At 45.7% G+C, this 121,896-nt stretch overlaps 2 protein-coding genes across 5 annotated transcripts; one reads left to right on the plus strand and one right to left on the minus strand.

Moving 5' to 3' along the window:
* Window positions 1–25,251: 25,251 nt before the first annotated feature.
* Window positions 25,252–84,784, minus strand: LOC142572021 (transmembrane ascorbate-dependent reductase CYB561). Of its 3 annotated transcripts, none has more exons than XM_075680817.1 (5): window positions 84,767–84,784; window positions 76,071–76,294; window positions 69,822–70,030; window positions 54,985–55,139; window positions 25,252–34,840 (listed from the first exon to the last, which is right to left on the minus strand). In XM_075680817.1, the coding sequence occupies exons 2-5, from the start codon at window positions 76,288–76,290 to the stop codon at window positions 34,666–34,668; spliced, it is 759 nt and encodes a 252-aa protein (XP_075536932.1). In that variant the 5' UTR covers window positions 76,291–76,294; window positions 84,767–84,784; the 3' UTR covers window positions 25,252–34,665. The 3 variants fall into 3 exon arrangements, with proteins under 3 accessions (XP_075536932.1, XP_075536931.1, XP_075536930.1); XM_075680816.1 differs by lacking the exon at window positions 84,767–84,784 and adding an exon at window positions 77,843–77,998; XM_075680815.1 differs by lacking the exon at window positions 84,767–84,784 and adding an exon at window positions 77,432–77,826.
* On the plus strand, window positions 42,461–117,522 carry LOC142572020 (beta-glucuronidase). Of its 2 annotated transcripts, XM_075680814.1 has the most exons (11): window positions 42,491–42,601; window positions 67,791–67,833; window positions 82,147–82,389; window positions 91,995–92,249; window positions 93,898–94,013; window positions 94,650–94,795; window positions 96,239–96,429; window positions 97,138–97,278; window positions 101,335–101,507; window positions 107,521–107,749; window positions 116,335–117,522. In XM_075680814.1, exons 3-11 carry the CDS (start codon window positions 82,189–82,191, stop codon window positions 116,803–116,805), a joined length of 1,923 nt encoding a protein of 640 aa, XP_075536929.1. In that variant the 5' UTR covers window positions 42,491–42,601; window positions 67,791–67,833; window positions 82,147–82,188; the 3' UTR covers window positions 116,806–117,522. The 2 variants fall into 2 exon arrangements, with proteins under 2 accessions (XP_075536928.1, XP_075536929.1); XM_075680813.1 differs by lacking the exon at window positions 67,791–67,833 and having other exon boundaries at window positions 42,461–42,601.
* Window positions 117,523–121,896: the final 4,374 nt, after the last annotated feature.

Here is a 121,896-nt window from a genome sequence, read left to right on the forward strand (position 1 = left end):
AATAAAAGTGGCCGCTGTGCGAGACTTTCCGCAACCGCGCACAAAGACCGATATTCGGTCGTTCTTAGGTGTCGCCGGCTACTATCAGAGGTACATCCCTAGGTACTCTGATATCGCGGCTCCCCTGACGGATGCTCTAAGAAAGACAGAGCCTCAAACAGTCGTCTGGGACGAGACAAAGGAAAGAGCTTTTAGCGCCCTAAAGAGTGCCCTAACAAGCCAGCCTGTGCTACGATCGCCAGACTATACAAAAGGGTTCATTGTTCAGTGCGATGCTAGTGAGCGAGGCATGGGCGTTGTACTGTGCCAACGGGAAAATGGAGAAGTAGAACACCCCGTCCTGTATGCTAGTCGTAAGCTGACCAGTCGTGAGCAGGCGTATAGCGCCACCGAGAAAGAGTGTGCGTGTCTCATGTGGGCCGTTCAGAAATTGTCATGCTATCTAGCCGGCTCGAGGTTTATCATTGAGACGGATCACTGCCCTCTCCAATGGCTGCAGACCATCTCTCCCAAAAATGGCCGCCTCCTGCGCTGGAGCCTCGCTTTACAACAATATTCCTTTGAGGTGCGTTACAAAAAGGGGAGTCTCAACGGTAACGCCGATGGCTTAAGTCGAAGCCCCTAACGTAGGAATCAGCCTCAAAATTGTTTGTTACTGATGTTTTTTTTCCTGAGGCAGGATTTTTTTTAACATATTGCTTTTGTTTAGTGTTTCAAAGTGATGATATGCTTTCTAGTGCAAGTTTTCAATTTGTGGACGCGTTCTGAGTGATGCTAGACTACTGTAAGGAACTAGGCAGTGGTATAAAAAGGGGAAAGAGCCTGGCAGGGCTTAGTGAGGGTTGTGCCGTGCTTGCTGACTGAGCGGTTGAGTTTCAGCGTAGTTCTAACGCTTACCGGGAACGAGAACAAAAATGTGAACTCTCCCGAAGTCACTTTGCAGTGTCCCGTGCGAACCTGAACAAGAGAACGAGGCCTTCTCTGTGCGCTGCGCTCAAGAAACGTCGAGGGACGCCCGACTTCGGTTATGAGCATCATCGAGCGACATCCCTCCGGACAGCGGATGCAGTCCCCTGTCCATCGGGATCTCCTTCCCCCGGCGGGGCGGTCTGTTGCGTTTCGCCTGCGACACGTGGTTTTGCCGGCGCGACTGCGGCGGGGCGGCAGACATTTTGGCCCGATCGTCGTCGCCGCAACACTCATCGGCAGGTGTTTTCAGGCGCGACTGCGGCGATGCGACCGCAAAAGATCACCCTCTCATTCCAGTCATTGTGCCCGAAACAGGCGATGCCAAAGCAGGGACCATCCTCTCATTCCAGTCATTGTGCCCGAAACAGGCGATGCCAAAGCAGGGACCATCCTCTCATACCAGTCATTGTGCCCGAAACAGGCGATGCCAAAGCAGGGACCATCCTCTCATTCCAGTCATTGTGCCCGAAACAGGCGATGCCAAAGCAGGGACCATCCTCTCATTACAGTCATTGTGCCCGACCGGCAGCGCTACAACAGGGTGCTACGAGATCGTGCTCGACAGGGTGCTACGAGATCGTGCTCGTCATGGTGCTACGGCATCGCTACGACAGTGTGCGTCACCATTAGCCCATTGTACATTCACGTGCTCGTCTTTTGAGGGGTTCCTTCTTGCCCTCAACTGCGAGAGTATAAAAACAGCTGCCCCCGGACGCAAAAAAAGAGGGCTCCGATTTCTTCTGTTGAGTGAAGTGCTCTCCCGTCTCTCTACTTCGGTCAACCTGACCGCCAACTCTTTGCGATGTTAAAATAAACAAGTTGTTTTGTTGTTACCAGTCGACTCATGCTTTGCCGGGACCTTCGGATGCTTCCAGTTGTACCCCAGGCCGCCAGGCCAACGCTACCCTTGGGGCTTGCGACCCAGGTACAACCACGGGCGTCAGCGCCGAGTTCCCAACAGATCGTACCAGCGGTGCGATCCCAAACAGCCTCGAGCGGCCAGCCGCGCGGCGAAATGCAAAAAATAATATTAGTATATCCAAGCGACGGCAAAAAACATTACCTTGGTTCGGCCCAGCTACGTGGTATTTGTATATTTTTCAGGTTTGACACACGTTGCGTGATAAACCCTGTATATTTTTTATCTCTCTTGCCGACAAACCTTTCTAAAAATTGCGCTGCATGGACGCCCATCTGCGCAATTTGTTGGCTTCTCATGATATGACTAATAAAGATCGGGCCCCTCGGTTGACCCCCTTTCTTCTCGTTTATCAGTGATAAAGGGCATTCGTGGACGCGAACGTGCGCGCTATTCATTCCAAACTTTTCACGTTCGCCTCTCCCTGTGAGCAACTGCCAGTAAACTGGAGCGATATTTAAGGCTTTCCTTAATTAATTAGGAATAACTTTGATGCATAACAGTGAGAGTTTGATTGAAGTAACGCTTAAAAGTGAACAGATTCTCCTCGTATGTGCAAGCTAATGGAAGCTCTCGGTTCGCATTATACTTGCCACATTACGCAAACCTTAAATGGTCTTGGACGACCTTGGTCGGTGTTGCACAAGACCTAATTATAAAAGCCGCAATCATCTGTATTGCACTTACTCGCATCGACGTCTTTCTTTCCTTGGTCCAATTTTCGTGCTCGCGTGCTTGCATGTGTGGCTTAGCGCTTCACGACAGCTAGATCACTTATAATGACAGATAGCATATTCGTGGTTCTTTGTCGCTATCGGCCATATTCGATCGTTTCCTTTGCCGTTGCTATGTGTCCGGTTCACCACCATCAACTTTAACTAATTGCTTCACCAGCGCCCAAAACCTGTAGAGACATTGTGGTTGCTCGACTAACCAAGCTGAACTACGCTGAAATTGTGTGTCGCGACCTCTGTTATTCAATGACGTTAAAATGGGTGCAACCAAACTCTCGCTTTATGCTCCAGCCACAATAGGCGCTTCGAAATTATTCGTCAGTTAATTTTCTTGTGCTCACGATACTTGTAATTCGATTTTTGCTCGAAACAGACGACCACAAGGGAAATATATACATAGGTCGAGAAAGCCCTGCATTTCCTTTGTTATCGCCCGTTTCGCTCACAAACGAAGTCATTTACTACTATGCGCTGTCATGATCGATCTGTCAGGCGTGAGAAGCATTCAAACGGGCTTCCCCCCGTCAACATAATTGGCCTCTTATCCGAATCGATGCCACCCCGTTCTCCATGAGCTGACACAAACGGATAGAAGAAACCGAAGGTCAAGACGTCGTCAACCTTTTCACCGAGCTGACACCAAGGATGGGCAAAGGGAAGAGACAGGCTCCCGAAGAAGACGGCCATGACCACAGGACCGCCAGAGGTTATTTAAGGCTGTGCTGGCTGGCCCCCGTGTTAAGAACCGCTCGAGATTCAGATGATAGTCACATCCATGTACCAATGAAATGAACACAATCTTTTCTACTTTTTTTATCATCATAATGCCCGGCTTCGTCGTCGTTTCCTGATTCCTGCGGTGAAGACCCACCTCACCCGGTCGAGATTACATCAGTGCCAACTAGCACAGCTACACGCTCTTCTTAACATCACGACTCTTGTAATGTTAGAGTTAGCATTCCTAAGTGGTAAAAGCTGTATCTTGTTGAGGGTAGCTCCTCATCAACCAAGTTCATGATCCTTGATGAAAGAGTATGCGCAGACGACAATCTTTACGTGAGCGAATAGGCACAACCCTCTGAAGGAAAAATGTATATGAGTTCGGTGATCGATAGCTTGCGTTGATGCCCATGCGTTGATAAGGTGTCTCCCCGATGCTGACTGCAGAAAATTATGTTTCAATCCACGCTACGGTGGCTAGAATGGCGAAGTGCTAATACATCTACGAACTGAGATTTGCGCAATCAATAAGAAACCTCAAATGATAAAAATCTTTTTTGGAATTTTCCACAACTGCGTCCCGCAGACCTTTGATGAATAATAAGAGAAACGAGCCATCAGTCGTATTATCTGCGTATTCTTTATTTGGACGAAACGCCGACGGTATTAAAGTCGATGCAGTAGAACGCCTTGATGGGGAAATGTACCGGTACCACGAATATATTAAGGAGAAAGTCTTAACTGTCTCATGAGTAAAAAAATTCGTTGTCCACCATTATCAAAAAATTGACCGTCCGGCGTTATGGCCATTGGTGGGACACGAACTCATGACCTTTTGTGGGAGTCGAACCTATGCCCTTTCATGTTAATTCAGGCAAATTAAGGTATACTTGAGACCACGACCTTTAGTGGGAGTCGAAACATCAATCCTTGGTGGGACCAAAATTCAATGGCGCCACCGTAGATGGTAGAACCCACGACATTTTTATTATTATTACTATTAATACCTCAAAGGCCCCAGTGTGGGTTATTACATGAGGGATAGGTGATCACTTCAGTGAAATGTGGGTTCAATGGCAGCCTTGAAATGATGTGGCATGGAAGGGCGCATGGCATCGGCGGAAAGGTCATTCCAGTCCCGGGCAGTCTTCACAAAAAAGGAATGAAGGTGTGCAGTCGTTCGGGCAGGTGGAGGGTACGTAAATTTTTCGTGACGTAATCGGCAATATTGACGATGCGCTGGAATGATGGCTGAACTACTGGGATCAGAATGATAAAGAGAGAGAGAGAGAGAGAGAGAGAGAGAAGGGAAGAAGGAAAGGCAGGGAGGTTAACTAGACTGAGTCCAGTTTGCTACCCTACACGTGGGGAGGGGAATGGGGAATGAAAGAGAGAGAGAGAGAGAACTTAGGTGTAGGATGTCTATAGTCGGGCACTCAAGTCTGTTGCCTTCACGTAGTGAAAAAGTGCTCGAACTCCTTTCTGCGCTAATGAACTGTGAGGCCCGGCTCCCAAGATCTTCGCTTCCGTAAATGGCCTGTCATCCAGTCTATTCAAGGCACACTGGAGAGTCTCACGTTGATTATCGAAGCGAGAACAGTGGCACGGAAGATGACTGATGGTCTCTTCACACTTGCACTTAGCGCACATTAGTGAATCCGCCATTCCAATGCGATAGCTGTAGGAGTTGGTGAATGCTACTCCTACTCACAGCTGACACAGCAGTGTTGCGTCACGTCGTGGAAGATTCGCTGGTAATTTAAGTTTCAGTGATGGGTCGAGGCTGTATAAACGACACTTAGAGTTCTGTGGTTTATGCCAGTAACTTAACGTGATGGTTCGAGCGAGACTACGAAGCTCTCTTGCAGCGTCGACTCTCGATAAAGGTACAAGGAGTGTCGGTGAGCCAGCCTGGGCACGTCGGGCAGCGTCATCGGCGAGGTGATAGCAGAATGATAAAATTTGTGCTAAAGACACAGTCTAAAAACATGGCTCCATATATCTAGATAGGAAATTCCTGCTTTTAATTTTTGCTGAGAGACACTGAAGTGGTATGAATAATTAGAATGAATAAAACGAGCTGCACGATTTTGAACTGCTTCTAGAGTGTTAGAAAGGGCTGTTTGGTGTGGGTCCCAAACAGAGCATGCGTATTCTAGTGTGGGACTGACAAAAGCTAGATAAGTTAGTATTTTGAAGGAGGGGGGTACGAAGCGCAAGTTGCGGGGCGAAAGTAACCAAGCGTGCCATTGGCTTCGTTAGTGATGTTCGTAATATGAAAAGACCAGGAAAGGTTACTTGAAAGTGTAAGGCCAAGGTACCTGCATGACTCCACAGATGATATTTCCGAGTTGCAGAGAACGTACTTGGGAGTATTGGCGGTGAGGAGTTACGGAGTCGCCATCTATCGGAAGCGCCTCGCTGGCGTACTATGAGGGATCACGCGGCGCGCTCCTCATAGGTTTTGCTGTCAGCGCTCACTGAAAACACCACGCGCGAGCTCTCCCGGACATTTCTGTAAGTACTTTTGAAACGAGAGAAGTATTTTACTGTCTAAATAATAATCTTGGGCAAACTGTAAGCACGGAATCTTTCACAGACGCTATCTCTTTACCAAATACGTACAGTGAACGTCGCTGCGCGCGGTCGCCGCGACGGAGTCTCCCGAACCGGCTTCTTGCGTGAAAGGTAGGCAAACGCTGAGAGCAAACTGTGTGAAATATGTTCTGATAGTGTTTGTATAACTAAATGGAGCGTAATAGAAGGAAGCCTCAATGCAGCGATCGCACAGGTTCGCAACGACCGACTACGCGTCTGCATGCATGTCCGCGCACTGTTTCGCTTTCGCCGCGTGCACGTTTTCGCACCGTGCCATGAGCGTTAGGCCGCAGAATATGGGCATTTGACAGTATACAAGCAACCATTGTTGCGTGGGCGCTATCAGAGCTGTTCAAAAATAATTTCATTGTAGAGACTTCGACGCCTACGGCTGTGATGTGCCGTCGCGACAATTCAATCTTTTTTTTTCTAAATTCTTGGACGTTTCAATATTATTTCTCGAGCTTCATCGCACTGTATGTTTATCGGTGTTCTCAGTGTGCGATTTCCCTCTGCTTCTTTTTTGTAATCCAGTGCATTAATTCATAACACACACATGACTAAATGCCATGCTTTTTTTTTAATGTGCTTCTTACCGCTCCCTTTACACTCCAGTGAACTTGCCAGTATCTATAGCATCGACAAATTCATAGACCAAACCGTCGTGACATTGGCCGGGCAGCGGACTCGGGCGAGCGTCTCAGTGCGCGTTTTTCGAACATCCCAGACCCGGCGCCGTAGCAGAAATCTTCCTCGCGTCTGTGCTTGCTGCGTACCCGAGTCGTAGCCGATGACTGTTTGCCGATTTTATGTTTCGCGAGCCAAGCTTCACGCAGCTTGTCCTGCGGCTACGTGTGAATAAGGCGGACACCGGGCTCCGTTGCGTACGTCCGGCACTGCGGCACCGAGCAGTAGCCTATGTTGCGCGCCTTCAAAGGCAGCCACTACTTATTGTAGTGCTTTCAAGCGTTGTAAAGGAGACACTCGAAGCGGGAAAATCGCGCCACTAAATGAGGTCTGCAGCGTACGAGGGAATTTAAACTCTCGTTTTCAGCTCGCTTAGGCGCTCCCGAAGCAGCCGAAGCAGCCACTATGTCCACGTGATCCCTAATAGCACGTCACGCCGACGGTGGCGCCAGAATTTCCAGTGGTGTAGCTCGAGGCCAATAGTGATGCTTTCGTCGATGAGAAGGTACTAGTAAAGTCTTCGTAGTGTTCAGTGACATTAGCCACATGTTGCACCAAGTGGTAACTTTGTCAAGATCATCTTTCAATGTGCGGTTTTCGGTACTAGTAAGGATTGGGCGATACACAATCGTCGACAAAAAGGCTAATGTTAGAAAGTTTAGCGGGTGAATGATTAATAAACATAAGGAAGAGAAGGGGCCCAATGACAGTGCCTTGGGGTACTCCAGAAAGAACGGGGCTTTTAGAGGCGGAGTGATTGTTAGCAAACATAAACTGTTGTCTGTTAGTTAAGAAATTACTCATCCAGTCTAAAACAAGAGGATTAAGGTGCAAGCGAGAAAGTTTTAAGAGAAGCCATCGATGCGGAACTTTGTCAAACGCCTTTTCGAAATCGGAAAAGAGGGCATCAACTGGGATGTATTGATCAAGGTTAGAGCTTGTGTCATATATAAATAGAGCTAATTGGCTATCACAAAATAGACGTTTGCGCAAGCCATGTTGGTTAGGGTGGAAGAAATTGACAGAAGTTAGGAATGTAGCAATGTGAGAGTAAAGTACATGTTCCATTAATTTCGAACAGATGCTGGTTAGAGAAATTGGGCGGTAGCTACTACACAATGATGAAGGACCTTTTTTGGGGACTGGTATAACCTTATCCACTTTCCAGTCATCCGGCCCCATTCCTGATGACAAAGAATGCTGAAAATATTACATAGCGTCTCGCTAGTTATATATTTAGTATTTTTAACACTTTGGAATTAATTCCATCGATGCCAGGTGAATATGACAGCTTCAAAGAATCAATACATTCCCTGATGCCATCAGAGCTAAAGGTTATTGAGGGCATGGTATGGTAACTTGAATATGGGAATTCAGAAAGTTCACCTTTGGCTTCATTAGTAAAGAGGGAGGAAAATACATGATTAAGTACTATGGCAGTTTCATGATAAGGAATACGGTTATTTTTCTCGTCACACAACGCATGTGGTTGCGAACGCTTTGGATTTACAATATTCCAGAATTGTTAAGAGTTATTTCACAGTATGTTTGGCAAACTAGTTAAAAAAAGAGCATTTTGTTTGAATAGCAAGCGATAGGGGGTACAATTCCTAGCAGCGCGGTAAAGCCTTTTCTTTTTATTATTGAGTCGCTTTAGTGCCGTGTTGAACTACGGTGATGAGTTCTTTTCGGTTATAGTGATAGTAGGTATGTAAGTTTTTATCAGTTCATGTAGTTTATTTTTGAAGTTGAGCCAGTTAGTTTCAACGGAACGTGCTGAGAAACCGGTAAAGAACGAGCTGTCAAATTCTGCAAGTCTAATATTCATATCAGTATAGTTGCTTTTGTCGTAAAACGTAATAGTCTTTCTAGATTTAGGGAAGGCAGGTATGCCACATTGGAATGACGTATGTAGCACTGAATGATCGCTAAGGCCGGGTAAATGCGTTAGTGGCGAAACATTATCGAAGTGTGAGGATAAGGTATAGTAGTATGTTAGAAGACTTATCATTTCGCCACGTGGGGTTATTGATGATTTGTGTTAAGCCAAATGTAAGGCATGTATTAAATAAATCACTTTCAACGGCGTTTTTTGAGCCTGTTTCAGCTATGTTGGACCAATTCATGGCAGGGAAATTGAAATCGCCAAACAGCATGATAGGAGATTGGGGATAAAGCCATGTTACCGAATGAAGTAAGTCATGAAAGTCAGCTGCGAAAGAGCGGTCTGCGCCGGTTGGACGAGAGCATGCACCAATAACAACAGCTGGGCGGGAAGCGTTGCTTATCACAAAGACAATTTCTAAGGTAGTTGTTACTGTTATTTCAGCTAACTGAAGACTTTCCTGCGCACATATCAGGTACGCCGCCAATCCTTTTATGGGTGCTGTCGCGTCGAAATGTAGAAAAATTTGGGAAACGTGAAAGAATTTTCGCATTTTTTAAGGATTGGTTATGCCAAGTTTCAGTAAGAGTGTTCATGTTCGGTGACGTTGTACTGAGCAGGAGGGCATCAAGTTTGGGATAATTACTGCGAGTATTGGTGTAAAGAAATGAAGCGTAGTTGTTTGGACGGTTGTTGGGACAGGCGGATGCTAGGAACCCGGCGATCGAGCCACTTACCTAATCAGAACTATGGTCGTATGTGTAAGTTGTACTACCGACTAGTAATTTGTGTTGGCGCAGTTTGAAGGGTGGCTTCTAGCAGTTAGCGTGTTAGGAGAATAGTCTTCCGAGATTCGACATTCAGTTCCTTTTAGTTTTTTAGCGCACGACAACACGCGCTCTTTAACATTAAAATGGGTGAATTTAACAATTATAGCCCTATTTCTGTTATCATTAAAGCGACCTAATCTGTGGGCTCTTTCTATGTCTAAATGTGCAATGGGGCTGTTTAGTTGTATACTGCAGTGCTGAATCACTAGGGTTTCTGACGCAGCCCACGTTTAGTTTTCAGTGTCTTTCAAACCAAAGAAGACAAGGTATGATCATCGCGCCCTATCTTCGGAATTAGTTTAGCCTGAATATACACAATCTTATTTGCGCTCTGTTCGGGGAGCGTCCTGAGCTCGTCGACCTCATTTTTTACCGCGACAAGTGCTGAACAGTATTTTTCTATTTTAGTCGTTTTCTTATGTCATCAAAAGATTTGTCACTCTGAGATAATTTTGTTTGATTGACTTCATCTGCTGCTAAAACGAAGATAATTAAGGTATAGTTCATTATTATAGTGTTAATTGCGGCATCCGAACGCGCGACCATTTGTGGGAGTCATACCCACTACATTGGGTGTTAATTAAGGTGAAGTTAATTAAGGTACAGTTAATTAAGATATAGTTAATCAAGGCACTCAAACCCACGACCTTTGGTGGGACCAAAATTCAATGGCCCCAAAATTGATGATGCCACCATTGACGGTCGAACGCGCGACCATAGGTGGGAATAGAACCCACGACCTTTGGTGGGAGTCGAATCCTCGACTTTTGATTGGACCAAAATTAAATGGCACCAATATTGATGGTGCCACCATTGATGGTCGAACCCACGACCACTGGTGGGAGTTGAACCCACGACCTTCGGTGGTGGGGGTGGTAAACATTATTGAAAGGGGGAAGGGTAAAGGGGGAGGTGGCTGAGGGATCGGGCTCAAGTAAGGCCTTGGGCCTTACTTCTCCTCCCAGTCCACCAGTTAATTAACACCTTCGTCGTTATTTAGACAAATTTAATTAAGGCACTCGAACCGATGACCTTTGGGGAGAGTCGAATCCCCGACCTTTCATGGAACCAAAATTCGATGGCACCAAAATTAATGGTGCCACTATTGATGGTCGAACCCACGACCATGGGAGGGAGTCGAACCCATGACCTTTGCTTTTAATTAAGGCACTCGAACCCACGACCTTTGGTGAGAGTCGAATCCTCGACTTTTGCTGGAACCAAAATTCAACGGCACCAAAATTGATGGTGCCACCATTGATGGTCGAACCCACGACCACGAGTAGGAGTTTAGAACGACAGAAAGCTGAGCTAGTTGGTAAGGATTCATTATGCAAAAAAGATGTGAGGCGTGCAGACAGGACACAAGAGTAGAGAAGTGTCCACATGGCGTTCGTGTTGTCACACGGCGTTCGTATTGTCCACTTCTCTACTCTTGTGTCCTGTCTGCACGCCTCACATCTTTTTTGCATAGGTGGGAGTCGTAGCCACGACCTTTGGTGTTAATTAAGGCGTATTTAAGGCACAGTTAAGTAAGAGTGAATTGGGGCACTCGAACCCACGACTTCTTGTGAGGGAAAACAAGCTATAAAAAGTAATGCACTCGAATGATAAGTCAAGCAATTTAATGAACGTCTCGGGAGCGCGCGTTCATCCGCTCTAGCGTATACGCCAAAGTGACTGTCAATTTTTTTTTGTAACATAGGTGTCTTCCTTGCAAACACTGCATCCCCTGACCTCGTTCTCAGTAAGAAGTCCTAAGGGTGCTTAAAGAAGCTCAACTTGGTTCACATTCGATTCAAACGACCCTTATTGAGAGAAACCGAAAAATTGGAGGGCGCTTAAGCTTCGCCTTTAAGAGGGAAACGCGATAGCATTCGTGTTTCATGCTTCTCATGCTTCCCGGCAACAGCAACATATGTAACCGTAATGTTTACCGGGAAATGCTCGCGGCGAATACTATGCACGAAGATGGGCTTTCTGGTAGAAACGCGGCCTCCTGCGTGGGCCACCATGCGGTGGAGGCGAGCTCCATCTGGAAGTGGTTCAAGGAAACGGGCGCACCACTCCGTAACTTCCGAGATAATCACGCGCCGGCGCGCGCAAATGGAGGACACAGTGGCCGGTCTATGAATTGTAGAAACTCTGGAAAAGGGATTTGTTTGAGTTTTCGCGTAACAGAATTACATTTTCTCGTATATTCAAATTACAATCCGACGCTATCATGTCTGTAAGTTGTGTGTAAGTCGTACTTTACGATTGCTTTATTTTAGCTTGAAAAATTCAATTAGTTCAGTAGCTTCCTTGCGCCACATGGAGGGCCTGGGTATGGGCGGTTAGAAATTCTTTTTGCCGAAACGATATCCGACGCTGGAGGCCGGCACAGAACGCCGATTCCAACGCCGGATTTTTTGCGACACGGGGGCCTTAACGCTATCGCGTTAAAACGTGATAGCTCGGGCGCTTTACTTCGGTAGCAGGTAGTCGTTAGCCTTACAACAAACTTCAGTCTATTTAACGAAAGCGTCTGATAAAGTGTTTAGTTTACGTGGCTATGCCGGACGGGTACATTAATGCAACTATGTGAGCATTAATACAGTTGACCAATACCAAAAGACTAAACTTGGCGTTTCGGTATTTGTGCAGATACTTTGTTAACAATGAACCAGTCACTAGATTGATATTGAGATGATTACTGAGGTTATCGCTAGGAATTCCACACGTGTCAAACTTAGAAATGTACCCTGCCATAAGTTTAAGCATATATTGTGCAACGTAGTTAGGCCTGGATTCACTGGTATGCGAACGCCAAGCATGCTGGTTTGCGAAGTATTCGCATTGCCATTGGACGGTTACACCCGCTTGGTGGTGTATAGTGGCTTTGGCGTTGTGCTGCTAAGCCTGACGGCGTGGTATGGAATTCCGGCCACGGTGGCCGCATTTCGATATGCACGAATTGCAATAGACGCCCATGTACCGTGCATTGGGTGCGCGTTAAAGAAGGTAGTCAAAATCAATCCGGAGTCCCCCACTACGGCGTGCTTCGTAATCATATCACGGTTTTGGTGTACGTAAAACTCCAGAATCCGGTTTTTACTTTTTAGCGTACGGCGAAGAGAGTGCGAGGATGTTCTGATGCGGCGCTTGTGATATTGAACAGTAATGTGGTCCAAATCACCTAATTATTTCGCTAAAAGTAAATTTATTGTAAAAGACTTAGCGGTAGTTGCGCTCATAGCACATGCACGAGATGTTCTTTATGGGGGGGGGGGGGGGGGTTATGCATATTTACCCCTTCGTATAACGCCAGTAGTTGTAACGGTGTACTGTATAAAAGTTTAAATACATTAATGTCATTGTCTTTTATATTTTCATTACTCCTCATTTTTATTTGGGAAACTGTTAGAACCACGTGACGTGAATGACTGCGAGCGGAAGCGCACTTTAATAATATGCGGCGTTACGTTAACTAACTTAACATTACGACAGACCTTACTTTTCATTCCTGAACGGTGGCAGACACTGTGCTGAAAACAATAATGCTTTCATCTAAAGTTATTACATTAAATCGACGCTTTGTCTAGCCGAAGAAGAACAGCGATTCGGCCAAGGGCAGTGCCGAAGCCTTGTTACACGACTCTGGGTCACGCACACGGCACGTCGTACAACAATCCCATCCCCAGGTTCGTGCGTGCGTGCGTGCGTGCGTGCGTGCGTGCGTGCGTGCGTGCGTGCGTGCGTGCGTGCGTCCACGTGGTGCCTGAGACAGTGATCAGGGTTAAGAGCGAAGCGCCGGCGCTGGCGCCTTCGTTTTGCTCGGGGCATAGTTCAGGTCCAGTGCGCGCTCGTGCGGTCAATCAGACCCGGTCAAGCACTTGGGGAATTCGAGAGAGTTTGAACCCCGAGCGAACGGGTTAGAGGGCGCGAGGAAACAGACCGCACTGTATACCCTTTTCAAGCAGTGACCACTAACAGGCGCCCCTGGCGGGGTCACTAGCTCCTCAACTTTTTTCCCCCCCGAGGACAAGACACTTAAGCGGAGTGGTGCCCCGCCACGGAAAGCGGGAGCTCCCCCCACCTTCTTAATTAGCGAAAAGACTTGCTCGCCGGCACGGCCTCCCTTCCAAGTCTCGAAGGCAACGCGAAGGGATTGAACCGGCGTCCGTGGCTGCCTCTCTTGCAAGGCGGCGACGGGGAGGATTGTTGGCGGCGGTTTCGAAGTGTGTACCTCGATGAAGAAGTTTTAGCCTTCGCTGACCGCCGCGACTTGCTCGCTTGGCATTCCTCTGTCGTCGGCACCGACCGAAGTGGGCACCCTCTTCACGTGTGTCCACTTTCAGTGTTCGGACAGCAGCAGTGCATGCGAAGCTGCCTGTTCGGTCTGTTGTCAGCGGAAGAACTTCGGCACGGAGGAGGAGGAGAAATCTGGTGCCCTGGAGTGTCGCTCGCGAGCTCGCAAGAACTTTAACTGAATTCCTTCCCCGCCACAAAGGAAAGAAACCGCTAGTATGGCACGAAGCGAAAGACAGGAAGAACGTTGCAGCTGTCGGCGCAACATTCTTACGTTTCGTGCGTGTCTTTTGTTACCGAGTCTTTTTTTTTTTTAATCGTAATCGTTACTTCGCGCATTAGTGCGTTTTCGGTGTTTTATTTTGTATTCTTTATTTTCCACATTTTTCTTATATTTCCTTATTTTTATTTTGTTTTTCAGTATGCATTCTAATCAGTTGCAATAGCACGCCATACGTTTGGCTAGGCTCTCATATTTCTCCCTTTCGTTAAAGTTTATCTCTCTGGGTCCTTCAACTTTATCAAGGCACCGATTTGGTAGGGGATCGGTATACATGTATACCCTTGTTTCGTTTCGCTTCGTTGCCTCTGCAGTCCCTTGCAGACGCTACAAGAGCCTCTTGAGTACGCACTTAAACTACTTATCTTCTTTTTCTTATATATCGTTCCTTAAGAATTATTGCGCTTACAAGCTTTCAAAACTCTCTGTTATCCCTAATTAATATCTAGCTGAACCATGGTTGTTTGCTTAACGCCCCTGAGATCTCGCAATCGTTGAGCATGTTTATTCCCCATAGTAACTCGCTTCTGCGCTCAGGACCATCGCGGTATGGGCGAGCTTGAATGATGGCTTTTCGACCTCGTGGTTGGCTCTGCATAAGTTGATGCATTGTCCGAATTCGCTTTTGCCCTGAAGAAAACGCGAACAAAAAGAAAAGGCCTAATCAGTTTCTGTTTTGTTTCACTTCAACCATTGCAACGCTAGTGCAGCTAGGCTTGGTTGGCTGCAGTTGTTTAGTATAGCAATAATGAGGCAGACAACGCTGCTTGTTCCGTGCGGATTCATCAGCGAGAAGCTTGCACAAGTACACCACCGCTCCTATAAGAAGGAAAGAAACAAATTATAGAACAGAACAAAAAAAATCGTTATCAAACACATTCGGTACGCACGCGGCCTAAGCCTCTCATCAAGCTATAGCGCAAGCCAATGATCGTCGTCGACAGGGGGAGAAAAAGCGAGGCCGTTTCATTGTCTATAACGAGGTAAACAAGCGAACTTCCTCCCTCGTCGGCCGTTATGACGTCCGCTTATTGTCGGCATGCTCACGGAGCCCGGGAGCCGCACAAGGGCTGCAGACTGGCGCTCGCGCGCGTGGCGCTATATATGAGCGGAATCATCCTCGTCGGACTGGGAAACAAGGAACGCAAACAGCCGGTTCCGGCGCTTCAGCTGTCATTCCTCCTCACTTTACTTTTTTTCTTTTTTTCTTTTTTTTTTGTTCTTCGTCTTACTTCTCTTCCAGTTCCGTCCAAGAGCCACTAAAAAAGAGGGAATAGCAAACTGATCGGAAAGAAGGCGGCCGAGGATGCTAACAGGAAGCAGCAGCAGCAGCCGCCGGCAGGATGGAAGCAGGTGCGGCGGCGGCGAGCGGAATCACGCCGCGCACAGGCCGAGCGCCGAACGAGAGCGGCCGTCCAATTAGCAAAAGCCGCTCTTGTTTGCCGACCGGCTCATTGGGTCCCCGTGCGCCTCCGAGCCACCACGCATGGCGGCGTCGGAGGCGAGGGAACCAGGCACGCCGCGCTTTCCGAGAGCGCATCCTCCTGCAAGGGTTGTGAAGTGCCTCCCCGGCCGTAGGGAAAGAAAATCCCCTGGCGGCCGTTCCCTTGTTTCCTGGACACAATTGTTGCTTTAAATGTTGCATGCAGTACGCTGAAGACGCGACATGCTCGATATCGGGAAGCGGGGGAGTCGTCGACGTGGCGACCCTATACCGCAACAACTTGTTCTGCATACCCTTCCTCTTCTTTCTTAAAAGTGCCGGAAATGTTCAACGAGATCCACGTTTTCAACTAATCCAACTTTCGGCGTTGCCTAAGCTCTCGTGTAAAATGATCGTCATTGATCAAGATCAACGCGTGACTGCCGCTTAGGGCTGGTTGGCGCACGTTCGGGAAACAGAAGCAGGATTGTACATGTAGATAGCCGGAGAGATCAATACGCAACGTCACAAACGGAAGTACGAATCAAGAAAGAACAAGCCTCCGGTATTTGTTGGATGTACGTTAGGCGGTGAACTTTACCCGCCGTGGGCGCGCAGTGGCTTTGGCGTTACGCTGTTAAGCCCGACGAAGCGGCATCAAATCCCAGCCCCGGAGGCCGCATTTCGATGGGGGCGAAATGCAAAAACGCCCGTGTACAGTTCATTGGTTGCACTTTAAAAAAAACCCAGGTAGTCAAAATTAATCCGGAGACCCCCACTACGGCATGTCTCATGATCATGTGATGTTTTGGCGTGTAAAACCCTAAAATTTAATTTGGCCAGTCAAGTTAGTTTGCTCCCGTTTTATTTCTCGGACTCGAGCGTGTGGTGGTGGTGGTGGTGGTGCTGGTGCTGGTGCTGGTGCTGGTGGCTGTGGTTGCGGTGGCCGGGTTATCCTAGAATAAATAGCCGCAAATTGTTCCGCCTGATCCTCCTATGAGTGTCACTATGTGTGTCACTAGGTGTCGAAGAGCCTCGTGTCTCGCATGAAGGCAATCAGCAGCCGTTGCACTCTCTTCCTGATTGCCGCGGGCCCTCCGGGAAAAACGACGTCTTCAAAGTCCTGTGCGAAAGACCATTCTCTTGCAGGCTGTCGACCATCGCTTTTCTTTATGTGTCGAACTGCGCTCATAGCCAAATGCAATTTTCTGTGCTGACGTTATCACAATAGAAGGCCCAGAGCTGAGAAGCGCATCGTCCAGTCTTGAGTAACCAAGCCGGGGTGTACGCGGAATCGGTTCTGATGCGGTACAACAGCGTTGATTCTTCGCGAGTAAGTCCATGGGCCGCACAAGCTTGGTGTGGAGTGAAAAATGTTTGGCGCTCTTGCTCTTGAGACAAATGTCCGTGCTAGGCGTGCAAGAGTATCAGCTTTTTCATTTCCTTCAATTCCCTACGTGGAATGGGGTCCTATGAAATATTACGTTAAATTCCTTGCTCATTAGAGCTTAAATCAGTGCCAGATATTGTCTTGTAAACTTTTCTCGAGGTAGGTCACGGTATAATCGTTGTAACACTGACTTTGAGCCCGTCATTTCCACGATGTCACGTATGGAATACGCGCGTATAGTTTTCGCAAGGCCGTGGCGACTGCGGTACTATCTATTGTTCTAGACAAAACTACGCGATCCAGGCGGCCAGACTATGACACATTACAGTAGGGCATGCAGAATGCCGCAACGCAATTACCTGTTTGAGTGCAGCGCCTCAATAAATGACGCGAAATGTTAACAAAGCGGCGCAAGAACGAACGAGCTGACACACACCAAATTTTAATTAAAGGCAACTTCTTCGTTGCTTTGTCTTGTGTTTTTAATTCATCCTTAACTTCTACAATTCAGTCTCTCTTTTTTTTTTTTTTTGCGCATTAATTTCTCAGGTCGGCTACACGCATAAGTTGGTTAACCGCCTAGTGACAACTAATAACGCGCAGTAAAACGTGCAGAGGAATAGTTAAATTCCCCTTAAATATATCTGTCACAAGTCTACTCCTTCGGATAGTGCTGACTTTGTCCTGTCAGCACAAGTGAAACGCAATAAATTGCATGTGCGTTTTATTTTAAGCAGAGAAAGAAACAGGAGCCACAAGGTTAAAAGTGACCATCGATGATGCAAGGATCGAATAACTAAGAAGGACTCCTACTTTGCAACTTATCGTTTTCTCTTAACAATGAGAGTCTCATACATAGTGTGTGCGGAGCAACACATAGTGAGCGTTCAGTTGATGCAAGAGCAAGAAACACAGGGACACTATGTGTATACGTCGTCCGCACCTTCTAAGCTCTACGTATCGTGTGCCGAATGCGACGTGAAGAATGCACGCAACTAGCGGAACAGCCTTCCGCGAGAAAAAGAACAAAAAGGCGAGGGTCGTTCCCAAATAAGGAAGGCGGTCAGTCGGATTCCTCGCGTCCGGACGTCGGCTCAGCCGGAGGCCGAAACTTTGGCGTTGTTATTCCCCTCGCGCCCTTCATTACGCGCGGACGCAGCGTATTGGCCTCGAGGACACACCGTGGCGCCCCCTCCGCGAAACGGTGCCGCTGCGTCGAGAGTAGAGTAGTGCAGCAGACGGCTCGGCCTAGGTACAGGTTGGCACGCTTTGGCAGCGTACGTTAAATTTTAACAACAGACGTAATTTCTGGGATGTTTGAAACAGAGAACGTAAAGAAAAGAAAAGGAGGAGGAGGAGGAGGAGGAGGAGGAGGAGGAGGAGGAGGAGGAGGAGGGTCAGCAACCCGCACGTTTGGTTTGCTGCCTTACACAGAAGGGGTTAAAGAGATCAAAAGGAAGGAGGAAGAGAGAAAGGAAGCGGAGCGCCAGTCACTCCTACAAAGGGTCACTGAGACTAGTCGGTTTCAGAATTTGTAACAACGCATGCGTGAGCATTGTGAGTCTGCGACGTACAAGACCACGCTCCCCTTCGTTTCCGGAAATGGTCTATAATTCAGCAGTTTTCACACAGCCCGAATAAGGTCGCGCTCGACATCTTAACGAGGACAAAAACGCAGGCAGTGTTTGAATGCCCCTTTGTAGGTGCACGAGTCGCACGTTCATTGGTATGCGATTCTAATGAGGAATTAGTCTTTCTGAAAGCCGCCCTTAGGGGACAAGAGGCGCCACAGTAAACTTGCAAAGCAAAGTGAAAGATGTGACGACAGTCGCAGTTGCAACGAAGTATCGAGTCTGTGAAGACAGTTTGAGACACTATAGAGGCCTAGCAGCCATCGTCATCCTCCTCGGCCGCCTTTTATAGGTATATGGCACACTCCAGAGGGTGTGTCTCGTGCCTCGTGCTGCTAGCCGCGAGGTCAGAAGAACAAGAATAAAGAAACGCTCTTAAATATCCTATAAACTTACAAATCATTTTTATATCTCAGCCTGTAATATTTTTTAAATCTCCCTGACCTCGGTTCCACGCTCCTCACGTCATCTTCGTACAGGCAATTGTTGGTCCCTTAGATGTACGATTATGCGATGTCTCTACTATTGGCAGTGAGAGAGAGAATCTCCAGATTATATCTGACGACATATATCCAAACAACGCGAAACATCTTTCTTACAATATATTAAATGGGCTGTTACAAAATCACTTATTGTAGCTAAAAATAAACGTCGTCATAGCGACGGACGCATCGCAATCAGAAGTAAAATCGTGAACTGGAATTTTTCTCTTCCCTTTTAGACTGGTCGTTCTCCTTAAGACTTCCTGTCTACATATCGGTATTTTTAGCTGACTTTCTGGTGGTTACATTGGCTTTACGAAAAGTGAACTCTTCAGTCTAGGAAACTGTAGTCGTAACGGATTCTTCATCTTTATGTTCAGCTCTCACTGCAAATTGTGGCTCACATATATCACGTACATTTCATTATATAATACCCTCTCACTTAACACTAATTATATTGGTATGAGTGTCTGGTTGGTCACAAAGTATTAGTTATTAATAAATTAGCAGAGATTTTCGCGAGAGCGGCCCTTAGTGGTCCAATTAATCCGATCCATCCTGTATCAGCTTTCATAACTGCAGCTAGGTTCAGGAGACGTGCAGTCATGCAAGACTCAATGAACCTATCATTAACAAATTTAACTGATTACCGACATCTCCTATTTCCTTGGAGCAGAAACTTGGACTTCAGTTTTTTCTATTTCGGCAGAAACTTCTGCCGTAATAGAGAAATTGAAATCCTCTTTACAAAGTTTAGATGTCAAATACTTACATTAAACTATTACCTGCATCGATCTGGTCTGGCGCTTTCCTCCTTGTGCTCTTACTGTGGTAAACATGAGACAATGGAATACTTCTTTCTCTCATGTCGCCGTCTTTCATCATTAAGAAAACATACTTTAGAAAGGCAATTTCATGGTGCTGGATTGAATATAACGATTCCTGATATTCTATCTTTCGGAGCCTCTTCTCCGGGACACTGTCATAGGGATGTTGGTTCAGCTTTTGTGAGATGCATAATTGAATCAGGACGATTCCCTTCCTAAATTCTTAAATTTTATGCGGCTTCATTCTTTCAGCTATTCAAGTTTTTATATAGCGCTTCTTTTTAGATTCGTTTAATCTTTACTAGTGAGTCACCCGATTCTTGGCCAACCCCCCCCCCCCCCCATAGTGGCCGGGTATGAGCCACTAGTAAAGGCAAACAAACAAACAAACAAACAAACGAGAGTTTTATTCGGCTCCTGACATCAGTCCGAATGTTTCTCAGGCCTTAATTTCGCCCGCTGACTCACACATTGTTCTAGTGGACCTAACCTCGGTGGTGATCCGTACGTAATTGTACGGCGAGCACGACGTCATGGACGAGGCCGCCAACGAGGCCTCGCCACGGTGCAGATTTACCCGCCGCCCTTTTGGCCACAAAATCCTGCAGCCTGGCTTACTCATGTGGAGGCCATCCTCAACCTTCCGCGCATCACCTCGAAGCGCGCGAAATTAATCCACGCTGTCTCAGCATTACCTACACAGGTGGTTGAGGAGTTCCAAGGCGTTGTGTACGCAGCTCACGACACCACCCCCTATGACCAATTCAAAACGACGGTGCTGCAACGCAAGTCTGTGTCTGTGCGCAGGCGCCTACAGCAGCTTCTCAACGAAAAGGAGCTCGGCGACCATCGACCGTCAGAACTTCTATAAGTTGCATGCGGCGGCCCCTCAGTGACTGTAGGCTGGGTGTAAACAGCCCGCTGCTGCGTAAACTGTTCCTTCAGCGCCTGCCGCAGAATTCGGTGATCGCCTTGGCTTTCGCACCAGAAGACATGCCCCTCGACAATCTTGTTGAGCTGGCCGACCGCATCGCTCACTATTCAGCAAGAGGTACCGCGGCAAAAGCGACCGTTCCGCTGTCGCACCTCGAAGACCGGCAGTCTCGCCTTGAGCAAATGATTGGCGAACTTTCTGAGATCATTATTGCACTATGGTCATCGCCCCACCGTCGTCAGCGCGACCGCGATTACCGTCCCAAATTCCCTTCTTGGTTCAGGTCCCGTTCTGGCCCTCGTCGCGGCGATTATTTTATTTATTTATTTATTTATTTATTTATTTATTTATTTATTTATTTATTTACTTAAGAATGCCTTACAGGCCTCAAATTGAAGCATTGAGTAAGGGGGGCAGCACATAGAGTATACATAGAAAATTGATAGAATATATGACACATAAAACAGTAGTAGTTTACATAAGCTAACCGTAACTATACAACTGAGGTGGAAAATAGTTGATTGACGAATCACTAGTAAGAAAGATAATATAGTAATAAGGAATTAACCACACACAGTATTTTCGGTCCATTCGTGTAATTAACAAGACCAGAGTGTTATTCAGTATTAAAGATTTTAAAAAAACGGTACCTGCACGACATCCCACAGATTGGTAAACGTAGCAACATAACGGCCCTAACGCGACATTAAGGTGCAAAACATAATGCAGCTATAAGAAAGCGTGGTGCGGCCACCGTAAAATCTCACATCCCTTCTACGAGTGCGTCAGTGCTCTTTAAGAAAAAAAAAGAAAGCATGCTCCTGCAGCAGTGTAGCCAAGTAAAACTAATCGGTACATGGTCCCAACGGCGTTAAAGATGTTGTCCAGTTTAATTATTCACTGAAACCTGTCAAACTTGAATTTTACAAGCGATGTTTCCCGACAGCGGCAACACAGCGACGACGGTATGGCCGGGTGCTTCAACGAGCTTGCCTCGCCTTCTTCCTTGAACATTTGCCGGAAAGAGAGGAAGGAACTGCGCTTGGGTGAGGGTGCTCGCGTGTTCTTGTGCGTGGCCGACAGCGTAGAGCAAACTCCTACGAAGGCATGAAGACATGTTGTAAGAGTGCCAGCGAAGAAAAGGGGCTACATGATTGGACAATGCGCGAGACGGTCAGGTCCGTATAGAGACCTAAGGAGTGTCTAAAGCCTGAAAAGCGAGATACGGACTCTACCTAAGTGCAATTTTCTCTTGACTGATTTACGTTCTCGTGCACATACGTGTATGTAAATAAAATAGGTATTTACATATTACACCTTGGCATCTTTCTTGCACGATTTACGGAGTTATACGGCGTAAAGAGAACCCACTTCGCCACCGATCAATCATACCATAACAAGCACTCGCAGCGTCTGTTCTCGATAAGGATACTAAAACTGTTCGGGTTTCTTCATGGGCTGACCGGCCAGCGCCAGCAACAAAGTCGTTACCAAAAGTGCCTCAGTGACTGGGCAGCCACTGCAAGGTGATGTCATGCCCATTAGAGAGATCTTGATGGTGACCTTTTCTTATCTCCGATATTAATTGCTAATGAGCTGCATTGCAGGGCTGACTGCAAACTGACAAAACACGACTCACTGTCGAGGTTGTTCTTGCAGAGTGCAATAAACAGAATAACGCACAATGACAAGTTCCGCTGCCGTAGACGACGCTACATGGACCCCCTTGAACTTGGTTGTAACAGGTAAAGCCCGGATGACAACGGCACATGCGGAAAAGTTTCGCACAACTATTAATGTGGCTCATTGCCGTAAATATCCCCTGTAGCGATGCTGCGGTGTAGTAAGCTGGATACAGAAGAAGTGGGTGGTAGATAGAATGCCGCGTTTATGACACATGCACTCAATTTGATGACGCGGAGCAACAGCTTTAACATTTGCAAGTTTTTGTAAATGTTAAATGTTAACTTATACGTGGCTGCTGCCCCAATTGCCTCTCATGAACAACACTAAAACATTTTGCATTTTAGTGATTGAAATTGCTACGTCACCCTGAGGCAGTCGCAATCGTGGCTGTCAGAGCAGTGCAATCCGGTGAACCTGCGGCTTTTGTGAATGGCAGACGATTGCTATTGCCGCATGAAATACTTGTGCATTGTCTGCACGGCTAAGACCAAACTCATTTCACTGTGATGGCAGAGAAAGTCGCAACGGGTGCTTGAAACGCATTTAATGGGTCAGCAATAGCTTCATTTCGTTTTGCGAGTTTATTGCAGCTTTGCAGCAGGTCAGCCACAAATTTGCCTTTTTAACGAGTAACGTGGGCTATTCGTAACTCGAAAGTTATTGACGTGCTTGAATTACGTAGAAAATTACGCTGACAGTATTCTAAAGGGATATATCTTTATCGGTTGGTCTTCAATGAGATAAGCTAAATGCGGTACACAGCAATAGTGAACTAATGCCTTCGTTTGGTTTGTTATCCTTTCTTTACAGAAACAGAGGATATCGTGTATCTATGGCGCTCGTAAGCTAAACAGTCATCCACAGATTTTCTGCCGTTGAAGCTGGCAATTAATTGGCCATGAAAATGGCTCGACCAGACTTAAAGGCTGTGTCATTGTAATATTGTCTGGGATCGTGCCACTTTCTATTTCTCCATCCTGGTGCAAGACTCTCAGCTTTGGCAACGCTTCGAGCACAAGTTCGCTCATATTTTAGTTGCTTCGGTCCGTGTGCGTGAAGAAGAAAAAAAAAAGTTTTGCGCCTGTAAAGGCTGCACAGCCACACATAGAGGTACAATGCGGTGAAGTCATCATCTCTCCTAATGTAAAACCCAACTTTGTAAAGTAGCGGCACACATTGAAGGATGTTGCCTCCTCCTCGCGCGCTCTGGCCGAGGCCAACGCCGCGTCGTTATTGCCCTAATAGCATCACGTGCGCATTCGCGCCGCGCTTCAGCGCCATTTTCGCTCGAAAAACGTCTACGGAGTGGCGAAGAGCCTATGTTGGCGCCGTTGCTACGCTCGAGCGGTGTAGGCGGCGCCACGATCCAGGAGGGAGCGTGAAAGAGGGAGAAACGAGGAGGAATGAAGGCGGAGGAAGAGAGTGTCGCTAGTTTACGAAATTTAAGGGGGTTTATCCTAACGGAGTGGCGAGATAGCTAAAGAACCATAAGAGGGAAATATATATTTGACTAAAGAGCTTCTGCAACGACGCGGGCATCGCAACTTTCAACATCATTTATTGTCTTTTAAGCAGTGACCGACCCTCATTTTTACGAAACGTCGAGTGGAAAATTACCGTGCGGCCAAGTAGCCGGTTCCAAGCAGCAGATGAGCCGAATGCAGCTGAGGAAAAAGTTTATACTTGTAACAAACGGACAGTATACGTCGTACCGTAAGCAGGTTTTCCACAAACACCAAAAGTTGCCAGCAAAAGAGCAAGGCTCGGGCTATCTGAAATACAAACGCATACCTAATACGCTGGTAAAGGGGAAACAAAATCAGCGACTTCACCCACAGTACTTCTCACCTGCTTGAAGCACGAGCCATCCTCTCCTATATATAAGGCTATGCTCGAGCCCATAATTTTCTATGCGAATCCCACCAATGTCTCCCTCATATTCGGTGGTAGTGCCATGTGGAGCAGCCTGCCTACTCTAAGCAACAAGACAACAGCATAACAGTATAGAAAAAATCTCATTTGGTTACACTGCGGAACGAGCAGCCAGGTGGAGGCTACGATATTTGGTCTTTCCCGTGAAGATACGCATGTATGCTGCCACATAGCCGGAAAGCGAGCGCACGAATCTCAAGATCATTCACCACTGAAGAGATTTTAAGTTTTTGTACCCTGTAAATCATGCAAATCTTGACACTGAACAGCGGCGTATATACAAATACTAACGGCATGACGTCAAGTGTACACATTTTTCCAAGTTCGGTCTGAAAGGGCCGATCACGTGATCAACCAGAATTTCCTGAGACTAAACCGCTACGAAGAAATCCTATCGCAGCTAGCGCTCTGCCTGAAAACAAAAATATTGTGATATTAGGTGTGCGTGAGGTCATGAACAGATGTAGTTGCGGAAGATATGGAAGTGTATGGCGGTGTACAGCATGAATTGGTGATGCGACCTAAAGCATCTACGCAATTTAGAGGAATTCAAAGGGGTACCCCTTTGATATCCACGTGGATATCCCAAGGATTCATGTGAAAGAAGACTAACGCAAAGACTTTGCAAGTATGCGATGTACAGAATCTCAGAATAGATATTTCACAGGTGAGCAACACTTGTGGAATAATGTGTGGCAATATGGAAAAGTTCTTCTCTGACCTCGACGATGCTTCAGATGCTACAACAGATGCAGTTTATAGGATTGTGATATGTGCTAAACCTTGGTGCAGGGTTGAGAGTGTGTAAACATTTATTTTAGCTTACCGATTTCCTACAATTTTTCTTAACTATGATGCCCTACATTAAAAACCTGTTTCGTACGTTTGGTAGAATTCAGATTTTTTCTTTAAATGCAACAATCTTCGTTCAGATCCGTTAAATGTTTTTTTTTTTTTTCTCGAGCATTGAGAATTGCAGTAGGCCCGAGGTAAAGCCTCAGCGGACTAAGCCGCACAAGACTGATGCAAGTGAATCCTGAGCTGCCCATTTGTTTTTATTTTGCACATTACAGACAGCAAGTTCACAAAAAAGACACATCCAGAAAGACAACGGCACCGTACAACCAGCCTTGCATCAACAGGTTACTCACCAAAATCGACAACTAAAGCAACATCAGTGATGTGAGCGACGTCCACTGCATAGACCATGCAATCTTACAACAGCAATTGGCAACAGCATGTATCACGACAACCAGGAGCTAAATGCTGGTGCATACAAACACAATCTCACAATAGCTGGCTTTTGGATCATATCAGCAAGCCAAGGTTGGAAAGGAATAACAGTAAGCCTACAATCTAAATTGAAATACAAACAGGAAAATATAAACGACTTTTGTTTACTTGACATTGTGATATGTCATGGTTACATAGCCAGCCGTACAATGCGGGTGTTAACCTAAAGTATAATGCGAAAGCAGGCGTAATTGGCGTCGGCCGTTCAATTATGAACGTGATCAAAGTGGCTCGTCATCCTTCTAGTACGCAAATGGTTCGATCTTTTTCTACATCACAGACAAGCTCGGGTCTCAGCAAAGCAAAAGCAATGCTTTCTCATGAAGTTCTTGACGAAGGTGCAGTATACTTGACACCCGCAAAAAACTGCAGAAGCATCATGGTCAAGTCAATGCCATATGCAATAGCATTGAACAGATAAATAATACACAAGAGGAAAGGCTTATGTAGAAAAAGTCAACATGGTGGGAGGCAGTCAACTGACTTAACTGTCAACGACAAAGGGACATGTACGTGATTTTTGCACAAGTGGATTGCTGTACAGCCTTCACAGAAAAGCTGGACAAAAACTAGGCGTGAAAAAAAGTTCCTGGAAATTGGCTGTATTGTGTCTTTTTATGTCATGTTAAAAAGGTGGCTAGTGGCTGCAGCTGTCCAGCGCCAATTTTGACAGAATAATTGTTTCGTACTGACCGAGCAGGTCAGATTTGTAGCCATTCCACTTCAGCTTTAGGGAAATGAAGTTCTTGCTGCAATGACTGGATGACACAGAGTAGGTAGAAGGAGTTGCACAGTGGCGGCCACCAAAAGAAAAAAAATTTTCAAGGCAGATCTGGCCCAAATGCATTGAGTTCATAGCAGGTGTCTCATTTTACTACTGCTACTGTACACAAGCTGAATATTCTAGCCATGTGTAAGATTAACTCCCTGGATCAGTTAATAGAAAAGTTATGACCATTTTTGCATTACTTTCAATACAACATTTGTAAGGTCATAATATGGTATTCATTCAGCACAGATAGGTAATATTAAAGGAACACAGGGCAAGTGCTTGTCCTGCCATGCCTTTCATGTGTAAGTCCTGCGCCGGATAGCATAATACAAATGGAAACCAACCTGTCTGCAACACAAGTGTTGTCAGGCTAAACATGTTTTGACCACAAAACACCACATCCAAGTCTTACAAAGGATAATGTCACACACACATTGGCTGGCATGGAAACACAAACACACACTGTTACTTCTCTCAACTTGTTCGTGTTTGTGCTGGCACTGAAACAAGATGGGGACAAGAAGAGACAAGTGTACTACACACATATAGAGAGAAAAACCTAGCTTCGAAAAACTTTGCCAACAGACGAAGGCCCTGTTGCAAGACAACGTTATTCAAGTTCCACACGCCAAAATTGTACTTTCTGCTACAGTGTGAAAATTTATATAACAGGCAGGTAACATTCATAGAGAAGATAGAAATCCAAGCAGCACATTGCACTTTCCTAAAGAAAGTATTTTCTTGCTCTGCCCCCTCCGCATTCGTTACAACAAAAGTGCACTCCACTGGAAACGTACAGAAAATTCACCAAGATGAAAGAGAACACTTAATTGGCGTTCAGACAATGACCACTTGTAGCAGCTTAAATAAGTCTATATTTTGCTGCTGACTGTGAAGCAGACCTAACACTCAAGACCCTGATAAAATTAACTTCGTTTAGCTGCAGAAAGCAGTGGCATTTAACTGTCTGGAATGCAAATCAGGTATCCCCTCCATATTTTTATGCAGTGCACATTAGGTGGACTGGCTTCTTAAACCATACTGTGTTGAGCTGTGTCGCACATACAGTCAACCCTTGTCAACTGCGATATTCTGATATATTGGTTCAGTCGACTTTTCTTTCTGGCCATGCTTTCAATCAATTTTCCGCCTATCTCGAAACATTTTTTCATTGCACTCCGGATATCCCGAAATCTCAACTTCGAAAATACTAGGAAAAAAGCAATGGAGCAGTATAGGCAGCATCACTTGCAAACACTCTTTGACCGGCGGCATCTTGCTAGCCGAGCCAGAAATGGTGTCGGGCGGCGCTCTCGGCTCATCTTTTCCCATTTTTTCTAATACCACTCGCGAGCATGTGCTCGGCTGCTCGCTGCTACTTTATTCTGGCCTCACGTGGCAGTGGTGAGCGGGGGTCACTCTTTTATTTTTTCTCCTCTCATTTAAGATGCTGTCAGTGACGCGTCAATGTGGTCACAGCATACTAATCGTGACTTTGGACAAGGTGATCAGCACTTTTGTGCCAGTGCAATCAGCCCATATGCTGCACCCAGCAGCTGCAAGCGGACAGCGTTTCAGTGAGATTGCAGCTTGATAAGGACAAGGAAAGGAAAGCCCACAAAAGCACACCAAAGGGGCCGCACAACTGATCACGCGGCACTCTTTCGTGTTTTGTGGGCTTTTTTTAACGCTTGGAAACTGCTTTTGTGCAGCATGTAGTGAGAAACAGAAAGATGTATCAGGAATTCATCACGATTGCCTACGGTTTCCTGATTGACAATTCTGCTCATTAGAATATTTCAGAAGTTAATGAATTAACAATAACTAATGTGAAAGACAAAATAGAAAAAAAGTTTGACTTGCTTCCAGCGACAGCAAACAACATTACCTTGGTTCTGTCCAGCTACATGGCACTCACATACTTCTAAATTTTGGCACAAGTTAGTTGGAACACTCATGCATAGTGGATAAAAGGTTAACGCCAGTGTTTTGACTTATTCATGTAGCCTCTACCTCCTGACCTCTCGTGCAACATGAAATTAATTTCCTCTCGAAGTACTATCACACGTGACTCAGGCTCCACGTTGCTCTCGACAAAAGCCAACTGTAGGCATGAATTTGCAATAAAAGCCTCCTTCTAGGTCCTATGATAAGAGTTGTAAACAGTGCTGAAATAAGGATAGCAAAACATGAGACAAATGTGCAGCACATACTACACACAAAAAGGCCTATTTGAGTGCATAGCATTCTGAATGTGTGACATAATTTACAGCGTTGCCACACAAATTACTTCCAATATGAGAAAGGAGAGGAACAGCAAGGTCGAAATGTGAGCGGTGTTTGTGTATACAAGCAAAAGTGCTGAAAGCTCAGAGGACCTCCTCCTAGCCAGATTCAGTACATGCTATCAAACATTTGCAAAGCTTATTTAAACTTGTTCTGGTATGTCACTTTCCAATGAAAACCCCACACAGACACTCTACAAAAACTAGGCTCATTACCATTAGAGGGCTCAGACTGGCTTAACCACCACATGATAATCTTCAAACGAGTCCACTGTGCAATGTGCGAGTCATTCTCTGTAAATGACATACAATGGTGCTTTCACCTTCACTTGGCATACGATCCAGCAAAATGCTTCAGAGACATTTAGTAGAAGTTTCAGCATTAATGTGGTCAATCATGTCAACATACTTGATGACGCAACACCAACGTAACATTGAGGGGTGGTCCACTTAAGGACATCTCGAGGGGGCTAGTTTGTTCATGAGTATGGAAGGAAATTGCTTCATGAATGTAAACAAAGCAACAATATGCAAGACACATAGAAACAGTGTAAGCACAGCACTGCACTATCCCAATCTAGAGGAAAAGAGTGCTCTTTCTTGAAAAGCACAGCGTTTAGCCAGTGTATATTCGCTGACATATGCTACTCTGCACGGAATGGAACCAAGGGAAACAAAAGACCTAGAAGAATGTTGGCATAAGGAAAGAAAATAAATAAAAGAAAATGTGGCAGTTCTTCTAATCTTATTGGCAGAGCAAGTGCTCTAGGTGATAAAGGCAGATAATATTGTGAATCTTGTAATACAAAAAGTAGCATTCTTGATAAGATGAAGTGGGTAGGTCATAGTTTTGGGAGAAGGCTTATTGAGTCAACATATAAAAACAAGACAAAGTGTTTTGCACTATCTCGATGGACTAAGTCATGAACCCAGTGTCTGCTTCTATGTCAGGAGGCCTTGGTCAAACATTTCCCTTTTCATCTGATACCGCTATCGATTATCTCTGTAAGTTAGCCACTCAAGCAAGATGTACTTTCAATCCACGCTTACCCTACTTCTATGCATATTATTGTGTGCTGTTCTTTTCTTCACGCAGTAATTCCCTTTTTTAATGCACCTAGATGTGGCTGCCAGCAACTTCTCATAATCAAAGTAATGTCTCCAGTAGTTATTGACAGAGAATAAAACACCACAAAAACTAGGGCAGCAAACCACAAAAAGTTACACATGGATAACAAAGCAGGTGCAATTAAAATGTGTTTTAGCAGAAAGTATCGAAGAGATGCCCACTTGGTTTCAGAAGATAGGCATTCAATGATATGGTATAACATCAGTCGACACAATGCAAATCTGCACAAACTTAACACATTTGGAAGCCACATCAGCCTTTCAGAACTGATTTAACATTCAGCAGCTGATACTGTTTACTTTCACAGGCAGTGTAAAAATAACTCTCACAACCCCACACAAACCCTGGTATAACCACATACAATGCAAACTGGTATGTAGTGATAATATAAACTATAATGAAGAAAATTGGCATCAAAGTAAGATGCAAATGTTTGTATTCTTCAAAATACAAAGCAAAAAGAAACTGTGCAAAAAAGGCCACATTTTGGGAATCAAGGCAAAAGATGAACAGAAATAACATAATGACAGGATGAAGTCAAAAGCTTTCTGGTCCTTAAAACGCAGCTTGCATACAAGACTGCCTAATCCTAGCATAATGCACAAAAATTCAAAGTTCACTGACTGGGAAAGACCATAAAGGAGCAAAATTAGAAGAAAAATCTTTGGGCGATCTGGAATTTAAAAGAAGACATGAAACATAGTAACAACTACTGTTGTTGAAGTTGAAAATTGCACTTGTTGAATAAACACAAGCTCTATACAAATTCATCATTACGAGTCGCCTTCATGTCAAGTGAATGACAGCATTTATGCTTTTTCTTACCATCATGGTGTCACTACAACAGTGGCTACATTTATTTTGCACAGTAGTACAACACTATATAGAAATATCTATAAAAAGACTCTGTGAATAGCAGCAGCAGTAACAGATAAGCTACATTCACTATGACTAGACTAAATTCCGCATACAAGACAAGATATGTTTTCAACCATTATGGCACATCACAGCATATTAGTACAAACATTATGCTCTATCAACAATAGAGATAGAAACAACATGTATGCATACACATATCACGAAGATTTGCAATGCTTTTACGGCACATTAATGCAGCATTTCCGTGGCAGCCCTCATACACTACGATCAACAAGACTACACTGAGGCCACACAATGGTACAAGAATGTTTTCATTTCACAAAGCAAAGAACAAACAATTTCATTTTAAAAATCCTGGCACACATCACATGAGGCAGCAAATACATGTATAAAATTTCAACTAAACAAAGCACAAAGCGAGTACCCCACAAGGCTATTATTGTGATGCATGCTATAAATGCAACATAAGAGGTACGCCTTTTCTTTTGTACACAAATAGCGAAAAAGTAAAATAAACAAATACATATCCAATATGCTATATCTTAAGATTATAGAATAAAAGCATACATTTGCTACAATTACAAGCATCATCTTAATCAACAAAGCTGTTATCTAATATCGAAAAGATAAGACCCATCATATATATTACATAAAGACAGACCACATAAAATTAGGGCTCACTAAATCAGCAAAGCAATTTCAGACACAATCGTTACTCTGATTCAATTGTTCTTCAAAACAAATATGCTCTTCTATAAAAGCAGTGGCCCTTCTTTCACATACAGGGACCTAAAAGTAAAATACACATGTAATGCACCTAATCTTCAGGCGTAAAAGATTTATCATTCAAAGCATGACTTTGATAAAGATAATACCTGTATTACATGAAATTTAAGTCAAACAAACAAACCAAAACTGATCTCATAAAACAAATGACAGGAAAAGAATGCAGAGAAAGATGCAATCACAAAATGTGTGAGATCAGCACTACATGCAATGGCTATGACAACAGTAAGTAACTAAATGTTTCAAGACCACAAAACAAAAGCTGTAGGCCACAAAATTATAATGAGCAATAGCTGTAAGCAAACATGAAATGCTGCAAATAATTCTGAAGAACTTCAATTCAGAAAAGAACAGCTTTACAGCACAGAAAAAAAGTAATAAAAGAAAGCAGCTTGTAACTGAGTAACAAAGAACAAACAGGAATGACCAAAGTGCCTGTGCCATAAATACAACTTCAAGGTGATAAGACCGATTTGCCTTGCTATACGTAAACAAATGAAGAAGTTATATGAAGTCCCAGAGGATAAACACTGAAGTCCATCCCTTGCACAGTGTCTGCCTCCAATGTGATTTACCTCCATATAGATCATCAACAATTCCAGCCCCTTCCCCCGAAAATAATAAACAAGAAAGATAGGAAACTCAAGGAAATACAATGTTGATAGACAACTAAGCATGCATAATGTACAAAGAACATCCTGTTTATAATTTATCGTTGCACTGTTAATGAAGCCTTGCCACCACAAGGGAGCCCTAAAGTCAGCTAAAGAAAAAAAATGATTGCAAGCAATTTTCAGTACTTATTTCCTAACACCAGAACAAGTACAAGAGCTGTACTTCTCCTACTTCAAGGGTTGTCTTTCATTGCACAAGGAACCAAATAAAAACGGAAAGCAGCAAGGGCCAGTTTAGGAAACAAGAATTTTCTACCCACTACAGCAAGTACTGTTTCCTTAGCTAGCCTTAAAAAGAACAAATACAATTCAGTTCAAATTAAAAAAGATATTGCAAATTTTTATTCTGTACAACTGTACACATCTCCGGAGATACTTATGGCAGCTTAAAACTTATGGTCTATTCCACTGTATGACAACCCTACTGTAAGCATGTCGAGGTGAGATTTCGTAACGATTCTCTTTCCAACAATCCCTCTCTCCCTTTGCTTTTGCCTCACACATTCCGTAAGAGCATGCTATTTTTGCAAGAACTGACCGCTCAGCACTGTGCTCACTTGCATGCACATGCCATCAAGCTAATTTGCACTGGGATAGGCCACTCAGCACAGCAGAAGAAAAGAAAATGAAAGAAAAGAATCATTGCAAAATGCTGCCCTTACTGTGGCTTGGGCCGCGCTGTGACATGAACAGAGTGACAACAAAATAGGAATCAAAATATGTTGGGGCAATTTTTCAAAATCCACGAGTACATTCTTCAGGTAACGATCTTGTAGCTTCGTACAAGAAACATTTGGAGTCGAGTAAACGCTGACGGTGACCTGTTCATGCATGCTTCAGGCAGATAGCTATCCAACAAAGTGTTCAGTGAACTATGGTCCACACCATAGAGCCCTGTTGCACTTCAAAGAACGCAACAAATTATGGTCATCATATAACATGCATTATTCACATGTTTTATGCTGCAGGACAAACATTTGAATTAATAAAGAAAGGAACAACTTGCTGGAGAAAACTGACTTTATGGCCCACACATCAAAACGTAATCATGCGAGCTACACCAAGTAGCTCTAAATTACAACAAATAACTGCGCCTAGCTGGTGTAAGTACACTGTGTTAGATCCACAGAAAGAAAAAAAGTTCACAGGATAAATAATAAACATCAGGGAAGAGGTACACAGAACGATAATGAAATTATCGAAACAAGGTAGCCCTAGAAACACAAAAGGGCCTTTTCTCAGACATTCACAAGCATAAAAATAACACGGCATATTGTCAGCAAATGTTCAAGTACGACTTACCAAAGAAAGAGTCGCAAATTCTTCAACTTCCACAGCACACCACAACCTTCCTAAATTGGAAAAATATAGGCAAAATTCTCCAGAAGTGCTGTAGACGCTCTACTGAATATTTACTGACAAGCGCTGTAAAGCATTATCCAAGATCTCCAACTTAACCCCATGTATGAGACCAACTCAAATCAACTTGAAAACATCACAACAATTCAAATCAGTCTAAACAAACAGTCGACACCAAGAATCAGTGCTATGTTACGCTTTGTTGATGCAGTATTGGTGTTGGCATGGTATTTATCAAACAAAACAAAGCACGGAACCTACCTTCCAAGTAAGGTATGAACAAAAGCTGCCTCATGATCTTACAGAATAACTTAGTTTGGCTACATACCCAGAGCTGCAAGGATATCCTCCACAGTTTTAATAATTATACAGTAGACTTCTATTAATTCAACTCCAATTAATTCGATTTTTCAGTTAATTCAATCCTGACCAAAGGTCCTGGCCAGCGCTCAGGCATTCTATGGGCCCTAACTTTCATTATTTCGATCATAAAATTGGCCTCCACTGGATCACTTGAACTTCCCCAGTTAGCTTGCACACGCCTGACCCCTAGGGTGACCCCGATAGCAGCTTTTTTTAAATATTTATTTATTTATTGTATTTGTTTCCATGCATCCCTTCTACTAGATGCAATTTCATCATGCAGCATGATGGAACCTATATTTATTTTATTTTACCTATTTCTTTGATGACATCCTGGTTAATCTTACAAGAAAACTCTCAAGCAAGAATCCATTGTGGCTCTGAAAAGTAAATATTAAAATACTTTCCAGCTAAATAGCATATTCATCAAACATGCAGAAAGCCACAAAACAGGAAAACCTGTAACGAGTTCATGGCAAAATGTAAGTATAAGCACAGAAATGTCCAAAAGAACAGAAGGGCCCAAGTGAAAATCCACAAGGGAATGGCTTTTGAAAGAACCCTCCTCACAATCTTGAATACACAAACTCAGAAGAAGAAGCCTAAGGGCTTCTTATTATATCATCTCCCGCAGAAAGAAAAATAAAAGCATCTTATTTTCTAATTTCTTTAGACATATACAGATATCCATGAGCAATAAAATTTATATTATGAGGACTTTTGAAAAGAACAGGAGAGATCAAATTAAAACTATCAGGCCAGTCAATTAGAGCCCAAGACATTTTGCTATTGTTCTTGCAATGTGTTCAGAGATCGGTATTGTCAGCGTGAAAGCTACCTCTATACTAAATCAGATCAAAAGGGGCAGTTCTCAAAGCAATAGCCGGGTCTTAGGTTCAATTCTGTCATCAATCAGTGGGTGTGTGCGCTTGCAAAGGCAGGGCCGCCTCCTCTGGCAAAGGCGTTCGACGGTATGATGTTCGAGTTGTCAGGTACACCACCATGGCGGCAAAGGACACCATGCACACCGCTATCATGTGGCCCAGCACAGCCTCTCCAGGCAGCATTTGGTAGTTTGCTTTCCTGCACACAGGAGAGAGCAGCAGCACAAATGTAGTCAGCTCATTCATATAAACAGACACAGTAAGGAGATGTCTTCACTGTCAAAAATAACTGCTAAGCAAGACATACCTCTAATGTGCTTATTATAAAATTGTATGTGGCATGAACAAGCATAAATTACTGAAAGAGTCATTACCTTTCTTGTGTACATTAATTGTCACTGGTGCAATGATAAGTCAAAGAAGAGCTAACTGCCTGAGTGTCCCAATGGGAACACAAATAAAAGTTTTCTACATAGCATACTGTCCCATTCACATGAAAATTTTGTAGGCACAGCCACAAGGGACATACCCTGTCTAAAATTACATTTAGTGTCAGTACTTGCATTTTACTGATAAAAAAATTAGCAGATGATTACCATACTTCTTAATGCAAAATTTGAGTGCAGCTATATACATGTTTTCATTTCACAATATATTGACTGGTGCGGATAATCTGTCTCATACGGCACGTTGTAAACAGATCAAAGCGTGATGTGACTGCGTTGCTAATCGGGAGATCACAACAGTAGCATGCGGGTGACACGTGGGCGCGATTCACAGCAGCTATTGTAGACAAACCTCCACTCATGCAGTACGTTTGGAAAGAATGGTTGCACTTTGTAGACGATCACAAGGAAGAAGACAGGACAGGCCCCTGCGATCACAAGGAAGAAGATAGGACAGGCGCCTGTCCTGTCTTCTTCCTTGTGATCGTCTACAAAGCGCAACCAATCTTTCCAAATACAATGAACCAACTTGCCCAACAATGCATTCTGCAGTGCATTGTTTCCACATATGGTATCATGCAACATGCTCGCCGCATGCCATTGGTGAACAGACTCTTGCAGATCTTGTAGCGGTCATTACAAGTCTTGCGTGGCACTACACTTTTCTTCTCATGCTTTCACCATACCCTCCTCCACTTTCCACCTCGTGGTTCCCCTTTCCCCCTTTCCACTTTCCTCCTCCCGCCTCTTGACTCTTTCTAATTTTTTCATCCCCCACTGCGATCCGTATTCGCTCTCATTATTCGCTTTGCTCATATGCTCGGTACGTTATGCCATAGGACAACGCCAACTCTCGTCGCGGGATTGCATACCTAAGAGCTGCACTCTAATAAGACAAAATATTCCATCAGTAGCAGCTACAACCCAAACTATTAAACTACTGATATTATTTCTGATCATAAGGGACATAGGAATGTTAACTGATGTAGCTTGAAAAGTTTATTTTGCAAATAAAACAGGTTCTCAACACTTCTGACCTCTGCACAACACTACGCCCTGCAGGAGCATTTATGGGAACACACCAAACCACGATAGATTTGGCAACACTTTTGTTGAGTCCATGTTTTAAAACAACAAAGTGCTAACAAGGCCAGGTGGGGCTACAGGCTTGATAATTCAAATATGCTAGAACCAGGCACTCCCCAAGATTGCCTGTATTTCAGTGATCATTGAAAGTAGAAAAGTAAAAGCATCTATTTCAGTCAGGATAAGGTACTCTAAGCTGCTATGAAGCAGTTTTAAAGCTGCAATTCACCGCTAGTATGATGAGGAAGCCATGCCTACTCAAAACTGGTTAACTGCAAATGTACCAAAAGCTGTCAAATATCCCAAATAATTATGAGTGTTTTGACACCTTGAGGGGAGTGTTCTTGAAAAATAATATTTGGGCACAATGCTTGAGCTACCACTTACAAACAAAAGCGCAGCAGATTAAAAGGGTTCCATACATCTTTAGCAAAATGTGATGAGAAATGCTGCAAAGCACTGCCGAGAGGCAGCATGAAAATGGGTGCACGTAAAAAGGATTTCACAACCGCAGCTCATGCAGAAAAACTGAACACAGAACACTGCTATGCATTAGCCACTATAAGCACTTCAGAGCTCTTTACTGAGGCAGTGTCAAATTCAGTTTTTGCAGTAGCATTCAATGAACAGCAGGCACACGACACTAAAACTATCGAATAGGTTCAGTGCAGGCAAGAAAACGGATATAATATAAAACCATAAGCCATTCTCAGAGCAAAAAAAAAAAAAGTCCACGCAGTTGCATGTTCATGCACTGTGGTGAGAGTTGTGGGGCATAATTCGCTCATGTACTGCCAATGTCTGTAGCTTGCTGCAACAAACCAGTGCTCATGCGGCTTCTCTCCAAGCCGGAAACCTGCCGCCAATGCAAAGACAACCATCCTTGCCAGCTCACATATTCTGCCTTCAACAAGCGTCCTAACTCAATTTTGCTCAGTCAAGAACGAAAAAAAGACAGAACCTTTTTTGCACGCAAACAATTCCATTGGTTGTATAAAGCAGGGCCAAGCATAAAACTTGTGTCAAAAATGTTAACTTTATTAGCAAAATAAATTCACACTGTAATGAATTCGGGCTTCCCAACATACGCAGGCCTTTCACCCCATGCATTGCCGATTACAAATGACATCCTCGAATGCAATACACAAAATACTTCGAAACCAAGCACAGAAGGTTTCTGACGGAGAGCGAATGCTTTAACGCTATAGCATTAAGGGCTCCGTGTCACAGGAAATCCGGTGTCGGCGTCCCATGAGCGAAAATTGCTGTATATATTCTATACAGCACTAAAGTTCTTCTATCACTCGCTCATACCATGTGTTATATTTTTTACAAACGAGAAGAAAGAAAATAGAGGGCCGGATTTTTGTTAGTCATATCATAAGAAGCCAACAAACAATGACAACAAGGATAGCATAGGGGAAATTGCACGTACTTATTAATTGAATTAAAAAAATGGGGGAAACTTCGTTACAAAGTTTTTCCTCTGAATTTTGAGAATGAAAGCCCCCAACCAATGTCATGAAACAAAACAGAAACAGTGCATGCCTTCTGTGTTAAATCTTCTCAGACTGAAATATTAAAAATGCGAAGCAAGAACAGAAGATCAGCCTATGCAAGAGGCCGCATTTCTACCAGAAAGCTTGCCTTCGTGCATAGCGTTCGCCACGAGCGTTTCCCAGAAAGTATTACGATTACATAAGCTGCACTTGCCGGGAAGTCTGAGAAGTAGTAACGAATCTTTGAATGCTATCGCGTTCCACTCTTAGAGAAAAAGTTTAAGCATCCTCCAACCTGTTCTGTAGCTTATCAACTTCTAGAAATTCTTTCTCGAGTAAAACACGAAAGTATGGTACTGCACACAAGCCTACATGACAGTCAGGAAACCACATCCTTATTACCTTCCAAAATGACTCACTCCTTGTACAAATTACACAGCTGCTCATCTATCTTTGTTTGGTACGCGGCAAGTTGTCTGAGAAATGTTGTGCCAAAAGCTTCGTCAAAAAGCGGTCGGAAACCTTGCCCCTCTTCCATGGGCCCATGCTGACATAGCTAACCTGTATTATTGTCTCCACCAACATCAGACTAAACTCCAGATGACGGACAGAATTTATTCTCGTTTCATACAATACAAATGTGTTATTAACCCTTTCAGTGTCACGTTTCTTCCAGAGGTGACATACCCCTGGAGTCAGGGTTTTTTGTCAGGGATTATAACATGAACACAATAGTCTATTTTTGAAATTCCAGAAATAAAGAAATGACACGAACAATCGCAAATGCTCTCTTCGTGTGGTCCTCAAATTCCTCTCTGCTAAATGGAATGTCAAAATCAACATGGCGGGACAGAAACACGAAAATGCACCAGTACGTCAGCGATGTAGAAAGGTTAATTGTCATGTCAAGCAAATGCCAGAACAACTTGTCTTTTCCAGAAGAGCCTTCCCCACGTACATAATAAGATACCCAATGTATCCACAGAACGCTTTGGAGAAAACAAAAATCTTGACCCAGAAACAGGCGTGCTTCAGTGGCATGCATTGCTTCTAAGAAAGCCTGCCTTTGAAATGAAGCACACTCTCATCAACCAAAATGTCCCACTCTGGCATGTAGAGTGCCTGAAATTTCTCAACAGGTCTGGTCAGGACAGAACACAGTTTGCGTAGTCCCGGTTTTGTGTACTGATCATCTGCTGCTTCATTATCTGTACAAAAACTTAATCTGAGCATGAACCAATCTCTGCTCAACATATTGTTATGTAGCAAGCAGCAGACAAAAAGCTATGTACAAGTATATTTACAAGGGAATACACCGCACTTGGCCAAGAGGCAACAGCCCGCGCTAGCCTCCAATCGTCGTCGTCGTCTTCTCACGGCCCGCCTCTTCGTCATTGTAAATACTGTTCCGTAGCACTACCCCCGGCGGCAAAAGCGCCGTCCCAGAGTGACTAAAGGCCGGAGTCGGAAGCAGTGTAGTAAGCCTTGAGCCTACTGACATGCACGACATCACTAGATGCCAGAGTAGAGGACAAGGTTGAACTCACAGGAGCAATTTCGTACGTCACAGGCGTCACCTGGCGCAGCACGCAGTAGGGCCCTGTGTGTCGCGAAAGGAGCTTCTCTGAAAGTCCGACGTGACGAGAGGGCGACCACAGGAGCATGAGCGCACCAGGCGAAAACTGTACGTCACGGTGGCGGGTGTTATACTGACGCTGCTGAGTGGTTTGCGAGGCCGTCAGCCGAGTATGGACGAGCTGGCGTGCATGGTCTACAAGGGCGATGGCGTCATGCGCATACTCGCTTATTGAGGTCGCAGCAGGAGTAAGTGCCGAGTCAAGAGGCAAGGTCGGTTCGCGACTGTGCAGTAGATAAAATGGAGAAAATCCGGCGGTGTCATGCCGGGAAGAATTATACGCAAATGCGACATAAGGAAGGGCAATGTCCTAGTCGTGGTGGTCCTTGGAAATGTACTTGGAAAGCATATCAGTAAGAGTACGGTTTAACCGCTCTGTCATGCCATTGGTTTGAGGATGGTATGAGGTAGTCAGCTTGTGTTGAGTGGAGCAGGAATGCACAATGTTGGTGATAACTTTCAATAGGAACTTACAACCACGGTCAGTAAGCAGCTGTCGCGGGGCGCCATGAAGTACGATAATGTGACGCAAGAGAAAGTCCGCGATATCAGTGGTGCAACTGGTAGGGAGAGCCCGCATGATAGCGTATCGGGTGGCGTAATCAGTTGCGACGGCTACCCATTTGTTTCCAGAGGATGACGTGGGAAAGGGACCGAGGAGGTCTAATACAACACGAAAGAACGGTTCCACAGGGACGGTGGTCGGCTGGAGATGACCGGCAGGTAGCACCTGAGGTGTTTTCTGACGCTGGCAGGGATCACAGGCAGCAACATAGCATCAGACGAAGTGAGCGAGACCAGGCCAATAGAAGCGGTGGTGGACACGGTCAAACGTGCGCATTACCCCAAGATGTTCTGCAGTGGGTGCGTCATGCATCTCAAAGAGCACAGTCTGTCGTAGATGTTTTGGCATGACAAGAAGAAGATCAGATCCGTCAGGGAGGAAGTTCCTTTGGTACAGAATGTCGCCCTAGAGGACATATCGGCGAACGGATGCGTCGGTAGGTGTAGAGCGCAGACGCTCGATGAGTGCTCGCAGCAATAGGTCTCGGTACTGCTCATCGGCGATGTTAGCGAAGGCAGACACAGAGAAAATGCCATTGGCGGTACTACTGTCGGCGGCGTCAGGCTCGTCTACCAGGTAGTGAGACAGGCAGTCAACATCCTTGTGTAGTCGGCCAGATTTGTTGGTGACAGTGTACGAATATCCTTGGAGCGACCAAGTCTTCCTGTAGGATCTTTCAGTGAGCATAACCAGCAAAGCGCGTGATGGTCTGTGACAACGGAAAAGGGTCGGCCATATAAGTATTGGCGGAACTTCGCAACCGCCCAAACTAGGGCCAGGCACTCATGCTCAGTGATGCAATAGTTGCGCTCCAAGGGTGAGACAAGCCTGCTGGCATAAGCGATAACAAGGTCGTTGCCGCGCTGACGTTGTGCCAGTACTGCGCCAATTCCGTGACTGCTGGCATCAGTACGGTCTTTGGTAGGTGCAGAAGGATCGAAATGGGCCAGAACGGGAGGTGTTGTGAGAAGGTCGATTAGATGCAAGAATGCAGAGGCCTCGTTACTGCGTCCGGTTGCACTCCGTTTGCATCAATGAGTTGCCCAAGTACAGTAATCTGGCGACGGCTGAATTGGCACTTCGATTCGTTGAGTTGCAGACCGGCTCGACGAAAAACGTCCAGGACTGCTGAGAGAAGCTCGAGGTGCGTAGCAAACGTTGGGGAGAATACTATAACGTCGTCCAAGTAGCACAGGCACGTGGACCATTTGAAACCGTGAAGAAGGGAGTCCATCATGCGTTCAAAGGTGGCAGGAGCATTACAGTCGCCGACCGATTTTCCGGACTCCAAAAATTCGGACATGCCCGATTATTCGGTCAGCTTCGCGGCACCGCCATTCTCCCCATAGACCATAATGTATAACAACTGCCGAAAGTTCGGACACCTTGCAACCTCTCGTCTGATTTTTCGGACACTCCTTTAGCCAACTCGGTCGAGAGTACCATGCACCGACTCTGACCGGTGCATGGTTCGACTTGCTGAACGCCATTTTTGTTTTGAACGGAGCTTCCTTGCTGCCCCACGAAGTGGCGCTACTGGAAATCCCCGCTCATCATCATCGTTTCTGCCTGGTTAGATAGAGCGGCTCTGCAGCAGTTCCGGTTTCAGCTTAGTAAGCCATGTCAAGACAATCCAGCAGCTGATTTGTTTCTTCGCGGAAGAGGCATTGACGCTGCGAGCAGGCCGCGTTTTTCGTTTGTGCGACTGGTGTCGGCACGGTGGTGTTTGCTTTGTGTGCTGCGTCGAGGTTTCGGTGATCCAACGCGGCATACGTAAACATCGCGTCAAGGGTCTAATGGCGCCGACAGTGCCCGCGCAGACTGCGCTGGGGAATGCCGGCAAGCGGGTGCCGGGAGGATTTGTCGCCTTCCGATGTGCTCCCTACTGACGCGGAAAATGTTCTGCCGAGACCTGCGCAGTGGTGGCATTGCGATTCCGGACAACGGAGACGTACAAAAGCACAGTTCGCAATAGGGTATCAGAAAATTTGGACGTGGTAGTTCATAGTGTCTTTTTTTTTGTTTCTCATTGATTAACCAAGGTAGGATATTAGGCAGCATAGTAGCAAGAGTTTGGTGGCGCAAGCCACCGCCCCGTTCCAAAGGGGACACTCATAACATCCATCCATCCATCCATCCGTCTCACTTGACAGTTTCATAGGTGCTGACACTGCTGTATTGACATGCGCAGAACTCGACGACGGCAAGATCATTCGTCAGGTTTCTGCTGCACCGCCGGACGATGACTGAGTCGGAAGGTGACGCACCATGTGCTGCGCTGCCGTCGCATGCGGAGCGTGTACAAGCAGTGACTGTACTTTCAGCCGCCAATAGTGACCGTACGACCCTCTCCGAGATTCAGGCTTATCTGATTGCGCGTAAACGGAACAGCGTGCAACGGCGCATTCACGATTTCTTCCAAGCCTACTGCCGAGCCCGAATAAGTGCGTGGAAATAAAGGATTTCATTTTTTTTTTCTTCATCTGCTTTTTCGGACACCTGTTTATTCGGACATTTTCGCAGTCCCCGTGAGGTCGGAATAAACGGTCGGCGACTGTACATAGACCGAACGGCATCACTTTGAATTGATAAAGACCGTCGGGTGTTACAAAAGCAGTCTTCTCGCGGTCGAGATTGTCCACGGCAATCTGCCAGTAGCCGGAGTGAAGGTCAATAGAGAAGAAGTAGCGAGCACTGCGGAGGCAGTCAAGGGCGTCATCAATCCAAGGTAGGGGATACACGTCCTTTTTGGTAACCCTGTTAAGGTGCCGATAATCCATACAAAAGCGCCATGAGCCATCCTTCTTTTTTTACCAGTATAACAGGCGGCGCCCATGGACTACATGAGGATTCAGTAATGTTCTTGGCAAGTATTTTGCGAACTTCTACGTGAATAACTTGATGCTCAGCCGGTGACACTCGATACAGGTGGCGATGAATAGGAGGCGCATCGCCGGTAATAATGCGATGTTTAACAGCTGTAGTTTGGGCCAAAGGATGATCGTTAAAGTAAAAAATATCGTGGTAAGAAAACAGAACGCGGTAGAGCTCACGCATGCTCGGACGGCATGTCGGGCGCAATCATTTTCTTTAAGTCGGTGATGGTACAAGTTGCCGACTGCGATGGTAGAGGAGGATCGACTGATTTGTTGTCTACTGCAATAGATGCTACTGAGTGATCCTCTAATGAGCAAAGTTGGGCCAAAGACATCCCACATGGCAGTACTTGTGTCGTCAAGCCAAAATTGACCACTGGGAGGCAGACGCAATTCGCCGTAATAGATGAGGTACTGTGAACCCATGTGTAAGTAGGACGTCTTGCATAGGAGCCGCGATGTAGTGACCATCGGGCACTGGTGGGGATGACACTAAGTCAACGTAAGTAAGTGCAGAAAGTGGCAAGCGAACAAAGTCGACGGAACTGAGGCAACTGGGGTGTGGTTCAACGGGATCCAGAACAGACAGGTCAAGGCGGAGAGTACTGGCGGAACAATCGACGAGAGCAGAATGTGCGGAGAGGAAGTCTAAGCCGAGGATGATGTCATGGGGACAGTGGGCAATGACTGTGAATAGCACAATAGTGGAGCGATCGGCGAAGGAGATGCGGGCGGCACACATACCAATTACGGGGGCTGCTCCACCATCAGCGACACGGACAACAGGCGTCGTTGCGGGCGCGATTATTTTCTTCAGGCAGTTACGAAGGTCAGCACTTATTACCGACAAATGCGCCCCTGTGTCTATAAGAGCAGATACAGAAACACCATCGACCTGCACGTCAAGAAGGTTCAGATGAGTGGGCAATGTCATTAGAGGATTTCGCGGCGTAGGGTGCAATGCAGCATCACCTCGAGGTGCTGCATCGTCTGGTTTTCCGGCTGGGAGCGGCGTCCAAAGGGAGTCAGCGAAAAGGAGCGACGGGGCTGGGAAGAGCGAGATTGTTGTCGTTGGGGCGAAGGCGAACTAGAATAGCGGTGGTCCGGCGCAGGAGAATCAGTGGCGGCATTATCGGAACGTGTGGCATAGGGATGAGAAGGGCCACCGGAGGGGCGAGAGTAGGCAGCATAAGTAGACCGGGTGGGGGAACTCCAGCGACTGCGACAGTGCCGAGAAATGTGCCCAATTCAACGGCAATGAAAAAAAATGGGCTTGTCGTCAGCAGTGCACCATTCAGATAGGTCGCGGAAACGTGGTGGGTAATAAGATGCGGGACGGGGCGGAGTCAAAGAAGCCGGGTGGGTATCAGGGCAATGGGCCGAGCAGATGGTGTGAAGACCCATGTTTGCGAACTCCTGGCGGACAACCGCCTGGATCAGGGAAACCATGACTGCAGGTGCGTTGGAGGAGGTGGAGTCGAAGGCAGCCGGATAGGCGGCCTCGATCTCACGCCGGATGATCCTGGTAACATCGCCAGTGTTGTTGGGATGAGGAGCGTCGGCACAGGAAGATGTCGCTGGGGTGTTGGGCAGACGGGCAAACCACTGGTCGATACGTCGGCTTTTAGCGAGTTCCAGGCGGCGGCACTCCTTTTAGCTGCATCCACCGTCGCCACATTGTTGAAAACGAGCAAGTTGAAGGCGTCATCGGCAATGCCTTTGAGGATGTGGGAAACCTTGTAGGACTCAGTCATGTGTGCATCAACTTTGCAGCACAGAGCCAAGACATCCTGAATGTAAATGACGTAGGGCTCCTTTTACGTCTGCACACGGCTGGATAACGCCTTCTGCGCAGCAAGTTGGTGACCATATGGGTTGCTGAACAAGTCTCGGAGATTTTGCTTAAGCGAATCCCAACTGGTAAGCTCATCGTCGTGCGTCCAAAATCAAACTCGAGGTGTGCCACCGAGGTAAAAGACTACATAGGCAAGCATGATAGTAGGGTCCCACCGGTTATTGCGGCTGACGTGTTTGTACAGGCTGATTGAGTCCTCGACATATTCCCCATCTTTGCCTGAGAATACACCAGGATCACGGGGAGCGAGGAGAGTGATGTAGGTTGTTGAAGTGGCAGCAGGTGTCGGAGGCAACTGAGTCGAGTTGTCATCGCCAGGAGCCATGAAGGAAGGCTCAACGTACTGTCCACTGCGAAGCTCCGTGACGAGGTACAGGGAATGTCCACCTCCACCAGATATGTTACTTAGGAAGACGCAGACGAAAAGCTATGTACAAGTATATTTACAAGGGAATACGCCGCACTTGGCCAAGAGGCAACAGCCCGCGCTAGCCTCCCATCGTTGTCATCGTCTTCTCACTGCTCGCCTCTTCATCATTGCAAATACTGTTCCGTAGCAATATCACCAAAAAGTGGTGCACGGATGATATTTTTTTTTAACTAGCACATTTTCACATATGGTTTCTTGGTCACTTCTTGCAATGGGACAAATGCTTGAAAAGCCAACATTTCACATCTGTCCATCGACTCCCAAAGTTTTCTAAGATATGCAATGCGTGGTGGTTACAGAATATATTGTATTGCAAAGTGGTTGGTCTTAGTAACAATGAGATGACGAAGCACTCCAACGAAATATTGAAGAAAATAGCCTACTGCTATTTTTGCACCATCACCAAGTGAAAGAATTCTACAAGGAGCATGGTGAACAGGAATAAGCTGGTACCCGGGGTATCACCTTTTGTCGCACAAATTTTCAAACATGTGTGGAGTCTAAGCTCTCAGCACTGCACAAGGGTTCACCACTGTCATCCAAATACAGTTCCAAATTGCTCTCACTCGAAGATTATAACCTCTCTGAATCACCTTTGTTTTTGTTAGTTTTTTTTTCCAGTAAGACTTTAAGCACTAGCTTTCCCAACAAAGGCCACCATTTTGAAGACTACAGGTCACACAACAAAAATTATGTTGAACACCATGTACCAAACTTTTCTATTCAAAAAGCTACTCGCACCATCAATGGTGCTTACAACAGGGACATAGAAATGCAGGAGCTCAAACCATCCTGAAGGCTGTGCGAAAAATTAGAGGAACTCTGGAAAAGCAGGGCTTGTTCATCTCTTTCTTTTTCTTTTTTGTTCTTTTTTTTTTGCAAGTAAACACTTAAAAAGCTCGGCTTCCTTTCTGCACGGAAAGGATTAATCAAAGGGCCCCTTTGCCCATGCACACCCATTTGTTTTTTCCAATGAGAGGCAAACGTGCCACACTAGAAATTGGGGTCCTATGTGCGCTAAAGTGAGTATGTAACTGATGGCTTGCTTACAGTTTGGCAGTTGACACAAACAAAAGATTGGTTTCATGGCATCAGTTTAAGCTTGGCACTCACTAATTTCTCAAAACACCAAGATGGACCACTACGCACCAGTATTTATTTTCTTGGGTTTTCTCCTGCAAAGTTTTGCAAAATTAAGTTTGGGGCATCTGTAATGCCATCGTGGAAACTCTACACTGAGGACCTACCATTTCAATGCACATTGTTCTTATACTTTCTTCACTTGCTGCTGCTGCCACTCTTCCTCACGGCAGCATTTTGACAGCGAGTGTCCGAGATGTGTTTATGTCTGCCAGTGCGCTTGTGACACCATGCTTGTTTATTTAGTTAGTAAGCAAATGTTTGCGAGTTTATGCAGCCAATAAATAAAGCTACTATCCTTACTTTGTATAGCTGTCTACTAATCTGCTATCGCAATCATTGCTTCGCCTTTCGGGTGAAACTACAACTTTATCTCTTTTTTTTTAGACATACCTTACAGGCTTAAGGCGAGGCATTGAGTAAAGAGGGCAGTATATAAAGTGTGTGTCTAATATACATTGAAGGTCTGACATACATTGGAAAGAAGCAACAGCAACAAAAACCAAACTATAGAAGAATTTATAAGTACTTGCAACGCTGGCACAGATTAAACATTTATAATAGACAAATGTTAATAACTGCCCTAAATACCTACTATCTACATGTGTATTCGAAGAAATAAAACAAGAATATTATTAAATATTAAGGTTGCATCTTCGAAGAGGAAAAAAATTTATTGATAACAGAGAAATGTTTTATAACAAAAATGTATTTATAATGGAAATGCAGCGCATGCAATAAAAGAGAAAAAAAATCACTGGGCTATGCAATGATGCCACGTTAGACAACGAACAGGGTATCTTAAGGCTTTATCAGCAAGATAACTAACTGTCTAGGGCTTTGCGAAACATGTCATAGTTCAACTGGCATGCGATGCTGACTGGGAGAGAATTTCACAACCAGACAGCATGTGCAAGTGCAGATTAATCAAAGGCATGTGCAGATCCATAAATGCAGGCATAGCTGAAATGATTGTGAAGCCTGTGTGACATGGAGCAGGGTCATTTCAGGCATGCTAGTGTTGCTCAAATGGAATGAATGAATTTACCACACACAGCTTCGCTTTGATGTGTCATACTGGACAGATAGCTGTAATTGCTTGAAATGAAGTGGCTAGCTCTATTCTGAATTTATTCTAGCATTTCATTTAAGTATTTTTGGTGAGGGGACCAAATACGAGAAGTGTACTCAAGCTGAGGATGAACGAGAGTTTCATAAGTCAGCTTGTGAACATTGGAAGGGGCATTTTTTAAGTTGATTCACCAGTATCTTAGTGATTATAGTGAGTGAAATTGTGCATGCACAATGCTACAGGGAGACAAGCAATTTACAGATTAAGGCACACAAGATGGCGAAGAGAAGCATGAGTTATGTGCTGGTCATCATCATTGCCTTCATCCACAAAGGGGAAGCAGTTGGTAACATATGACCTCCCTAGTGGACCAAGAAATGTATCGACATGAATTAATCAGACTGGGAGCTGGTTGAAATGTATGGTTTGAGCCAGGAGACATGAACAGCATCAGGAGGTGGCAAGGAAGATTGTGAAGCAGTCTAGCAGCACAATATCATGGTTTATGTAGCTAAGTTGCCATAAGACCTTGTAAGAACCCGCATAGTGTGACAAAAGGTTTTTAGAAGGGTTGATACAATGACAGGCAGTCTAGAGAAGGACTAGAAAGCCAGGAGAGAAGCAGATGTGTCGGTGGTGACAGTCATACCTGCCCTTCTAAAAGGACTGTGACTCACAAAGTTGAAAACCGGGCAATCTAACTTGCTGCGTGAGTCTGAGCAGCAGTGTCACAGGCACACTTTGTACCATGGTGCATGACAGTAGCTAGGTAGGCGTCAAAAGATAAAGCTCAGTGGTGGCCAAACAATAACTAAAATGGCAAAAGACCAGCAGTGTCACTGTGGGAGGAACTGCAAACAAAGTAACACAAGGTGAGATGCTAAGTGATTGTCATGAGCCAATGAAGAAAGAAAGAAGAAGAAAGAGCAGAAGATAAGAGGACAAGAAAGCACGAGGAGTCGGTGGAAAAAATAGAGAGAAAAAGAAGTGAGAAAATAAGAGTGTCCGAATAAAAAGAATGCAATATATGAAAGAATAAGAAGTGCAAAAGTGTACGTGTAGCTACGTGGCCAACGGGAAAAAGAGACACGTGGCCGAGGAGAGTGGGGCAGCTACGCTCTGGAACGACGAGAGGCAGAAGGATCTGGAGGCCGGACAGGGCGGGTGGAGTGCGGAGACGGCGGCGACCCAGGAGAAGCTGCTCTTCAGCTGCCACGGCCACGACTCACGAGCTGAGAGGGCACTCCACCGGAGACCGCACAGCTACGGGCTCACGGAGCCATTTCCCGGATTACATGCGGCTACGACCCACAGGCTATGAGGAGTCGACCAGGCGATCCAGGCACCTCGGTCACCCCACTGCCCTGACTCCCTGACCCAGTTAACCGTGGGCCGAACATTGAACACAGCGATGTCTGGTCCACGACGCATCGGCGGGCCCAACGACGTGTTGTTGTAAGCAGCGACAACTAGGTGACACGGCTACATCGATGGACTTGATGTAAATATTTTTAACTTCATAACACGTTGTGTGTAGGGACTTTAGACAACATTCTCAATTAACTCGCTTTGTGGATAGTTTGCCATTTGTTAGGTTTTTTGTCTATTGGGTTTGTAACACAAGCTTTCTTGATATATGTATTTTTATTATGCTCACACCCCATAAAGGCTTTTCCTAACTCAAACGTTACTTGCATCGTGTTTACCACCATGAGACCTTGAGAGCGATAAAACTTTTTTTCTTTTTGAGCTAGGAGGCTGGGATTTTTAGTTCGTATAACAAATATGATAAAATATGCAATCAATTTTCAAATAGCTGCTCTGGATAAATTTCTGTGCTTGATGACATGCAGAAAACATGCACTTTTGGTGCACACAATTTTGCTAGTTAAATATTACAAATTTTAATGCACCCTGGGTGGTTCCTTATGGGCAGTAGAGTGGGAAAATCTAGCTTAAAAAAGTTTATCTCTATCTTCTGTAAACAGAAAAAAGAAATTTCGAAAAAAGTGTAGCGTCTTTTTTTTTTTTGTTCCTATGATTTGTAACGCCAGAAATTGTTAGTGATACTAATAAGATAAGCAAATATATTTCCCCGCTCTATGCATCCTGAGGAACATCTGTGCAAATTTCATTGCTATAGGACAATTGCAAAGGGGAGAAAAATATAGCATGCACAAAATGAGAAAGCAAGCAAGAACAACATTTTGAGAAAAACACAATTGAATGTTTATTTCTGTGCCAGATGGTAAAATTTACATTCGAATCATCTGAAACTTGGCAGGGATTTAGATTGAAGTGTTTGCAAGCACACCACCTTGCTAGACCTATCTTTGGTAGACCGAGCATACCACAAAACCTGGACAGCTGGTCATGTTCAACGTCAATCGTGCATGTGGCTAGCACTGCTCTTACATTCTTCACAATTCCCTCCTGATGATTCCATTACACTGTTCTGAGGGGTTGTAGTCAGTGCAGCCATAAGCAACAGTGCGACGTGACGTGTACGCAGAAGTAAAAAATTGCTGCAGTGCACCAACTACTCATACACATGAGCTCGAATAGAGGAGCAAGGCCCTTGCACTTGCTTACAGCCTCTATAATGGCAAGCTCGCACTTGCCATACACGTTGCACGCACTGTGCTGCTCACAAGTTGCATCAGCAGTTTGACTTTGCAGACTGCACTTTCACCACTCTCATCGCTCCCTGTCTCGTAATCTTGGAAGAATGCTGCCAGCTTCTTCTCTGCATGCTCATGAAATTGGTACCATCGCTTATAAAATCGGACAGAAAAGGCAGTTCACTCAAAGGCTTTGTGCGACACGTTCGGTATGAAGCGATGAGCACAATTCCAAAATGGTGGCAGCTAATGGCAGTCCCACACTCGTGTCGCATGATTAAAAGGGCCAGAGAGAGCTCTCGAAAGATGAAACAAAAAGTATTTCTATATTTTACCCCCGAGACGTATGATACTGCTGGATGCTCCCATCTGAAGGCAGAGGTGCTCTCGAGCCGCCTTTGTACACACAGGTTAGGCTTGACGGTCAAATCGCTTTTGCTTGCCTTATACTGCCATGCTTCAGCAGGACCAGTACAAGCCGAAACACAACAACGCACTGTTGAAGGACAAGCACAAGAACGGTTATTGCAACCAGAGGATGTGCTTTGAAGCAGGCTAGTTACGACCGAGACATTTGTCAGGGTCATACGGTGAACAAAGGCAGGGCATGACAAAGGATAGGAGCAAGATGTTTACACGAGGTCCTTCCTTCGTAGTGGTTCGCAGTCTTCTTATCTCTCGCACTCACAGGCTGCATCGATTTCGATTGCCCTGCCCTTGTTTTTTGTTCGTTGCAATGGGTGTGGGGCTCTGCAGCCATGTGACAGTGCACGTTTGCGACTAGTTTGCAAGGGAGTTGCACGACCGGCGGAAAAGCCGTCTGGCTCCCCACAAAGGAAGAGAGGAAGAAGGCACCTGCTCTCCTTGCTTCCGTGGCGTAAATAGGAGCACAGAATAATATGAACTTTATTTAATTCCCACATGTAAAGAGAAGAGGGCTGAGGCTACCTCCTGCAAATGGTAGTGGGACAGTCACTCAAAAATAGGCAAAATTTATCTCAAATATGCAATTACTTGAGTCACCGTGACTCAGATGAGCTTTTCACTTACTTGTCATGCCTATGTTGATTTTTTACTGCACGAAAGTAAGATGTTCATAAATAATAAAACAAGTGAAAATAAGATTAGGAAAGTTAAATTTTTAGCTCACTTCTCCACATAAAGCAAGGTGCTGTCCCAGTCATGGGAGATGGGAGCTATACACAAGTGCCAACATATCTATCAATGTTCGGTTCAGCAGCTCAGTGAGCCAATTTGTCTACAGCCTCCACTACAACGGCCTCATTTCCACTACTATGGCCGTCAGCCATGCATGTGATTTGCTGCCAGCTACTCTGCTGGCTGTCGATAAATTTTTGTCACAGCCATAATGTCTAGGCCACTAGGCCTAACCAGCACCGCTTCATAGACAGTCAGCAACTAAAGTTGCAGCCTGGTGTCAAGTCAGCATGGCTACAAATTTGTTTATAGCAGTCATGCTTGGCAAGCACAGATCATGTCAGAAAATTTGAGCAGCACACTGTGCAGCAAACAAAATTTCAGTCATTACTTTTTCTTCATCCAGAAAGCCTTCCTCCGTGAGGCCTAGCACATTAGTGACATCACTGCGGTAGTCTCTATCCTCCTCAGCCTACCACTGCAAGAATCCTCCTAGCTCCAAGGTTCCAGGGATAAGAAAGAAGACTGACCTGCCTACCTTGGCCTTGAAGCAAGCAGCTCTGGATTGTTTGCAGACTTTATATTTTGACCAAGTCCACATATATACGGATGGCTCTTCCACTCAGACCAGCTCCACCAGCGCAATGGTTATACCATCACAATCAATAAGCATCCGATACAAGATTTCTCATGCGACATCAACTGGTTCGGAGCTTGTTGCCCTCCGAAGAGCCGTTGATGTATATTACAACGAATTGGCTAATCGGTAGGCAATATTCTGCAACTCAAAGGCGGCCTTACAATGTCTTCTGTCAGCCCTTCGTCATGGGTCCTGTAAACAACTTGTGTTGGAGATACAAGACAAGCACCATCATATGATCGCGAAAGGACACGACATCGTGTTTCAATGGCTGCCAGGTCATTGCGGTATCTCCAGCAACGACCTCGCTGATGAAACTGCTAGAAAAGCACACGAAGGAGCAACCCTTGCTTCTGTACCTTTATCGCAGATTGACACAGCCCAACACTTAAGCAAGCTAGTGCACCATATGACATTGCAGAAGTGGCACACACCTGAATTCATTACTCAAATGATATTGTGCAACATAATACGACACGTACGTGAGAGGACGACACACCAAGCACAAACTTTCAACTAAGTTTATTGTACCACTGAAACCGATTTTATACATGTGAAGCAGTGTAGACCGCGCAAGCGCTTACATGAAAATGAACTGCGCATTCATGTAACGTAGTTACCGGTCATGTGATGCCGCGTCCAAGAAACTTAGTTCTTTTTCTGTGAGAGCCAGAGAAGGGAAGCTAACACACTTATCACCCAATTTTGCAATAATCTGCGCTTCAGATATTCCTCGGATGAGCTGCGTACTGCCACGGGAAACAATCGTGCATTGGTTCTCAAGAGGTTTGCAGCCATGATCGCGACAGTGAATTGCCAAGAAACCACCGGAGCCATATTTTACATTGTTTCTGTGTTCAAGGAGCCGATCATTGAGGCAACGCCCAGTTTGTCCAATATATTGCTTCCCACATGAAAGCGGGAAGTTGTAAACCACCCGGTGGACACACTTGACGAACTTTTTGCGATGATGCTTTCTGCACTTATCGGAAGGAACGGCATGTGGATCCGTCAACCTGCAAAGCCTGCCGAGCTTGTTGGGGGCAGAAAAAACAACTCTTACATTCGCCCTTTGGACCATCTTTTTCAAGTTATGGGATATCCCATGCATGTAAGGTATAAAACTTACTTTAGGGTGTATGCCGGGAGGCGCATCAGCAACTGACTTCTGCGTGCTGGAACGCGCTTCTCGTAAAATGCGTTCCGCGACATACACTAGCACTACCCTAGGATATCCAGCCAAGGACAAACGTCAAGTTTGCTTTTCAAAGTTTACGTCCACTTCCTGACAGCAAGACTTGCTAAGGGCATTCTTGAAGCACAAACTGATAATGGCCCGCTTAACAAGCTTAGAATGTGCGGACGAATACGGTAAAAGTGGCTTGTTGGCTCGCGGCTCATACGACCAACACGTGTGGCTGTCCTGAAAGCTCAGGCGAAGATCAAGAAAATGAAGAGACCTATCTACCGGCATCTCATGAGTAGTTTCATGAGAAGCCACTTCTACCGTATTCGTCCGCACATTCTAAGCTTGTTAAGTGGGCCATTATCAGTTTGTGCTTCAAGAATGCCCTTAGCAAGTCTTGCTGTCATGAAGTGGACGTAAGCTTTGAAAAGCAAACTCGACGTTTGTCCTTGGCTGGATATCCTAGGGTGGTGCTATTGTCTGTCGAGGAACGCATTTTAAGAGAAGCGCGTTCCAGCACGCAGAAGTCAGTTGCCGATGCCCCTCCCGGCACGCACCCTAAAGTAAGTGTTATACCTTACATGCATGGGATATCCCATAACTTGAAAAAGATGGCCCAAAGAGCAAATGTAAGAGTTGTTTTTTCTGCCCCCAACAAGCTCGGCGGCTTTGCAGGTTGATGGATCCAAATGCCGTTCCTTCCGAAAAGTGCAGAAAGCATCACCGCAACAAGTTCGTCGAGTGTGTCCACTGGGTGGTTTACAACCTCCCGCTTTCATGTGGGAAGCAATATATCGGACAAACTGGGCGTTGCCTAAATTATCGGCTCTGCGAACATGGCAACAATGTAAAAAATGGCTCCGGTGGTTTCTTGGCAATTCACTGTCGCGATCATGGCTGCAAACCTCTTGAGGACCAATGCATGATTGTTTCCCGTGGCAGTACGCAGCTCATCCGAGAAATATCTGAAGCACAGATGATTGCAAAAATTGGGTGATAAGTGTGTTAGAAACTCACGTCTATGTCGTTTTATGTTGCGCAATATCATTTGAGTAATGCCAACATGCCCGGAATTCTGCTCTCACCTGAATTCACCCAACATCAATTGCAATCCCTCGACCCATCTACACAACAGCAGCTGTTACCTGGGCTTCCGCAAAATGAGGAAACAATGCTGTGCTGCTTACGCTTGGCTGTTGCATTCACCAATGCATATACGTGTTTGATCGGAATGGCTAACAGCACCGAGTGCAATGCTTGCAGTGACACAGGCATTGCGCAGGAAATGAAAGACATGACCTCTGCCCAGCTCTAAATCAGTTAGATAGAAAGCCATTCACCTTGAACAAGATCTGTGGACCATGGCCTCGTATATCGCAGCTACAAAAGGCCACAAAAGGACTACTGCAATATTTGAAAGCTACCGGATTGAGTCACCGTCTGTGATCCGGACTGAGTGACCGATCTAATATCCCCGGTGAACTTTCTCTTCTTTTAATCTTTCCGTCTCCTTTTCCCTTTCCCAGTGTAGGGTAGCCAACCGGGCTCAGTGATGGTTAACCTCCTTGCATTTCGTTTACCATTTGCTCTATTTCTCTCTCTCTCTCCTAGCTGTATCACAGGGAAGGAGTAGACACTGCACACAAGTACATCCACCCTTTTAGCTTTTTCAATAGCGTCAAAATCGAGTTCGACCTTACTCTAAAAAATTTACATGACAAGAGACCCACCCTCTGGAATCTCGATGTGTCCACAAGAATGGTCAGGATCATTCAAATAACTCGGTTACTTGTGCACCCACAAGTTGAACAAACTGACTTCTTTCACTTAAACCTGAATTTGGCAAAATAAATCAGCCAACTTTTATCTTCTTTTCCTTTTTTGGTTTAAACTGAAAACATTGAACCCTACCTATATTTTTGTGTTCAGAATATAAAGTGCTGAGCTGTGAAGCGTCACAGCTACTTTCACAAGTGTTTGCTTGGCGATATTCAAAAGGCATGCATTTCACAACTGACCGTTAATGTGACATCTACAGTTTAATGACAGGGACTGTAAAACTAGATCCACCTGCACTATCATAAAACACAGATGACCCAAAACCATGAAAAGCGAAGTGCCACCAAGACTCACAGCGTGAAGAGGAGCTTCTCCAGGATCCCCATTAGTGCAGTGGCCACAGCAAGCACGAAAATTGCCAGTCCAAAGTAGACATGCAGAGGCAGGTACTGAGCTCGCAACCACTGGCGCACTCCAGGAAACAGGAAAGCCACGAATCCACACAGTAGCTGCAATAGCACAAATTGGTACCATTTCAATGTACTCTGTTTAACATGACGAGTGTGATATGCTATAAGCAGCCACGTACAGCTGCACCATAGTTGCTTACTTCCGTTAGAAAATATAAGTAAACATATTCATCACTATAGTACATGACCAGCCTCTTTTGCTGGCCAAGCTCAAGTGCAAGGATTCATGCCTAGCATGTGTTAATACAGCCCTGCAGTTGCACATTCCGCAGTGGCCCACATTGTTCCCAAAGCATAGTTCTACAGCTTCAGCTATGAACCGATTTCCTTAGTCATCTAAACTCCTGCCCCATGCTGCAACGTGTCTGTCATGACAGGCCTGGTTCAAGCATGTCTTTGAAATAAGCTATAACGGGTAGCATCACGAAGGTTTTCCATCTTTCACTGAAGAATTCCATCTCTTACTCGTAATGGTACGTGTTGTACTGGAACAGCCCACGGCAAGTGCTGCTTGTTATGTACTTATCGGATCTTTCACACTTTCCACTTGCCGATAGGCGCCTAGAGAATTCGTTTTCAAGAAGTGAACACTTCTCATCAACTTGGACAAAATTTCCCTTACCGGCAGCACCACACACGCCTTAATTGCAGCCACCTTACTCCCAAGAAAGTTGACATTGCTGGATAATTCAGCTTTTCTACTCTCTTACAGTACCTTCACACTAAGCCTCTGAATTTCTTGATCTTCAATGTCCTAAGGGGCCAAAAAAACTATGGGGGCACCCAAGCAATTCTTACAATGTGTAAATGCAAGAGTATTACTTGTCGCTGAGTGTGCCGCTGAGTAATGTTGCTGAGTTATGTTGCTGAGTTTAGTGTTGCGGTGAAACGTTGCTGAGTTTAGTGCTGCTGTGTTATGTTTCCGAGTGTAATATTGCTGCTTATGAGGTCACAACAATGCAACACGACAAACCAGCCATATTGTGAGCTCTCAGCTGAGTTTATTTGTGGAGTTGTCATTAAAGCAGTGTTTCATGCACATTGTGTTGACTGTTCTTTCTCGATGACACCACTTTTCAGCATGATGACACCACTTTGCCGAGCGACAACAGTAATTTACAAGTGGCACCATGGTGTTGACACTATGTTTCTTCATTAGGTTCGTAAGCAACTTCCACCTCATACCATGGCAGAATGTCATTGTCGTCGTTCGATGGCTACCTGAAGTGCATTGCACCTTATATTCGTCATCATTAACCATGGGCTCCAGCGACAGCGTCTGCAGGTCCAAGTTGATCGACAGTAGCATGGCCTTGTGATCGGAGTAGTATGTTGATTTGTACCTTACTTCGTGCACTGTGTGTGGCACAGGAACGTTGTCTTGCTGCAGCAGCTCACTTTGCGTGTTTTGCTGCACTGCGATGGTCTCATACTTCATCATCAGTGAACTGGTGCCTCCAGTCCCGCTTTGCTGTCTCGCCTGATGATGTAGACGCGAGCAATTCAACTTCGGACAATGAAGACTATATAGCACCGACAGTGCCACTCCTATCATGCGCCATCCAGTGAATCGCCCACCAGGCAGAGCCCAACCACATGCACAGCCTTGAAGAACAAGATGCAGAAAAGACTTCAAAACACAGAGCTGGTTCATTTGGCAGTAGTTGCCAAATTCTAACAAGCCCCCGAATCAAACGTGCCCCGCTTCCTATGTATCTAAAGAAGAAAACTAATGTACAGAACTAAGAGAACTAAAGAAGAAATCTAACGCAAAACAAATTTTTTAGCAAGAAAACTGGGCAAGGGTCTAATATGTGTTACACAGTGGCAACCGGTTTCCTGAAGTTAGCTTTGCCGCAATTATTGTAGCTTCGTCATGCGGCAAAGCATATGAACGCCGCGACCAGTTTATGGCTCAATTTCCCTGGAGGAAAAAAGCGTTCATTATAATCGGGTAAATACCACAATCCAACATTGATTTACCATTATTGCATGAAAATCTTTTTAGGGTGGGCGGGAAATAGACGTTTTCAGCGGAAGATCAAGCTCTGCTGAGACGGACTCTGCAAGCTAAGGGATTGCTATTGAGATCCCCACAGTGGTAAGGCACATGCACGCTGACTGGTCAAGTTCGAGTTATCTGGCGAAGGCCAAGTTAAGGATGAAAATTATGCAAGTTTGAGCCTATAGAAATGCATGGGAACCAGTCGGAACATTCAGTCAAGATTGACAAGTAGTCCAAAGTTGAGCAGAACAAGCTCTTGAAAATGACCAAAAATGCAGCAGTAAATATGCTTGAAAGTGGGATAGTTGGTGAAGTCCAATCCTTCTTGTGCAAGCATAAGATCACAAGAACATGGACATAAACACAAGCAAACCGGACTGAATAAATGGCACACAAACAGATGTCTATCTAAAGCATAAAGCAGGATGAAAGGTGAAGCAACCCACCAAGGTTGTTTAATGGCTTTGGTGTCACACTGCTTAGCACAAGGTCACAGGATCAAATGCCGGCTGCAGCGGCCGAATTTTGATGCAGGGGTGGGGCAACGCAAGAACGCCCGCGCACAGTACATTGCAAGCACGTTAAAAAGCCCCAGGTGACCGAAATTTCACTATAGCGTGTCTCATAATCAGACAGTGGTTTTGCCATGTAGGAACCCATAATTTAATTTAATTTTAAAGGCAAAGTGAGGGTAAAAGGAGTTGTACTCGTGATCACATGTTTGAAGACAAAGGCACACAATAGGTGCTATGAGATGCAATGAAATCTATGCTACACTGAAAAAATGTTGTTGATAGCAACAATGTCGACTGCCAAAAGCTCAAGGCAAAGCATGAGAGTTATGCTTCTTTCCGTGTCACAGTGAATGAGAATTTCTTCGAAAAAATCAACTTGGTAGACATTTGGCCAACATGCCTTTTCCGGCCTTTCTACAGAAGGCACGATGCATCCAGGGATGCCAGCAACAAATTAACGTAATGTCTTTTCTAACCTCATTAATGAAGTGCTCCGTTTTTTACCACAACATTTGTAGTCTATACCCAAAATCCTCCTATTTCTATGAGGACGTGCTAGCGCGTTCATACCTTGTTATATGCTTAACCGAAACTTGGCTTTGCAACGACTTACTGTCCAAGAATTACTTTCCACCAGAATACACAATTCATAGATGTGACCGCATGTATGATGCACATGTTAAATATGGCGGTGGTGTGCTAATTGCTGTCCGGAACAATCTTAGCGTTATAAGGCGGGCAGACCTTGAGATTGCACCAAAGACTGCGTGGGTTCAAATTCCTGTTAAAAGCAGCAAGAATTTGTTACTCTGCGCAGCCTACTTCCCTCCTAGCATGAGTAACGTGCAGTTTTCTGAGCATATGAGTGACTTAGTTAAAGTTGTTGATGTTGCAAAATATGATGTCCTGATGCCTGGCGATTACAATGTTCTGTCTATTGTTTGGGATTCTTCATGCACAATATTCCTGTCTTCATCATCCCTCGCTGTGATGCGCTGTTCTTGTAGAATTTCTTGGATTAACACAGTTTAACATGGTTCTAAATTCCGCTGGCAATGTTTTAGATCTGATTCTGACTAATTTCTGCATTGCTAATTTTTCTGTTGCTGTTAGCGATTTGGTTCCTGTTGACCACTGGCACATTCCACTTGAATCTGCAATATTTCAAGAGGCAATTCACAGGTTGGGCGAGCCTCTTCGCTTATTTGTTTTTCCGAATGGTGACTATCTAGGTCTTTACCACTATTTCAATGATGCCGACTGATCTGAATCAACAGATATCAACAAAGCAGTTAGCATCCTTACTGATACAGTAAAATCTCGTTAATCCGTACCTGCTTAAACAGTAGCTTCGTTTTAAAGGTAGTAAAGCCAAATCTCCGACTCAATGCCCATTGAACATAATGTGTTTTGTATTCACATAAACCGTACCAGCTTACTGCATACGTATCGGTTAACACATGGTGTTTCCCCTTTTGGTAGCACAAAAAATGGCAGTGCGTCGTCTCCATCGGGTGGCCCGGCAGAACAACAAACCTCAGAGATCGGAACAACAACCTTCAAGTTCCCTGTGCGTTTGTGTGTAAAGTCACATCAACACCAACATCACTTCGGCACCGTGCCAGAGAGTGTTGTGGCGACATGCAAGCATGGACTCTAGTCATGCCGAAGCTCAAATAAAAAAGACGCCGGGTGCTCAGCATAGGAGAAAAATTATACATCATTCGTGCTATCGAAAGTGACACGAAGCCAGCATTGGCACGCGACAGGGATCTACTGTTGACTATGGTCTGTGGTATTTGGAATGCGAAGTTGCTCGGCAGTGCTGCTACGACCGCGAAGAGATGCCATGTCAGCTACGACAGCGAGGTCGCCTGCCAACTCATCCAAACTGCCACGCTTTTGACGAGGTTCGACTTTTCACCATCGTTGCCTCTGTTGTAGCCGAAGTGTCGCCTAGCGACAGTGATGAGGACAACTCGGAAAGCAACAGCATGGGCGATTCAGGACCGACAGTGGCAGAAACTGCGCATTACGTCAGCCTCATGAATGCAATCATCACAATGAGAACAGCACCCCGCAATGAAAAGAACGCGCTGCGACTTCTGCAACGCTACCGCGCTCGTGCACAAAGAATATGCAATGCCAACGAGGAATCTGCCATGTGAGTGTTTGCCGAGGAGAGGGGGCAGGCTGAAAAGCTGGCTCACAGCTTCAGTAAGTTCAAAGCCACTGTCATCGCTGCTAGGCTGCCGTGGCATTAAATGAAAATATCACTTTTGTCACGCGAAGTGAATAAATACTGCATGTTTCTTTTTCCCTTTCATCGCACTCTCTCTGAGTTCCGTTTTTGACAGGGCGATCTCATGCTCGACCTCATGCTAATTCGGTTAAGCAGTACTACCGTTTAGTACGTGCTTTTTCTGAGCTCCGGCCAACTACGGTTTAATGAGGTTTCACTGTAATGCAAAATAGGCTTTGGAAGCCTTCATTCCCTGCAAAGAGTTTCATCCTGCTCGCTATCCTACGTGGTTTACTAAGGAATTACACGGTCTACTTCGTAAAAAGCTAAGGTACCATAGAAAGTTCAAGAAAACAATCATCCATGTGGTATGAAAAATTTAGTGTCTTGCGAAGCCAGGTGAAATGTGTAACATGTAGAGACAGTGCTGTATACATTAAGTTTGTTGAAGAGCATCTAAAATGCAATCCAAAACATTTCTGGTCCAATGTAAAAGATTACAGTTCTAAGCGGGCTGACATTAATATCATAAATTATCCATCTCATGGCATTCTTAGACACTGTGACAATATTGCCAATGCGTTTGCGGAACATTTTTCCTCGGTTTTCCTTCATACCGCGTATGCTCCTAGCTCTGGTGACTGGCAGTATAGCTTCAGTGACCACTTCAACGTTTCATGTTTTACAGAACACACTATCGTAGTGGCTGTGAGTTGAAACCAAATCATTCTCATGCTTATGACCGTATACCAAGTTTTGTTATCAAAGGCTGGCCATCTATTTTTGTTCCTCTCCTTACACATATCTCTAATCTTGCTTTGCATGCAAGTGCCTTTCCTTCTTGTTGGAAGAGTGCAATAGTTGTGCCAGTTCATTAAAATGGCAGCATGAGTGACATAAAACATTATTGCCCCGTGTCCCTCTTGTCGCCGTTTGCAAAAGTGTTTGAAATAGCTATGTTTACACATCGGTCACTTTTCTTTAAGCATAAGATTAGTATATACCAACATGGCTTTGGTCATGGTAGGTCTGTGCAAACAAACCTTGTTTCTTTTCTTGATGCTGCAGGACCTGCTGTTGCTAACGAAAGACAGACACCGTACAGTACTTTGACTTGTCAAAAGCATTTGATGTTGTTTCTCATAATTTTCTTATCCATAAACCCTTGTGTTATGACGTCAGTACTAGCCTGTGCATGCTGATTAAAGACTACCTGTCAATTCGGTTAAATTATGTTCACATTGGTGCTAAGTACTCTTTGCCTTATGAATCGATTTCCGGTGTTCCACAAGTGTCTATCTTAGGCCCATTATTTTCAATATATTTGTTAATAACTTTGAAGAATGCCTGCATTATTCGTGTCTCCTTTTATGCGCTGACGATATTGCTACGAAGCGCTGCAGTAGCGAACAATGATGAAAGGACTGGCTAAGACGACAATCGCCAATAGTCGTGCACATGGGCTCCATCTTGTACGCCTGTCTTCTGCCCGTTGTATATATCTTGTAAATATATTGTCAAGCGTCTTTTCTTTCCATAACATTTTCGAGGAGAGTGCGAGTTTTTCAAGTTTCAAGACAGATTTACGCAGCGGACACTCCTTGGTGGCATTCACAATGCCGGCACAAGGCGGGGATGAGAATGCTTCGAGCAGGTCACCAAAGTGCCTCAACCATCTGCCGCCAAGCGCCCCATCGTCTTCACACAACTGTTTGACCCAGGTATCTTTTCCAGCTCTGACAACACCGACGTCAAAGATTGGCTTTAACTGTAAGAACAGCTGAGCACTAGCAACAACTGGGACCCGACTCTGATGCTAGTGCACATCATATTTTGCCTGGCAGGCACGGCACAAGTGTAGTTTCTGAACCACGAGCAGGAACTTACAAGCTGGGAGGTATGTAAGCAAAAGCTCATCAATCTGTTCGGCAAGCCCATTGGACGCCGTCATGCTGCACAGAAAGAACTTGCATGCCGAGCTTAGACTCGCACCGAGTCCTATGTGACGTACATCCAGGACGTGCTCGCACTTTGATGCAAAGCCAATGACACGATGCCAAAAATGGAAAAGGTTCTGCATATTCTCAAAGGTATCACAGATGATGCATTTACACATCTGGTTTTTAAGAATTCATCCACAGTGCAAGATTAAGAATTCATCCACAGTGCAAGACGTCATCAATGAATGCCAACGCTTTGAAGAAGCAAAAAGTTGCTGCATTACTCCGAACTTCACACATCTTCCAAACACGGCTGCGATGTCCACCTGCGAGGATCTCCTTCTCCCACCCGTTCCTCCCATTCCTGCTGCATCCGAAAATATTGTGCGGATCATCCACCGCGAGATTGAAGCTGCCTCCCCAGTTCCCTTTAGGTGCGTAACCCTGACAAGTCCCATGCAACCATTTCCCTTATCCAAACCGTTGTTTCAAGAACTAGCAAACGCAAGATTACAGATGCTTTGCCCAGTAAACGGACCTGAATACCACCCACCCGCCGCACTTGAGCTATACAGAAGCCCAACTGTTCGTCCTCGTTATCATAATTCCACAGAATGGAGGACTTCCGATGACCAGCCTATCTATCTGTTTCCGTTGTGGATGTGTTAGACACATTTCCAACCATTGTCGCAGTGCTTGGAACTCGCAGCCTTGGCCGACCTATCGAAATATACAACGTCTAGGTGGCAGTTCCCAAGTGCCGGTACACAATGACGACGACAGCACTCTGCCCATCATGGCCAGCACGATCAAACCGTTCCCCTTCGCCATCCCGACACCTGCCCCACTCATCTCTGCGTCGTCGCTCTCCCTCAACCTCGTACTCCTGCCGCTCATCGGAAAATTGACGGGCACAGCTCTGAGAGGTGAGCCTGCCACGACAACCTGACCCAAAATTCCTCAGCTCACACTACCTGGACATCACAACCTCATTAATGTACACGTGGATGGTATACCTGTCATTGCACTCATTGGCACCGGTGCCCACATATCAGTCATGAACTCAAACCTCCGTATTAGTCTCAAGAAAGTTCTTACCCCTGCTCCGATCGCTGTAATCCGCATAGCTGATGGTGCGACTCCGGCTGTAGCTGGATTGTGTACTGCCCGTGTCACTTTTGCCGGACGCCACACTTCAGTTTTGTTTTATGTCTTGGATCAGTGCCCACACGCAATCATTTTAGGACTTCACTTTCTCTTGGCACATTCGGCTCTTATTGACTGCTCTGCAAGGGTTATCCAGCTTGCCTTACCTCATGCCTTCGAGCCTTCTGATCCTATGCCAAGTCAGCTGTGTTCCGCCGATTACATTCGTCTACCACATCTAGCTGTGACGTACATCGACGTCTCTCCTGACGTCGATGTCAGGAGAGACGTCGATGGACAATGGCGATAACATTGTGTCACCCTACGCTACCATTCTCTGTTTGCAGAATGTCATGTTCCCGCACTAGGTCATCAGTAAAAGGGCAATGCCTCATGTCTCCCTATTGTGAATGTTAGGCTACGCCCTCAAGCGATATCCCGGGGTATCTCTTTTGCAACCCTAGCTCCAGCCTCCGACTATCATGTTTCCATCTTAACTGAGCCTGCTGCACCGCCTCCTGCTGCTATTGATTTGAACCCCACGATGTTAGATAACATACCCAAGATGATTGCCACTGACCTTCCGGCCTAACACGTACATGCGCTTCTGGGCCTGCTCATGTCGTACCAGGAAATTTTTTATCTGTATGACCGACCACTGGGCCACACAACAGTTGTCAAGCATCGGACTCACACCGGCGATGCCAAACCCATACACCAACGTCCTTATCATGTCTCTTCCACTGAGCGCCAAGTTATACAAAAAGCAAGTTGACAAAATGCTTGCCTGTGAAATCATCGAACCTTCTTCAAGCCTATGGGCATCCTCTGTTGTGCTCGTTAGAAAGAACAACAGCTGGCACTTCTGTATCGACTACCAGAATCTTAACCAAGTAACAAAAGATGTGTAACCCTTACCTTGAATAGATGCTGCCCTTAACTGTCTCAGTGGGACCAAGTATTTTTCTTCGACAGACCCTTCATTCCGGGTATTGATAGATTGCAGTTAATGACATGGATCGTGAAAAGATAGCATTTATTACATCTGATGGGCTCTATCAGTTTAAGGGAATACCATTCGGGCTATGCAATGCTCCCGCCACATTCAAACGAATGATGGACGCCCTCCTTCACGGCTTAATGTGGTCAATCTACTTGTGCTACCTCAATGATCTCATTGTCTTTTCGCAGACTTTTGACGCACACCTCGGGTGTCTCTGAACAGTTCTTTCAGTGTTCCACAAGGCGAGACTTCCAGCTCAATTCAATGAAATGTCACTTCGGCCGCCAGCAACTTACTGTGCTCGGACACCTCGTAAGCTCTTCTGGTGTTCATACCGATCCAGAGAAATTTCGCACAGTCAAGGATTTCCCTGTGCCCACCTGCGCAACACGACATTCAAAGCTTCATAGGCCTCTGCTACTCCTTCTGCAGATTCGTGAGAAATTTTCGTGACATTGCACGCCCTCTAACGGAACTTCTTAAGAAAGACGTGACTTTTGTCTGGGGTCCCGACCTAGCTAGTGCATTCGCTGAGCTGACGACACGACTCACACCGCCACCGATTCTCGGCCACTTTGACGTGCCTTCCCTACAGAGGTTCGCGGCGATGCCAGCGGCCATGGTATCGGCACCATTTTGGCACAACGACACCACAGTTGCAACCATGTCATTGCGTACACTAGCCATCTTCTGTCACCAGCCGAACACAATTACTCGATCACTCAATGTGAATGCCTGGCCCTCTTTTGGGCAATAGGTAAATTTCGCCACTGCCTCTATGGACGGCCTTTCATGGTTATCACCAATCACTACACTTTAGGCTGCCTTTCATATTTAAAATATCCAGCTGGATTTCTCGGTCAGTGGGCTCTATGGCTCCAAGAGTACTCTTACACAGTGATGTATAAGACAGGCCAACTCCATGAGGGCGCTGATTGCTTGTCATGTCATCCAGTAGACCCACCAGACCAGCCTGAGACCGGCGAGTCAACCCGTGTCCTTGCGCTTACTGCGTTTGGCGACATCGCCAATGAGCAACAACATGACCCTTATCATTCTCAGCCTGACGGACCTGCCACCTACCCCTCTTCACATATGTTTATGCTGCAAGATGGCATATTGTACCGTTACAACATGCATCCTGATGGCCCTGAACTGCTACTGGTTGTTCCCAAGCATATGCGTGAGCCTGTAATCGCACAGTGGCATGATGTCCCAACCACTGGTCATCTGGGAAGTCTCAAAGACGTATGACCGTGTTCAGCGTCATTTCTTTTGGCCCGGTATTTAGCATACCACTTGCCGTTACGTCGCCTCCTGTAAATCTTGTCGGCACCGCAAGAAACCAGCAGCCCTACCAGCTGGACATCTTCAGCCCATTTAAATACCATCTGTGCCATTCTTTCGAGTTGGTCTTGATCTTCTCAGCCCTTTTCCTCTATTGCTTAGTGGAAACAAGTGGATAGCAGTTGCTACGGATTACACCACCCGGTACGCGATCACGCAGGCTCTCCCTACCGGTTGTGCAACTGAGGTCGCTAACTTCTTTGTCGACATAGTGATACTTCACCACAGCGCTTCCCGACAACTCCTTACCAACCGGGGTCGCTACTTTCTCTCACAGGTTGTCCAGGACATCTTGCGCACCTGCGCTACAAAGCACCAGTTTACAACGGCACATCACCCTCAGACCAACAGCCTCACACAAGCAGCTCAACAGAAGTATCACAGAAATACTCACTATGTACATCTCCACTGACCACCATGACTGAGATGCCACTCTGTCGTTCTTTACATTCACCTACGATACGTCCCACCATAATTTTCCTGGTTTCTCTCCACTTTTTCTTTTGTAGGGACGAGACCCTATGCTACCATTTGACACAATCCTCCAAGCCTTTCTCAATACAATGTCAGAATATGCCCGAGATGTCATATCTAGAACTACCGAGGCACGTGAGATTGCACGCCTGTGTCCGACCACTTACCAAGAAAAGCAACGACGCATACATGCCGCTTGTCGCCGCAATGCCCACTTTAACCCTAGTGGCATCGTGCTTCCTCGGAAACCAGCACTGCGAGTTGGACTTTGTGAGAAGCTGATTTCGCTTTACTCAGGCCCATACCGTGTCTTGCATCAAGTGACAGACGTGACCTACGAGTTACAATCTCTTGGTACCTCCACACCGCGATCCTCCTCCCATATCGTCCTTGTTGCTCGACTGAAGCGATATCACTCAAACCTGCCAAGTGCTGGGACAGCGCCTTCGCCGCCAGGGGTTATGCTACAAGGCACTGCAGTAGCGAACAATGATGAGAGGACTGACGAAGATGACAATCACTGACAGTCGCGCGCACAGGCTCCATCTTGTATTCCAGTCTTCTGCCCGTTGTATATATTTTGGAGATATGTTGTCAAGCGTCTTTTCTCCCTGTAACAATATTAAACTTTACCGTGAAACAGAATCGGAGCAGGATTGTGAATTATTACAGGAAGATGTGAATTCTCTTGTGGAGTGGTGTGCTTCAAACTTTTTTGGCATGAATCCAACTAAGACACTTGTTGTTTCCTTTAATCACAAAATATACACATTACTATATGAATACTCACTTGGTAGCATTCCTTTGAAAAGAATGAGCTGTACGCACGAGTTAGGAATACATATTGGTCGGCTCCCGGTTACCTTTCGAAGAATATGTTTCAAGCATCATTAATGCATCCTACAGGAAGCTACGCCACATATCAAGAATGACTAAAACATTTATGAATGCCAACTGATTTATTCTGTTGTATTATTCTTTTGTCTGCTCGAAGTTAGTTTAGTTCTGTTGTATGGAACTGTATTAATTTGACCAGTGTTGCAAAAGTTGAATGTGTTCAGCAACGTTTCATTCGTATCCTGTACGATCAATTTCTTGGATGCCGTGTATTTTATGCCTATGACCGTGTAGTGTGCATGTTTAATATTAGACCCTTAGAAATAAGGTGGAAATACCGTTATTAATTATTCTTGCATAAACTAATTCACATCCACTTCTCCTGTCTGTGGTTACTGTCAGCTGCGATGTTCTGCCTGCCTCTCCCTAATTTGCATAATCCTAGCATTTGTTTTATGTGAATTCCTCTTGCACCTCTAACACTAAAACACGCCTTCTAACATAACAAAATACCTAGCATCATGATCTTGACATATTCAGCTCTACTATTTGCTCATTAGTATCTGACTTCTGTCTTGGATTAATTCATTTTTTTGTTGCATTTTGTACCCCTGTTGTTTGAGATATTCTGTTTTGTTTTTAGGTTTTAGTCTAACACAAGTGCACCAATATTAAGTCGCAAAGCTGTTCTTGGACACTTTCAAAAAATAAATAAGTGAAATGAAATAAATGAAATAAAAGTCTGTGATCACGATTCCAAATGCATTTTCCTTCTTTTCACCCTTCACACTGGCTTGAGTTTTTCAATAAATGACAGTTATCAGTGCTTCACTCGTTCATTCCTGTTTCTTTGTGTTCTAGTCCCTGTCCTTGTGTTCTTACGCTAGTGCAAGAGTGATGGGATAGTAAGAATTCAATTAATTTATTTGTTTTGTATAGTTATTGGCAAAGCCATGGTCCTGAAAATATAACAGAAGCTTGTGTTCCTTTCTATGTTTATCATATTATACGATAGAACTTTGATATGAAAAAAATGGGTATAATGAATTATCGATTATAATGAAGTCTAAAATGCTTTTCACCGATACCAGAGTGTAACGAATATAATATGCTCATATGCTTACAAGGCATATTGGATATCATCATCATTATCAATACCAGCCAATGTATGTGCACTGCAGGACAAAAACTTCTTCCTGCGATCTTCAATTACCCCTGTCTTGGGTAAGTTGACTCCACTTTAAGCCTGGATATTTCCTAACTTAATCACATTACCCAATTCTCTGCCATCCTGGACTACACTTCCCTTGTCTTGACACCCATCCTTAACTCTACTAGACCAGTGGTTGTGCCCAGTGGTTGTGCCCTGTGGTTGTAGGCGCAATGCATTACATGGCCTGCCCAGCTCCATTTCTTTCTATCAATGTCAACTAGAATACTGGCTACCCCCCTTAGCTAACTGATCCACACCACTCTCTTCCTATCTCTATATGTTATGCTTAACATTCTTCAATCCATCACTCAATGTATGGGCTTTAACTTATTTTCAATTGTCTTCGTTAACCTACAAGTTTCTGCCCAATATGTTAGAAACAGTAGAATGCACTAATTGTGTGCTTTTCTTTTCAAGGATGCCAGTAAGCTGCATGTCATGGCTTGCCTTGTCATGCCTGCCAAATACACTCCAACCCATTTTTACTCTGTGTAAATTTCCTGAATTTTTCATGAGAAGGAAAAATCAGATATAATGAACATATTTTTGTTATGGATGCGACTTTATAATACAGTGCAGTCCACTTATAACAATAGCAAGAAAAGCAAAAAATGCGATCGTTATAACCGATCATTGCTATATCTGGACTGCCATCGAAAAAGAGAAGAAAAAGCTGCTGAACAACATAACTTCATAGCTCCGAAACCAAATTTGACACTTACTATAAAATATTGACGTAGAAAGTGGGCTGTGAAAAATGAAACATTTATTTATGGCTCTAAACAGCGTGTCAAGCGTTAGGCGCGCTGAAATAGTCAGAAATCTGCATTTGCTTTCGCGGAAGTTTCAGGTTCACAACCGTGGTGTGCATCGCGTCCAGTGGCTGCGCAAACACTGGCGGCTATAATTTAGCGTGCATGAAATCAATGAGCGACTCCATTGACGACAGTGCACTTTGCGACAGTGCCCTTTGTGCCACTTGGGTCATTGTCAAAGACAAGTCACTGTCAATCTCGTCGTCACTGCTGCTGCTGTCGTCGCCTCCGTCACACAATGGCACCATTTGTCATGACAATGATCACACTGTTGGTTTTTTGCAGAACGAGGCAGCGATATCTGCACTCAAACCCCTTCATCAAAGCACCACCTCTTTTATCACCAGTAGTAACGTGTTCCCAGAGTTCAGTAATGCCAGCGGCTGCCACCATGTTGGTTTCACACATGGGGGTATTGCCCTAGCGCACAAAGCCCACCTTTTCCATTGATTGTCATGGTCACTGGTTCTAGCCTTCATGATTGCGGTGGTCGTGGTTTTCAGAATTGTCAATATAATCAAGTGTACAAGCTCGTACTTAGAGTCTTGCAAAATTTGCAGCTTCATCTCAAGCAACACAGCTTTGCGCTTTGTCGGCACACCTACCGTTGCTTCCGCGGCGTATTTCTGCGCTCGCTGAGGAAGAAAAGGTTACCCGAGAAAGGAAGCGCAGACATGATTTGCACCTCGCCTTTTTTTTTTCTTTCCCTGTCTCTTCTCAGGACGTTTGCTGGTGATGCGGATGCGAAGCACCTGGTGCCATCTTGTGGCACACTGCGCCAACTTGCGATGCTCTCCGTGGCTTTCACAATCAGCGCACTGGCAGGACAAGCTGCTCAGTAATAACGGCAGATACAAATTCGCGTAGGCAAGCTTTTTGCCCTATCTCGGTTAAGGGAAATGTAGCAAAGCAAATTTCACAATTATTATACATGAAAAATACCATCGAAAAGGCAGAATTTCTATTGTTATATCGGATATATGGTGAATAACATATCGTCATATATGCTTTTTCTCATATCTCTAATGCCTAAGTTGATACTCTGAAGTCGACTCATAGTTATAACCAATATATCGTTATATGTGGCATCGTTATAAGTAGACTGCCCTGTAACAAGGTTTGACTTGGAATTACGCAAAACAGGCAGCAGCTGCAGAATGAGGAAAGAACAACTTGTGCATCACCTGTGCAGAAAAGAGGATCACTGTGAGTAGCCCCATCCAGCTGTGCAGTGAATAGAGATTGGGAATGGGTGGACTGGCCAGGTTGTGTGAGTCAAAGACAGTCTTCAGAGCCACCACTGAAGACAGGAAAGCCAGGGCATGCAGGGCACCATGCAGCAGCTTGAGGCGTGACTTGCGCTCACTCCTCAGTGCACGGTACACCAGGATGCCTGCACACATGTCAAGAAACACGGATGCACTCTTTCAACTTTCTTGAGCAATTGAAGTTGTAATCATAATGTTTATACTGGATAAGAACGAAAGGAGAATGATGACATCTGCAAACAGCTTTGAGGCCTGGACAGAATGTTGTTCAGTGAACTGGGGTGAAGCAGTGTTTGTGGAAAAGAATTCAAAGGTATATAAGGACTTTTAAAGGTCCAGACAACACATTATCAAGCAGCACAAGCAACGTTATGTTTGACAGCTTGAAAACAAAAAGTACTGCCTTTAACAACAAGCAAACAAACAAAAATCACATGATGGTTACACCTACGCAATGTGAACGTTTAGGTGAACAACTGGCCGCTGCCAATGCTGTTGCCATATATAGACTCCGAGCAAATGCCCTTTGCAGCTGCAAGTGGATGGTGTAAATTGCCCTTTGCAGATTTATCCTGTGCATGCACAAGAGATGCATTTTTCAACCACGATATTCTCATTCACAGATTAGCAGAACAATGTATGTATTCTTACCACTGAACAGCTTCAATAACTACGTGTGGGGTTGGGAACATGAGGGAAACATACTTTTCTAGAAATACTAAAGCCTTTGAGCTCACGCTCCTCCCCTTGAGAGGCTGCACATAGAGGGAGGAATAGAGTATGTGGAGAAGAGTTAAAATCCCCATTGTGATTAGCAGTATGCATGAAATAAATAAAATAAATAAAACGCTAAACAGCAGAGCAAGACAGCAAACTCAGATTTTTGCAAATGGCCAATGAAGTCCAACGTCAAGTCATTTTCCGTGAAAGAAAAAAGAATGTGTGTTTCCTTTAATCATTACTTAACACAGAAAAAGTAAGCAGAAAGAAAGGATCCAGAAAGAAAGCCAAAGAGCAAAAATAGACTTGTTGCAGCCCAGGTTGTTTTCCATACAGCTTTTCTAGTGAGTGGTTCGGCTATGGCTACATATGGAAGAGGGCAGGAACTATTTTTCAAGTCGCCTATTGCTCAGTCACACTTCCTGTGCTGTGCCCATGCTATAGTCTTCTACATTTAAAATGCAGGAACAAACCTTGGAGCAAAGACTTTGATAGTATCATATGATGGAAGTTTCACTCACTTTCGGTGACCTGCTGTCTGACTTGTTCAAAGAGATGTTTGGAGGGAACTTGCTATCTTGGTATTGTAGTCCTCATCGTGCAACATATATTATTATTTAATCACACTCTGGAATCAATGAGGCAGACAGTCCGAAGCAGAGCTGCCTTCTTTGTTAGAAGCCTTTGTCAAAATTGCAGCGTCCATAGTTTGTAGTAAAATATAAGGGCTAGCAGCTCCGTGAAATTTGAAAGTGTCATGCCTCCCGACACCCAGCTATTCTGAAGACTGCAGAGAGGTTTTGTTAAGATGGGCTATCAGCAGCCAGCAGCATGTGTTATGACGGGGTAGATGAACCTTAGCTGGGCAAGTGGCCACGGCCATCTGGTGTCGATTGATCTGGCAGTGACGAGATGCTCTCCCTACGACCTTCATTTTTTATGCCTTTTATGCTCATCGCCGCCCCCCGCTTCTTTCCGTATTCATCCCCCTACTCAATACCTTCCTCAAGCATTTATTTTTGCCAGTCAGTATCACCCTCTTCAACCTTCACCGGGTTCTTCAACGGTGTGGTGGCCCCTAACATTCCTATGTTTCTGTTTACCTTTTCAACGCAGTGCCACTGCGTGGACGTTGTGGCCATTCATCTACTTGCCCTCCCACCTGTTTATTGTAGCTGTTTCCTAGATTCCCGGTCCTGTACCGCTGTCCCTCATACATTTTGCTGTGTGCAAATCGGCATTCTGTAGGTCTTTCTCTTCTGTCCCGTGTTTTTTTTTTTTTTTTGCACTGTTTTCTTTATTAACAACATGTACAAATTAGCCCAGCAGCAAACTCTCCTCAAGTTTATTTACATAATGAACGTTTGAAACAAGAAAAAAGGAAAGGGAGGATCGGGGACTTGTGTATTTCTTAGAGAAGCAAGTCACAATATTTTTGGAATGCTTTTCTTCCGCACAGCATGGTCGACCATTCAGTCAGGTCCTAGAAATGAGAAACTCTTTGATGACATGAGGGCCTGGTGGGGAGCAACAGTGCCCCTAAGTTTTAAGCATGCACTTGCCCCACCTTTTTTTGTTTGTGTAATGTTTAGCACTGATCCCCCCTCAACAATTCTAGTTAACATGTAGTGGCCCGACTATCATCTTCAAAGCAGGCGAAGAAGAAGGTGGGCTCAAGTGCTGGAAGCGCGAGAATAAAAGATGCTAGCACACTCAACCTGAGCGGTCGCGGCGTCAGGCACTCCCGAGATCCCACTGCACCACGGCTGGCCGGCCTAAATAAATCATGGCTACGGCGGCTACCTCTTCGTGCCGCCTCCAGAATGAGGTGGAAATGCGCTTTAATGGGGCCCGAGCAGGCACTAGCCAACACCTTTCTTCTACTTTTCTACCTGAAAACGGCGTGCTCCTTGCACCCATTTTTCGCAAGCTCGCAAGAAGGGGTGGGGGGCTTCCACAGCCGACAAAAATACTTTACGCCACCTCTTTGTCCACGTCTCAGATATGCTTGCAAGTAGCAAGGCCAGGCTGCGCATCTCTATTTTCGGATGATCTCATGAGTGGTGCATTTGTCGTGTGCAACCAATGGGTGACAGGCACAAAATAAAGGCTGGTCATTCTCCAGTGAATGACAAAGTCATCACACTTTCAACAAAGAAAAATCTGCAGTTGCTTCAGACAGCTTTTTGCATGCTTGTCAATTTTCCCTTCAATAAAGCTTTTGTCTCTTTATGCTCCCATAACTGCTACGTGCCTGTCATAGGCACACGCGCCTGAGGGGAGCAGTGCCACAGACTAACTTGTGTGTTCACTTTGAAAAAGCCTCGACACAGGTGGCGAATAAAGCTAAGGCCCCAAAAGATTAATGGAATCTTACTAGATGCAATAGCCCACCTGCTTTCACCTTTTGAACTGGACTCCTCTTAATTGTCTGCACGCCCTATTCATGTCCACTAGCCGCATGTCCTCTGCATGATAGACAATATGACAGCGCGAACTTCCCTAATATTCACTTTTGTAAATACTGTAGTTATTGTAAATAGGGCCTCTGAACTTTCTTTCTCCCACTATGTGCTTTCTACAATTCTGTACCCTCCTCACTGCACCATACACCTTTCTGGCCAATGTTCAGGTGTCCGCCATTGCCAGTGGAGTCAGCAAAATTTTTTCTTTCTTTCTTTCTTTCTTTCTTTCTTTCTTTCTTTCTTTCTTCCAATAAGCACAAATGTATTAGTCTCTTTTTCCACAATCGGAAACTAGCTGACGCGAATGCACCTTTCGCGTATTTGTTCTTGACGCGATGGCAAAGATGTTTTGTGCATGTGCATGGGAGAGGGGTCACTAACGTGATAACACCTCCCCCCCCTCTTTTTGGACTGCCACTGGCCTTCAACTTGCTTTCACTTCCAAGCTTTCCCTTTCATCCATGTTGCTCTTTCTGAGCCCACCTCCTGAAACTTTCTGTGCCGTGGGAAAGGAGGGAAAGGGAGGGAGGTCATAAAATTTCGGGGGGTTTCGAGCTGCCAAACACCACCTACTGGCTACGCCAATGCCCAAGTACCTACATTCTGTCGCCTGCTGTATGACCTGGCCTACTGGAAGCATCAGTGCTCCCATGTCTTCAGTGTAGCCTGAGGAGCACAGCACTGCAGACTTTTTGGCGTTGAATACAAGTCCAAGCAATGCCATCTTGTTCACGCAGGTGTCAATATGTGTCTGCATTTGTGTAACACTGTTGGCCGGCAGTGGAATGTCATCTGCAAAAACTAAACAAGGCAAATACACTTGCCTACAACCTACGCTGATGAATTCGAGGGTAGAGCCCAGGCCCGACTACAGCAGCTCGCGCTCCACCTGTGTTGCATAGAGCATATATAGCAGACGGGACAACGAGCATCCTTGCTTTAACCCTCTGTTCACGTCTACCTCATGTGATGTGACGCTGCACACAGTCATAACGACCCTGTTGCACCTGTATAGGCGGCAGAGAACGGTTAGTTGTCCATGCATGTGGCATATTAACATCTTGCAGGTACTGTAGCTCTCGATGTGGGATTTTACCATAGGCCTCCGCCATGTCTAGGAAGCAGCATAGCAAAGGGCTTGACTCCTTTCTTGCAATCTCTTTGCACTGGCACAGGACAAACAGGTTATCTTGCAGCCGTCGGTCCACGCAGAATCCGTTTTGTAGCTCCATGAGGTGGTGTTTGCCCATGCTCCCATGCATGCCTTCAGGACCTGGGCAAAAACCCTGAACGATACACACGTAACTACGGCCGGCCTATAATCTCAGAGCGATCCAGGGTCTCCGCCTTTCTTGCACATGAGGGTGACCTTGCTCTGGAGCCATTCTAGTGGCAGGTAAATGCCAGCAAGAATTCCACTTCAAATGTTACCCATCTGCTGTCTTGAATCTGGCCCCAAGTGTTTGACGACCCTCGCCGGTATGCCATCCAGAGCACCGGCCGTGCGTGCATTAATGCGACCAATCACCCTCTCAACAGCCATTTGGGATATTTGCCAGTCCTGATAATTCATTATAGTTCCTTCTACGTCCATACATGTAGACAGGCTAATATCTTCACTTGATATTAGTAGCATTCCGTAAGCTAACTGGGTGGTCAGTAATGTCTGTTACAGTTTAGAATGACAGAAAGCTGAGCTAGTTGGTAAGGATTCGTAATGCAAAAAAGGGTAAGGTGTGCAGACACGGACACAAGAGAAGAGAAGTGGACAACACGAACGACGCAACCGCAGCGCATCAGATGTTTGTGCCTCCACTTGATGCGCTGGTAGCGACATCTCATGACGCAGAGTTAAACCAGACAAGACACAAAGTTAATACTGCAGTGACCTACCATATTTTACTCTAACGGCGTTCGTGTTGTCCACTTCTCTTCTCGTGTGTCAGGGTCTGCACGCGTTACCCTTTTTTGCATTATGAATCCTTACCAACTAGCTCAGCTTTCTGTCGTTCTAAGCTTCATTTCTAGTACTCGAAGCACTTTTCCTTGTTCTCCTACTTATCTGCACAATCCTGCTTCTTCAGCTTCCTTAATTGCGATATGTATCCTCCGCCGGCATTCGTGTTGTCCACTTCTCTTCTCTTGTGTCCGTGTCTGCACGCCTTACCCTTTTTTGCACTATGAAGCCTGTTAGAGGTTTGGCATCCTCTCCCCTGTCCCTTTGTCGCGGATCATAGATTCTGCCAGTTGGCTGTCTAGGGAGCAATGTATACCCAGAATTTTGCTCCCACCTTTTTTCCATTGTTACTGATGTTGAGGAGCTTTTTATGGTCAGCCTCAGACAGCTTGTGGTGAGTGGTGGCCTGAATGTGGTGTTTCTGGGGAACATGTTCTTTCCAAGTTGCCTTAAAATTGTCGTCATAAACAGCTTTAACTGCACAACAGTGATCACAATTGGCGGCCTGTCGTGCCTTCAACGCTGCCCAAATGTCACCATTCCACCAGCTTCTTCCGGGACATCCGCCCCACAATTGCATGCATTCGTGCCTCTGCTTGATGCGCTGGTAGCGACATCTCGTGACACAGAGTTAAACCAGACAGGACACAAAGTTAATACTGCAGTGACCTACCGTATTCTACTTAACTGCTGGTGTGGACCCTGGTAGTGACATAGTCATTGATGTGCAGTCCTTTTTATGATTTTTCTTCAAAGAGAATACTCACGCAACATCAAAGTTATTGAAGTGCATTGTACTTGGCCAAAGCATCACAAGATGTCACTACCAGTTTTGACACTGCCATCCACTGCCCCAGTAACCTGGTAATCCATAAACAATACGAAGCTTGCAGACAAGCTAAACTCTCTATTACAACCTAATACGAAATTCCTAAAGCCAGAAAGAAAAGTAGGGCACACTACAAAGTGATGATCTTCAATACAACTGTTCCTGCACTAGCCCACATGTAGCGGGGCACTCACCATTCCCATAAAGAAAAATCATGCCCAGAACCATGAAGACTGGGTGGTAGTTGAACTCAGTCTTGGGATTGCTGGGGCCAGAGAAGCCGCCGAAGTAGTGGCTCGTCCAAACCACCACCATGAGGACACAGCCCAGTCCAAGCAACTGGGCCAGTCCATAGCCAAGAGTGAACCCTCGTAGGTCCTGGCCGACATTCAGATCACGATCATATGGTTCCATCTTCCTGCAGATATATTACAAATGAACAATGACGTTGTAGACTGCCTTACAGATTGTAGATTGCCTTGCATATGCAGTGAATGCAAGGCAAAGCATGTGCAATATGCAGAAGAAATGAATGGCCGCTCATGCCTTAGCTTGCCCCGACATTTAAGTTTATCTTCCATTTCATCGGACAAGCATAATTAAAGCAAGAAGTTGTATAGCTCTGACCCATTTCCCTATGCTAAAACCTGTAGATGCTGCGAACTTTAGAAACTTAAAACCTGTTTTAACATACATGGCGACACCTGATCTCTTCTGTACATAGAGTGAAAATTTACAACCTAAGTAAATCAGTCAACTGTGCGGCTATCCTCCCTTGTTCAGAAGTAAGTGCTAGAAAATAAATAAGCTACACGCATTGGCTGTAATACATTATTCAAATACACATGATATGAGGAGGGGAGGGAACTACTTAACCACATCATCTGCACTCAAAATGCTGTTGAAGGTCTTCGCTGGTTGGCACGCAGTTTTCCCTGTCGTGGCACTTGATTGAGACAAGACTGTTTGCATACTGGTTGCCAGTTTTTATGTACATAAAAACTCACAACCAGTATGCAAACAGTCTTAATTGTCTCAATCAAGTGCCACGACAGGGAAAACTGCTATATGACAACCCCACAGCAGTCTCGTGCTCAGCAGGTTAAAAAATCTGCAATATTGTGGCTGTATTTTCAAAACAAGAGATTTAAAATATGTGTAGAATATGCTTTAGGAAGTTTTAGTTACGTTCACAATATTTCTTGTCCTTCAACAAAGTATACATATTAGGGCACGGATGGATGCTTTTGATATTCTTTTTCTAAAACACAGATACACTGTCGCATGTCGCTCGCGGCTCGGAAGTCGTGTAACAATTAAGGAATCTAAAATTTTGCAGGTCGTCCCAGCACAGCATAAACTACACTGCGTGCACCTCACCACGTAGTGTAATAAAAGGCGCGCAAATAGCAACCGCTCACCAAACATAATGCAAATTAATCCTGCATCAAAGTAAAGTGCTACTTTAGAAATTCGTTTTCACAAAACGCGACACGCGTCCATTTAATACATCTCAACGAAACGTCAAAATGTTAGCGATCAAAATTGTGCCCACATTGTTGCGTCCTGAAGCAGTACATATTCACACTCTCCAGCACCGCAAGAGTTTGGAATCACTCTCCTATTGGACATCGGCGGAGATGTCAGCTGTCACGAGGTTTCGCGCGTCCGAAAGGAACACACTGCCGAACTGCAAGATGAAACCTTTGACATTCAACACCCCGGTCTGACGCTCTCGGCCACACAACGCTCAGTTGAACACACGCCAGCGTTCCAAGATCGATATGAACGGTTGCGTGAGGTGTGTACAAGCTACCGGTGAGACGGAACAGGTGGTACAGCTAGCGTGAAACGTCGCGGAATCAACCATATGCTTCGAAACCTGTAGCGCGCTGCAGAACGAGAGAGGGCGAAAACGGGGCTGCTCGCGCTCGCACCGACTGCTCGCGATTGTTTGACATCATACCGGACGTAGGATGCGGCTGCTGCTCCCAGCGGCGACGATAACGCGAACTGTACTCGAAAGAGGTAGATACGCTCTTAGAAGAAAAACTAAACCACAGAGAACAGTTGATTGAGCAGCTTCTCCACTGCGACAGGCGGGATCACAGTTCGTTTTTTTGTTTTGGTTTTGCTCCGGTGGATCTTCGCCGCCAAACTTGGCCGCAGAAAGACGTGGTTGCTTCTCCTAAAGTCAGGCGGAGCCACAAGACACGGTAGCGACGTTTGCGCGCGCTTGCAGGTTCTTTTCAAAATTAGGCTTTCTCTGTGCTTTCAAACAACCTCTGATCTTGTGCATTTTCACACGATTTTTCCGACTACGTGGAAATGTGGGTGGCGCGGAAGCACTAAATACTGCCACAGCCTTACGACTTTCGATGGAATGCATGCCATCCGGAGTTTCCGTGCTTTTCACTGTCTGTTCGAGTGCATAGTCGTTAGTACCTCGTCCTGTGAGCGCTTTCAGTGGTTGCATTTTTCTTTTGTTCATTGAGCAGGGCATTGCGCTGTCTAGAAACGATGTTTCAGTCATTTAGCACTCACGTTAGTTAACATGCCTAGCACTGCACTGCCCTGCACTGCCTTGAAAAGCACAATGCACCACTCAGTGGCGTAACAAAGGGGGGGGGGGCAGTGGGTAGGGGGGGGCGTGTCATATACGTCTGAAGGCACCCGGAAATTGTCGAGATCCTCGCCTTGCTCGACTACACACGGGGTGAGGGGGGGGGGGGGGGGGGAGGTGGCAGAAGACCTATGGGTCCCGGGTGCCAGACGACCTAGCTACGCCACTGGCACCACTTTCGTGGACGTTGTCTTTCAGTTCTGGGAAGATGTAAGTTTTTAAGCGTCTTTGTCTGTACCATAAGATTAACTTCACAACAGCCTAAAACATTGCATTTTACAAGTGCGCTGCGGAATCATTGAATAAATAATACATATATGGTAGCCTTTTTATTCTTTCGTTGAATGTCCGCGAAACCATAATAATCCATCTAAAGCGGCGTATTAAGCGAAAAAGGAAGGGTAAAACTACGTCAGCATTAACGGCCCTTCAAGAACAGCTGGTTACTAAATTGAAGCTTGCGCGTAGTAAATTTTATGGCCAAACTCTTACAGCTTTCTTGAAGGAATCTCCTGAGAAATTCTGGCGCTACTTGTCAGGTTCCCAACCGCGCGTGAATTATCTAAAGATTAATGGTAACATGTGTACAAACCTTACTCTTGTTGTAAATGAATTTAACACTACTTTTCATCAAGCGTTTACAAGACCAAATGTTCAATATTTACGAACGCAATACTCTGACCCACCGCCCATTGCAAACTCAATGCCTGACCTAGTTCTTGGTCGCGAAGGAATCCTTTCTCTTCTTTTAAATATAAAAGTGAAAAAGTCAAGTGGTGCTAACGGCATACCGAATGCCTTCCTTGTACGGTACTCAGAGATTGTGTCCCATTACCTTTTTGTTCTGTTTAACGCATCACTCAACCAATGCTCCTTACCCGCAGATTGGCTCACGGCAAGAGTAGTTCCCATATTTAAATCGGGAGACAGGCTAGAAGCTCGTAACTACAGACCAATTTCTCTAATAAGCACATGCTGTAAATTGCTGGAGCATGTAATAGCTCACCATATATCTCAGTACCTTGAATCAAAAAAATTCTTCGTTGAGTATCAGCATGGTTTCCGGAGGACTGTCTCAACAACTACACAATTAATTTCGGTTATACATGATTTTGCTTCAGCTCTAGATAATTGTTGGCAGATAGATGCGGTTTTTCTTGACATGTCAAAAGCTTTTGATCGTGTGCCACACACTTTACTCATTGACAGATTAAGGGATGCCGGGCTTCCTGAGAGATTGATATTATGGTTGCAGGCTTATCTGAGTAATCGCTCACAGTTTGTGGAGTGTGCGGGTGTTAGGTCTGCTGATCTGCCGGTATTGTCTGGAGTTCCACAAGGTTCAGTGCTTGGTCCTCTGTTGTTTTTAATTTATATAAACGGCATTGCTTCTAACATCGATAACTCTGTTACAATAAAATTGTTCGCTGATGACTGCGTGATGTATAGTGTTGTCAAGAGCTCCTCTTGCCAAACACTACTGAACAATAGCCTCTGTACACTCGCGGACTGGTGCGAACGAAACGGTATGCAAATAAATTTTGATAAAACAGTTGCCATGACAATAACCACAAGGAAAAAGCCACTGTCTCATACGTACCACATTGCTAATAAAGCTATTCAATCAGTAACGTCTGCGAAATATTTAGGACTAACTATCACAAGCAACTTAAAATGGGACAAACATTTGAAGAACGTTTGTACAACAGCGTTCAATAAACTTTGCTTTTTGCGCAGGAAACTAAAAGACTCGCCGTCAAGCGTTAAACTCGAGGCATACCGCACTTTGGTTCGACCAGTCCTTGAGTACGCTTCCGCAGTATGGGACCCATACTACGTTAAAGATATCGCACAAGTAGAACGAATTCAGCGCCTGGCTGCCCGATTTATTGTGTCTGACTATCGGTCTACATCATCTGTTACTGACATGTTGCAGCGACTGAATCTGGAACCCCTCTGTGTACGCCGAAAGATTGCGAGACTAAAAATGCTTTATTTGATATATCAGAACAAAATCGGTCTCCCGCGCGAAACTTATCTTTCCCGCTCACAACACAGGTCTTCTAGAATTAATCACTCGAATGTTATCCGCCCGTACTTTGCGAGGACGAAAATGTTCCAGAAGTCTTTTTTTCCGCTCACAATTGAAGAGTGGAATTGTCTGCCAGCGTCTGTTGTTGATTGTGCAAATGTAGATTACTTTGTGAAATCTTTGTCACTGCACTTGATGTAACCCTCTCCTGCTAGGGCAGCATTGCTGCCTGCAGTATTTTGAAATAAATAAATAAATAAATAAATAAATAAATGTTCCAGACTGCATAGTACGCGAAAAGGAAAATGCGCTGCAAGATAGTTTGCAGCATACAATCTTGCCTCAACTTGGCAAAGTTCGAGAACTTTAACGGCGCGACAACGGCCCAAATACGAGATAATATTCTCATGGCTGCAACAGCGCGGGACTAAAGATAAGGAGAAAGAAAAAGGATGGCACGTACACCACACGGTGCCGTGCTGTGTGCCCTCCTTTTTCTTTGTCCTTGTCTTTCGTCGCCCTATTGCAAGTATGATCGAACGTATACCGACTTGCCTGATTATCCGTCCTTCTGGATGGGAAAGTATGTCAGTTGGCATCTGTGACTTTGCACTGACGTACCGGCACTGGGGTTCTGGCACGAAAAAAAATTAATATATTTCATCCTTAATTTTTCCCCGATAACCTATATATCACTGCGAAATTAACAAAAGTATAGTTTGGAAGAATACCCTATAGCTATAGACCGACATCACGTTGTTCTAGAGCGACACAGCACCATCGCTGCGCTAGAAAGCGCCTACAAAGATGGCGTTTTCTTTCTCATTTATTTATTTGTTTTCTTTGTTTTAATCAAACCTAAGCCGATTGCAATACAGGAGCGAAATTTTCATGCAAAGTAAGAACGCTATATATAGTGTAAGTGCGCCGCTCTTTAATATATGCGAGATGTCCGTGTCAGTTCCGAGAGTGCCTGCATTTCCTTATACACAAACTCCGCGAAGAGGGAGAAGAGAGAGGCTGCGTTGTTTTGTATTCACAAGGCGATATTATGTAAATAGTTATCCTTTATTCTCTTTCCTTTCAACCCCCTCCCCCTTCCTCCAATGCTGACCGCGATTCAGCTGTCAGTAAACTGCGCTAGACAGTTACTGCGGTCAGCAGCAATTTTCCTTACCTTCCTGAAATGTACTGCCCTCGATATTTCAAGCTGCTGTCAAGCTTTTGCAACTACAGAGAAAACGCACGTGCGCTGGCTTATATTATAAATGCTCGAAAAGCACGCAGTAGACAAGACAGCGTATCGGCATTTTCTGCCGGCCTTGGGGCCGCTGTGAGTCCCTCTACACGCATTGTACAAACTTTATTCACAGACCCGACCTGCTGTCTGCAAGATCCCAAACGCAGGAGAGGGCACGAGCTTGTTTAAATATATATAAGCAAAGGGCCTTCCCGCATGGGCCTTCCCGAAGCCAATGATACGGGGTATCCGAACATCTGGAACGAAAGATAGGAAAGAGAGAGAGAGAGAGAGAGACAGCGTTGACGATAAGCTAGGGCTTCCGAGACTGGATGCGAGCTCTCGAGTTTCAGCTGTTGGTTCGCCTGCTCGCAGAGAGTCGAGTCGGCTGCGCTGTCGCTGGATGAGAGGACAACGATGCGCCTGGACGCCATTCGACGTGCGCTGGCGTTGGTCGCGACGCTAGCCGCAAGCAGCGCTGCTTCGGCGCTGTACCCGCGCGAGTCGGAGACACGGGAGGTGAAGCTCCTCGACGGGGTGTGGAACTTCCGCGCTTCCAGCGGTTCTGATCCCGAGGAGGGCTTCGTGAAGAAATGGTTCCAACAACCACTCTCATCGGTTCGTATACATATGTGCGCAGCTGTGCGCGCTTCATCACTGCTTTTTGCTTTTAATGCATTCGCATTAAGAGTGTCTAAGTGGGAAACGTTCAGTGACAATTTAGCGGTAAATGTGAAATAAATGCATTAGCGTTACGTCGCACTTTGAGGGTCCAGTATCCATGACTTAAACCGCCTTCATCACATTCCACTGTTTTTCAGAATAACTCCCTCGACACAGTCCGTATATACTTCTAATGCCAACGCATTAAAACGCCGGAAAAAATCGCCACGCAGAATGTACGTTGCCACAAAAGATTGGATCGGTCGTTTTCGAATGCCTTCTACAACGTAAAGAAACGTACATGGCCCTAAAGCGAATATTTAAAAAGATGCATAATTGATCTTGGTTAACTAAATAACCGTAAAAAAGTATGCAGATCCCACGCACTGTGGGAATCAATGTAAGCGAAGCTTTCCGTGCTGGATGCTTGATTGACGATAATTAGCGGTGTTGTTGACGGCTAAAGCTTAATTTCTTCAACGTTTACTGTAACACGAGAGTGGTGAGTTGATGTTAAGCGTTACCTTACGTGCACCACTGCTGTTTGTCTGCGTAGTACACAGCGCACACAGAGGCGGCGTTGTGCGCCATATTTCATAACCTCCGAGAGGATTGAGCACGCATTGTGGCAGAAGTATTAAAGGTGCCCTAAACCACTTTTTATCCAAGTGGAGAAAGACATCTGAAGTGAAGATAGGCTATTTCAGAACCACTTTGCTGCAAAAAGTACTTCAATGCGTTCAGCAGAAGTGGAGTTTTCGGCAATCAAACACGGCCTCAGCTGTGCTCCTCTTCCTCCTCCAATGCCTTGCACTGCGAAGGTTACGGTGGAGACGTCACCATGGCGCGCAGTTCAAATTTCCGATTTGGTGCCTATGCCGCGCTAAAACGTAAACGCGGCTGTCCCCTGAGAGCCGCAGTGCGCTTAGCCACGGGACTCGTGGCGGCGCGGCGGCCGCGGTGTAGCCGAGCGCAGTGACCAATAGTAGCCGCGTATTAGAGTGTGCTTTATGACGAAATAGAGCACACAGAAAAGAGCGAGGAGCAAGGGGTTATTGAAACGAGAGCATTTGAGAAAAAGGTGACTTCGCGCACCGCTTGCGAGCTCCACGGACCGCTTGCGACAGCAGAACTTGGCTGAGATGTTCACAACAGCGTTTGCTAGCCGCGGGCTATGTTATTTCACCAAGCCCGAGGGGTGGTTCAGGGCCCCTTTAAACTTGAATTCGATTATGGGGCTGTACGTGCCAAAACCATAATCGGATTATGAGGCAGGCCGTAGCGGCGCACTCAGGATTAATTTTGGCAGCCTGGCGTTCTTTAACGTGTCCCTAAATCAAAGTGCGTGAGCGTTTTTTTATTTCGCCCCTGTCGAAATGCGGCTGTCTCGGTCAAATCCACGACCTCGAGCAATGCAATATAGGCGCAAACCTACCGCAGCGGGCATAGAAGTATTCATTTGACGATCGACCGCTTCCGTAGTATCGCGTGGACCCTGCGGTGCGCTTTAAGTAATGCGGCTCTGCTTCGGCACGCCTTGCATAGTTTGTCCCCCCCCCCCCCCCCCCGACGCATTGTGCCTGACAGCATCAGCAGTGTGGGAAAGTCGACGGAAGAAGCAAAGAAAACTTCGCTTTAATATTTAAGCAGCCTAAGGAACGCCACATGACGGCAAATTATGTCGTTGGTTTCATTCAGTTGCGGTTAACCACTTTTTTTTTAATCCTTGGTTCGAGTTACGTGAAACAGCCTATATAGCGCGAAGATTGACATATATATCTGTACTGGAAGATTTTTTTTTTTTTAACGTCCTGAAAAAAAAAATAGCTAGGGTGAATATTTGCCTACGTCTGATACATTTCCGTCATTTATTATCCCCAACCGCTATCCGTAGCATAACAGCTATCCTTAACCGCTATCCTTCCGTAACAATATAACAGGTTGTTCCTGTTAAGATTAATGAGATATTTCGAGGCACATTTTTTTTCCCCCGCAACTGCTTTCGAGCTTGGGCGAAAGCAGTTGTGATCGTACGCGGAGCTATTCTTGCGCTGCCGGTTTGCTCTGCAGACCCCTTAAGATTTTCACATTTAAACAGAAAATATGAAATGAAAAAGGAAAGAGTTCGCAAGAGAAGGTATGCTTATTTCGTAGAGATCGATCGCTATTTGCATGTGGGAATTACCAGAACAAAATGCCTCGTAGCCAAGTGGAAGCAGAAACTCATTATATTTGACCCACCAATAGATGAAACCGCCCCCGAACTGTGAAAACACAAATTACATCTAAAGAAAAAAAAATAATAAAAAGTAAACGAAAGTTTGACATTCACCTTGGTGGGGGCCCGGACCAAAAGGCTTTTCGACAAACAGAGGTCTACCCTCGGTATATACAGCTCCGTCGGGAGGTGTTCAACGACTGGCGATTAGTGGGAACGTGAGGCTTCGTATCGCTACACAGCCCAAATTGCCCTCGGTCGACCGGTCAAGCGCCGCGCGTCAGCTATCGCCAACAGATACGGCCTAAAACAGACAAAGAGTTCCTTGTTTGCCAGGAATCGCTTCGTTGAAAATCGCTTGCAGACATCTCGGCCAGTATCGTATATGCGTCTGGCAAATGAGCGTCACTGACGGCATGAAAAATGACTGCGCGGATCCGTGATCTTCGGAAACGTGTAAACGTGCACATGGCTACATAAGTTTTCGCAAAGCCGGTCAACGCGCTAATGCTGAAGTTCTGCCCTGCCTAAGCATGCAAACAGAAATGGAAGAGTGTGTTATATACAGGGTGATCATTTTGCATTTTTACGGCACTTTTAAATATCGCTTGTGGCAGGTACCATAATTCTTGCCCTTGCCCTTGACTTGAAGAGGCGGACATTACTAGCAGGACCAATCGAAACGCATATTAAACAAATTAACAAATAATCTCTAATTACCTTCTTAATGTATTTCTATTTAAAAGGAAGAGGTTCGGACGCCAACCAAGATGGTTTAAAATATATATTCACGTTTCGGCTCCCCCACGGCCGCCTTCTTCCCGTGGGGGAGCCGTAACGTAAATATATATTTTAAACCATTTTGGCTGGAGTCTGGACCTGTTCGTTTTAAGTATGCATCATTCGGACCAGACAGGCTTACGCCATAATCTCGACTTCATTAATTTATTACTTTACGGCACACATTGCAATTCCCGAATTGTAACCAGTGAGTTTGCAAGGTGTATCCACTTGGAATGAATTTCCAGAATGACACCAGTTTGGAAATTTGCGCCATCAAACTCGTAAAAATGCACTGTTGTTTCACTTACTTTTTGATGGGAAAGAGTCAAATTGGCCAATTGAGCGAAAAAGCCTGCGTCAGTCGCAGCGAAGCGGCACCTACATTCCCATTCGCTGCGACGCCACGCCGCGAGCGGGCCTCAGTGGAGCAGAGAGGGGCGAATCGGAACATCTGCTGTCGCGCTTGCGCGCCAGGTGTTGTGTGAGCGGAGAGGGCATCGCCGTGGCGCCACGTCACCAGCGGACCTCGACAGAGCAGATACGGCGATCCGACGCAGCGGGGCGAGGCGGGCCGTCGTGGGCGTGGCAGTCACGTGGCGCGCGGGTGCCGCCATCTCTCGGAAGCCGGCGCGCGTTCCGTATCTCCCTCGCTGGGCTGCTGCGCGCGCTTGCCCAACACCACCTAGACAAGAGAAGGCCTGAGCGCTCGGCGAGTGATGTCACGGATAAGAGGCCGGCGGCGTGCTCGATGATACGGGTTGAATGAAGGGATCGCCCTTATGGGCAACGTTAACCAGAGTGCAGTTATTGTTTTTTTAAGGCATAGTTGAGCAGATGGCTCGCAGAGAACAGAGGGTGTTTCAGAGAGAGAGAAAACTTTTATTGTCAAGGTTGAGTGGAGTTTTCTTTCCCAGCGGTGTGGGCTAGCGTGGCGTCTGCTTCGCCGCGACGCTATCAGCCCATTCCGCCAACCGTATCTGGTTTTGCGGGTTGGAAGTTTTCGTTTTCATCTCCCACTCTTCGTGTGAAGGAGGTCGCCTAAAGAGTTCTCTCGGGGGAGGGTTCTTTTGGCATTAGTCTGCAGGCATCTTTCTCCATAACTCCGTGCCGTCGGTTGGAGACCCTCCTGAGAAGGTTCTGTAATTGCCCAGCTGTAGTTTGGAGTAGTGCTACGGCTGTTCCAAGATTATTTTATTTATGCAAAACTATTTACGCACTGCATTATTAAAAAGCCCGTCCATAAAAAATGAAATGGTTCAAGCTTAGGATTGAGGATGAATTTCGGGTAAATGATGACAGGGAGCATGGCTTATATTGAAAAGTCACAGTTCTGCCCTCTTCTTCAGAGTAGCTTCTTTGCCTTGATTTATCGTCGGCGTCAAACAGTTTGCCGTCATTGCGACCACAAAAGTTATTCAACAAAATGTTAGCACTGCACCATAACACATATCTCATGACAACTTCACTAGTGTACCCTTCTTCACGTTCAGGACACATGTATTTATTCCAGTCTAGATTAGGCTCTAAATGAATAATTTCGCTTTTGAGGCATTATTACATACAGTGCCGCAGTCCACATATTTACAACACCTCAAACGAGTTTAGCAATGGAGATACAAAACATTCGTGCAACTATTTACAAAAAAACAGCTGCCTTACTCCGCAGAATTCCAGCTTTTCTTTGCCTTACCATTGGCACCTAATATTCTGTCATTGATCTTGCGGAAACATGAACGCATGATTTTTCGGCGCCGATTTGTAATTGCTCCAGCAATTGTGCACGCAGCACTTTAGGCACATCCTGGCATGAACGTAATCCACAGAGGGTGTCGGCCTACCGGCCTTGGTGGCGACTGCTGATTGCTCGGTCTGTCTGTCGCGCAGGGCGTCGGTGGCATTGGCGCCGAAAGCTGCTGCTGCTTGCTGGCTCAGAGCACGTACGGTACTCGCGGCGCAACACTCGAAGGATCGCTCAGCGGCATTCGATTGGACGTTAATGCTTTCGTATTCAGAACTAACGAGTGCTTAGATGTCCTCGAAATATTTTTAACAAAACACTCTTTTACGGATTGAAGCACAGCTGGAACGCCCACGTATTTCGTCCCGCACTCTGGGAAATAATATCTCGAAACTGGTGTCGTCTTGGAAATTAATTTTAAGCGGATACGTCTTGCAAGCTCACCGGCTACCATTCGTAGATTGCAATATGAGCCGTAAATTAATTAATTAACAAGTTAACTATTGATTTTTATTATTAGTTGAATATGTGTTTCGATTTCTCGTGGTATACTAGTGACCGCCTCTTCGTATAATCCAGCTCTAAGACAAGAACTATGCCACCTGCCACAGGCGATTTTTAAACGTTCCATAAAGCTTCAAAATTATCGCCCCGTATATACACATGCGACACAGCGCGTGACAATGCGACGCAGGCTTTTTGTGTGTGCATCCATATTACTCGTGTAATGATAAATAAACTTGCCCGTCCATTGCGTAAATAAACTTTATACATTGAGGGCTTGGTGTATTCAATCATTCATTGAGTGATAGAGCAACCTGACAAAACAAAGGCGGGGGGGGGAGGAGAAGGGATTAAGGCACAACTTTAATATGAAAACAAGCAAAACTGGCCGCGTAACAAAGTGTTAGCGAGGAAGCCGGTTCAAGGGCCAGTAATCAGGGCTTCAGGATGACCCGTGCCACTTTTGCCAGACCCCGAACAATTCAGCTTTACAATAATCGAACCCAGAGGAAAAACAGGGTTGACGTACGCAGTGTGAAACCTTTTCTTCTTTTATTTAGTAAGTCTCCCCTATTTCCACCGATAATTGCCATCGTATCTGCAGTGCACAATAACACCAAGGAGCGAATCGTAGCCGTAATAGCAGCAGCATGCTGAAATATGCGAATACGCATAGCCATTGTGTGATCTTTAGTGCTCCATGTTAGTCTGATACTTATACAAACCTTTGTATGTCAGAGGACATACAACGTGTCAGGCGAGGAAATTGGAAGTGAACGGTTTATTGAACAGACTCGAACCCCAGAAAAAAAGGAAAAAAAAGGTGTGAACTGTTCATAATAATCAGCTAAAGCCAACAGACAATGAAGCCAAGGAAAGCATCGTGGAAATTAGCTGTGGTTGAAATTACAATGTAGAAAAATAGAGGAAAGGGAAATGAAAGTAAACGAAAAGATATCTTGTTGCCGGTGGAGGCCGAACCCACGACCTGCGCATTACGCGCGCGTTTCACTACCAATTGTCCTACGGATATCAATTCGTCCACTTACTTGGGTACTTTAAATTATGGGGTTTTAGGTGCCAAAATCACTTTCTGATTATGAGGCACGCCGTAGTGGAGGACTCCGGAAATTTAGACCACTTGGGGTTCTCTAACGTGCGCCTAAATCTAAGTACCACGGGTGTTTTCGCCCCCATCGAAATGCGGCCGCCGTGGCCGGGATTCGATCCCGCGACCTCGTGCGCAGCAGTCCATCACCATAGCCACTGAGCAACCACGGCAGGTTTTACTTGTGTATTTATTTCTTTAGTAGATTAGCCCTAGGAGTGTTAGCCAGCGCCACTCAGAGCCACGGTGGGCGGATGTGGATCATCCTCTGCCCGATGGCGTCACGTAACACATGACCTTAGTTGAGAAGACACGTGCCTAATAAACCCTGGTATGCTACCTAATGACATCAAGGCTGCCAGATTCGAGACCCTCGCTATGAATGGTACATCTAAAGCGGACTAAATTTATGCATCATACATGGCTCTCCAATATACCACTCTAACAAGAGTAGGAATTTTGCAAAACCACTGTGAACAATGCATTGAATTCACGTAAGGTATAAATCGATGCATCATATTTACCCGCTTTAGATGCTATAATGAATACAGTTTGCAGAACTGCGGCATCTGTTTTTGGTGCAGAGCTACAAATTTGTAAACTTCGGCTTCCTATTTTTTTCAAGCTTGCTAAATTTTGACAATTATTTTAAACAATTTAAGCCATAAATGAAAATTCGGCGTCCAACAGTCACTATAATATAACTTTCTATCAAAAATGCAACAAGTTTAATTAAAATCGGGCAAGTGGTTATCTCAGAAAAGCGTTTGTGCGTTTTACATGCATTTGAGTAGGCGGCATCGGTGATGGGCCCGAGCTAAAGCTTCTCTTTAAACTGATTAAATCCCTTGAATCAATCAACGAAAGCACCGATTTCGCGCATCTACTGCAAAGTACGAGAATTTCTTTCTGTATATGGTTCGAGACTAATGTGAGCGATCAGGTTGAACGAACCCGTTTACAGACGCGGCGCACGACCAAGCTGCCGTATCGCAAGGGCCTGTTGAGCGCGCGGGGCGGGAAATTGATAACTCGACGAAAGCAAAAGGTGCATAGACACGACGTGTTTGTGAGCAAAGGACAATATAGCACTTACGCTCACACACAAGGTACGATAAATCTTTACCTAGCGAAAAAAAAAATGAGGCAGAATGGGCGCGAATATAGTGTTTCAGCGAACACTTTCATTTTTTTTTTAAAGGTTGCCGTGGCAGATAGCTCAATTCTAGTTTATGTGTCGGTCTACTCGAAGCGGCGGACACTACTTGCAAAAAAAATATATAGAAATGCGAAAATGACTAATTAGTAAAAATCACTAATTAACTTTCTAGCTAATTATCTTATGACCCATATTGCAATTTACATTTAGCTGTAGACTTCGCAAGGCGGATACACTTGGAATTAATTCTAAGGACGACACCAATTTCGAGATATAAATTGGCGTTCCAGTTACTTGTGTGCTTCAGTGCATGAAACGACATTTTTTAACAAGTTAACTGGAATGCCAATGCATTTCTCCGCTAAGTTCGGGAATATATATCTCGAAACTAGGGCCATATTGAAAATTTGTTCCAAGTGGATCCGCCTTGCGAACTCCACGCCTAGAATTTATAAATTGCAATATGGGGGCCATAATGTACTTAAGAAAAAACTCAATTAGTGATATTTTTATTAATTATTCAATTTTGCATCTCAGTTTTTCTGTGCATGTATTGTCCGCCACTTCTAGTAGACCAGCTCATCAACTAAAATTGTGATATCTGCACAGGCAACTTCTAAAGATTTTTGAAAGTGTTCGCTGAAACACCCTGTATAGTGCTATACAGCAGCTCTCCGCAGCAGCAACTTCACGCGTGGTAATGTCCTTGTTCTTATCGAAAGGTGGATTGCGCCACTATTGCAGAGGCGGCTTTCACGTGAGAACGCGCAATGCCTGCACCATAACCAACTTTGGAGCTTTCAAAGCACGATATTCAGGAAGCACCTGATTTTCTCGGTGCATATATAGGAAAGGCGCCTCATGGCAGATTGAAGAATACGGACCAACTTCGTACGTTGTCTATCGTCGCATTAGCCGAGGCGTAAGCGCCGTCTGCGCGCATTCTTCTGGACCACCTCCGGAGCTCTGGGCCCGGGTTCACAAAGCTCGCCGTGCGAATCAGACGTGCGGAGACAAGTGGGCAGTGGAAAACGACTATTATATACCAATGAACAGTTTCACGAATTGGGCGTAGCACTAACGCCGGTTTGGCCGCTATAGCCATATGTACAAATAAATAAATAAATAAATAAATAAATAAATAAATAAATAAATGATCCAACGCTCAGCTTTCTCTCTGTACGCTTCTTTTGCTATACTTGACCCTTGAGGCACCCTCTTCGGTGTGTATATATACAAGGAGGTTTCAAACCTCTTTGGGTATACATTCATTTATTTATTTATTTATTTATTTATTTACTTATTTATTTATTTATTTATTTATTTACACATACTGCAGCCCCTGGTGGGGCTATAGCAGGAGTGGATAATACACTATATTACAAGAAAGAAATACAATAGGCAACAAAGAAAGAAAGTTTAGGCGCAATGTTGAGGAAGCACAGACAAGAATTCATTTAATGGGAGAGAACGGTTGGTTCCTGGTAGCGAATTCCATGTTTCAATTATTTTGGGGAAAAGGCTATACTTAAAAGTATTAGTGGGTGCAAAAAATGGTGTAATGTTAAGCGCGTGATGTCTCCTACTAGAAGAGATTTTTGCAAAGGTGATATATTCATTACTGGAGAGGCGACAAGATGAGTGAATAATGCCATGAATAATGTCATGCCGGTACATGAAGCTCTTTGGGAGCGTTATTTATTTATTTATTTATTTATTTATTTATTTATTTATTTATTTATTTATTTATTTATTTATTCATTTATTTATTTATTGCACCTTCATTGAAAGCGGGGTGTACCGGATCACCTCCTCCTTTCGATCTTTCCTGAATGTCACGATATCCGAGCCCTGGACAAACTTTCCCCAGCACACAGTTTTCCTTATAGCGGCGTGTCGGTTATGCCCTTTACGTAAGCTATATAGTCTGCCCGTACTCCACGAAGCCTCGCGTCGTGTGACACGCCGCGCCTTAGGTATATGTGCTCCCTCCTTCTTGGTCGTCCCAGAGCAAAGACGTATAAGCAGCGCTCTCTCTCGCTCGTCGCAGTCGGGGCCGGTGATCCCGATGCCCGTCCCGTCCAGCTTCAACGACGTGACGCAGAGCAAGGCGCTGCGCGACTTCGTCGGCTGGGTGTGGTACGACGTGGAGTTCTTCGCTCCCGCTCGCTGGGAGCCGCGGCGGGGTCCCGGAGGACTTCGCGTGTTTCTGCGTTTCGGCAGCGTCCACTACGAGGCCCGAGTCTACCTGAACGGGGCGCCTCTGGTGACGCACGTGGGCGGTCATCTGCCCTTCTCAGCAGAGGTGAACGTTCATGCGTACACGCCATTAGAGAGCTCGTTGCACGGCCACGTCTCTGGAAGTGACTGTGTCGATGGAAGTGTCTGTTTCCGCCCTCAACCCTCTATAATGGAGTCAAATGTGGAACAATCGGTTATTCTCGCAACTTTTGTTGCTCAAAATCATGCTTTCTCTTAGGGCTTATCACCTTCCCCATTATATAGTTCGAAGCCTTAATCAATTCCCTTCGTCTCCGCCGAGACACGCAAGTGCGGCCTACAGGCAATCCCAGTATATACTGTAGTTCAGTTTGAGAAGCTTGGATAATGACGCACTGTTTAAGGTTCGCAGTATGTGAATCTTTAAAGTTAGGGATCGTGAATAATACCGCACGCAGCATGCATCTTGTGCAGCTCATTACGAATGACAATTATCAGCGAGCACGGTTGTGAGCATGTAATGCTTCGAAACAAAGCTCTAGCTCAGCACAATGCGTTGGCGGGCTAGTTGGTGCGAATCCATGAATACTTTATTTAGCGCAAAAAGACAGACACAAGACAGACACAAGACAGACGACAGGACAAGGCTTTGTCCTGTCGTCTGTCTTGTGTCTGTCTTTTTGCGTTAAACAAAGTATTCATGTAAAGCTCTAGCTCTCTTAAATGCGACAGCATGTATTCCTTCTTGATTATCTGGAAACCGCTCCCGTAAATAATTTTTTACATATTCGCCACCTCGCTCAAAGCGGAGTCGCATTCCAGGTAAAAATGCATTTTCGCACCTTCGCATGTACATGCGGCCTGCATACACCGCACTTACACAAGAAAGCGCCTGCTAGAGTGCAAAATTTACTCGACAGCAAAATGCTAGCCATTATAACTTATAATTTAATCAGTCAGTACGGAAAGCGAACAAGAGTCCACCACCATATAACGTGCGCATAAATTCTGCATGTGCGCTATATATAAGGAACCCCAAGCAAGCGTGTTTCGCGGTGTCAACTAAAGCGCAGAGAGAAACGGTTGGCGACCAACGAAGGGCAGACGTTAGCGAACTATAGGCCCGAACCGTATGCACCTCTGCCCGCGAGACGCTCCTCGTACATGATCCGTAGAAAACCCGAATATACGCGTTTTCTTTTCTTTTTTCAGCTTTTTTTAATTGAAAGACATGCCCGGTGCATAGCGAATATGTGGTGAATGTGAGGATGTATGCCCCTGCGCTGCACGTTACGCTCCCATCAATCAGAACCTGCGAATGCGTAGAAAAAGATAGCTCATGCAATGTTCAAAGCCAATCTGGGCGCCTGTCTCGTGGATAATGCGTAATATACCGTGGGTCCCAGCTAACGTTAGCTGGGACACTCCTTATGTACGGCTGACTTGCACTTGCTCGCTGGGAAACGGTTTGCCCGGTTTCGTGAGTGTCGACCGTAAGGATACGCCCAAGAGGATGACGGTGCATGTATCGAGTCGAGGCTAATTGGCCTTTCCATAAACAGGCGCGTATACATGTAGACAGTGTGGTTTGGCTGTTATTGTTATGCTAACGACTGCCACACGAGCTCACCCCTGCATGAGAGCTGTGAGGAGCAGCACTATATGAGGAGGAGGAATACCGCATCTGCTAAATATCTCTCGTCACTATTAATTGCAATAACAAATCGCCTCAGGTGACGGGAGTCCTCCACTACGGACGTAAAAACCTGCTGACCGTGGCGGTGAACAACACGCTCACCGCGGCAACCATTCCCCAGGGTACACTGTTTCGACCGAATAACACCAACAGGTGAGGTTTACCTTTGATTATTATAAGATGCCGCTGGAGCATGCACTCGTACTTGTACAGATATAACAAACCATGTGCGAAAGAAGATGGCGCCTAATTCACGAAGACTTTCGCACATAAAGCTTTTCCGCGCGTCGACCGGTTCATTACGACAGCAGGCCAGACAAGAGCAACAAGAGCACGCGTTCACGTAAATGCGCAACTATACAGCGAGTCGCTTCGTCCTTCCAGTACAGTGTATCGTAGAGTACACTATACATTTAGCGCACCGCATTCACACTAGGTTGACCTGTCGTTCGTTGCCGCCGACGCCCTCGCTGCAGAGCAAGCGTACGTGTTTTGGATATACGTTACACGACGTCGCCTGTGAACGCGTCGTATTAATAGGGTGTCTCGATAGCCGCGACGCGGGAATATCGAGGTACCGTATGCGTTGAATGCGCAAAGTGCCAACGTTCCCGACGAACTTTAGCACTGGCTGGAGCGCCGCATGCATGTATATATGTATATACAGGTGTCAAGCGATCACGAATCCCATTTACGTGCTGACAGCTTTGTGAATTTGGCACCTGGATCGGTGCACTGGACTTGGCCTTGCCTCTGAATTTACTACCGACATCACCAATCCACTACCAGGTATCCCAAAGGCTACTATCGCTTGGATGTGCCTTTCGACTTCTTCAACTACGCGGGCATCCACAGGAGCGTCGCTTTGTACACCACTCCGAGTGACTTCATAGACGACGTCCTCTTCGTGACCAAGAAGGCCACGGATGAACTCGGTGAGTGAATGCCTGCATACGCGTTGTGCAGTTGCCGTCGTTAACGTCTAGATCATAGTACGAGGTATCGTGTGCATGGGAGACAATGTTCTCTTTGTCTACTGATGCTCAGTTCTCTCACTGTCACTCGCGGCGACAAAAGTCTGTTAAATTTGTGCGTCTTCCGTATGCTTTTGGCGAAGAAAGGGCACGCCAATGTTGCAGATACGCACGCTGCCAGGATATGAGGAATTTAGAGGTGAACTAAAAGCAAGGAAAGAAAGAAAGAACATCGAAGTTTCGCCTGAAAGGCGAAGCATCGATTGCGATAGCAAATTAGTAGACAGCTATAAGAAGTAAGCATATTAGTTTAATCGGCCGTATAACTTTGCAAACATTTCCTTACTAACTAAATTAACAAGCACGGTGTCACGTGCGCACAGGTCTACGTGAGCACATCTCACTCGATGACCGCGGAAACTCACTGTCAAAACGCTGGAGTGAGTAAGCGCGGCAGCAGCAGCGAACGAATTGACCTTGGTGCTGTCTCTCGCTGCAACAAGAACTAAACGTCGAAAGCACAGCGCATACGAAGCTACCGGCACTCCGCGCACTTTGTCTGAAGGTGAGGCCGCCGCGGGCGCGCCCTAAGCAGCTGCCGCCTAAAGCCCCTTTACAGCCGCCGGGGTAAAACTCCCTCTCCACTTCCTCGCATCCCCCCGTGCCTCGCGCGCGACAGAAGATGACGCGCTTCCGCTCCGCCATCCTCCCTGGCGCGCACGAGATTGAGCAGCGATCGTATACGTTGACCCTCGCAAGTTTTCATTCGCACATACAGCGTACGGCCGCGGCGATGATGTTATCGTCTGTACAGTATATACGGAACATCACGGTGACGGCAGAAATGCGCTTGGAGTGTGCATATAATTTCTGTCGCAATAAAGGCAATCTTTAGCAGCATTCAAGCAGCAGGTAGCGGGACCTTTCGGGCGATCGATGTCTTCACCTGCCATTGGAATTTTCTCCCTTAGGAGCCCATAGGTCTGTTACTCGTCCCCCGCAATGGTGCAGTTGATATGGCCCGCTTCTGAGTCAGTTAATGCATACTTTACTCTCTGAGTGAAGAACTTTTATGAGTAACTCGCACTAGACAGGGACGAAGAAAGGAAACACTGATACGAGTACACGCATACAGCGCCGTGCATGTGCTGCACGCGCTGATTTCAGAACAGCCACCCAAACTGCTACACTTGTTAACTACTACTACTACTACTACTACTACTACTACTACTACTACTAATAATAATAATAATAATAATAATAATAATAATAATAATGACAATAACAATACTAATTATTATAATTATAGATTCACACCATTGTACAACCTCCTCCACAGTACAACGTGATGACTGTGTAACAACACTATGCAAACACTGATATTCCCGTACTGCATAACTCCAGCTGTGGTGGACTTCAGCGTTGACGTGAAGACCGAGAACGGAACGTCCATCTGCCGCGTGGCCCTGCTGAACGATCGGGGCGATGTTGCCGCTTCGTCCGCAGGCTGCGCAGGTCAGCTGTCCCTGAGCGACGCCAAGCTGTGGTGGCCCGTGGGCATGCACAGCGAACCGGGATACCTCTACACGGCCAGAGTAAGACAGCGTGCTAATTAGGACACGCCTTCTCGTGTACACGACGTGAGCTGGTTGGCCATGATGGCCCGACAATAGAAAACAGACCCTATTTTCATTTTCGAATCTATTAAATAATATATGTAGGTTGGCATTCATTCATATTTAACGGAGGAGCACGCTCCCCTAACTCCATTTTTTGTAGGCGCTACGCTCATCTAGCGCGATGGAATAAAAGTGGAGGAATCGGAAAGGCTATTTAACTCTTCAATTGCACCCTATTTGGCTTCGCAGTGATCAATTTTACGAGTTTTTATGGCAATAAACAAACTCGTTAAGTGAACGCCTTTCCCACGATTTTGCCTGTCGTTGCCATAGCCCTGGCCCTCCTCCTAATCATGGTCGTCATCATAATTTTCGTCAGATCATTGTCAACCCCCTCAGAACTCTTACAAAGCGAGCACAACTTCAGCCAAAGGTTAACTACCCACTGGGACAGCGATCCAGACGGAAAACTGGAAGTCCATCCGGTGCCAATTAATTGGGCCGCTGTCACCAACCAACCCCGTCGAAAATCAGATCTGAAATAAGTATTTCTGAAAGCATATTTTCTCTCGAGAGCCGCCAATACATCATTGCGTCGTCTCTACCAGCGCCACACTTTATGCTCGTTACCGCGCACTATTGTGAGCTCGACCACACCCACATCGGGTCATTTCTCCCGCGCAGGTGGAAGCCACGGTGGGCGACGCGACCGACGTCTACTACCAGAAAGTGGGCATCCGCACCGTGCGGGTCACCAATGAAAGCTTGCTCATCAACGAGCGGCCCTTCTACCTGATGGGTTTCGGCAAGCACGAGGACTCGAACGTGAGCAGCCGGGGCGGTGCACGGTGTCATGTTCAGAAAACGGGTCATCAGCGCAGTCAGCAGTATGGTTGCGCGCTAAAGTAACTAAAGTAACCGAAACGAAGCATCGGCTTGCCTAAAGAGCCTATAGTTTAAGACAGTGTAGATATACGAAGTAGCCTCAGTACAAAATTTTGCGTTCGAAATATGAGTGGATGTGCCGTGAAAGGATACCAAAGGGACGGCCACTCGATGAAAACGAGTGGCCGTGTTAAACTGGCCCATCAAACAAAGTCGACGCACTGAAATTGGTCGGTGCATTAAGCTGATGCAGAGTTGCATAATCGCATGATATTTTTGCATTATTTGCATTGTTTCCTCCTTTCCATTATCAGACCTTACATTTATTTCCAGGCCCTCAACTTACTTTATCTAGTTTTTTGTAAAGTATCTTTATTCGCTTTTCTTTGCGCGCATGTACGTCGATGTTGCGCTTTTTCGTTTCGACTTTGGTTGATGCGTTTTTATTTTTATTTTTGACAAGGTGGCCTGGTGGGCTGATTCCGGATATAGTGCCGCCTATGGTCCAATAGGTTAATTTTCGACTATATTAGTGCTAATTACAGCAACGCCGTTAAGTTTACCTGCTCTGCGATCGATTCTCGCTTCTTATCTCGTCGAGATAACATTTTCATACCTTTTCCGACACGCTACGAAGCTCTTGACGCGTGCAAAGGCCGTTTTTGAAGACACTGTCTTTTTAACTAATTTCACACGGGTTTGACGTATCTGGCATCTGTGTATCCTGTAACCACTTCCAGAAAAAGAAACGACCTTTTCGCGCCTCCAGAGCATCGTAGCAAGTCGCTAAATGTATCGAAATGTAGGTCTCAAGGAGAGAAGAAAAGTGATAATTGGGGGCAGAGTAAGTTAAACTTAGGGTTCAATCAGCTCAATAATAATCGAAAACTAACCCCATTGCATCCTATTCCTGTAAAGGGTGCACCGCCGTAAATACAGACATGTTGAGGCAAAGCCGCCGTATGGCACCCTTTTGGGAAATGGAGCGAATTCGCTTGAACTAAGCAGCAGGGTGTCGAAACGAGGAGGAAGTGAAATAAAACCGGAGCTGCACAGTTGTTTTGAGCTGAACCCGAACCGAGCCAATACGTTATTTTTTCGCCATCTTGGAACGAACCCGAAGTGGAACTCATTGAAGGAACCACACCGAACAGGTTCGACAAACGCTTTAGAGCGCCGTGTCGTCCTGCTGAATTGGCACGCCGGAGGGAAAACGTTTGCCATGGCTCAAAGACTTCCGTTATCGGCAAACGGTTCCCGCTCTACGGGAAGAGTTAAATAACTTCATATAACCTTAACACAGTTCTGATGCTTATTATGTTAATTTTTGCGCAACCAAGGCTGCCCTTATGGGAGAGGCGAAATGAACAGGACAGTATTTACGTTTGAATGTTTTGCTTAGTCTATTTACAAAATAAATACACATTGGACTGATCTCAAATTAAACCAGACATTCGGCTACGACAAAAAAAAATTATTTCTTCTAGAAAGTTCTGGGTAGTTTGCAGAAACGGTAGTTACAAACAATAAAATGTGTCCTACTGTACAATTTTTGTTGGTAAGGAGTGGGGCATCACGTTAGCAAGTCAATATTGGACACAAACAAGGACCTCAGTTGTTTGGCTCCCCCTGCCATTTGTTTCTCTGGCAGTTTTGTAACAATGTCATTGCTTGAAGCTGGACTATACGTCCGGACGGGCAGAGAAACAGAGTGTGTCTACCCTTCTTTCCTGACCTTCCTAACTATATTTATGCTATCAGTGCTCTTGTTCTTGCCCTTAAAAATGTTGATGGATATTTTCCTGTTAGAACTGTACAAGCACAACCTTACAAAAAGTAATGTTTTTAACCTGCCGCGGGAACTCTGTAAAGTCTGTTACTGTGGCTGACTGTCAGGGAGAGTTAGATCACTCTCCAGCTTGGTTTCATTTGATGTCAAGAAAAAGGACTTGTCGTTCGATGTGCTAGCTGGCTGCCTCTTGAACGTCTAAGTTCCCTTAATTTTCACGCTCTTTTTTGCTGCTATTCCTGGGTCAGTTCGCTTATACCGTAGTATACGTACTCACATGTAGTAATAGAGTTCTAAAAATAAGATTTAGAAAAGCTTTAATATATGCCAGAATAAGTAGCCAACTAATTATAGAGAGTAAACCTGCGGTTAAAGAAATGACCAAGGCACTTATCGAAATTAGGGAGATGTGGGGCAGTTGTACCACTCCTCCATCCATGGTATGTATCCCATTCCTTTTGTGATTGTTGTTCATCCACATATCTGCCCTGCTGTTCTAGCCTTCAGATGGTAGCGATAAATCTCTATGCTTATATTCTGTGCAGTCGAAAATCCGATTTTCCGCGCACCCTCACTTCTCCACGACAAAACGGTATACGATTACGGAAACTACATGTACGGTGAAGCTATCTCCGGTCGGTTTCTTGAACTGCGTAGCTCGAATGATTTTTAAGATATTTAAAAATATCGGAACACTCCTCAAACTAGGGCGCCTAAACGCGAGCGCCAGGGTCACATCCATTGAGCCACCCTACGTCTACGTCCCACTTTTTGTGCAGCTCTAGCCTAGAGCACTGTGGCCTTCAAATAGAAATCACAGTGCGCCAGCGCATCTGGAATCACAGCATATGCAATATCTTTTGCCAGAATAAATACACAGGAGATGCATCCGTCCGTGTCACGTTAGCGTAGAACTAAATTATCTCTCAATCAAATAAATTCACGGTTGAGGCTGAAAAACGTTGTTTTCTGAAACATTTCATTTTCCTTAATTTAGAACCGTTTCGAACCAGTATGAACCGGTTAAACCAGTTCGAACCGTTATGTTTTCCTCCAGAGCTGAACCTGAACCAAACCGGAAAATATGCAGAAGCCCTGGCCTAAACCCGAACCGAACCCAAAAACTTTTTGGTTCGACATCCTGATAAGCAGGGCTTGGGCGAGGTAATTGTCGGGAAGGCGCGTTCGCCGGTGCCCACAAGAAGCGATAATTAGTCGCAGAGTAGGTAAAATTAACGGTACGGGCCTAATTTTTGCTGTATAGCTGCAAATTAGCCATATTGCAGCATAGGCCACTATCTTCGAGATTGGCCCAACTAGCCTCTTCGTCAAGAAAGGGCCATCCAAGTTTCGACGCTAAAGAAGACAAGGTAGACTTCATTGCGCGTGGAACACAATATGAATAACAAAGGAAATTAACATTAAAACAGGCAGACAAGGATAGAATGGAGATATATAATCAACATTTAATCACAGAATCATCTGAACCAAAACGTACGTCGATCTAATCTTTTAGCGTCGACACTTGGTTGACGATTTCTTTTTGACCAAGAGGCCACTTGGTTGACGATTTATTTTTGACCAAGAGGCCAGATACCCAGGTCCCATGTACGCCAAAACCGTGTGAAGTCGCCCACGTAGGCTATGTATTCGCCGCTACTCGGCATGGCCTCCGAGATTTGGCGCCGGCCGCTGCAACCCGTGGAGCGCTGAAAAATCTCGGAGGCGACATAACCACTAACCACCAGCTGCACATGTCGTCTTCTTAGGTGCCATTTAAATTCTGCTAAGAAGAACATTACGCAGTTACACAATACATATTTGCCAAGATTGTTTCAGTACTGTATACCATTCATTTACTGCCAAGTTAAGCCAAAGTGAAATTTCGTTGCAGTTGGCCTTTAATTCACGGGCCAGCACCATCGCTTTCGCATTGCCCTTAGAAGCAGACCTTCGTATAACAGCCTAAGAACAGACACACACATTCTCTAAGTACGTGGCTGAATAACCAGCGTACTAAGACGTTACGCATGCGTTCTTAGTATCGAAACAGTTTGCTAGAAGAAATAGTCCCCATTTCACGGATATTTCGCTCCTGCCGAATGCGTCATTTGCTTCAACGCTATTTGAAAACTTGACATTGATGAGCAAATTGGCATGGACTCCGCGGGCAGGTGACGTACCGTTAGTTGCGGCGTTCACTGCAGATCCGTGGCAAGGGTCTCGACATGGCGCTGGTGGTGAAAGATTTCAACTTGATCCACTGGCTGGGCGCCAACTCGTTCCGCACGTCTCACTACCCGTACGCCGAGGAGATTATGGACCAGGCGGACGCCCAGGGCATCGCCGTCATCGACGAGGCGCCTGCTGTGGTACTTTCGTACGTGAGCTTTACGTACCCTCTTTCTGGGCTCTTGACAACCTTGTGATAATCGATATCTACACAACCTTTCAACCTCTATTTAATTTTGGCCAATGATGACCGCTTTTTTCAAACTATGTGACCCCTGAGCAGATGAGGAAATTTTGAGCACGACCGCTCGATCGAAACACGCAAGCGCGTCGTGGTTGAGCAGCCGTGTTTTTAGTATAAGCAAGCGTTCACATGAAGCCGGGATGGAACATTTTGCAAAAGCCGGCGCTCACCTTGACGGCAGTGGCGCCTACTCTAATGGTATAGAGCTAATACGGCTAATACATCCAAATGCACTCCATCAAAGGTGGTAACAGAAATGATAGGGAACTATAGGCCTATTTACATTTTATCAGCATTTTATAAAGGTTTAGAACAGCTCATTTTTGCAAGTATGAACGATTTCTTTGCGAAGAATGACATTTTTTCTGGTTGTCAACACGGATTCCGCGCGGGAAGGTCAACCAAAACACCTTTTTAAGTCGAAAAGAGCTAATAATTAATAACATTGATGCGGGAAAACTAACGTTGGGTATTTTTATTGATTATAGCAAGGCACTTGATCGTTTAAGTCATCAAATTTTAATAAGTAAACTAGAAGGATATGGTATCCGTGGCGGGGCAAGTCAGTTGTTTCAATCATATCTATTTGGGCGGAAGCAGTGCGTTGCTATAAAAAAATGCTTCTCTTCCATAGGGAAATTAAATCAGGGGTGCCACAGGGTAGCGTTTCGGGCCCGCTTTTGTTTAATATATATACAAACAATATTGCTGAAACAGTAAGTGACGCATCCATTGTACTATACGCTGACGGTACGAGCTTGTTTGTCACTGGCAATAATCTTCACGATCTGTTACAAAGATTTCGCAGTATCGTTTGCAATTTGTCGAATTGGTCTCGTAATAACGCTCTAACAATTAATAGTTCCAAATCAAAGGCCATATTATTCAAGGAAAGATGCAGGCTGTCTTATTTAAATCAAGAATTATCTTGGACGGTGCGTACATTGAAACCTCGACGAAATACAAAGTATTGGGCGTTACGTTTTCGGAATATATGAACTGGACATATTACATTGAACTAGTTATGAAATCATTGTCATCTGCCGCCGGTGTATTATCCCGTTGCCGTCATTTTTTTCCGGAGAAAGTAAAGCTGCAGATATATTATGCCTTGTTTTAATCGCATCTGAATTATTGTGCGCTTGTGAGGGCTACCGCCACGAAACGTAATCTTCATGCACTTAAACTTCAAAAACGAGCACTTCGACACGTACCCAATGTACCTTATTTCCATTCTACTGCGCAAACTTTTGGTAAATATGACATAATACGAGTAACTAAACTTTATGAATACCGGCTACTGTAACCTTTTTCCCTTGGCTCCGAAAATTGTAGAACCTTTTTAAAGCATGCGTCACCACTTGAATGCGAAATAAGTGAGGCGCGTACCGCAGCAATGGCAGGTGGTCAGTACCATACAGGCGCACAAATTATCTCATGCATTGACTAAAACACACGCTACCTTCATTTTTAGATACATTTGGGGGAAAATGTTATCGTAAGTACCTTGATTCGAAAGCAAATTAGAGCGTATTTTTGTAAACTTGACTTAATACACATAAAGAGAAAATCAATTTATATGTCACATTCTTTATTCTATGTAATATCCGTTCGCACTCAGTATTTTCATAATCTAACGTATCATAATGTTGTACATCCTAGACATGTTGTCTGTGGTACTGTCATATGTAAGAGGCAAGGGACACAAAAAGAAAAGAAGGGGACGATGCGCGCCGACTGGTCCGAACGGCACGAGCCCGCGAGGCGCGTGACCCGAGGCATGATCGGAGGAGAAGCGGCGCCAAGGTGGCATTATCGACGTGGCTCTGGGCCAAGAAGGTTGGAGCCCCAGCTTCGTACTGGCAACGGGACCCAGGGTGTAGCCGTTGACCTCGGCGACGTTCGAGCGAGGCTCCCTGGACCTGCCGCAGCCTCCCACGGCGCTGCCGGGCACTCCAGGAATTGGATCCCCCTTCTTCGGCAGAGCAGCACGGACGATAGTCCCCGGGGCTTCTCGTCGGCACACGAAGAGGTAGCGGCGGAGCCCAGTGTAGGCCTAGCCAGGCAGGCCTGTGTGACACATCACCATAGTTCGGGACGCCGGTATCCGAGAACGAGGAGCTGGCCGGCCGACACCAGGGAAGCAAAACTTGCGGAGTCGGCGGGCGCACCGACTGGGAACAGGAGCTGACGCACATCGGACTTGAAGATGCGTACCACGATTGGGCCTCGTAAGAGCGTTGTGTTTTGTTAGCGTGCAGCCATAGGCCAAAGTTGCCGGACTTTCGCGCGAAACGCGCTAAGGACGCACGTAGGCGAAGATAAGGACATTATTTAGGATAAGCAATTGAGTGTGGAGCTTTATATTTGTCGGTTGAGTTCTGAATTCCATTTTGAGTGTGTTTTATTTTGGGGTTATTGTTAGTAAAGTCTGTTTGCTGTGCTCGCCTGCGTCTCCCGACTCCATCTCTCCCCTAACATCTGCACGGCCCAGAGATTAATGTGACAGGTGCTTATTTTTGAAATGTGATCTTTTGGGATGTATAATACAATATGCATCTTAGCTTTGCTGCTCATTAAGAGTAACTGCTTTATATATATATATGCTCTATAATTATCGCCGCACGCCGTATGATTTACGTGCGAGTGAAAGCGTGTGAGGATGAGCGGGCCATCGCAGCTCAATCTCACGCACGCAAGTTAGGGAAGCGGGGAGGTAGCGCGTCGTCTTCCGTCGCGCGAGGCTCTGGGGGCGGTAGCAAGGGGAAGGGGGGCGCGTTCTACCCCGGGCGACCCGGGCTGCCGCGCGCGCCCGCCCGGGCCGCTGTATCTTGAAAGCCATGCGCGACAGGGACGCAGTTCGCCGCGCACTGTTTCTGCAGCTTAGTTCGCATTCATGCGAGACGCAGCACGAAGGTCAATTCGCTCGCTGCTGCTGCCGTGCTTCCCCGCTCCATTGTTTTGACAGCGAGTTTTCGCGGTCATCGAGTGAGAAGTGTTCATATTTGCTGGTGCGCGCGTGACGCCATGCTTGTTAATTTAGTTAGTATGCCTATGTTTACAAGCTTATATGACCAATAAAACTACTATCGTTACTTCATATAGCTGTTTACTAATTTGCTATTAGCGGCGACAATTAGGAGTGGCGCCCTCTCGCGAGTGACATCACGGCCAGGACGTCGCTCGCTCCGGCTCGCTCGGCTGCCGCGCGCGCTCGTTCCCTTCGTTTATGCTGGGGTATGCTTGGGGTGGCTCGAGCCGTACGTATTGAAGGAAACGTCGGCTTCCTTCAGCTTCCATGCCTTAACCACAGTTTCTTCTTCAAGAGCGCGTTAGTCGAGAAACTTTGCGGTTTGGATATCGCAAGCTATGTAGCGTTAAAGGGGTCTACTGGTTTTGCAATGCATATATGCGCGCTGTCTATCGGTAAATGTTGCGTAAAAAGAATGTCTGCAAATTCAACACGCGAAGTTGTGTATGATGCCTCGCTAAACACTTAACATTCCCTTAGTATTTAGCTATGAGAGACATTGCATTTTACATGGAAGAAAAATCTTGGTAATTGGCGTCAGCATGTTATCCGATGTTAGAAAGACACTGCCCAGCGAAGCTGTCATCATGATTCTTATTACTCTGGTGTGTTGTTCTATTCAAATATGGCCATTCATTAATGAGTAAAAAATAGTTAGGCGCGCATTTCTTATGAAAAAGTTTGCTGCTACTTTCATCCCCCTCTGAAACAGGCCTCCAAAAAACGAATTGCTCATGGCTGCTAACACGACGGTGCGTCATGTAGAGCATTTACATAGTTAGTTCACAAACACCATAGTAGAAATCACCTGAGAGAAAAGTTTCGTTGTTAAGATCGAGAGCCAATCAACTGAAAGTGATGAAATGTTCCATAGTGGCCGTCAGTAGCCTTTATCGACAATATGGCACACCCCTGATCACGTAACGGTAGCAATTGACTGTCCGTATGGCGAGGCACGCTATGTTCGCGAAACCCATCAGTTCACTGCAACTTCGAATTGAAACCAAAAAGCATTTTTTTTTACAGCGCCAACTGGAATGGCTAAAGTATTCCTGAGCTACTACAGCGCAGCTTAGATTGCCTAGAAAAGGAAAATTCAAGCACCTTCTGTCTCACCATGTCTCGATCCCGCGTTCTTTATAGATACAAACGGATAACTATTCGCTTCGTCAGTACATAAAAGAGAACCTTGCCCAACTGCAGACTAAATAAAGTTTGCTCCAATTCAATCGCAAACGTTCATAAAGAAAGCACCACAAGCCTTGCATATACTTTCACTTGATTTCTGACCCTCCACCGGAGGGGGGCGGGGATTTCTATATTTTCAATATGTCCCATAATACTATTGATTGACGCTTGACTTCTTTCTGGCTGCAGCCATGCGGTCCAACAGGCATACTTCACTAAAAAAATTGGGCCGAGCAGCCTGTGTCAGTTCGCCAAACAGATTCGTCATGTATATTCCTTCAAGCAACAAGCACCAGTAAATTTCTCAAGTAAGTTGAACATGTAGCACGGAAAAGAGAATATATATTGGTACATTCCTATTTGTATTCTGTAAATAGCTGTAAGCCTTCGTTAACTTTACTTCAAGTTTCCGCCGCTTAAAGTAAACACGTGAAGAACCGCCTTATGTTGACAAGCAGTTAAGGAAGCAAGTGGTGCTTGTAGAATCTAAACTACAGTACTAGTTAAGTCCCCGTGTTACCGCCGAGCGTTTCTGTGAAGAAATGCAAAAATTCGATATTATACCATGAACTACTCGTCGTGAGCAAACCTGTTTTAGCGGTTTAAAATCAACGTAAATGTTGTAGAAGTCATATATAGCCAGCGTTTGTGACATACTTGTTGCACCGCGGCAGGTATGGTATCATAACTGGATTCCTATATGCTATGTTTTTTCGATTGTCCATCCGCGCATGAAAAACCCACAATGGGCTGGTCTGCACTCCTTCGGCTGGCACTGTAGCGTTGCCTTTGAGAGCTGCATTGTTGTCTAAGAAATTAGCTCTTTGAATAAATGTTTGCAAAGGAAGACGTCGGAAAAATATATTTGAGATGACCACCATAAATAACAAGCAGAGAGAACGAGGACGAACAAACGAAAGCACCGCAGGAAGCGCCCGGACAACGCCCGAACTGTAGCAGACGACAGGCGCGAGCCCTTGCCCTTACGTCACGCGAGCGGCGCTCGCAGCGCCCCTGTAGTTCGTTCTCGGGGCTAATTGCAATCGATACTTCGCCTTTCGGGCGAAACTGCGACTCTTTTTGCTTAAAGCCACCCGTGACCGCCCATGTAGCACAATTCTATTTCTTGAGCTAGATTACTCTCAGAGGCACATATTATTTGCACAAGAGATGAAAGTGAATATCTGACTAATAAGCAAATGTGTGCTATTTAAGCTAATTAGTTTAACGCCACATGTTGCAATTCAAGAATTGTAGCCGGTGACATTTAAAGTCATATCCACTTAGAACGAATTCTGAGGATGACACCAATTTCGAGATATGCGTTCCGAAAGATTGCGACGAAATGGATTAGTGTTCCTGTAACGTTTGTTCCAATAACAATAAAAATGCATAAAAAGGCGTATTGTTAAAAAAAGTAAGTGAAACAACAGTGCATCTTTTACAGCAAGCTTGGGTACGCTTATCTCAGAAATGGCGCGCTAATTTCGAAATTCGTTACAAATGGATGAGCTTCTGAAAATACTGGTTCTAATTCATGTCTTGCAACATGTGCGCTAATGCAACTAGTTGAAAAGTTAATTAGGGAAATTTCGCTAATTATTCAATTATGCGTATTGAGTCGGTCGCTCGGTCGGTCGTCGGTCGGTCGGTCGGTCCGTCAGTTAATCAATCAATCGCTCGTTCATTCTGGCACAGCTCGTTCGATGACGCCATGCTGGAGCAGCACAAAGAGCGCATGCGGGAGCTGGTGCAGCGCGACAAGAACCGACCTTCGGTCATCCTCTGGTCGGTGGCCAACGAGCCGCGCTCCAACGTGCACCCGGCAGGTCGCTACTTCGCCCGTCTCACAGACTACGTCCGCAAGCTGGATGCCACGCGACCCATTACTGCGGCCCTCAACAAGAACTACGACGAGGACCTAGCGGTGAGGACGCGGTTTGCACGACGTCAGTCGGCACCATAGGCGCCGGCGGAGCTCCGAGACCCGAGCCCCTTCCGAAGTTTTCCGAAGGGAGGGGGGGGGGGAAAGACTTCGGCATCGCCGGGGGGGGGGGGGGCGATGCCGAAGCCTACCCCTCCAAGCCCCCTAAAGTGGTGTTATTACCATAGTTCTGTTGCCCACATGATTTGAGGTTTGTTTCGAGTGGCCTCTACCTTCTCACTTGGAATTTTATTGTGGCTAAAAGCTTACTGCATCATTGTCGATGCGGACGGGCACCAGCTTTTAATTTATATTTTCGCTTTATTTCTGCAAATACTGGTAATAAGAGGACAGGCGTACTAGAGGCACCAGCGGCCATATCCACATTCATTTACATTCACATTCACATTCATCCATATTTTCTAACTCCGGACAGGCCGCCATTCCGGACAGGCCGCCATTGGAATATGAACCTGGCAACGTTTAACGCTAGAACGTTATCTAGTGAGGCGAGTCTAGCAGTGCTATTGGAGGAATTAGAGGGCAGTAAATGGGATATAATTGGGCTCAGTGAAGTTAGGAGGCCGAAAGAAGCATATACATTGCTAAATAGCGGGCACGTCCTGTGCTACCGGGGCTTAGCGGATAGAAGAGAACTAGGAGTCGGATTCCTGATTAATAAGAATATAGCTGGTAACATACAGGAATTCTATAGCATTAACGAGAGGGTGGCAGGTCTTGTTGTGAAATTTAATAAAAGGTACAAAATGAAGATTGTACAGGTCTACGCCCCTACATCCAGTCATGATGACCAGGAAGTCCAAAGCTTCTATGAAGACGTCGAATCGGCGGTGGGGAGAGTGAAAACTAAATACACTATACTAATGGGCGACTTTAATGCCAAGGTAGGCAAGAAGCAGGCTGGAGACAAGGCAGTGGGGGAATATGGCATAGGCACTAGGAATAGCAGGGGAGAGTTATTAGTAGAGTTTGCGGAACAGAATAATATGAGGATAATGAATACCTTCTTCCGCAAGCGGGATAGCCGAAAGTGGACGTGGAGGAGCCCGAACGGCGAGACTAGAAATGAAATAGACTTCATACTCTGCGCTAACCCTGGCATCATACAAGATGTGGACGTGCTCGGCAAGGTGCGCTGCAGTGACCACAGGATGGTAAGAACTCGAATTAGCCTAGACCTGAGGAGGGAACGGAAGAAACTGGTACATAAGAAGCCGATCAATGAATTAGCGGTAAGAGGGAAAATAGAGGAATTCCAGATCAAGCTACAGAACAGGTATTCGGCTTTAACTCAGGAAGAGGACCTTAGTGTTGAAGCAATGAACGACAATCTTGTGGGCATCATTAAGGAGTGTGCAAGGGAAGTCGGTGGTAACTCCGTTAGGCAGGATACCAGCAAACTATCGCAGGAGACGAAAGATCTGATCAAGAAACGCCAATGTATGAAAGCATCTAACCCTACAGCTAGAATAGAACTGGCAGAACTTTCGAAGTTAATCAACAAGCGTAAGACAGCTGACATAAGGAAGTGTAATATGGATAGAATTGAACATGCTCTCAGGAGCGGAGGAAGCCTAAAAACAGTAAAGAAGAAACTAGGAATTGGCAAGAATCAGATGTATGCGTTAAGAGACAAAGCCGGCAATATCATTACTAATATGGATGAGATAGTTCAAGTGGCTGAGGAGTTCTATAGAGATTTATACAGTACCAGTGGCACCCACGACAATAATGGAAGAGAAAATAGTCTAGAGGAATTCGAAATCCCGAAGGTAACGCCGGAAGAAGTAAAGAAAGCCTTAGGAGATATGCAAAGGGGGAAGGCTGCTGGGGAGGATCAGGTAACAGCAGATTTGTTGAAGGATGGTGGACAGATTGTTCTAGAGAAACTGGCCACCCTGTATACGCAATGCCTCATGACCTCGAGCGTACCGGAATCTTGGAAGAACGCTAACATAATCCTAATCCATAAGAAAGGGGACGCCAAAGACTTGAAAAATTATAGACCGATCAGCTTACTGTCCGTTGCCTACAAAGTATTTACTAAGGTAATTGCAAATAGAATCAGGAACACCTTAGACTTCTGTCAACCAAAGGACCAGGCAGGATTCCGTAAAGGCTACTCAACAATAGACCATATTCACACTATCAATCAAGTGATAGAGAAATGTGCAGAATATAACCAACCCTTATATATAGCTTTCATTGATTACGAGAAAGCCTTTGATTCAGTCGAAACCTCAGCAGTCATGGAGGCATTACGGAATCAGGGTGTAGATGAGCCATATGTAAAAATACTGGAAGATATCTATAGCGGCTCCACAGCCACCGTAGTCCTCCATAAAGCAAGCAACAAAATCTCAATAAAGAAAGGCGTCAGGCAGGGAGATATGATATCTCCAATGCTATTCACAGCGTGTTTACAGGAGGTATTCAGAGACCTGGATTGGGAAGAATTGGGGATAAAAGTTAATGGAGAATACCTTAGTAACTTGCGATTCGCTGATGATATTGTCTTGCTTAGTAACTCAGGGGACCAATTGCAATGCATGCTCACTGACCTGGAGAGGCAAAGCAGAAGAGTGGGTCTAAAAATTAATATGCAGAAAACTAAAGTAATGCTTAACAGTCTCGGGAGAGAACAGCAATTTACAATAGGCAGCGAGGCACTGGAAGTCGTAAGGGAATACATCTACTTAGGGCAGGTAGTGACGGCGGATCCGGATCATGAGACGGAAATATTCAGAAGAATAAGATTGGGCTGGAGTGCGTTTGGCAGGCATTCCCAAATCATGAACAGCAGGTTGCCGTTATCCCTCAAGAGAAAAGTATATAATAGCTGTGTCTTACCAGTACTCACCTACGGGGCAGAAACCTGGAGGCTTACGAAAAGGGTTCTACTCAAATTGAGGACGACACAACGAGCTATGGAAAGAAGAATGATAGGTGTAACGTTAAGGGATAATAAAAGAGCAGATTGGGTGAGGGAACAAACGCGAGTTAATGACATCTTAGTTGAAATCAAGAAAAAGAAATGGGCATGGGCAGGACATTTAATGAGGAGGGAAGATAACCGATGGTCATTAAGGGTTACGGACTGGATCCCAAGGGAAGGGAAGCGTAGCAGGGGGCGGCAGAAAGTTAGGTGGACGGATGAGATTAAGAAGTTTGCAGGGACGGCATGGCCACAATTAGTACATGACCGGGGTTGTTGGAGAAGTATGGGAGAGGCCTTTGCCCTGCAGTGGGCGTAACCAGGCTGATGATGATGATGATGATGATGATGATGATGATGATGATGATGATGATATTTTCTAACTTCAACATTCTTTTTATTTGCACTGTGAACACCGCGCGCAAACACAATATATTTATATACATTCTACAAAATTTATTCTATATCTTTTTCTAGGGGAGGTAGCCAATTAACAATTATTTTTAATGATTTGGATAGCCTATACCCAGAGAATGAATTGTTGCTGCATGTTAACCTCGTTTCAAATTGCTTTGCGTGCTTTTTTGACCCTAAAAAAAGCTTACAGATTTTACGGACCCTTTCGGCACAGTCTTTTATCAACGGCATGAGAAATGCACGTCGATTATATGTCTCTCATTATTGCTTCTCTTCCCAGTCCGCACTGCTAACGACTAAAAAAAAAAACACTTCTGATAATTTATAACATTTATTAGGGATGGAGACATCACCACTTGAATGCAGATGTCATATATAATTTACTCGGTAACCGAAATGAGGCCAAGCAGGGCTCACTCAAAATCACGTTTGATACCAGTCATGCGCAGCAGCGCTTATACTCTGACTCCCAGTAAAGAGAGAGAGAGGGAGAAAGAGAGAGAGGCTGCAGTTTCGCCGGAAAGGCGGAGCAGTATTAGTGATAGCGAAGTAAGTACACGAAGGAAAATTCTTACTGTAGATATCCGTGTAAGGGCCGCATCCATGTAAGGGCTGCATCGCCAACTTAACTGACAGGCAATATGTTAAAAAAATGCAACCGAGAAGCACCGGCGGAAAGTTTTCTTTTTTTCCGGAAGGCCGGGGGGCAGCGGGGACCAGCTTTTGGAAACCCATTTATATATATATATATATATATATATATAACCTTTAATAACAGTTGCACTGAAAGAAACTTCGTGTGACCTCGAATAATTGTTCAATGAACGTGACGGCCGTATATGAGTATTTACAAGACACAAGACCTCATAGTAAGAGAGTTCAATTTCACAGCCTGAGTCCTCTCGCAAAATCAAGAATCTGGCGTCTCTCGGTGGTGTAATAATAATATTCCTTTGTGTAGTTGTCTTATACTTAGATATCACTATGACTGCTTCGCCTTTCCGGAGAAACTGCAGCCTCTCTCTCTCTCTCTCTCTCTCTCTCTCTTTTTTTTTTTTTTTAACCGCGAGTCCAAGTATAATAAGCGCTGCTGCGCATGACTGCTGTTGATACTGATTTCGAGTGAATCCGGCTTGGGCTCACTTCGGTTACTGAATGAATTATACAGCGTGTCCCAACTATCACGCATGAAGATTAAAAAAAGAGCAATAGCCTTACTCAAAGAAAATCTAATGCATGTTGTTCCCAGTACAGTGGAATAGCCACCAGTAATTCTTCAATTACTGAGATTTAATTAGGTAATTGCAATTAATTATCTAACTCGAGAAGTACTCTCCTGATTATCATAGTATCATTTAGGCATTTTTAGGCTCCCGTAAATGACATCTAACTGCGGTGTTTTCAGCGACGGACTAATGTTGTACAATTTTTTTCGGCTGGTAAAGAAACCCCACGAAATGTGAAAAATGCCACGTGACTGCGCTCCCACTCGCATTATAAGGGCGCGCCCTCAAAAGCTGATTGAAAGCAACTGCTTTCTCTGTCGAAAAGCCGAAGAGACAGCGCATCACCTTGATAATGGTAAAGAAGGAGCACCAAAAGCAGGTTTCGCGGCTATTCCTTCCTCTCATTTCTACGTCACACGTAATGTCCGTCTCTCAAGGCGGACTGATCCCATTGATAATAAAATTAAATTATGGAATTTTACGTGCCAAAACCGCTTTCTGATTATGAGGCATGCCGTAGTGGAGGTCTCCGAAAATTTCGACCAGCTGGGGTTCTTTAACGTGCACCTAAATCTGAGTACACGGTTTTTTTTTTTTTTTTTTTGCATTTCGCCCCTATCAATATGCGGCCGCCGTGGCCGGGATTCGATCCCGCGACCTCGTGCTCAGCAGCCCAACACCATAGCCACGGAGCAACCACGGCTGGTTGATAACGAAAGCTCCTTGATAACACGACCGAAGCGTCGCTCTGACCCCGCACTAAACGCGAGAACCAATGTAATAGGCATAAAATGTTTAAAAATACCGGCAGTGCTGGCACCGCATCGATAGAGTGCGCGCGCAGCTATATTCCGCGTCAGAAGCTTGCTTCGGACCAATGCCAAATTAAAGTGATGGTTTTATTTCTCATGAGATTGTATACTTGCTGCAAAAGCAGGTTCGAGGGAGAAAAATGCAACCAGAATTAACGGAAACAGACCGGGAAGCGACCCACGTGTAGAGAAAATGCCAAAACGATGCGTTCAAGAAATTAAATGTACCACTTATAAACGAGCCGAATTGGCAGTCGAAACGTGTGCATAAAAACAGCAACATCAGATTTCAATGTGCTCTTGTTATCTATGAATTTTTAAGCGCCGTAGAACACCAGCTGCTGCTCAGAGGACGTTCTAATAGGTATCCTGCAGCTACGCAGTACTGAGTCCGCTTTATCGCCTCTTCTGTGGCTTTCTTGATGACCGACGCTGGAATCCTACGGCAGACGTCCGTTATCCTTCCCTTGAGCTCATATGACGTCCGTCTCGATCATGTAAACGCGATCTTTTGCATAACCCCAAGGAAAGAAATCGAGCGGAGAGAGATCAGGGAACCTAGCCAGCCAATTTAAAGGCACATGCCTTCCAATCAATTGCGCATGACAAGTCGCATCTAGCCAGTTTCGGGCTCGGCTGCTACTGTGTGCTGGCGCGCCATCTTGCTGGTAACATAAATGTGGAAGACGTGTCAGCGGGTCTTCGCTAAAGAACTCACCCAACACTCCTTCAAGGACTTCGTCCTCGTAACGCTGTCCAGTTAATCGAAGAAGATCGGACCGATTATAACACCGACGTAAATTCCGCACCTCACATTGAACGACCACTGGTACTAGTGCCGATTGCGTCTTAGCCAGTGTGGATTGGGGTCACTCCAACTGAGAGAGAAAGAGAGGAAAGGCAGGGAGGTTAACCAGAGGCGAGTTTCCGGTTTGCTACCCTGCACAGGGGAGGGGGATGTAGGGGTTGTAAAGATGACCGGTGTTCATTCTGCGCAAATCACGATGCGCTTAAATTAGTGTGCAATATTCAAATTTACCTGAGCGTTTCTGCAAAGACTCGCTTCATCTGTGCACATGACGTTGCTGAAAAAGTCCGGTGACTCATCAGCTTTTCATCATCAGCATCATCATCATCAGCCTGGTTACGCCCACTGCAGGGCAAAGGCCTCTCCCATACTTCTCCAACAACCCCGGTCATGTACTAATTGTGGCCATGCCGTCCCTGCAAACTTCTTAATCTCATCCGCCCACCTAACTTTCTGCCGCCCCCTGCTACGCTTCCCTTCCCTTGGGATCCAGTCCGTAACCCTTAATGACCATCGGTTATCTTCCCTCCTCATTACATGTCCTGCCCATGCCCATTTCTTTTTCTTGATTTCAACTAAGATGTCATTAACTCGCGTTTGTTCCCTCACCCAATCTGCTCTTTTCTTATCTCTTAACGTTACACCTATCATTCTTCTTTCCATAGCTCGTTGCGTCGTCCTCAATTTGAGTAGAACCCTTTTCGTAAGCCTCCAGGTTTCTGCCCCGTAGGTGAGTACTGGTAAGACACAGCTATTATATACTTTTCTCTTGAGGGATAACGGCAACCTGCTGTTCATGATGTGGGAATGCCTGCCAAACGCACTCCAGCCCATTCTTATTCTTCTGATTATTTCCGTCTCATGATCCGGATCCGCCGTCACTACCTGCCCTAAGTAGATGTATTCCCTTACGACTTCCAGTGCCTCGCCGCCTATTGTAAATTGCTGTTCTCTCCCGAGACTGTTAAGCATTACTTTAGTTTTCTGCATATTAATTTTTAGACCCACTCTTCTGCTTTGCCTCTCCAGGTCATAGAGCATGCATTGCAATTGGTCCCCTGAGTTACTAAGCAAGGCAATATCATCAGCGAATCGCAAGTTACTAAGTTATTCTCCATTAACTTTTATCCCCAATTCTTCCCAATCCAGGTCTCTGAATACCTCCTGTAAACACGCTGTGAATAGCATTGGAGATATCGTATCTCCCTGCCTGACGCCTTTCTTTATTGAGACTTTGTTGCTTGCTTTATGGAGGACTACGGTGGCTGTGGAGCCGCTATAGATATCTTCCAGTATGTTTACATATGGCTCATCTACACCCTGATTCCGTAATGCCTCCATGACTGCTGAGGTTACGACTGAATCAAACGCTTTCTCGTAATCAATGAAAGCTATATATAAGGGTTGGTTATATTCTGCACATTTCTCTATCACTTGATTGATAGTGTGAATATGGTCTATTGTTGAGTAGCCTTTACGGAATCCAGCTGCCTGGTCCTTTGGTTGACAGAAGTCTAAGGTGTTCCTGATTCTATTTGCAATTACCTTAGTAAATACTTTGTAGGCAACGGACAGTAAGCCATCAGCTTTTGTGAAGACCCAATTCGAGAAATCTAGACGATTCTGCAGGTCCCTATTTTCCAAGCATTGGTGCTTGTGAAGATGGTACAAGTTAAAGGCCGAGTCATTTAGAATCCTCAAAACTGATGACTTGGAAGTTGGTACCTGGGCGTCCAAGTACCGCACGCTAGCATGAGGGTTTGAGGCCATAAATGCTAGAACATCCGTGCGTAGGCTAGGACTCAAAGATGAAGTCCCCCGCCGCCATTTCTGGAAGCTGCCGGTTTGTCTCAGGTTTTCATAATTTCTGATCATAGTCGATGCGTTTGGTCTACCGTCATACTTCCATGACTGATATATATTTGCTGCCTTCCTCTTGTTGCTATTTGCAGCTTCCAAGGCAAGGATCCATTTTTTTCCTTCTGCTCATTAGGAAAAAACATGGCGACTGGGACGAAACAAAACGCACCTTTAAATTTTCCACTGAAGTTCTCAATTTGCTTTTGTGGTGATGGGTTTTCGGGGATAAGTAACCATTCGTGTACTTTATCGACGCTAAGAAACGAATGTCACAGCTTGTTTCCAACTAACAACACACGCGACGTCTTACTTCAGCCGGGGCGCGGCAGATAAGGAATCACGATGTTTTTCTTTGTTGTTTAGTAACAATACCGAAAAAAGAAGATAGCTGTTTTAGTAAATTGCCATTACACATGCAACACCAAAAAAAGGTAGTCTTTTTCGGTTCAAGGACAAGGTTTTTGGTTCGAGATTCAAGGACAAACCCATTTTCTTCCCACGCTCTGCAGGGCGACCACTTGGACGTCATCATGCACAACAATTACCCGGCCTGGTACAGTGACACCGGCTCGACCGAGGTCATCGTGCCGCAGATTGTGGACGAGTACAGACACATGTGGGAGCGATACCGCAAGCCCATCATGATAAGCGAGTACGGAGCAGGCTCTGTCGTCGGCCTCCACGCCGACCCGTCGTTCGTCTTCACCGAGGACTTTCAGACGGAGGCCCTCGGCTGCTTTCACCGGGCATTCGACCAGCTGCGCGAGAGCGGCTTCTTTTTCGGCGAGCACGTGTGGAACTTCGCCGACTTCATGACCACGCAGAAGGACAACCGAGTTTACGGGAACCGCAAGGGCATCCTGACGAGGGAACGCCAGCCTAAAGCTGCGGCAAAAGTGATCCGCTGCCGCTATTACAAGCTGGCCAAAAGGGCGCTGCCAGATTCGGATGCCTACTGTATTCCGGACGGACGACCGTAAATTAGGTGGATGTGTTTATGTGGGAACGACCAATGCGCGGGCATAGGTTGTTTGTAAGTGTACACTCTTTAGGCTGTACAAACGCCAAGGGAAGGGAAGCGCAATCGAAGAGGGGAGAAGATTAGGTGGGGTGATGAAATCAGAAAATTTCCAGGCGCAAGTTGGAATCAGCTAGCGCAAGGTAGGGATAATTGGAGATCGCTGAGAGACACTTTCGTCCTGTAGTGGACATAAAAAGATATAACGATGACGATGATGATCAACAATATGAACGCTTCAGAGTGTGTGTACGTATATGTGGCTGTGAACTTCTCTCTTTCTCTTTATGTCCGCTATTTTTTTCCTTTCATCAGTACTGCTCAGCCAAATAGGCTCAGCGTGGTTATACTCCCTGCCTTTCGCACAATCTATCTATCTATCTATCTATCTATCTATCTATCTATCTATCTATCTATCTATCTATCTATCTATCTATCTATCTATCTATCTATCTATCTATCTATCTATCTATCTATCCTCTCGTTTTTCATATGCTGAAGCTCTAAGAATAGTATAGCTGCTGTAATTACGAGCCGCATTGACGAAGTAAAAAATGTCAAGAGTTCGACACATATAGGCGTAGCCAGGGGTGGAGGGGCGGGGGAGCACACTATGCACATGCCCCCTCTCCCAAATTTGTGTACCAGGATACCTGGCATAAAAGGACGTACAACAACACCTGCCGGACCTCCTTCATCTCACCCCCTCCCCAGGTCAAGAGGGAGCGGGGGAGGGGGTGGTCTACCAGTCTGGCGCTTATAGCATGCCTGAGCTCCCTACAAGTGCTGTTGAAGTAGCGTCTTTTCCTGGCCACAATCACATTCCCCAAACAAAACCGCCGCGTTCCTTTCTCATCTACGTCACCTATCTACGACTTCTGGTCCGCTTTCACTCTCTCTGTCTGTCTACGTAAGCGTGGTGTTGGAACCTCGGCGCTGACGCCCGTTGTTGCACCTGGGTCGCAAGCCCCAAGGGTAGCGTTGGCCTGGCGGCCTGGGGCACAACTGGAAGCATCCGAAGGTCCGAGCAAAGCATGAGTCGACTGCTAACAGAACAACTTGTTTATTCTAACATAGCAAAAGAGCGGGCGGTCAGGTCGACCGAAGTGGAGAGACTGGAGAGCACGTTACTCAACAGAAGAAATCGGAGCCTCCTTCGGCGTCCGGGGGCAGCTGCTTTTATACTCTCGCAGTTGAGGGCAAGAAGGAACGCCTCTATAGACGCGCACGTGACTGTGCCGCTCGGGAACGTTGGGAAGAGTAGGTGGCACATCCGCCGGGCCGTGTGCCGCTCGGACCTCCTCGCTTCACAGATGGGGGAGCTCCTCTCCCCGGCTGCCGCGCTTCGACAAGCGTGGGCACCAACATGCACACACACACACACACGCACACGAAGACACGTGGCATTGGAACATGCCTGGACGCGCTTGGCGGGGAGGCGTAGCGGCGGCGCCGAACGGGCCAAAATGTCTGCCGCTTTGAACGAAGCCCCGGCGTCCGTTGCATCCGCGCCGGCTATACCGCGCGTCGTAGGCGAAACGTAACAGTGGCGACGGACAGACACCTAGATACCACTGGTGGCGGCTCCTGTTACTGGAGTTTGTATGACGTTCCGTGCGTATTAGGAGCCGTGTGTTATGTCGCGTGTATTTCCCTATGCGAAAAAGCGTGGGAATGGACAGGAGGACTGATTCCCACAAGGTATATCGCAAAAGCGTTCTATCTTCACGATTTTTCAGTAGCACGAGCATCGAGTGGCACTCTTGTTTCCTGCGCAACACTTTCGGTTCACCTCCTGAGAAGACCTGAGATGAAATTCAAAATAAATCAGAAAAAATAGAAAAACAATAGTACAGTACAAAATTTATGGGTTTCATTATAGCTATACCAGAGCATAAGTTTAGTTACAAGCCGAGTTACTGAAGTGTCTGAAATGAATGGAATTATTAGAAGTCACTGAGACGACCGGGGACGAAATTCAATATAAATCAGAAAAAAAATTGTACAGTACAAAATTTATGAGCTTCATTGTAGATATATGATATCAGAACACAGATGACAAGTTAATTTACAAGTTGTGTTACTGAAGTGTCTGGAAAAATTAGAATTAAAAATCACTGTTTACTGCGCACCAAAGCACAGAATCGTAGACTTCAGAGACCCGCCACGTTGAGCACGACTTTGGCAAGAATCCTACAGACCCGGAAGTAGAAAGCGGAAGTAATGACATCACTAATTACGTCACACAGAAGAAGGTGGCGTGATATTTAACCGGCTAATTAATGGAAAACATTTGCCTCCGAGTTCGGTTCGTGCATTGCGTTCGCCTGAAGTTAACCTAAAGAACACAAACGCCGAGGTGTGAGTGCCACTAAGAGACACCTAAGTCAAACATTAGGGTCACCTATAAATTTTTTACTTTGTCAACTATGGGGCCGAAGTCACTTTTTTTTTCATTCATAGGTGCTGCTTGCCATTGGTCTGCCGCGTCCGACACAGTGATTGAATGTGCTCTTGTAAGCACAGTTTTATAAGAACATTTTCGGGAATGCAGGCCCACTTTTGTGGCGTGAAGGTACGCTTTACTAAAGCAACCTTTTCTCGTCTAGTACAGATTAGGCTGAAAGTCATACCACCGCGCAAACGTCCAAAATTCAAAATAGCCCATATACGCCGAGAAACCATGTTAAACGTGTGCTTGATGAAGAATGTCACCAGTTAATTTTCGCAAATACCTTGCAGGCTAAAAACAAAATCCAGCGCATATTCCTAGACATTTATACAAGCGCAACTAAATTGTCCTTCGACAACTGCACTATTGGACAATAGCTCGAATGTTTATGGCTGCGCCGTAGTCTCGACAAATTTTCGCAGCATTTTACTGTCAGCGCATAAGGTCACGCAACAGGTGCGAATTGTCCAGCCTAACTGCAGAAGCGTCTGTGTGGAGCACAGTCAGGTGCTACGGACAGTTGTACGACGCCTGTTCCGACGAGACCGTCAGTCGGCAGGAGGTCCGAAAGGCCACACCATGGCAGCCTTCGTTCGCGTTGAGGTCCGAATGCAGATAGTGACATCGCCGGTGTCCTGAATATGCACCTCATCGTCCTGAAACTCACTGGCACGCAGACCGGCCCCAACGCCGCTCAAGGAACAGCTCAGACCCCACTCTAAAGGAAGCTCGGTGTGCGTGCGAGGGAGCAGCTGGCGGACCACACTGGTCTCAGCAGTGGTCCCGGGGCTCTCATCCTTGGTCTCTACGTGCGTCTCCTTCCGAGCGGCGGCCGCCTCCCGTTCTTTCTTCTTTATCTTCGCCAGCCTCCTCTTTTGGCGACTCTTCCTTTTGCAGCGCTTGCGACGCTTCTTTCGTCTCTTGCTTGGCGCACGTAAAGCTGCCTGGTCTAGCAAAACCTCGTCTTCAGTTTTCGCTACGCCTTCTACGTCGGGAACGCAACCACTAGCTCGAGGAATAACGCTGCCGCCGCTTCTCGAAACGGCCACCAACGCCTCGGAAGCGGGGGTGTCGTCTAAACACTCGGCTTTGCTGTGCGTGTCTACGCTCCGAACTTCTAGTGCTCCGGCCTCGTCTGGACGTTCAATGAGCTCGAGCTGCTTTTCTTCGTTCGGGCAATAAGGGGGTGAACAGGAGCCAATAGAAAACTCTTCCGTGGTTTCCTGCGGTGAGGGGCTGTCGTCTGGCTTTTCGCAAAGAAACCACATTTTACTGGTGCTCGGCGCGCATAAAGTCGGCAGGAAATTAACGTGGCGAGTTTCAAGGTGCTCGCACGATTTCGACTGCGGTTTCAGATCAACGGAAGATACTGCTGTCACAGCAGCCGCGACTTGCGATATTTTTTTTGGCGACATTCTGCCAAACCTCTGCTTAGGACCTCTTTTGCAGAGACGTTCTGCTAATATCCGCCGAGTAGGTTCGTCTTCGCTCTTGTCTGATTCCTCAGTCATCCAGTTCAGATCGTCGTACAGCCCGTGATCCGCAGTCGCTGCAGGCAAAGCCTTCTTCAACGGTTGCGATACCGTATCATCCGCTGCATGCTCGATGCGTGCTCGAAATTCGGCAGGCCTTTGCGATGCTTGCCTGTCACGGGGATCCGTGATTTCCAGGTCGAACAATTCCAGCTCACCGGGAGATTGCAAAGCATAGCTGTTCTCTTGCGAAGGGTCCCACGCAGCCACCTTTTCATCTATTTCTATTTCGTCTGCTGACATTACGTCGAGGGATGACCTTCGCGTTCGGCCATCAAACAGCGTCGACCAAAGGCCGCGGTCTCTGACGCCCTCGTCTTCGTCCGAGTGTTCGTCTCCCTCGTCATCCGCAGGCAAGTGCGGCGAAAGTTCATTTGTTAGCCGCACCAGCTCCATCTCTACTGCGAAGCGATCAGCCGGTGGTTCATATATGGTGACGTCACACGCGGTGCAGGTCTTCACCGTTTGGTCAACGTCGCCAAACGGCCTTTGGGGAGAACCACCGGGCATCGCAATGCGGCCTTTATATGTTTGCGCCTCTCCATGAGACGATTCGTACGTCTCCCATTTCAGAACGTCTAACTCGATGGCTTCAGTTTCACTTTCCGAAACGTCTTCATTGCTTCTCGGGCGAAACAGTTTTTTCATGCTGTCTTTCTTGTTGAAGTTCAGTATGTTGCGGACACCGAAGAAGGGGAGGACGTCCACACTGCCGGACGCCGACGTCTCGGGCGACTCCGCTGTGCTTTCCAGTAATGGCCTCGGCCACACGACGCATGCTTCGTGTTCCGTACATACCGAGCCATCAGGTTCGCTTAAAGGTTCGCTCCTTGCAGCGCCCGCGGCCACCGGTTCGTTCCGTGTTGAAGGCACCTGAGAGCTGCCGAGCGAATCACTGCTACCCTGACTGGATGGTCGGCTGCGGCTTCTCGGTGCTTCGTCGCTAACGAACATTCTGACGACCGGCTCGTCGACCGCTGAAGTTGCTTCCTTCTCGACGCCACTACAACGCAAGCCTACGCTGTCTTCGCCAGGACCTCCTTGGCGCACATCGCTGGCTGCAGTGGTT

The sequence above is a fragment of the Dermacentor variabilis genome, chromosome 2 (genome assembly GCF_050947875.1).
Source record: "Dermacentor variabilis isolate Ectoservices chromosome 2, ASM5094787v1, whole genome shotgun sequence".
Lineage (NCBI taxonomy): Eukaryota > Metazoa > Arthropoda > Arachnida > Ixodida > Ixodidae > Dermacentor > Dermacentor variabilis.

Coding starts and splice junctions, on each gene's coding strand:
- LOC142572021 (XM_075680815.1), bottom strand. CDS start 77,508: ATGTCCAATAGGAGAGTGATTCCAAACTCTTGCGGTGCTGGAGAGTGT. Junction 70,031..76,070: donor GATTTTTCTTTATGGGAATG/GTGAGTGCCCCG, acceptor ACATGTGTGCAG/GCATCCTGGTGTACCGTGCA. Junction 55,140..69,821: donor TGATCCTCTTTTCTGCACAG/GTGATGCACAAG, acceptor GTGCTATTGCAG/CTACTGTGTGGATTCGTGGC.
- LOC142572020 (XM_075680813.1), top strand. CDS start 82,189: ATGCGCCTGGACGCCATTCGACGTGCGCTGGCGTTGGTCGCGACGCTA. Junction 94,796..96,238: donor GAAGGCCACGGATGAACTCG/GTGAGTGAATGC, acceptor GCATAACTCCAG/CTGTGGTGGACTTCAGCGTT. Junction 107,750..116,334: donor ACTACGACGAGGACCTAGCG/GTGAGGACGCGG, acceptor CACGCTCTGCAG/GGCGACCACTTGGACGTCAT.